General features: G+C 37.8%; 1 protein-coding gene across 2 annotated transcripts; it reads right to left on the bottom strand.

Annotated features, from left to right (window-relative positions):
• Positions 1-32,312: 32,312 nt before the first annotated feature.
• Positions 32,313-114,392, bottom strand: LOC131029541 (phenylalanine--tRNA ligase, chloroplastic/mitochondrial). 2 transcript variants are annotated; one of them, XM_057960049.2, is made up of 10 exons: positions 114,013-114,392; positions 113,606-113,799; positions 69,053-69,259; positions 68,839-68,956; positions 68,634-68,710; positions 68,254-68,433; positions 35,154-35,198; positions 34,932-35,036; positions 34,517-34,630; positions 32,313-32,683 (listed from the first exon to the last, which is right to left on the bottom strand). In XM_057960049.2, the coding sequence occupies exons 1-10, from the start codon at positions 114,311-114,313 to the stop codon at positions 32,642-32,644; spliced, it is 1,383 nt and encodes a 460-aa protein (XP_057816032.1). In that variant the 5' UTR covers positions 114,314-114,392; the 3' UTR covers positions 32,313-32,641. The 2 variants fall into 2 exon arrangements, with proteins under 2 accessions (XP_057816032.1, XP_057816031.1); XM_057960048.2 differs by lacking the exon at positions 32,313-32,683 and adding an exon at positions 33,920-34,439.
• Positions 114,393-144,179: the final 29,787 nt, after the last annotated feature.

The following is a 144,179-nucleotide window of genomic DNA, read 5'->3' as shown; positions in this document are numbered from 1 at the left end:
ATTGAGATTTTCATCCTCCTCTTCTTCAATCTCTATTTGTCTGGTTTTCAATCTGGTGTGAGCCATTTTGTTTGAAAGTTTTTTTTGAAGTTTTGTGAAAGTGATTATGAGTTGGTGATGGAATGAGAGATAAATGGTTTGTGAAGTGTTTTTAGAATACGGATCTCTAACACTGAAGGTTTGATGTTACCAAAGTCCTTTTATGAATTGCTTCTTTTGTTGTCACCAATGTTGATATGATAAGGTATAGCAAATATTGAGATGTGTTACAAACCAAGCTACCTAGTAATGAGAGGATGCACTCATACACTAGTTTTAATTTGTGTATAAATGCCTCTTAGGATGAGTTTATCCTAGATGTAGAGACACTCTAAAAAGTGATGTGTTGTTTTGATTTAAGCAATATCTAAAAGGAACTTAGGACAAGACCTTTTTATGTTCTGAGAGTTGAAATGGATTGATGGTGTATGAATGTGAGAGTGGATGGGAACTTCAATAAAAACTGTGTTACATATGAGAAAAATTCTTCCTCCTCTCTCTCAGGGGTTGGTGGTTTGTCTCGAGCTGTGTTATATGTAATGCAAATGTTTGGAAAGAAAGCAAGGTTGATTTTGCCTCCTTTATTTTTCATGATAACTCAAAGCTCTATACTGAGTAAAAGCTCTGTTGTTCAAGGGTTCTTTATCAAACTCGTTGCATTTTCCTTGAATATATAAATGCATATGACGCAAGGCTCTGTGTGAGACAAAAATTTGTCTATTGAGATAGAAAAATTTCCTTCTTTTGATGAAAGCCTTTGAACTTAATGGTCTTCTCTTCAAACTGATATGTTGATGAAGATTCCTCTTTCTCAAAATGTGAAGGATGGTCATATAATTTGATATCTTGTTTGCACTTTGTTTTGATTTTAGTGTTTGTCAAATGTTGGATGGAATTTTGTGTTGGATGAATACTTGGTTTTTGAATTGGTTTTGACTTTCTTTGACAAGAAAACAGAGCAAGCACACAAACACAATAAGGTTGCCTCAAAAGGCACAAATAAGTGTGGGTCTAAATCAACCCAATCTTTGAACTTTTTGACCCATTTTCAAATGTTTTTGTATGTTTTTCCAAAAGCCTAAAGTCGGCTCAATTTATCACTAGTCTGACACAAAATGAAGACACTTAAAACACACTTTATCCCTAAGGTCAAATGGCCAGTTGCGATAATTTCAGCCCACATCTTGATATTTCTTCAACTTTGGTACTACATACCTTATGAATCTCATTGTAGCAGGTAAGGATGTGATATACTAAGTCTTGCGCGAGCATAACAGATAGATGATCCCTATGATGGGGGAGTCACCACTTTTATCAAGCTACAAGTAGTTTTTCAAAAATCCTTGTTTCTACTCAAGGAAATATGTATGGTGAGTATCTTGGGAGCAAAACCATATATGCTCTTGCACTAAACTTTTCACAAATATCCTCAACCAATAGAACGGGTGGGTTTCTATATAAAAAGGTGTCTAGTAATGTTCGATGTTTTTTGACATAAGTTCATTCTACAGTGACTCACTTAAGAGCCTTGTAACTTGTGGTGGGGCCCATATGTCCTTTCGGCAAGTTACACTGTAGGAACAGCAATACCCAAGGCTACAGCTTTTGCTCACACCTAATTTCTATAGCGGCTCGAAGGATTTACTGTGCGAGGTCGTTCCCAAGAGTGATGTGTCTTTTGGCAGGCCTCTCTTAAAAAGATAAAATTTTGAGTGTTATTAACACTTTTCTCTTGCACCTAGGACCACGAAAGCCAAGGGAGAGGATAGTGTGTGTTAGAAGTAGGACCACTCGACAAACCTTTTGCACAAGTGTGTCAATCACCAAAAACACTTGTTCTTTTTAACCAAGTTATAGCAATGTGATCTAACTATTTAGAGATGTTGCTCCAACAAAAATGGTGTTCTTTTTAACTTCAAGGCAAAATGTTTTGTAATCTAGGAACTTAAAATCCTAGTCAACTGAATTTTGAAACACGTTTTGCTTGAAGTAAATCGATTTGAACTTGAAGGGACAAATGGTTTGCTCTTTTTAAACTTTCCCAAAACAAAGTGTTAATTGTGATTTTTAATTTGATGCAAGAAATAAAAATTGTCTTGTTGATTTTAAGCACCAAATAAATATTGTTCCTAACTTGCAAAAAGAACAAATTTGTTTGTTTGAGTTTTGTGGTTCTTTTTAGTTTGCAAAATGATGTTCTTTTTATAAGCCCAAACAAAATATGTGATTCATTTTATACCCCAAAAAGAAATGTGAAGTTTATTTAAGCCGAGATAAGAAGTGAATTCATTTTAAGCCAACTTTGAAAAAGTTAGTAAAAAAAGATAAATTTACTTCCTAATCTAATTTAAAAACCTGCACAAAAGACAAACAATTAGTAAAGAAATGAAAAATGAAGTTTTGGTGGGCTTCTACAAGCCTAGATTCTGATTTTTTGGTTACAAAGGTGTTTTTTAACAACTCTCTGTTACAATAGCACTACTCTGTGTGAAAACAGAAGCACTATTTAACACAAAATCGCTAAATAATAAACAAAAGCACTAAAAGAAGTGCAATAGCACTATAAAAAGATACGTAAGCGCTAAAACAACTCTGTCAAATAGAATAAATTTTGTCAAACAGCGAGCTAACAGCACTAAAACTAGACACAATAGCACTATTTAATGGTCAATAGTGCTATAAGAAGGACAATAGCGTCAATTGGGAGACAGTAGCGCTATTATTGTGAACAATAGCACTAAATCACCAACTTTCAAAGGCACTAGAGCATGAACAATGGCGCTAAAGCGCAACCTATGTGTCAATTAAAATATGAAAAGTTAGTAGTTTCAAAAATTGATATTAGAAAATTGCATGTTCGATTCACGTCGGGTTCACCAAATGATGCTTTGCAAAAAGGATGGTTAGGATATTGTTAAGACAAACACAAACAACAAACCAAGTGTTAGTGTTAGAAATCACAAATCAAGTACTATCATAAGCAAGCATATCAAGAGAGACACAAAACATAAGATAGAAAGTTTAACAAATCTAAGAAATGCAATAAGACATCTCCAAATGCCCTCCACCATGTTTGTAGCTACTCCTCCCTTGTTCCTCTCCTCTCCAAGTTCCCAAATGAGTGTAGCTCTCAATAGCTTTTTGCACTATTCTGGATGTCTTATGGAGGTTCAAGATTGTAGAATAAAAGCTTATTAGAATGCAAATGTGAACAAGCTAAAACAAGATATTATCTAATTATCTAATGTTAATTTTAGCCCAAAAAGACAAATGTAGATTATTATGCTAAATGCTCTCTAAATTTCACTATAAATTAGATGCATACAAGATTCCAGGATCTGAATTATGAAGAAATGAGCTCTATTTATAGGTAAAATGGAGCAATGGATGGTTGAGATTGAGTAATTATAGTAATTATAGATGGATGGTTGAGATTGAGATGGATGGTTGAGGTTGAGATTGAAAAATTATAGCTCCTCACATATAATGGCTTGTTGACAAGACATGATTGAAAATGAAGATTTTTATCTTTGACAAGGCTTGGTCTACAGATTCAACAAAAGTTTGTGGCCTTCTCTTCTCAACTTACACAACTAGGTGTTGGATTCATGGAAGCCTCTCAATAATGGCAACATAGAGTTGTTTATTTGTAATATGGCCTTCTTTATAGTGACTTTTGTCTCTTAAAGGATAGGGATTTGGTGATTGACAACAAGTTATGAATGTTGGGAGAACACTTTAATAGCCAAGCCTTGGTCTATCTCCATCTGTTAATGCATGGTAGCGTATGCAAGATAAGATCTTCCTAACCTTCCTTGTTCTATTATTTATCTACATGCTTCAGGTCTGATTTATATTGCATATGATTATCGGATTGTACAAACATTGCTTATCATTATGCTATCGGGCTAACAACCCAATAGCATATTAATGTCAATTGTTAATTGGCATTAATATGCTATCGGGGTATTAACCCGATAGTATATTAAATGCTATAAGTTATCAGGTTAAATTCGCCTATACATACGTGCTATCGGGTGCATAAACATTGGCACCGATTCACATCTGTTATCGGGCATATTTGTTATTGGGTTTAATGAATACACCACTTCATTTGGCATTAACATTGGTTAACAAATGCACCGGTTGGATTATATACATCATGCACTTTGAATCATCGGTGTTTATATGAACCAATTCATTAAATTGATCAGTCATTATATTATGATATTACAATATGCTATCGGGGGTTTTTGAACCGATAATCAGCATTGTGTTAATGGTATAATTGTAAAGGCACCAATTGACCGGTTGCCTAAATGATATATATGCCTGTATATGGTGAAAATGGATAACAATAATAACAATATTGAAAGGCTAAATGAATTCAACCACAAAACCCTAGCCTAACAACAACAAAGATCCACCATAACATATGAAGATTACCTAAGACAATGCAAATCAAATAAAATCACAAAGATTATACCATCACATGTCCAATAGGGTTTGGATCTCCATTCTTCCTATCTCCATTGATCTTGCTTGATATATTTGCTCTCAAATTTTATGTGCACAAGAGCTCAACAAAGAACGGAATGTGGTTGCTAGTAGGATCGTAGTGTAGTCAAGTGCATAAAAGATGATTAGAATGCATAGAACGATTAGAATGATTGATTAGGGTTTGATAATGAAGGAAGCATCTCCTTATATAGAAGACACTATATGAAATGGAGGGATAAGATTGAGAGGTGTAAAAGGAGGTCGGCTATGATTAGAGGGTAGGTAAAAGAAATAATAAAATAATGAAAAGGGTAGGTAGTGTATGAATTAAGAGATGAATGACATGTGTCATGGGTAGAAAAGTTTAATGAATTAATTAAATAAATAAATATTTATTCAATTAATAGAAGAAGTGGGATAATTAAATAAATAAAAATATTTATTTAATTTAGAAAAATGATAATTTAAACAAATAAATGTATTTATTAAAATGAGAAATAAGGCTAGAAGAGGATAAATGAATTAATTAAATAAATAAAGATTTATTTAATTAATAGAAGAATTAGGCTAAAATAATTAAATAAATAAAATATTTATTTAATTAGACATGATAATTTTGAGTGTCTACATTTTGCCCCTCTTTGAGACAATGCGGCTTGTCGCGTTGTTTCCAAGAAGATAATATGAACTGATACAGAGTTGCCCCAAGATGGGAATGATATGCCCCCTCGAGAGATTGGATGAAAATGTTTGAAAAGATTGCAGACAATCTCTCGATATGAAAGAAAGGCTAGAATGGACTGACTGGATAAAGTGACAGAGTCATGAGATAAAGAAGACTGACTTGGGAAACGAGGGCGAGGGCTAAGGTAGGCTATAAGATAGACCACGGGGGGAAAATACATCCTCATTGTCATCTACACATCCACGAGAGCAGATTGTAGAGCGAAAAAAAAGAGCAACAGCAGTCAGCAGCGATGGCGTTCATTTATAGATTCGACTGCGTTCGTCGATTTCAGAGGCCAACAGAGGTAGGAGAGCCGGTAAGTACCACCAAACCTCCTCGTACTTTGACGCATTTAATATTGTCATTAATGCATGGTAGGTAGAGAAATAAATGTGCTCTAGGTTAGGGTCCAAAAAATGTCAAAAACGTCCAAGCGCGTCTGCGTTGGTGCTAGGCGTGTCTGTGCTCGCGAGGCGCGTCTGTGTTTGTGTCAGGTGCGTCTGCGTTTGAAACCACGTCTGTGTCAAATGCAGTCGCGTTTGTGATGGTCAGTCGCGTCTATGCCAAGAAGGCACGTCTGTGTTGCCCAGGCGCGTCTGTGCAGAGCATAGGCACATCTGTGTTTGTCAGGCGCGTCTGTGTTTTTCAAGCGCATCTGTGCAGTCTTTAAGCACGTTTATGTCAGGTAAGCGCGTTTGTGTGAAGTTTTTGTCTTCTAGGGAAAATTGGCAGTTCTGTGATGAACATACGCTGTCGATTGGATAAGCTGCTGAGAGGATACACTCAAGCAGGTCCTCTAGGAAGACTAGGATAGATCAAGGCACTTTGTGATGAATAGTGAGTACCAAGATAGAGTACTTTGTGATGAACAGGGAGTACTAAAATATGAGTAGCACTTTGTGATGAACAGTGAGTGCAAATGTGAGTAACACTTTGTGATGAACAGTGAGTGACACACACGTAGTACTTTGTGATGAACAGGGAATACCACTAGGATAGAAGCAACACTTTATGATGAACAGTGAGTGTCACTAGGGTAGATAGCAATATGCATTTAGATAAAAAGTAGCATTTTGTAATAAACAGGGAATGCCACTATGACTGACATGAGTGATTTGCTTGACTGCAGGAGTATTTGCCGATGCTAGAGTCACGGGAGAAATTCCCATCGACTCAGAGATTGTGACCTGAGCTGACCTTTGAGGACCGAGCGGCTATTGAGGAGATGGGATTGAGACATGTTCTATATGTGCCTGAGTTTCGGGCGAACATGGGACTATTGACTGCGTTGGCGGAGAGATGGCACTCCGAGACATGTACTTTTCATTTGCCAATGGGTGAGATGACAGTCACCCTTGAGGATGTATACAGGATACTGAGGATACTGATCGATGGGGAGCTGATCCCATATGATCAAGATGGAGATAGGGAGGCCCTGAGATGACTATTCTAGGACCCAGGACTGGAGATGAGGGCATGACATGTGGCATGGGACACTATGACAGCCACAGGGCTAGCGCTGCCAGCAGTGGTAGGAGGAGCAATCAGTGGGTTCCTATGTCCGGATAGGGCGACACGGGGGTTGGTTGTGGGTTGGGGAGGAGCACTGGAGACACTGGTGATGCAGCACACCAGATATGCTTGGGGACCATGTGTGCTGGCACACCTCTACTATGAGCTGCATCAGTTCGTATACCATGGATCAGTAGGTTTGGGTTGTGGGGTGACATTATTGCAGGTGTGGGCATATGAGCATCTGTCGGTGACGAAGCCGATACACTTCAGAGGCAGGGGTCATGGACGCAGTTTTGTACACTTGTATGATATGATCACGTCGCAGCCACAAATTGGCAGGTTAGAGCACTAGCGGCGGGTGATAGATGATATTGATGTGGTCATATGGAGGCCATATCTGGGATGCGAGCAATGGGAGGATGATGCAGTTGAGCTTCCTTACACCTTCCGGAGTAGGTATTTGATTGGGTGGACGCCCTATGTGCTGGAGAGGCAACTAGTGGACAGGGTTGGCCGACAGTTTGGCAGGATCCAGAGAATGTCGCGGGGCTCAGGCATGTATGCACGGACTGTCAGAGATCAAGCACAGTTTGGGCCCTTGTTGTCATATGATCAGGCAATTACGCAGATGGTAGAGATGGTGCCCCTACCCTGGGACATGTGGCCAAAGATTGAGGATGTCGGCATGGATGCTGAGTATACAGCATACTGGGCGGAGCATCCCTTCCCACGCTTGACGGATCTGGGAGAGCCATTGGATGGAGATGGGGGTGGGGATGATGATGATGGTGGAGGTGATGGGGGCAGAGGCCAACGGAGGAGGAGGGGAGCAGTTGGAGAGAGGAGGGTTGCACCTCGGAGGGAGGGTGGTGAGGAGAGACAGGCTTGGGTGGTGAGGGGTCGCGGTGGATTGCCGCTACAGGTGCCAGCAGCACAGGGTCCCAGAAAGGTACAGGGACAAGGACAGGGACAGATATAGGGATAGGTACCAGTACAAGTACAGGCACAAGGGCAAGCACCCGTACAGGGGGAGCCACAGGTAGAGGCAGAGGGGGCTGACGCAGAGGAGGATGAGCTGATAGAGCTGAGGGAGATCTGTTAGGGCCAGGCAGATGAGATCCAGGAGCTGGAGAGGGAGAGGGATCGGCTCAGGAGGAGGCTCAGAGATACTAAGCGGGAGCGGGATCAGGCTATTCAGTGTTATACAGAGGCTGAGACAGCGCTGAGGGCGGGGAGACAGGCAGCGGAGGACACAAGGGCGGGATATGCTTATGTCCTACAAGCAGGGGAGGAGATTGCCTACTGGCGGGATCTCTATTATGGTGTAGTGCCAGTGGATCAGCGGGCGAGGAGCTTCCATAGACCGTCGCGTACAGGGACAGCTACGGGAGGGAGCCGGAGGAGACAGGCATCGAGTGGTGGGGTTATGGGTCCTCCACCACCACCAGATAGAGGAGACAGGAGGGATGATCCCGGGGCGGGTCCTTCAGGGGCTCAGATTCCATCGAGGCCAGGCGGCTCTGAGGGAGGGAGTTCATCATAGCCGTAGAGGGCTCCCTATGTATCAGTATTGTACCATTTTTGTATGATGATGTAGACACCTGTGGGTGCTTTTGTAGCCATATTATTTTGACATCATTGTATCATGACACTTATATATATATATATATGAGATGATTCATCTTTGCGGTAGCTATATGCATGTGTACCTATGTGATGTATGTTTCGATGTTATGGATGCAAATATGTATATGATGCAATACAATATTTTTGTCTTTTATGTTTTTAATATGTTATGCCAATGTGAATGTATGAAATGCAAATGAATATGATAATGCAAATGCAAATTGTGCTAACATGTGTTATGTGCAGGATGTGATGCAGTTGCAATATCTATATGTATGTATGAAATGCTTATATGTGGTAATGCAGGTGCAACTACATGAAATGCAAATGTTTTTGGTGTGTCATTATACTCAGTCATGTGACAGCAGGCTACGCGAACTCAAGAAGGACGATGGAAGTTAATCAAGAAAGGGGGATGGAAGATAGAAGATATGAAAGTGAAAGAGCTTCTTGTGTGTTATCATCATTGAGCTTTATTATGGCAAGTAGGTTATGACAATCGAGGCATATGTTCGACCCAGAAAGTCATTGTACCTGTTTGCATGGAGATAAGACAGTCACAAACAAAGAATGCCCCAGTTCACGCTAGACTCACAGTGTCCTCATATCCTTGGACAAGTCATAGCATTACTAAGAGACAATCCACAGACAGCAAATACAAATAGGTGATGATACCCCATCCTCGCCTTTCTAGTCAAAGACATCCTGGAGATAAAATCTCTAGTCAGAAACATCCCGGAAAAGCTAAAAGACATGTCACCAAAAAGATAAAATCAAAAGAAAACCAAGACTCGACACCAACATTCACTGTAGTCCTCAAGTTTAGTGTCTCTTGTCACTTGTATAAGTCTTATTTGATTGTGGTCACAATGTTTATTTTCACAAAATGGATAGATAGCACTGAACCATAATGTTGTCTGAGTCTGTTGAAAGATTTGATTTGTTGAAGCCCATTGTTGCTGATATGTCTCATCTGAAACTGACTGAATCCATGAAACTGATACTTTATTGCGGAGAAGATGAAACTTTATTGCGGATCTGTGATGCAAATGTTGCTTTATTGCAGATTGTGCGCGGATAGACTGAAGAAAGCTGGAAGAAACTATACTCCTCAAAACATGTGATGTTCTCAGTTCCACACCCATCACTAGACGTAGGATTTGCCTTAGCCACAGATAGGATCTGATTTATTATGGATGGAAAGGGAGGTTTATTATGAATGGCTAACCAATCTTGGGTAGATCAATAACAAGCCATGATGGGAATGGGTAAGTTTATTATGAACGAATAAGTTGTGAGTGTGTGCAAAGTGAAAAGCTGAAAGAGAATCCTGAAGGAAGGAGTAGCAATGTCTCTACGCATGGCGCTGGTGACCCAATTTTCACCATGGTACTTGCCCAGGGCACCATCGAAGTGGTTTTCACCGTTGGACGAAATTATTTCTCTTTACTTTTTTCGATTTTTCAATTTTTTTTTTTTTTTTGTGTCATGGGGCGCCTGTTTGCTAGGTTTTCACCAAGTAACGATTTTTTTGTTTTATAATTTTTTTGTATTTTTGAAATTTATGAATTTTTTTGTATTTTTTGAATTAGGATACTCTAAAGAGCTATGTGTAAAACCTGCGAAGGTGCATGTTGTTGATAGGATCCTCCAAAGGTTCACCCTCCATAGTTGAGAGCTGATATGCCCCAGATCCATATGCTGCTGTAATGATGTAAGGACCAAGCCAATTTGGTTCGAACTTGCCCTTCTTCTCTCTGTCTTGCTGATTTTTGGGATTTTCTCTGAGGACCAAATCTCCTACCTCAAATGTGTGAGGCTTGACCTTGTGATTGTAGTTGCGACTCATTCGTTGTTGGTAAGCCTTGAAATGATTAAAAGCAATTTGTCTTCGTTCATCCAATAGTTCCAGCTCTTGTAAGCGAGAGACCCTATAGTCTTCATCACTGATGATGTTTTGCAAAGAAACCCGTAAAGAGGGTAACTCGACCTCAATAGGCAAGATGGCTTCAGTGCCATAGACAAGTGAATAGGTTGTAGCTCCTGTAGGTGTGCGGACACTTGTGCGGTAGGCCCAAAGTGCAGGATTAAGTTGGATATGCCAATTACGACCAGCATCGTCCACTGTCTTCTTTAGGATTTTAAGGATTGTTTTATTAGACGCCTCAGCTTGGCCATTACCTTGGGGGTAATATGGTGTGGAGAAACGATGGGAAATATGGAAGCGGTCACAGAGTTCACGAACATCCTAATTTTTGAAGGGACGCCCGTTATCAGTGATAATGGAAATAGGAATACCGTATCGGCAAATGATATAGTTGAGGATGAATGTAGCAATCTGTTTTCCTGTGACTTGTGTGAGAGGCACAGCTTCAATCCATTTTGTAAAATATTCTATGGCAGTGATAATGAATTTATGACCATTGGACGAAGGAGGGTGAATCTTGCCTATGAGATCGAGTCCCCACTGGCAAAAGGGCCAAGGAGACACAAGTGGTTGAATTTCTTGTGATGGCGCATGTATGAGGTCTCCATGAATTTGAAATTACTTACATTTCTTGACAAACTGATATGAGTCTTTCTCCATATTGGGCCAATAATATCCAGTCCTGATGAGTTTCTTGGCCAAGGAAGGACCACTAGCATGTGGACCACATATCCCTTCATGCACTTCACGTAACGCAATCTGAGCTTCGTCACTTTCTAAACATCTAAGAAGAGTGCCATTTAAACCTCGCCGGTATAGGATATCAGCTAAAATGACATATCGAGAGGATTGGCGAATGAAAGTGCGACGTTGGTTATTTGATAGATCAGGAGGTAGAGTATTGTCATGTAGGTATGTGAAAATGGAACCATATAACTGGGATTTGGGACCGACAACACATATCGTCTCAGTAGGCATGATCTCATATGAAGGAACCAAAAGGTTATCCACCAAGAACTCATAGCAGGTCTCGTTTGGAGGTAGATCGATCAGTGAAGCAATTGTAGCCATGGCATCTGCAGCGCGATTCTGCTCTCTTAAAATCTGCTCAAAGTCTATCTTTGTGAAGTGTTGTTTCAGGTCATCCACCATTTGTTTATAAGGCATTAATTTTTCATCTTTTGTTTGGTAATCATTAGTTTCTTGACGGATGACAAGTTGGGAGTCCCCAAAAACACGAAGTTCCTGGATCTTCCATTGAACTGCAATTCGTAATCATGTTGTTAATGCCTCATATTCTGCTATATTGTTAGTGCAAGGAAATGATAAGTGGTATGATTTTGGTATAGAATCCCCTTGAGGAGTTATAAAGAGGATGCCAGCTCCTGCCCCATGCTATGTGTATGAGCCGTCGAAGTACAGTTGCCATGGCTTTGCATGTGACATTGTCAAAATGGATTCATCTGGAAATTCTGAACTTAGAGGAACATCATCTATCATGGGAGCCTCTGCTAATTGATCTGCGATGGCTTGTCCTTTTATTGTTTTTCTGTCCACATACTCGATGTCGAATTCACTCAGGATCATTACCCATTTGGCTAGTCGCCCAGTAAGTGTTGCTTTATTGAGAAGGTATTTCAATGTGTCTATCCTTGCAACTAACTTAGTCTTATGAGTAAGCATGTAATGTCGTAATTTCTGCGAGGCAAAGACCACGGTGAGACATGCACGCTCAATTGGTGAGTAGTTTAGCTCATATCCCACCAATGTGCGACTGATATAGTATACTGCTTTTTCCTTGCCCTCAGCAATTTGTTGTGCTAAGAGTGCCCCCAGTGCTGTTGGAGTAGCTGATATGTAAAGTAACAGTGGTTGATCTGGAACTGGTGGCATCAAAACTGGCGAATTTAGAAGATAATCTTTGAGCGTCTAGAAAGCCTGTTGACAGTTATCATCCCATTTGAATTTGATGTTTTTATGTAGCAGGTGCTGAAAAGGATTACACTTATCTGCAAGTTGTGCTATGAATCTTCGGATGGACTGGAGTCTGCCTTGTAAGGATCGAAGTTGACTGATATTTCTTGGTCGTTGCATCTCCAAGATGGCCTTGACTTTTGCTGGATCAGCTTCAATTCCTCTTTTGGATACAATGAATCCTAGGAGCTTCCCGGAGGTTACTCCAAAGACACATTTCTTGGGGTTTAATCTTACTTTGTATTTTCCAACCGATCAAAGATGACTAAAAGTATATCCAAATGTGTATTTCTATCTATTGATTTGCCCAAGAGGTCGTTGACATAATCTTCCACAGTTACGTGCATGAGATCATGAAAGATAGTAGTCATGGCTCTTTGACATGTAGCACCTGCATTCTTTAGCCCCGAAAGGCATGACATTCCAGCAGAAAGTTCCCCACAGACAAGTAAATGATGTTTTGTGTTGATCCTCGGGCGCGATCCTTATTTGATTATAACCAGAGAATCCATCCATCAATGATAACATTTCATGACCTGCTGTGAGATCAACAATCAAGTCAATATTTGGTAATGGGAAGTCATCCTTCAGACAAGCTTTGTTGATGTCTCTGAAATCTGTGCAAATTCTGATGTTGCGATCTGGTTTACTGACAGGCACTAAGTTGGAGATCCATTCGGGATAATCGATTGGGCGTATGAATCCAACATCCAATAACTTCTCAAGTTCTGCTTTGACTAGTAATGCCACTTGTGGATGCATTTTTCTTAATTTCTGTTTTACTGGTTTTGCCCCCGGTTTGACTGTCAAATGATGCATTACCAAATCCAAATCCAATCCAGGCATATCAGCGTATGACCAGGCGAAGTTGATTTGTCGTTCTTTGAAGAAACTTATGAATTTTGACCTTTCGGACTCTGTCAATGATTGAGCTGGGAATATGTTGTGTGGAACCTCTTCTGTACCAATGTTTTTTTTGATAGTCTCCTCTACCAACATGGATGACTTTTCCTCATATGATGCTAGGAGAATGTTGAGCCTTCAAATGAATGGCTTTATGTGCAGGAGATATGCGTAATAGTTCAAGGATGGAGATGAGCGCGGGTGTCTTCCCTAACTGTTCTACAAGGTCATACTCAGGTTTGGTTGATGAAGAAGCGGTGTTTTTAGTTGGAGCACCTTGCAAAGTGATTTTACCTTGATGGGTTGTAACATGACATTCAGAGGTAGGTTCAAAAGAAGATCCAACACCTTTTAGGACAATTTTGGGCCTCCGAGTACAATTCTCAAACGCTTTGTCCTTGATGATAATGGTAGAGACATAATTGTTCATCGAGATGTGATTGATGGTTGAATCATAGTTGTAAGATGCTCTGGTATAGCTGTTTTGATCATCTATGACTTTAGTTTTTCCCTTGTCATGTTTTGGGAATGGTTCCTTAAACATCTCATGTTCTTGATTAGATGAGTGTCCCTCAATCTCAATGTCACCTCTATCAATGAGATCTTGTATGATGTTCTTCAGTCGATGACAATTTCCTATCTTATGACCCTTGCTCTTATAGAATTCACAATACTCATCATCATTCCACCAATTCGGCTTAACCTTTGGTTCATATGGAGGAAAATCTAGAACTGTGATTACCTTGTTTGCCACAAGCTTCTTGAAAACTGACTCAAGTGGTTCTCCCAATGGGGTGTACTTCCTTCATGATCTGGAAGTTGTTTGACTATTCACTTGATTGTTTGTAGAACTTGATCCCGAAAAGATGAATTTGGGTCACACTGTGTTGGCATCCACAACACCATCATTGACTGTGTTCTTGTTTTTGTTCCAAAATCTTGGCTTGTCTTTTCCTTTAAAGTCATCTTTGTTTTCCTTGAATATCTTGATGACTCCTTGTTCAATTAGGACCTTTTCTGTTGCTAAGCCTTTTTCAATGACATCCTTAAAGGTGGACAAACAAGCTTTTCTTAAATCATAGCCAATGTCTTTGTTAACATTTTGTGTGAACATCTCTACCATTTGTTTTTGTGGAATTTCACAAGAGCATCTGTTGGCTAGATTCCTCCATCTTTGTAAAAATGATGCAAAAGACTCTCCCTCTTTTTGCTTGGTGTTGCACAAAGTAGTGACTGATATGTCTGTCTCTATGTTGTAGGAGAAATGTTGAATAAATGCCTCTGCTAGATCACCCCATGACTTAATACCAGGTGGGAGTTGGGAGAACCATTAGATAGCTTGATCACCTAGGCTTTGTGGGAATAATCTCATCAAATATGTCTCTTCTGCTGCTACCTCAATGGAAGCTGTGAAAAATTGTCTTATGTGTGCCTTAGGATCCCCTTTTCCTCTATACTTATCAAATTTAGGCGTCACAAAGTGTGTAGGAAAAGGAGGCATTGGAATGCTCTTGTCAAATGGATAAGGACATATGTCTCTCATTGTGTATGTTGGCTTTGGTGTATTTATGTCCTCCATTTTCTTTTGTAAGTCCCTAATTTGTTGCTCCAAATTGCTCTTAGGTGGAGATTGACTTTTTGGACCATACCCTATGCTTGAGGCACCAATTGGAGGAGGAGCATGTTGCATATATGGATGATATTGATCATACACATGTTCATATGGAGGAGGTCTATAGTAATGTTGTGTATATGGACCACTTGGTATAGATTCATGTTGAGGAACACCATATCTATTTTGTCCATGTATACCATACTCTACAGGCATGTCATGTTCTAATGTGTTGCCCCCAAATTTGACATGGGGTTTCCTTGTGTCCAAATTTTGAGCATGCCTTTGAATATCCAATTGCTTTGGTGGTTGATCCTTAGCATTGGTATGTGATTGAGCATATCTTTCTGCATAAGACTTCCATAATGGTCTGCGAAGGTGAGTATCATATGTTTCACCATGTGTATGTGGGACCTCTGGTTTTTGAAGCAAAGATGATGGTGATTCAGGTACCATATGTGGTCCTCTATTTCCTCCACTATTAGGCCTCCTTGGATCCATGTTGGAGTGAGGTTGTTGCAAAGGTCGATTTTCCATTATTTGAGACATGTCAAAATCATGAGGTATCTTGGCTCCACTTTGTGCCATCATTTGTAAGAAGTATTGTCTATCCCTCCTCATTATTTCCTCAACCAATCGATTGAAATGGGGATTCATAATGGATTCTTCCACATCTGCTGAATGTACGGAAAAGTTGTCCATATTGTCATTGTGTGTAGCATTATTGTTTGTAGTGTCCATGTTCTCAACATTTGGAATGTTTCTATAGGCATCCATGTCAGGTAATGTAGTATGATCAGAATTGAAAAAGATATCATTCTCAAACTCATAAGAACTCATGTTTGCGGACTCTTGAGCCTCTTTAATTTCTCTCCTAGATTTTTGAAGACGGGTTTCAACCATGAACTAGGTATTGACCGAGATGTTTGAGACTAGATGAAAAATGGAAAAAGTATAGAAGACCAAGAGTTGGATGGAATGTAAATGAATCTGAGGTGTACTTGCAATGTCCAAAGTGTAAGACCAAGTATGTATATAGTAGAGTAGGTGTGACTTCCAAAGAAAGCATAGTTTCTCTTGATGAGGTAAGTTGACCTTGACTCTAAGTAAGACCAAATGAGACCCAAAGGTAAGAAACCTTGATGAGGGACCACTTAGCAAAGTGTTGTTGTATGTAGTGTGTTGACAAAGTATGATGAGGACAAGCAAGTGACCTTTTGACTCAAGTTTAGACAAATGTGAATGTAATGTAAGGTGTGAAGCAATGATGGACTTTGTGAGACCCAAAGACAGGTTGACTGCTAGATGAAATCTTGGAGAAATGACCTAGGAAGCTCAAGAATTCTGAAACTGACTGTGTTTGTTTGCTGGACTGTAACAGTTTTTCAATTCTAAACACAGACGTGCCTATATACTTCATAGATGCGGTTTCCTGACGCAGACGCGGCTCTGTTTAACATAGACGCGTTTCTGATATTTTTTTGCAAAGTGTAATGTTGATTCTGTAAACACAGACACGTTTCTGCCCTTCACAGACGCGTTTCTGTAAAATTTGTGCAATTTTTTCCAATCTGTGAAGTCGTTTTGTTGTGACCAAATCTGACTGTTTGACTGTTTTTCGTGACAAGAGGACACAGTTTTGATGAAAACCCAATGTTTGCAAGTGTCTAGACTCAAAACGACTCCAAGAAAAGTGTGTTGTTTGATGTAAAAATGTTTTGCATACACTTGAAGACACAAAAGACACAATGTTTTGTTGTTTGGTCTTGAATGTTTTGAATGTTTAAAATAAGTCAAGCACAATTCTTATGGCTGGCCAAGACAATAGTTGTTGATCCCACATGGGGTTTTACCCCCGAGGCTACGCTATTCAGAGCGGATACTTAGATGCTTGACCTCACTGACTCCACCCTCGGCACTCACTTCTCGAGTCAGCCAAGCATCAGTCCCCACGAAAACTCCCCGTGGTGAACTTTGTATCTCTACTAAGAACCGTATGTGTGTGGGCCGCTACCAGAGGTCCGACCTCCTGCCCCAACAACTAGAAGGATTTGGGCTTCTAAAACAAAAAGGTGCTAGTAAGGGCATCTGCTCGTGTGGCCATACATGCGGCACTTTCAGCTCTGTAAATACAGAAGGCTCCCAGCCGATAGGGGTTACGCCCTACAAATGATCAAATAAATTTGATCAAACGGGTTTATGGGGAGACATAGTGTCGGTATGAACTAATCAGCACACATTATCCATAGTTTTCACCATGAATACATTTGTTTATAGTGGTTTGGAAGAGGTGGGTTTTCCTCGCTACCACTTGGGTCGTTCTCTTCTCACTAGTAGTCCTAATGACCACACGAGAAGACAAGCCCTCTAAAGATTAAACAAAAAGATCCTATTGCTCAAGACACAAAAGACAATGATTCAATTTTAGTGCACCAATTGAAGTGTTTTCTAGTCTATGAAAACAAGGCACACAATAAAAATCCAAAAACCCTTGCCAAGGACCTGCAACAAAGATTTGTTAGTAGTTTGGATTTTCAAATGATCACCCCTTCCTGCAAGCACACAAGTTAGGTAAATTTTAAACCCAAAAGACTTTGTGAAAATAGGGGCCTTCAACCAAACGATTTTGCTTTTAAGACAAGCTGCACCAATTCGTTAGCTAGATCTAAAAATGTTAACTCAAAATAAACCAGATCTGAAACCCTAAATGCAAAATCCGAAAACTAAATCAATAAAAACCCAAAATTTGAAACTGGTGAACATAGACACGATTACCCTCAACACAGATGCGACTTAGTGACACAGACGTGGCTCTGTTTAACACAGACGCGACTACAGAACGCAGACGCGTCTTATGGACATAGACGCGGCTAAAAACAGCACAGACGCGATTTTATAACACAAACGCTCTTTCATGGAACCTGCAAAATAAAATATTGCCAATAACACAGACGCGACTAGAAAATCAAAAACGCGATCCAAAAGTGCGTAGACGCGAAAATATCAAAATGCTGCCGAAAACATCAGATCTGCAACTTCAAAATACAAAATCTGCAACAAGGATGTTAAATGCAAAAGGGACAAGAGTCCCACCAGGCGTGCCAAAATGTATATGGTGAAAATGGATAACAATAATAACAATATTGAAAGGCTAAATGAATTCAACCACAAAACCCTAGCCTAACAACAACAAAGATCCACCATAACATATGAAGATTACCTAAGACAATGCAAATCAAATCAAATCACAAAGATTATACCATCACATGTCCAATAGGGTTTGGATCTCCATTGATCTTGCTTGATATATTTGCTCTCAGATTTTATGTGCACAAGAGCTCAACAAAGAACGGAATGTGGTTACTAGTAGGATCGTAATGTAGTCAAGTGCATAAAAGATGATTAGAATGCATAGAACGATTAGAATGATTGATTAGGGTTTGATAATGAAGGAAGCATCTCCTTATAGAGAAGACACTATATGAAATGGAGGGATAAAATTGAAAGGTGTAAAAGGAGGTCGGCTATGATTAGAGGATAGCTAAAAGAAATAATAAAATAATGAAAGGGGTAGGTAGTGTATGAATTAAGAGATGAATGACATGTGTCATGGGTAGAAAAGGTTAATGAATTAATTAAATAAATAAATATTTATTCAATTAATAGAAGAAGTGGGATAATTAAATAAATAAAAATATTTATTTAATTTAGAAAAATGATAATTTAAATAAATAAATGTATTTATTAAAATGAGAAATAAGGCTAGAAGAGGATAAATGAATTAATTAAATAAATAAAGATTTATTTAATTAATAGAAGAATTAGGCTAAAATAATTAAATAAATAAAATATTTATTTAATTAGACATGACAATTTTGAGTGTCTACAATGCCAATTGAATTCATTTGGAGAAGACATAGAAAATATTAAATGATCTCTCTACTTCAGACCTGCAAATAAAAATCAAAATTATTAGACATTGACATAATTCCTCATATCCATATATAGCATTCATAGTTCATAACTTGTTCTTTAATTAAAATTGAAATAACTTTACACGGTATCAGAGCCAAGGTAATCAAACCTAAGGCTATTCAATTTTGATAAAATTCAAGAACTAAGTTACAAACTACATCACATTTCCATAATGGCCAACACTATCAGATTCGAAGATAGACTCGGAGGTAGCAAAGATTTTTCATCTTGGAAGTTTAGAATCAAAATGATTTTAAGAGAAAACAAAGTTGATTCATATGTCCAAACTGAAAGTGCACAACCAGAAGATGAAACCGAGAAATCCACATGGATCGAGGGAAATGATAAGGCTATTAAAATAATAGTGGATGGGGTAAGAAAAAATATAATGCCCATCATTAGAAAGCAAGAGACGGCTTATAAAATGTTCAAGGCACTTGAAAGGACATTTGAGATATCAAATGCAAGTCGTACTCTGGCATTAAAACGAGAGATCAACCATATCAGTATGAACAAAGGGGAGATAATTAACTCCTACTTCATGAGGATATCAAGCCTAAGAGATGACCTAGCTTCCCTTGGATACAACATCCAAAGCAAAGAGTTAACACTCATTGCTCTAGATGGATTGCCTAGTGAATGGAACACATTCGTCCAAGGCATCAGTGCTAGGTCCAAATATCCTAAGTTTGAAAGACTAAGAGATGACTGTCTACAAGAAGAATCCAGATTGAACAAGGTAGGAATAAAACAGAAGAATATAGATGAAGACTTGCAAGTCCTAAATACAAACATCAATAAGAAGTACAAAAAGAAGCAATTCAGGAAAAGAAAAGCTAAACAAGGCAAAAACACTTCTAAGAAAGACCTATCACATGTTCAATGTTATAGGTATGACAAATTCGGACACTATGTTGCAAACCGTTCAGAGAAAGGGAAGCAAGCCACATTTGCAAAAGTGAGGAAATCTAGAAGAGAAAATGACTCCGAGAACTATGTCCTCTACTCAACACTTACAAGCCATGCTTCAAACAAATCTAACTCATGGGTGATCGACAGTGGTTCATCCAGACACATCACCGGCTTTAGAGAAATACTAAACTCCATGATAGAGAAAGATGGTGAGGAAGTAACCATCGGAGACGATTCTTTACATCCAGTCAGAGGAATTGGAACCTGCACCATCAAACTGAAGACAGGCATGTCACTACGACTTGAAGAAGTACTATATGTTCCAGGCATCAAAAGAAATCTAATCTCCAAATCAGCACTAGAAGATCAAGGATACAGAGTGACCTTCATGGAAAACAAGGTGTTGGCTTGGCCAAAGAGATCCTCCATCAAAGATGCTAAGGTCATTGGTCGAAGACAAGGCTATTTGTATGAGCTATGTACAGAGCCCAATCTAGCATTGATCCATGAAGCAACTAATGCAAATGAAGTATGGCACAGGAGATTAGACCATCTGAATTATAGAGATTTGTCAACCATGGGAAACCTTGTCACAGGTCTACCTAAGTTGAAGCAATATCATTCAGAGGCATGCAAAGGGTGTGCCTTAGGTAAAAATACCAAAAATGCATTTCAGAATAGTACTAGGAAAACTAGCAAAGTTTTGGAGTTAATTCATTCTGATGTATGTGGACCTATGTCCGTACCCTCGCTAGGGGGATTTTTGTACTATGTAATTTTTGTTGATGACTACTCTAGGAAAACGTGGATCTACTTTCTGAAATGTAAAGAATCAGAAGAGATCCTAAGTAGGTTTAAAGAGTTTAAAACATTAACAGAAAATCTCTCTGAAAACAAAATTAAAACCTTAAGAACTGACAATGGGGGGGAATACACATCAGGACTATTTAAAGACTTTTGTAAAAATTTTGGGATTAAGAGGGAGTTAAAAATACCTTATAATCCACAACAAAATGGAGTAGCTAAAAGGAAAAATAGGACCATAGTAGAAGCTGCCAAAGCCATGATACTAGATCAAAATCTAAACTTGAACCTTTGGGCAGAAGCAACTAACACTGTTGTGTACATACAAAATAGATGTCCTCATTCACACCTTGAAGATAAAACTCCTGAGGAAGTCTTTACCAAGACAAAACCAGATATCAGCCATCTTAGGATATTTGGGTGTCCGGTCTATATTTATGTACCTAAAGAGAAAAGACTAAAACTAGAACCCTGTGGAAAAAGGGGAATACTTGTAGGATACAGTGAAACTTCTAAAGCCTACAAAATCTATGTACAAGGGCAAAGAAATATTGAACTCGGTAGGGATGTAATCTTTGAAGAAGATTTAGCCTTCAAAAGGGCCCAAAATACAATAGAACCTGAAATTCATAATCCTACTCCTGAGCTTCAGAGGGAGTATCTTGAGGAAACTATAAGTGAAACACAAGACCCACCTATAGATAATCGCAAGAAAAGACCACTATGGGCCACCAAAACTATAGCAGAAGCTCAAAAGTTCGCTGCTCCTTCAGGAACCCTCAGGGAAAGCAAGAGGCCTAATAAATTCATCAACTACGTTGCACTTATGAATGATCTCTCTAAAGCTGAACCTAACAATGTTTTAGATGCACTCAAACATCAAGTATGGATAGATGCCATGACTGAAGAATATCAGTCCATTATGAAGAATGATGTTTGGGAGATTGTTCCTAGGCCAACCAAGAAGTCTGTTGTGTCTTCTAAATGGTTGCTTAAAATCACGCATGCTGCAGATGGCAATATTGAAAAACACAAGGTCAGATTTGTAGCTAGAGGGTTCTCACAGAAGGAAGGAATAGATTACGAAGAAACTTTTGCACCTGTTGCCAGGTACACATCAGTAAGAGTTGTCCTAGCCATTGCAGCAGCAAAGTGGTGGAAGGTACATCAGATGGATGTTAAGACAGCATTCCTAAATGGCGAGATCGTGGAAGAAGTCTACTTAGAGCAACCTGAAGGGTTTGAAATTCATGATGCAAAGTCTCATGTGTGTAGACTCAAGAAAGCTCTTTATGGGCTCAAACAGGCTCCCAGAGCCTGGTATGAAAGAATTGACACCTATCTCTCAAAGTTGGGTTTCTCTAAGAATGATGCAGATCCTAATCTCTACCTCAAAAGAAATAAAGGTGATATGTTAATATTAATTTTATATGTTGATGACTTATTAATCACAGGAGATGATCACCTAATAGATCAATGCAAGAAAGATCTATCCACAGAATTTGATATGAAAGACTTGGGGCTTCTTCATTACTTCCTAGGATTGGAAGTATGGCAGAATTCTGATAATATTGTACTGAACCAAGGGAAGTACACCTTGGACATATTGACAAGATTTGGAATGCTAAACTGCAGATCCATGACCTCTCCTATGGAAACCAACTTCCATAAACTTAAAGAAGCAGCAGAAGAATCAAGACCTACTGACCCCACTCAATACAAGCAGATGATTGGGTCCCTGATGTATCTAGTAAATACAAGGCTAGATATCTGCTATGCTATTAACGCCTTAAGTCAGTTCATGTGTGAACCTAAGGAGATACACCTGGTTGCAGTAAAGCATATAATGAGATATCTACAAGGTACCCTAAAGCTTGGTCTTAAATATGAAAAGGTTGACATAGATCTACATGGATTTATAGATTCAGATTGGGCTGGCAGTGTGACTGACAGAAAGAGCACTTTAGGGTACTGCTTCAGTCTAGGGTCAGCCATGATATCCTGGATCAACAAAAAACAATCTTCAGTAGCTCAGAGTTCCACAGAGGCTGAATATATTGCAGCTTCAATGGCTGCCTGAGAAGCAGTATGGCTAAGGAAATTGCTCATGGGATTATTTGGAGAACCTATGAAACCTACAGTCATTCAGTGTGATAATCAAAGCTGTATAAAACTCTCTGTAAATCCAATATTTCATTACAGGTCCAAACATATTGAGATTCCATATCACTATCTACGAGATATGGTTGACAGGAATGTGATAAAGTTAGAATATGTGTGTACAGGAGATCAGACTGCAGATATTCTGACCAAACCACTTTCCAGAGTGAAGGTTGATCACTTCAGAAAGGGTTTAGGTATGATAGAAAGGTAATCTGCTTTGTAATCTATACTTACATATATTTAAGATGTTTAAGGTGTAAACTTCTTTGTCATGTTTGAACTATCTCTTGGCTTCTTGCCACCTGTGTTCATATCTAAGAGGTGACGATCTCTCAGATACTGAACACTTGTATGTAGACATCATAAGGTGACGATCTTATGATAGTCAAACCAGTAATCATGTTGGATCACTAGTAAGTCATGGATGTGCCATGACTATGTTGTGATACAACATTTGTACAAATGTTATTGCATTATCACAACTTGGATATGATGAGAACTTAAGCACTTCTCATATGGTTATCCTTGTATTGTGTGTTAGGCAATACTGATATCATGTGTAGGTGATATCTCAACCATTGATCATGTTGGATCTCTGGTAAATCATGGATGTGTCATGACTATGTTGTGATAAACATTTATAAATGTTATTGCACTTATCACAACTTGGATATGATGAGAAACTAATCTTTCTCATAGACTTATCCTTAAGTATTGCGTGTTAGGCAATACTGATATCACGTGTTAGGTGATATCTTGATGAATCTTACAGATCACATGTTTTGGTGATTTCTCACATGATCAAGTGATGATTCTCTTACTTTTATCACATGTTAAAATAATACTTTATGTCACATGCTCAGGTGATGTTCTTCTATTTTGTATCATATGTCTTGATGGTACTTCTCATGTATAAATGATTTTTCCTGATTGACATTATCTTAGTTATGAAAAGGAAATGTGATGCAGGTTGCCTTATCTATCTTCCAAAGCTAAGAGGGAGTGTTAATGCATGGTAGCTTATGCAAGAGAAGATCTTCCTAACCTTCCTTGTTCTATTATTTATCTACATGCTTCATGTCTGATTTATATTGCATATGATTATCGGATTGTACAAACATTGCTTATCATTATGCTATCGGGCTAACAACCCGATAGCATATTAATGTCAATTGTTAATTGGCATTAATATGCTATCGGGGTATTAACCCGATAGCATATTAAATGCTATAAGTTATCGGGTTAAATTCGCCTATACATACTTGCTATCGGGTGCATAAACATTGGCACCGATTCACATCTATTATCGGGCTTAATTATATCGGGCATATTTGTTATCGGGTTTAATGAATACACCGCTTCATTTGGCATTAACATTGGTTAACAAATGCACCGGTTGGATTATATACATCATGCACTTTGAATCATCGGTGTTTATATGAACCGATTCATTAAATTGATCAGTCATTATATTATGATATTACAATATGCTATCGGGGGTTTTTGAACCGATAATCAGCATTGTGTTAATGGTATAATTGTAAAGGCACCGATCAATGGGTGCATTGATCGATCATGCCTAAAAGGCATGACCGGTCAATACACCAATTGACCGGTTGCCTAAATGATATATATGCCAATTGAATTCATTTGGAGAAGACATAGAAAACATTAAATGATCTCTCTCCTTCAGACCTGCAGATAAAAATTAGAATTATTAGACATTGACATAATTCCTCATATCCATATATAGCATTCATAGTTCATAACTTGTTCTTTAATTAAAATTGAAATAACTTTACACCATCAACCCCATTTCCAAACCTCTCAATACCTTTTTGGGTTTGGCTTTCAAGTCTTCCTCTATAGTTATAGGAAGATTCTTATTATGAGGCTATTAGCACTGTGATTGGTCATTTCTTGAATTTGGTCATTTCTTGAATGTTGACTACTATTTCGTATAGGGATCACTCTACATTTGCTCCTATTTTGGTGGACATAGATATCTCAAACTCTCTTCACAGTGGTATTGGTTTGTTGGTGGTGGATAGACCTTAGACTCAACTATCTAACTGAGCGTCTCCCCTTCAAATGTAAATGTTTTGCCATCAATTGCCTAGCTTCTAATAGTCCACTCTCTGGATGTAAGGGTACAATGACATGGTGGAGGAATGCTTGCAAAGGTCACTTGACTATTAACACTTCCGACTCTTTGGTTGATGGTTTCTCTCAAGATGATGAGTCTTCTCAAAATATTGGATCTGCTCTTCCCATTGCCCTTGTGGTGATTCATGTTCTTGAGGGGGTTTCTCATGTGGTCGGTGCGACACTAGAGAGTCTTGTTCCTTCAAATCTATCAACTACCATTGGTAAGCCCCACCAACCACCCTATTTTGGTTGATCAATCTATTATATCTTTGGCTTCGACGTTGTATTAGCCTGCTCTTGAGGCGTTAATTTGATGATTGGCAACATCAGACATTCCTCTATTTTTGTTGTGTCCATAAATGGACTTACTCCCGCCCCCACGCCCCTCCACCCCGACCCTAACCCTCACTTTCCTCAATTTTCCTAAGGCTAAGGAATTGGATGATAACATACCCTAAAAAATTGTTTAAAGAGAGAAGAAAGGTCCCCTCAAATCTATCTGTGATGTCCCCATCTAAACAAACATTATAGTTATTTTCAAGCATCTTCATGAGGCACCAATGTAAGGATAGACTGAAAAACTTTGTCAAATTGACCAAGTCAAAATGAAAATGATATTCAAATTTATGTTCAAGTCTGAAGTTATATATATTATTATTCTCTTTACTGATATTTTATGTTTCTTATGTCACAGGGTGCTGAAGATAACATTAATAATTTCAATGTCACTTCAGCACTTCATTCGCATATACTTATAGTCTATGCTTCATCGATCAAGACATGTCTTGATTGGTGCATACACATCGCTTCAGTCTAATGTAAACACATTACCATGTGTTGTGTTGATAACCATCGGTCACGTCTTTTTTGTGTATCGTGTGTTACACCGATAACTATCGGTCATGCCAATTAATATGTTTATGCCGATAGTTATAAATAATCGAGACAACGTATAGTTACCCGATAAGTGGTCAGGATAAATCAAACATAATCAATGAATTAAATGATTTGGTATTAACATGTGTTTTAGAATGATAACTATTATAGTTATCATATGATAGCATCAATCAATGCTATCATATGATAGCTATGGTAGTTATAATTCTGGTCTGATCACAGCATGAGTAATATTATCGATTATGCATATAAGATGATTATAACAAGTTCATTTATTTAATCATGAGATCTATACTTATATTGTAGTTATATCGATAAGGTAGATGATTGAATGAGAGATAAATGAAGTCTCTCATTCAATCATTTATCTTACTGAAGCTACTAAGTTTCAACACTCCCTCTTAGCTAGGGAAGATAACTAGACCTATGAAAATAAGCATCATATTTCTCATAGTAAAATGTATTATACGACTACATAATACAAAGGATCATATAACATATGCTCGTGACATGAAACATCACATAATGAGTGACACAGCAATATATCACATCATCTCGTGATATAGATATCAAATAACACGCAATATCAGTATCACATAACACGTGATACCTTGGATATAAAATACTTAAGAATGTTGAATTCCCTTATATCTAGGTTATGGCATGTGTACTAACATTACATCACATAATGTCTATCATAACACATCATGGCACATCCATGATTCAGAGTGATATCAAGTCAGCATGATATCAACATTAACATATCATCACCTCATAATGTTTAATACAAGTGTTCATAGTCTAAAAGATCGTCACCTTTTAGAATTGTACACAGGGGTGGAGCCCATAAAGTCATAACACGACAAAAGAAGTTTACACATTAAGCATCTCATATATTAGTACAAAAACTGATTATAACTCAATCATACCAAGACCTTTTCTGAAGTGTTCAACTTTTACTCTGGCAAGAGGTTTGGTCAGTATGTCTGCCGTCTGGTCTCCTGTACTGATATACTACAACTGAATCACATTCTTGTCCACCATATCTCTCACATAGTGATAAGGGATCTCAATGTGTTTGGATCGATCATGAAATACAAGGTTTATAGAGAGTTTTATACAACTTTGATTGTCACAATGAATTATAGTAGGCTTCATTGGTTCTCCGAATAATCTCACAAATAACTTTCGTAGCCATACAGCTTCTCGTGCAGCCATGGAAGCTACAATATATTCAGCTTCTGTAGAGCTTTAAGCTACTGAAGACTGTTTCCGGCTAATCCAAGATATCATGGCTGAACCCAAGCTGAAGCAGCACCCTGAGGTGCTTTTCCTGTCAATCACACTTCCAGCCCAATCTGAATCAGTGAACCTGTGAAAATTCAAATCAATATTCCCATACTTGAGTCCATAGTTGAGAGTGCCTTGAAGGTATCTCATTATATGTTTTACTGCCATAAGATGAATCTCCTTAGGTTCAGACATGAATTGACTGGCATTTACTGGATAACAGATATCAAGTCTAGTATTGACTAGATACATTAATGAACCAATCATATGTCTGTAGAGCGTAGGATCTACCAATGGGGAATCTGTTGCTGCCTCCTTTAGTTTGTGAAGATTAGTTTCCATGGGAGAAGTCATCGGTCTGCAGTTCATCATGCCAAATCTCTTCAGTATGTCTAAGGTGTACTTCCCTTGATTAAGCACAATATTGTGGGAGTTTTGCCAAACTTCCAATCCAAGGAAGTAATGTAGAAGGCCTAAGTCCTTCATATCAAACTCCTTCTCAAGGTCTTTCTTACATTGATCAATAAGGTGATATTCTCCTGTAATCAAAAGATCATCAACATACAAGATCAATATCAACATATCACCTTTGATTCGTTTGAAGTATAGATTTGGATCTGCATCATTCTTTGAGAATCCCAATCCCATGAGGTAGCTATCAATTCTTTCATACCATGCCCTGGGGGCTTGTTTCAGTCCATATAGGGCTTTCTTTAATCTGCACACATGTGATTCTGCATTGTGGATCTCAAACCCTTCTGGCTTCTCTAAGTAGACTTCCTCCTCAGTTTTCCCATTCAGGAAAGCAGTCTTTACATCCATCTAATGGATTTTCCATCCTTTGGCTGCTGCAATGCCTAGTAGTGCTCTGACTGAGGTGTATCTAATAGCTGGAGCGAAAGTCTCATCATAGTCTATTCCCTCTTTCTGTGAGAACCCTCTGGCTACTAATTTGGCTTTATGTTTCTCTATGCTACCATCTGCAGCATGTTTGATTTTGAATAGCCACTTAGATGGATCAACGGATTTTCCTTTTGGTCTAGGAACAATTTCTCAAACATCATTGTTTAAGATGGATTGATATTCCTCTGACATGGCATCTTTCCATACTTGATGTTTAAGTGCTTCTAATACATTAGAAGGTTCTGATTTGGAGAGATTGTTCATTAAGGCTACATAGCTAGTGAATCTTTGGGGCCTCTTACTTTCTTTAAAGGTCCTTGAAGGAGCTACAAAGTTCCTTGCATCTTCCACTGTTTTGTGAACCCATAGTGGTCTTTTCTTAGGGTTATCCTGGTGTGGAATCTAAACTTCATTCGCATTCTCTTCTGAATACTCCCTCTGAACCTCAGGAACAGGATCCTTTTCTAGATCTGAAGATGGAGCATAAGTTTATGACTCAATAGAGTATCTAGCCCTATTGAAAGCTATGTCTTCTTCAAATATTGCATCTCTACTAAGTTCAATATTACTATGTCCAGATACAAATACCCTATAGGCTTTAGAAGTTTCCCTATACCCAACAAAGATTCATTTTCTTCCAGAAGGTTCTAGTTTTGTTTTTTTCTCTTTAGGTATATGAATATAAACAGGGCATCCGAATATCCTAAAGTGAGTGATATCAGGTTTTATACCTGTGAAAACTTCTTTAGGAATTTTATCTTCAATGTGGGAGTGAGGGAATCTATTTTGTATGTATACAGCACTGTTGGAGGCTTCTACCCAAAGATGAGTTTCTAAGTTTTGGTCAAGAAGCATGGCTTTGGCTACTTCTATAATGGTTCTACTTTTTCTCTCAGCAACCCCATTTTGTTGGGGGTTGTAGGGGATAGTGAACTCCCTCTTAATCCCAGCATCTTTACAAAATTCTCTAAAAATGTCTGAGGTGCATTCCCTCCCATTATCAGTCCTTACGGTTTTTATTTTCCTTTCAGAAGAGTTTTCAGAGAGAGATTTGAGTTCCTTAAATCTTTTGAGAATCTCTTCTGATTCTTTACGTTTAAGAAAATAGATCCAAGTCTTCCTGGAGAAGTCATCAATGAATATTACATAGTAAAGGAACCCCACTAATGATGGTACAGACATTGGTCCACATAGGTCAGAGTGAACTAGCTCTAAAACATTGTTTGTTTTTCTAGAACTATTCTGAAAGGAACTCTTAGTATTTTTGCCTAGGGCACACCCCTTACATGTACCAAAATGGTATTGTTTTAATTTAGGCAAACCAATTACTAATTTTTCCATTGAACACAAAGCACGAAAGTTTAAATGACCTAATCTTCTATGCCAAATTTCATTTGAATATGTAATCTCATGAAGTAGGGCTAGGTTGGATTCAGTACATACCTCATATAAATAGCCTTTTCTATGTCCTAGGGTTGTAGCCTTCTTGATGGAAGAGTTTTGTGGCCATACTAAAACTTTACCATTCATGAATGTCATTCTGTACCCATCATCTTCAAGTGCGGATATGGATATTAAGTTCCTCTTGATGCCAGGAACGTATAGGACTCTAGTGAGTTGAAGAGACATGCATGTCTTCAACTTAATGGTGCAAGTGCCGCCACCTTTCACTGGATGTGCAGAGTCATCACCAATGGTTACTTCTTTATCGGTTTCTTCTACCATGGAATCCAGCAATTCTCTATACCCAATGATGTGTCTTGAAGACCCACTGTCAATGATCCAGGTGTTAGATTTATGGGATACTTGAGTGTAAAGAGCGGAGTAAAATACATGCTTCTCGGAGTCATATTCTTCCCTTTTAACTTTTGCAAATGTAGCTTGTTGTTTGATTCTATCTGGACATCTTGTTGCATAGTGTCCATATCGATCACACCTAAAGCACTGAATGTGAAAGTTGTCTCTTTTAGATGACATTTTGTCATGTCGGTTCTTTCTCTTCTTGAAGTGTTTCTTCTTGTTTTTCTTGTTGGAGTTGGTATTTAAAACATGGAGATCTTCATCTATGTTCTTTTGTTTAATCCCCTTCTTATTTAGCCTTGAGTCTTCTTGAAGACAATCTGCTCTTAGCCTATCAAATTTTAGAAATTTATCTCTTGCACTGATGCCTTGGACGAATGTCTCCCATGTACTAGGCAACCCATCTAGAGCAATTAGTGTTAGCTCTTTGCTCTGGATCTCATATCCAAGTGTTTCCAGTTCATCCCTTAGGGCTAATATCCGCATAAAGCATGCATTGATTGACTCCCCTTTGTTCATACTAATATGATTTATTTCTCTTTTTAGAGCTAGGGTTCTACTTGCATTATTTATCTCAAATGCACTTTCGAGTGATTTGAACATATGATAGGCAGTTTCATGTTTTGTTATTATTGGCATGATGTGATTTCTTACCCCATCTATTATGATTTTCATAGCTTTTTCATTTCCCTCTATCCATGTTGATTTGTCAGGTTCATCCTCTGGTTCTTTAGATTCAACTTTAATAAATGATTCAACCTTGTTTTCTTTTTGAATCATTTTAATCCTGAACTTCCATGCTAAGAAATTGTCACCTCCTCCAAGTCTGTCCTCAAATCTGATAGCGTTAGCCATGGGAAATATGATGTTTATATCTTCGGTTTGAACTCCTCGAATTTGAATGCCTCAGGTTCGATCAGCGTGGCTCTAATACCATGAAAATGATATTCAAATTTATGTTCAAGTCTGAAGTTATATATATTATTATTCTCTTTACTGATGTTTTATGTTTCCTTATGTCACAGGTTACTGAAGATAACATTAATAATTCCGATGTCACTTCAGCACTTCATTTGCATATAATTATAGTCTATGCTTACCGATCAAGGCATGCCTTGATCGGACATGTCTTTTAGACATGCTCGATCAAGACATGTCTTGATCGGTGCATAGACATCGCTTCAGTTTAATGTAAACACATTACCATGTGTTGCGCTGATAACCATCGGTCACGTCTTTTATGTTTATCGTGTGTTACACCAATAACTATCAGTCACGCCAATTAATATGTTTATGCCGATAGATATTAATAATAGGGGCAACGTATAGATAACCGATAAGTGATCGAGATGAATCAAACATAATCAATGAATTAAATAATTCGGTATTAACTTGTGTTTTAGAATGATAACTATTATAGTTATCATATGATAGCATCAATCGATGCTATCATATGATAGCTATGGTAGTTATAATTCTAGTCTGGTCACAACATGAGTAATATTATCGATTATGCATATAAAATGATTATAACAAGTTCATTTATTTAATCATGAGGTCTATACTTATATTGTAGTTATATCGATGAGGTAGATGATTGAATAAGAGATAAATGAAGTCTCATTCAATCATTTATCTTACCGAAGCTACTAAGTTTCAACACAAGAGAATAAATAGTTATGAGACAAAGATTTATATAAATGGAGCAGGTTCAATAACATAGAATCTAGTGAAGGATATAGATGCAATTACATAGATGTTCAAATTAAATAATCTTAATCTCGCCAACCTCACATTATGAAGGATGGTAACTAGAAGTTATAAGTCAGCAATTTACAGTTATAGCAGCCATCATGTTTCTCGTGGCCTTGAAGCTTAAAGAAGTTGCTAAATTAAATAAGTCAAGGCAGTTCAAAATGAAGTCAAAAGGAGGATGGTAACTAGAAGTTATAAGTCAGCAATTTAGAGTTATAGCAGCCATCATGTTTCTCGTGGCCTTAAAGCTTAAAGAAGTTGCTAAATTAAATAAGTCAAGGCAATTCAAAATGAAGTCAAAAGGAGACAGTGATACAACAAAGTCAACAAACTGACTAGACAGAAATTTGTGTGTTCAAGACAAGCCGACTTGGCTATGGCTGGAGGGATGCAATTTAGTTATGAGTAAGCAGCGATATAATGCACAGCAAAGTGGCAATCTGTTTAGCAATCTAAGTTGGCTACGGCTGGAGGGATGCAATTCAGTAATGAGTAAGCAGCGATATAATGCACAGCAAAGTGGCTATCTGTTTTGCAATCTAAGTGATCAACAATAACAACGATTACTACATCATGCAAATGCAGCAATGTGTATTCCAGATAAGGCTGCGATCAAACAAACAAAGGCAATATATGTAATTGCAACATATGCTGATCACCAAATGAAAGACAAAACAATATGTATCTATAAACCATGGTCAAGATAAGCGATCTGCTTCATAATTAGTTACGATGGCTGACTAAATCAAGTTAAACTAATAAGCAGTGATCTCATTCAGACCATGGACAGCGACTTCAATCACTTTGTTAATGTGCAAACCATTCATTATGAAGAGGTGCAATTAACCTTTTAAAAGAGTTTCATTGTAATTAGTAAAAGGTAAAATTATGGTTAAGTAGCAAAGTTTAATAAATACAATCTAATTTTATTAAGGGAAAGACACAACCACTCAAGGGTTGTTGGAGAGTCACAACCGTTAGGAAAAGATACATGAAAGATATAAAAGGAGTATCAACCCGCAAGCCAGAGAATCATCGGATATCTTTATTTCTTATTTCATCCTTTGTGGATTCGCTCTTATTGAGCAAACAGCCCCTTGGATTTTGGACACATATTTACCAGCGATACATATCAGACACAGCACCTTTGGAATTGCTATGATTCACAAGATCAATCAGGCAAGCATCCATATATGGAGATCATATAGAATCGCTGCATAAACACATATATCAGGCAAGCATTCATCTATAGATCCAAGGTCTTATTAGACCAATACAAAAATTGCTGCATATCAATAGAGCCAAATCAGACATAGCAATGACCTTATCGCTATAAGCGATATTTGAGGAGATCATTGCATACTTCAAGAATCTAATTAGAAACAGAAAATCTACATCATCGCTATAAGCGATTGAGAAGAGAACATACAGCATGTTAACATCGATATATCAGAAAAGGCTACAAACAGTTGAGAGGTAACTTGCAGCATAGTCTGCATTGTCATATCAGAGATACTCTATCCATATTTAGCATTGATTGCATTGCACGAAGTGCAGATAATATATATATATCAAGATCATCTTTGCATACATTTAAGTGTTAAATCAAAGACAGCAGTAATACTGATCCTTATATCATCGTATTGTAAGTGATATTAATTTGTATCAAATCTATCATTCTTGCATTGAGTTAAATCAATTATCATTATTTTAAGTGTTATTAGAGACTGTGGCAAGAAGTCTCTTGCAATTGAATTTAGTAAGTTAATTGTCCCTCTTTCCTAAGTTTTAACATAAGGGAACATTACACACTCTCCCAACTACACACCAAAGGGAAGAGTGTGAGATTGTACGGTCTACCATCGTTAGGCTAGATCTTTGTACATCCTTTAGCGTCTAGCAACTTGTATGCAATTGTGTTGGTTCACACATGGTTGCAATTGTGTTTTCCTCTCACTTAGGAGAATGTTGTGTATGCTTTGAGTTGTGCTATCTAATGTATAGGGTTTATGGTCCCTTCAAAACCAATTTAATTATTTTATCTCAATCAAAAACAGATTTATTCGTAATTCACGTAGGAGAAATTTGATGCATGAATACAAGCACATAGCACAGGCATTCTATTAAGAAATGTGTTATAATACATGAAAACAATCAAGATTAAATTTGGCACCCATTCAAATTGAAATGGATATTAAGGTGTAGGAATGAGTCTCAACTTCTAATCACAAGTACATGACAGCCGCTGATATCATTTCCAACTATCTAGCAAGCAATCTAATGACTATGCTACAACCTTTACCAATGATATCATTCAATTATCTGCACAATTCACATCTTGGATGCCATAGCAGTCCAAGGTTAACTTTATTTATACCAAAAAACACTATTCAGGTCCAAATTCACATTAAGATGGCCCATTTAATGATAATGCTCATCGACCTTATACTAGACAAAAAAAGCATAATTGCTTTATGGGGAGACAATCTTATAACCTAGCATTTGAGACATACAAACAATACCTTCGAGCAGATGTATCATTGTTTTCACCTCATAGCAATCTCGTTCAATCAATTAAACCGTTTATATTTAGAAGTGACAGTATTAAGAGAAACATTTGCTAAATCAAAAACCTGCATTCAGCCACTTTCACTTGACACAATTCATGCATTTTTAATGTTTGCAACCCTATAGCCTAGCCAAAAGAGCATGGTCATGAATGGAGAATTATCTCTTCTTCAAACTCCCTAAGTCGAATGTCTAGAGCATCTACTGGATTGTTTAGTCTCCTCTTTGCATGTCCCTAGCTCAAGGGAAAAATTCCCCACATTCGAATCATTTTCATATGCTATTAAAAAAATATTCATAACTACATTATACTGCATACATATGATAATAGACTTTTTTTATTGTTTTTGCTATCTGAGGGTCACACTCAACTTAGATTGCACCTCATCTCTAACACGATCCTGCATCCAAAAAACATTATTGTAAAAAAATGGTATCAATCCATAGTCAAATCAGTGTATTGTTAAATATGCAGCACCTGTAATCGGTTGACTTCTTCATCAGTAAGAGAACGCTCCATGGAACGAAATGTAATTCTGTAGCAGTGGCTAGTCATTCCCTTTTTATTTGTAAATTCATCAATCAAAGATACCTGCCATAGATCACCAAATTAGAAATTTCATTTCTTTCCTTATCCTTATGATGTCCCCAATAATTCCAGGTTTCATAAAGCCATTTCAGACAGATTACAGTGTCCACTAATCTGCTTTGGTTAACAACATTGACAATCACACAGATTTCCTGACACTTGTAACAAGTAAATTCAAAATTTGTAAACATTCTACAATTAGTTCTCTGTTAGTTTAAATTTTAAATAAGAGAAAAAAATTCAATTCTTGAAGTAAGATGTTTGCAAAAAAAATGAGACAAGTTTGCCCATGCTGATTTTCCACCTCCTCTGCAAGATCACCAGCAACACCACGCACAACTTCACAGAGATTGTTTTCAGTAAATGGTTCGTTGATCCAAAAGCTTATATCCTTGTAACATGGGGGGAACTGCCAAAGAAGAAAACAGAACAAATGAAAAAACATGCATTTTGTTTAACATAAGAAGTTTGTAAATAAAAAGAAATCCCAGAATCTTGGCAATGCACTAAACTCCTTTTACTGTACCTTTGAAAAAGGCTTAAATTTTACACCAAGCTGTCCCTTTGAAAACTGCACAATTGAAAATCCATAAAGCTTGGCTTGGTCATACTGAATATGAACTTAAAGCATCAAAATATTTTGTACATGCATGTCACATTTTAAAGCACTAGCATTTACACACAATTGGAAAAATATGTTCACAAATGACGGAAAATTAAAGACAAAAATTGGATATCCAAGCTCCACAGTTCAAAATAGTATCAAATAAGTTATTTATAAAAAACGTTCTGAGAAATTGCAGAATGAATCTTGTTAAGTCAACAAAAACCTGAAGAATGCAAATATATTTTCAACCCAGCTTGAAATAACTAAACATAAAGAAAGAGTTCAGCATAGCATATCTGGAGAAAAATGACAAATATTTGCTTTCAAAAACTGCCAACCAAATAATTACACCGAGAGGCATTTATCACTTTCAGAATGAGGTTTAAAAATTTGTGTACATAAAATCAAAAAGCTCCTGTCCTTGTCCAATTACAATAAGAGTGTGCAGATTTTTATCGCTTGTGAAAAAATAAATGCTGTTTTCTTTCCTAGAAAAGTTGTCATTATTGGCAACACTGCTTTAACTCTGTCAACCGTTCTCTTCAGTGGCAAGTTTCTAATTTGAATGCAAAAAGTCAGTTTTCTTTAAATTAAAAGCTGCTTTATTGCTGTCAACAATTCAAACCGGATGTAATTGAAGACGTGGAAGCAGCTAGAACAGCATTAAAGAGCATATGAATATGCATACTGCGACCTCTACCTCATCATCATCGTGTTCATGTAACATCCCACAACCTCTGCCTCATAATCCTCATGCTCATGTAACAGTAGTGTTCATGGTCACCTGATTAAAACGAATGGCTTAATATTCCGTAAATGCAGGTATCTTTACTTGGGTTTATTTGATAGCAAAATGGAAGCTACAAGGTGAAACAAATGAAGTTCCATTATGGGAAAATTAAATATACTCCTCGATAAGAATATCTCTCTGTATTTTATATAGATTATTTTTAAGATATATATCTTAAATTTAAAATTAAATATGCCTCAATAAGAATATCTCTCGGCATATTTTTTTTAGATTATTTTTTAAGATATATATGCTACTTGCTAGCTTGCAGTCTAAGATGAACCTCTAAAGGCCATAAGCATATTCAAAAGTAATCTGAATCAAAGCTTAGAACCCAAAGCATTTACATTTCAAAGTGATTCACTCCTTGTGTGGAATAAAGCCATTAATATTTAAATATTTTACCTATAAGACATAAGACATATATGCTAGTTACTAGCTTGCAGTCTAAGATGAACCTATAAGGGCCAAAAGCATCTTCAAAACTAATCTGAATCAAGGCTTTGAACCTAAAGCATTAGCATTTCAAAGTGAATCTCTCCTTGTGTGGAATAAAGCCATTAATATTTTGACTAATCCTTTGGACTTAGATGCAGATAGCATTTCCCATGGATGAATTTTTGGGCATCGTCTACAGCAAAAAAGTGGTTTCAGGGTGTATCCAAATTGAATGCATTTCAGATATAGCAGTGTCTGACTATGTACTACTTATGGCTAAGAAGAAATGCTGATTTCATGCCCAGAAATTTACTTAAACGAACTAGGATATTTTAAAGCTTCATAATGTATTAGAAAACTTAGCATAGGTGTTGATAAGTATTAATAAGAAAAGTAACATAAAAATTAATCTAAATTAACCTAAGTTACTGAGAACCTATGACCCAGGTCCTGGACCTGTCCCAAGCCCATCTTGTGAGCGGCGATAGGAGCACCCCAGGAGCCTGCAGCATACCCACAAGGAACCTGCGGTGACCAAGATATTGGCAAAGGGCACCATTTTTTCTTTGGTAAGTTTTTTTTTAAAAAAAAACACACACAAAATGAAACCCTAAAAGGTTGCCTAAACCTAAAACTTGCCCCTCCCATTCTAAACACAACACCATTTCTAAAAAACTCACCCTTGCTAAACAATTTTTGTATTTTGAAAGGTAGCTAGTTTTTTCGAAGGACATCAATCACAAAGTGTCAAAGGGGTGTATATAACTTGCACAAAGGAGACCTAGTCATCTAAAGTAAGTATTTTAACTAATTATTTTAGATTTTTAGCAAAAAAATTCAAATTTTTGATGAATTTTTCAAGTTTAAAAAAAAAGAAAGAAAAAAAATTTGAAAAAAAATAAACTAGTTTCAAGATTTTTTCTAATGCTTTCGTGTGTTTGTTTCGAACTTTTATTAGTTTATACATATTGTAGGGTTACATCTTTTTTTTAGTTTAAAACTTTATCATTTTTTATAACAGCAAATTGCAATCTATTTGGAATGGCCACTAGTTCAAGTTCAGTGGGTAAACAAACAAACAATTTAAATATGATCAAGCATCTCCTCTATGGAAATATGTAACAATGCTTGATCAAGTTCAAAGAGGTGGGACTTTTATTTCGAATTGTAATGAGTGCAAAATCCAATTTAAGAGCTCATATAATTGAGTGAAAGCTCACTTATCTGCTATAAGTCAGCATGGAATTAGAATATGTGAAGGGCAAAATAAGAAGGGTTGCCAAAAGAAAAAATTATGGCATTTTAGAATATGTGAAGGGCAAAATAAGAAGGGTTGCCAAAAGAAAAAATTATGGCATTCATTAAAGAAAAGAAAGAAGCTAATGCTATGAGTGAGAGCAAAACTAAAATCTCATCCTTTGGCAAGGAAAATATCAATGAATATGTCTATAGATTCAACAATGGCCTCCCAACACCCTTTCTTGGAGATGCCCTTTATCCAAGAAGAAGATACCTCTCCTTCACACAAACAAGGCCCATTGGTTAAGAAAAATGAAACAAGAAAAATTGCAGAGACAAAAATTGCGCATTGCATTAATGCCAATGGTCTTCCTTTTTCAACTTGGTGAGATCACCATATTGGCAAAAAATGGTGATGGCAATCTATAAGCACCTTATGGTTTCACAGGTTCAAGGTATGAAAAGATGCACACCACCTTATTGGCAAAAGAAAAGTAAAGACATCACTCAAACCAATTAGGGATTTTTGTTGGTGTAAATAAGATATTTTACCTAGCTAGTTCACTAGTAGGTCCTATTCACATGTTTAATTAGGTCCTAGGAATCTTTATAGAAGGTCTTTGTTGTCAATTAGTTCTTATCTTATCTCTTTGCATTTACTTCTTGTCCTAGATCATTTAATAATTATCAAGTTAGTTGTCTCCTTGTATAGGATTAAGACACATGTCACAATCTTGTCTAATCCCATCTCTCAACCTTGTCTTTAAAAGCAAAGCATTTTGTGTACATTTGATATTCAATCATGCATCCATAACCAAGCAAACTATTCTTACCATTCAATCTTGTGGAAGGATATTTTTGTTTTGTAGGTGATCTTGGGGTGTAAGGAGTTCACAATCAACTCCTACATGGTATCAGAGTTCCAATTTTGCAAACTGCATCCCTAATCTAAGGGAGATAATTTGGCTTGAGTTTCTTGTTGGGTGTTGTTATCACAAAAGCTTGCACCCTTGCTAAGCTATCAACTCAGCAACCTCGTGAAACATGGAAATAACCCTGAAGTGTGGGACCTTGCGCGAGGGGGTTGAATCTTCAGAGAAGGCCGGCTTCCTTCTCACTCTACGTGCAGGTGTTGAACCAACTCAACACTTAAAAACTAACTCCTAAGCCTATCCTAACAAATTGCAGAGGTAAAGGGAAGAGAGAATGCTTGAAATACAAGGAGGTGATGCACCAAGAAGAGATTGTTCCTCTCCCCACCAAGATGACACAAAGAATTAACTGAAACAGCTAGGAGATGCACAAACTTCAGTTCCATGAGTGACTCCAATGCATGCATGGAGGTTAGAATTCGCTAAGTGTCAAGAGGGGAGAAGGATTCCCACAAGTCACACTCAGAAAACAAGTTAACACAGCATATATGGAGAGAAAAGCCACAAGACATACACCTATGATGAAGGTAAGAAAACATACACAGCATGCATAGATTGAAAAAAGGCAAGAATGGTGATTTTCAATTAATTATAAGGCCAATGACCAAACTTACAGTTGCATAAATGCAAAATAAATACAAAAGAAGTGGAAGAGCATGGGATAGCTCAAACCAGTAGGGAGAGAACCCTTTCCAATGAGGCTTAACAGCCTTACATAGAAAAATGGGTTACAATGGTGATCATGACCCCTGCATGTAAGTCTGGAAGTGCAGGGAAGTGCATGCACTTGACTTGTACATGCAAGCAACCTAGCCATACCCACAAACAGCAATCCTGAGAAGGTGGATTGACTAACCTTCCAAAGTCAGACATGACATAAGTCACCAAGCATGGCCTCGTACCTCCCTGATGGAAATCCTGCCAAAAACATTTAGTGCACCCTTGTGGCTCCACAAAAGAAAGTGCACAAGTCACCAAAACTGTGGGAGCATTTAAAGCCTTGAGTGTCGATCATGCCATCCGGAAGTGTCACCAGTTGGAAGGAAGCCCGGAGACTTCGGAAACTCAAACTCCCGAAGTGAGGAAGATAAGGGAAGGAGCAAGGAGCTTCGGAACCTCGGGGTTCCGGAGTTCCGGAGGAACTAGGGAGAGAAGGCAAAAGGGGAAGGAACTTTAGAACCTCGAGGTTCCGGAGTTTCGGGAAGAAGGAGGGAAAGCGAGGAAGAGGACTTCGGAACCTTGAGGTTCCGGAGTTCTGAAGAAGAAAGGGAAAGGGCTAAAGAGAGGAGGGGAACTTCAGAACCTCGGGGTTCCAAAGTTCCGCGGAAAGGAGAAGCTTAAGAGAAGAGGCGAAGGAAAGGAAGGCTAGGAACTTCGGAACCTCGGGGTTCCGGAGTTCCGAAGAGGGAAGGAGAAAAGGGACAAGGAACTTCGAAACCTTGGAGTTCCGAAGTTCCGAGGGAAAAGAGAGAAAGGCTAAGGAGAGGAGGGGCTAAGCTAGGAAAGAACTTCGGAGCCTTAGGGTTCCCGAGTTCCGAAGAACTGGAGAAAAGCTAAGGGAAGGAAGGGAACTTCGGAACCTCGGAGTTCCGGAGTTCCGGAGAAGGAAAGAAAGCGGCTAAGGCAAAGAACTTCGGAACCTCGGGGTTCTGGAGTTCCGGAGAAGAAAAAGGGGGCCTAGGAACTTCCGACAAGGCAACACTTCAAACCATGATTGCTTTCTCCTTGATCAACTGGGGCCGCACTGGTCCATGGAACATATCTCTGATCGGTTCTCACTGATGGACCAAGGGTGCCATAAAATGACAACATTTTTGGCGATTTCTGAGGGATGCTTGCCTGCTAAGCATGAAGTCCGGAAGCCTTAAGCATCCATTGGGCGTTGAGTCGTCGAAAGACCAAAACATGTGTGTGCCATCACTTGGAGGAAAACTGAAAACTAGAGCGCACACCCTCTTAAGGAGAACGCCGCATGTGCATAAGCACTTGTGAAAGCAAAACAACTTCTAGTCTAATATTTACAGTCATCAACACCCTCTTCAGAAGCAGGGCTTGAGATGAATCCCATTCACTGGGATTGGAAGAACTTCGCCATCAAGCCTGGAGAGATGAAATGCATTGGCCTCCTTGCAACTAGTGATGACATACGGGCCACTCCAGATAGCATCAAACTTAGAGTGTCACCCAGCTTTGGCTCTGTCTGCATCCCACTTGAGAACTAGATCTCCCTCTTTGAAGACCCTATTAGTCGCCTTTTTGTCAAAAACCTTCTTGACCTATTTTTTATGAGTCTCAAGTGTATGCATAGCCTTATTTCTAACCTCCTCTAGCTCCATCAGCTCTGCTAGCCTTACTGTCATGGCATCATTCGCTGTTAAATCTAGTTGATGTGCTAGTTCAAGAGAGGGTAGCTCCAGGGAAGTTGGGAGTCTTGCTTCCTTCCCGTATACTAGCATGAAAGGGGAGTTACCAATCGCCCTCTTAGGTGTGATCCTGTCAGCCCATAAGGTTGTCTTCAACTTAATATGCCATGCCCTTTGATTGTCTTTGATTGTCCTTTTAACTATCCTGATGAGGTTCTTGTTGGAGGATTCAGCTAAGTCGTTACCCTGAGGGTAATAGTTGGATGATGTCTTCAAGTATACACCATGCTTAACTGCCCAAGAATTGTTTTGGGTTACAACAAATGCCCTGGCATTGTCTGATATGATGGTGGAGGGGGCACCGAATCTTGTCACAATTCCCTCAAGGAATTCCAACACTGAGGCCTCAGTGGCATCCCTCAATGCAACTACCTTTGTCCACCTAGTGAAGTAATCTGTTGCGGCCAAGATCCACTTATGGCCAACACCGGAAGGTGGATTGATCACACCAATGAAGTATAAACCCCATTGGGCAAATGGTTGATCTGCTTGGATGGGATGAAGAGGTAAGGCAGCTAATCTTTGCTTCCCAGAGAAGAGGACACATTTCTTGCAATTCTTCACCCATCTATGTGAGTCACTGAATAAGGATGGCCAGTAATAACCAGCCCTCATTATTTTGATAGCTGTAGTCCTTGCAGAGAAGTGGCCCCTTGAAGAGCCATCATGAAATTCCTCTAACAGTCTGCTGACTTGGTTTTGCTTGATGCATCTTAGCAAGACTCCATTGGAGTCTTTTCGGAAAAGAGTGCCATTCACTAAGACATAGGGAATGGATTGCAACCTGAAATGCCTTCTTTTGGCCTTGTCCAGACCTTGGGGATATCTACCTTCCATTAAGAAGGTGGTCATGTCACCTACCCAACTGAAATGAGTGTTGTTGTCAGTTGGTTGAACCTCTTGTAACACAAGGACAACCACTGAAGTAGTCTCGGAAGATGAGACAAGTTGGTCACATAGGCCCCTGCCTCTCACAAGCTTGGTGATCTTGATGTTGATGTCATACTCCATGACCTTGGTTATCCACCCAGCCATCTTCTCACTAATATCCTTGTTTAGAAGGAAATATTTGACGCTTGCATGCGGAACTAAAGCTGGATCTTGTTGTTGGACAACATGTGTCTGAACTTTTTTAATGTCCTTTCAACAGTGAGGACCTGCTTCTCTACATAGCTATATCTAAGCTCATAGTACTTTAGCCCCTGACTAAAGAAAGCAATAGGTTGCTCCAAATTGTCATCATTCAACTGTGTTAGGACAGCTGAGATACTGGATTCTTCTCAGCCGGTAGATCATTGATTCACCCCCCCTTTCAGTGATCCTTGATTCCAACAATTGGTATCAGATCTTAGTTCCTCCGAGGAAGCCTAGAGAATAAAATCCCTTTCATAATTAGGATTGACAAGGGTGGGGGCCTGAGCAATTGCTTGTTTGATCTCTTCGAAACCGGCCCTACCCTCCTTGGTCCAACTGAAAGCCAAGTTTTTCTTCAACATGGAAGTGAGGGGTTTTACCATGGTGGCAAGGTTAGGAATGAACCTCCTCACAAAGTTGATCCTACCAAGGGAACTTTGCAATCCTTTCTTGTGACTGGGAAGTGGAAGAGAAAGAATAGCCTCCACTCGTTCTGGATCAATGGTCAAACCCTCCTTGGATACGATGTGTCCTAACAATCTTCCTTGATCAGTAGCAAACACACACTTGCTAGGGTTCAAAGACACACCATACTCCCTGCATTTCATGAACACCTGCTCAAGGTGACCAAGATGGTCAGCTGCATGCTTCAAATAAACAGTTATGTCATCAAGGTATACAAGCACAAACTTTGCTAATACACCCTTGAAAGCCATGTCCATCGCTCTTTGGAATGTGGCACCTGCATTGGTTAGCACAAAGGGCATTTTACAATAAGCATAGGTACTTGTTGACGTGTATTTTGTACACAATCATACACGGAATAAAATACCCAAGGGTACCTTATCCTCTCTTGAATAAAGTCGCTAACTGCTGAAGATATCGCAAGAAGGATCAGTTAGGATGACTCCAATGTTCTTTTTAGTAGGGTCTCTACGTGTGGATAAGCACCAGTGGTCGTTGTGATTGCTGTGTCATCAAGGGGCCTTACATCACCGAAGATTTTTATGAACTAAACAAGCTTTTCAAAAAATATCAAAAGGATTGGGTTTGCAAGAGGTCTAATCTAGTCTAACCCTAAGAATGACTCAATGCGGACAAGACTTGGTGAGATTCTACCAACTTCAATATTGCCATAAATTAACAACTCAATTGAAATTGATGCGATCTTCTAAGGTAACAAATGATTTTTCAATACATCAAAGATCAAGAACACTACCACGAAGGTACATATCCAAGATACGATAACGATTGAAGATTTAAGCGATTCAAATATCTCTAGTCGACCACGCAAGGCGTTCCTACAATCAGCAAGAAGCTAGTGGTTTGGAAAGCGAATCCTACCAAAGATCAAGTCCAACACTTTGTCCTTCGAATTAACACACTACTTCGATTGAGAATGATTCAAGGAAAATGAACAACCATGAAGATAACCAAGAGAATTGCAACAAAACACCATAACTTCAATATTTCATTGATCTCAAAGCCATCATGTACAACAATTGCTTGAATTCCTTTCTCAAAGCTCAATCTTGCTACAAAAGTAAATTGCTTCTAAACTCTAATCAATAATTTCTAACTCCCTGATTTTCTAGTTTCAAAATGAAATGAAATGAGGGTATAAATAGCATCCTCAATTACAATGAACGGTCCAGATCAAAAAGAAGATCAATGGCCAAGATTTTACAATGAAAACCCTGATTAGGGTTTGTTACAACCATTACATAACATTTAATGCTTGACCAATGAAATAATTGTATTGCTTGGACACATGTCCTCTTTAGAAAAATCGACCAATGGATAGCCGGGGTAGGTACATCGGAGTTTGGGCCACCTTCCATGAGTTAGGTACATTGAATCTGGACATGCTGAGGTGGACCACACTGACTGGATGAGCGATGACTAGGATGCCACCTCATTTGACACTTGGAACCTGGTAGATATTCAACTTGATGTTGTTGAGAAGCTAGCTTTAATTAATTCTTCTGGAACCATCTGCTTCTTCAACGAACCCTTTGCTTTGACTTCTTGTGTCCTTGATTTGCAGGATGATGATGTACCTCGCCTTGGAATGCTAGATTGGGGAAGGTTGCCCTTGATGACGTTAGTCCAAAGAAGGTCGTCCTTGTCGATGCTAGGCTGGAGGAGGTCGCCCTTGTCCTTGCTTGATCGTCCTTGATCTGGCTTGATTTTCCTTGAGGAGAGTCTTCCGACTTGCAGATCCTTCGAGCTTGGGAGTCGCCATCTTGATACCTACACAACATTTCAAAATAAGTAATAGATTTTGCAATGTATAACATAGATTAGATTAAAGATTTAGGAAACTTCATGATAAGTCATTGAGTTATCATTTCCTAAATACGATCGAGCTACTGAAATTCAAAATTTCAAAATTCAAAATTTAAGGCCATGACGATCAAAATTCAAAATTCAAGACAAGGGATCACATCGCCATACCTCTCTTGAGAGCTAACTCCAAAATGCAAAACAAGGAAATTCGCCTAGGCAAAAATCAAAATTTGAAGCTTTTCCACGTGATCCTCCTCAAGCGAACGTCCTCCTTAGCAATTCGCCACCTTTGGGGGGGTCTTCAATCGAGATCTTGGCAAGTTCGCTCAACTCCAACTAAACTCGCACTCCCCCTTTTGATGATGCTCGCACCACTTCCTTTGCTAAATTCGCACTTCTCCTTATTCTCCAAAATCGCATATGAATGAAGGTTCAAATGATGATTTGAAAATAAAATTTTCACCCTTCCTATATAGGCGCTTACCCCCCATTTACCTTTAGGCCGACTTTGGCAATTAAAACAAATTTTAAATAAAAAATTAAGGCCGACTTTGCAAATAATTGAGAATTAAAACCCAAGCGCCCCAATTCATTATTTAAAATAATAATTAATTAATTAAATGCCTTCGTTTTTTATTAATTCGATTTTTTAAAGGCAAAAATAATTAATTAAATACTTTGCGCTATTTTTTAAATGCTATTTAATTGAATATTCAAATTTATCGATTTTTAGCATTTAATAAAATCCAAAAATGTTTTAACGCCAAAATTTGGAGAGGTGGAAAGATACAAACCATATCGCTCTAAACCCTGGGAGAGGGACAGGAGCGAATTATCATTTTAGCCTTGATTCTCGCTTTTGACGTTCAAAACCACCATCTCCACGTTGAAACTGGCATTTTCGCTGGGAAACTCGAGCTTGATTACTTGATTTGTGGATGAATGCCTCCTAAGGTTAATATCGCCCTGGTCCCTTGGTGAGGGACAGGAGCGAACCTTGTGTTTTTTCCTTGTTCCTAGCTTCTTCGATCACCAATTTTCATTATGAGGCAAGTAACAACGTCATCCCTCCATTCCACGCCTACTTTGTTCGTCCTTAACAAGGCATTTTGATGTTTGAATGGTTTTCACCCTGGTCCCTTGGTGAGGGACAGGAGCGAACCTTGTGCTCTAGCCTAAATTTGTCGCTTTTACACCTTGGCTTCTTGTTCATCGCCTTCCAAATGATATCTTCGATCTTGTGTACCTTGGCTTGACATGATCTTGGAAGGAAAATGAGTGTTTTAATGAAAATCGCCCTGGTCCTTGCCTGAAGGACACGAGCGAATTTGCCTCTTGGCTCAACTTGATCATCATTTGACGTTTGGTTTCTTTGCACATCATCTTCTTAAGGACACTTTAACCTTTTGCAACCTTGTACGTCCTTGACTTAGCATGATTTTTGAATGAACTGGCTAGTATAGTGAATATCGCCCTGGTCCTTGACTGAGGAACAGGAGCGAATTTTGGTATCCTGGGCTCATCCTTGTTCTTATCAACTCGCACTCACCTTCACAATGTAGAATGATGTCCTTTGATCCTTCTTGAACACCTGAAACGTGATCAACATCCAAAACTTAAGCCTTTATAGAAATTTCGCTCTGGTCCCTGACTGGGGGACAGGAGCGAACTTGAGCATATAGTGCAATTCCTTCTTCTTTGGCGGTCTTTTGATACTTCATTCTTCATCGAGACACTTCAAACATCATTGCCTCCTTGTATCCTGACTTGGAGTGGTTTAAACTTGGGAGGAAGGCAAAATAACTACCATTTCGCCCTGGTCCCTGGCTGAGGGACAAGAGCGAACTTTCATTTGTAGGCTCAATCACACTTTGCTAACTTCCAAATTTATCTTCAACGGTCTCGTTGTGCATCCTTTCATTCATCCTTGGCCTGGAGTTCGTTTCAACTTGGTGCGAATTTGATCTAAGGAAGAAATCGCTCTGGTCCCTGACTGAGGGACAGGAGCGCCTAGGCGAATATAGGCCCCACTTCGGTGTCTTGCAATCTTCAAATTATCTTCAATGGGTCCGTTACGCCACCTTTACTTGTCTCAATCTCAAAACTTACTCGATCTTTGCTCAATACTTGCTCTATGAGAAAATTCGCTCTGGTCCCTGGGAGAGGATCGCTCTGGTCCCTGGGAGAGGGACAGGAGCTACCACTGAATTTCGCCCTGGTCCCTGGCTGAGGGACAGGAGCGATTTTTGCTCCTGGCACATTTCCGTGTTTGTGAAATTCTTCAAATTCTATTCAACGGAAAGAACATGCCTCCCTTTATCACTTCTAATCCAAAAATCATCTTGATCCTGCGAGGACAGTAAAATTTTGAAAAACAAGCTCCGGTCGTTCACTGAGGGACAGGAGCGATTTTGCTTCCACAGGCCAAAATATCATGATTTCAAGGGTTTAGTCACTTCACAAGGCAATAACAAGACCTTTCCAATGCCCAGAATCAATCATCAAAATTCCAAAATTTGGTCAAAATCATTCAATCAGACAAAAATCAAAAAACTCATCATTAACACTTAGACAAATTTGGACTTTGCACTCAAAATTCCGACTGAAACTAGACAAACTTTCTTGACCTCTGGCGAATTTACCTTATTTCAAAATGCATCCTACGAGAGGAAGCTCAAAAAGCTCTCAAGATTGACTGGACTCTGGCCTGAAAACGTCAAAACGAGAAACCCTAAGGCTTGACCCTAGTCCAGACAACTGACAAACTAAACCAAAACCCTAAAAAGCAAAGAGAAAGGCGAGCAAAACGAGCAAAAAGAGGGGGTCCCCATTTTAATGGGGCGATGTGTGAAATGGTCACAACAGTACCCCACTTAGTAGTAAATGCAGTCTTGTATTGGTCTAATTCTTGGACCAAGATTTGATTGTAGCCTGAATACCCATCCAAGAATGAAAATCTTTTCGAGCCACTAACCTTTTGGAGAATCTGCTCCATAGAGGGAACAGGATAGTGATCCTTGAGGGAGGCTCTATTGAGATCCCTAAAGTCTACACATAATCTGATTTCCCCATTCGTCTTCCTTACAGGGACAAGGTTGGCCACCCAGGAGGAGTGCTTGATAGGAAAGATGATATGGGCTTCTATGAGCTTGGTCAACTCCTTCCTCACTAGTGGCTCAATTTTGGGGTTTATTGGCCTTTGCTTTTGTCTAACTGGCTTTGCATCTGGGCCTAGCTCTATGGTATGCTAGGCTAAGCTAGGGTCGAAACCCTTCAAGTCTTCATAGGTCCAAGCAACTATGTCATCATATTGTTGGCAAAGCTCAACAAAGGCCTCTAGCTCGGTTGAGGAACACACCTTGCCCAAGTTCAAGGACCTACCCTCAACAACAACAACTGGCTTGTAATCACCCCTTTTTGCAGCCAAATTCATTTTCTTCTTCCACTAATCATCCTAGTTGAAAATGCCTTCCAAGGTAACTAGACCCTTGGTAAACTTGTTGGAGTTAAGCTGCATGATTTGATCTCCATACGGGTCCTGCAGCTTAGACTGATTTTTAGCAGAAAACTCTGCTTCGTTTTGCAAGAAGTTCACGATCTGCTGATCGCTTTCAAACACTTGCCAATTCACTTGATTGTCTGGGACAGCAGGCCTCACAACAAGCCTAATGTGTTGCTCCTTCTCACTTGCAACATGCGCTGGTATGTCAAATTGAGCACCAACCGATGCAAGCCTATCAGCATGCTTGTTCTGACCCCTAGGAATGCTCTGGATATTGAAGGCCTCAAATCCTTCAATCAAATCCCAAACCATGTGTTTGTATGATTTGAGTAGGTTGTTCTTTGCTACACTCTGGGCTCGGATGTGATTAACAACCAACTCATTGTCTCCAAATACTTGCAGAGATATGATCTTTCTACTTTGTGCAAGTTGGAGACCCTGGATCAAGGCTTCATACTCAGCGACATTGTTAGTGCAACCAAATTGAAGCCTAAAAGAAAAGAAATATTTCTCCTGCTCAGGAGAAACAAGCATCACCCCGACGCCTACACCATTCTTGTTTCTTGAACCATCAAAAAACATGTTCCATAACCCCTCTGAATCTCCTTGTGTCTTGATGAGGTTAGGGATAGGAGTATCCTCTTCATGGATACAATAGGTGCCAAGCCCAGTCTCTTCAGTCTCAGCTAATGGATCAAACTAAAAGGCATTGGCCCATCGTCCAGCAAGCAATCGGGGACTTCCTGCAAAAGAGTAGCAGGCTCACGAACAGCACACTCCTCCCCCTCTTCATGCAAAGTGCAATTCATGTTTATAGGGCAGGGGGTGTAGGGCTCGCTGTGGTTTTGGGCAATGGGTTTTGCCCTTATGGTGACCTTGGTACCATACCTTGTTCGAATAGCATATGGGACCAGTCAGAAGACAGATACCCACCTATCTTGGTTGTGAAGTCCCTAGACAGGTAGATGGCAAAGAAGGCAGGGAGGTCGATAATTGATGTCTTACAAGACAGTGCAACCAGGGCATGCATGCAAGGTTAACTTCAAATTTTTTACTACCCCTACTGTCTTAATAGAAGTGCCATCTAATTGGACCACCCCTTTGGTCATGGGTTCATATTCTATGCCAAGAAGATCAGCTACCTTCTTAGGCATGACTGAGCTACTAGCTCCTGAATCTATCATGCAATTGTGAACCAAGTTGTCTCCTATGATTAAGGAGAGATAGAAGGGGGAGGCTTGATAATCTTGCTTGAATCTTCTTCCTCCTTGGGTTGCACCAAACTGGTGGAGACTACCTTTCCGTTGACTGTTGTCTCACCACCTGACTGATTGACATCCTTCAGTGCCTCCTTAAGCAAATCCCTTTGAGATGGGATTGAAAGGGCTTCCCACATAGTGACGTTAAGGTTGGCCTTCTTCATCTGATCCACTATGTTGAAAGGAACACCAACTGACTTTAGAGGCCCCTTTGAGGCTACAAGGTCTGCCTTTGTTCTTTGGACAGCTACATTGGGTGTTGGAGCTTGGGCTGATGTCGAAGGTGAGGCAGCCTCCATGGCTCTCTTCTTTGACCTTGCATACTGCAGCATGGACTCACCATTTGTTTGGTTCAAACCACAAAATTCTGCCTCCTGCCAATTGACGAAGGTAGAGTCTCCTTGTAAGTGAGCCTGAGTGCCAACACTAGGCTGATTTGGGTCATAATGTTGGCCAGAAGTGGTCGGCTCGTCCTGCACCACTAAGGTTTGGACAAACCCTCCATTTTGGCATACACCTTGGTTGTGTGGCTGATTGCATGGTTGACACCAATCTTGCTCTTGGATGAGGTTATTTTGCATTGGAACTATCGCCTTTGAGTTGCATTGCTCCATTGGTTTTGCCCTTGAAAGGGTGGCCTATTTTGCTGATAATTCTGACCTTGTGCTTGGTAAGGTCTGCTATACTGAGTTTGTTGCCTCTTTTGTGCCACCAATTCATTGCCAAAGTTTTGCAATAGAGCCTTGACCTCATGGAGCTCATTGGTGGATGTAGAGGGCGTGGATGATTGTCCTGCGAGAGCCATGGGGATAGGAGCCAAAGTGGGTTGTTGAGTAAGAGCTTCTGGGAAGAGAGGCATTGGAAGCCTTGGAGCTATCTTCCTAGCCTGAATCAAATAATTTTCTGCTCTTATGGCTATGTCATATGCACCCGGTAGAGAGGCTCCACCCATTGATTGGATCATGACAGCTATATCATTGTTGAGAGCTCTAAGATAATACAAGAATGCATGATTTGGAGATGGCTTCACTAGAGCGGGAATCCTATTCCATGTCTTATGGAATCTGAAGTTGAAATCTCCCATGAACTCATGGGGTGCCCTCTTGATTGTAGTTAACTGCTCCACAATTGATAGGTGATTACTTTTGTCTTAGAAATGGTTGCACAACCTCTCCCCCAAATCGTCCCAATTGTGAATCGAGCGATGGCAACCCTCTATACCACTACAAAGCTTTGCCTTTCAAAGATGTGGCTAAGAGTCTGACAGCAACATCATCTTGAGTGATATTATGGACGGAGCAGATGTTTGCAATGTCTTGGATGTGCTCAATGGGTGTAGTAGTTGTTTCACCAGTGAAGTATGGTATACTCTTCAACGCAGCCACTAGTATGTCATTCCATTGAGTCCAAATAAGGGGACTTCCCCCATTGAAGGTAACAAAGACTTGATTTCTTGCCATGCGGAACAATGGTCTATTGATATGAGTGGTGGGAGCCCTTGATGGTAATGGTCTTGTAAATGGAGGAGTAAAACGAGACCTGGGAGATGGAGTGTTTACAACCTTGACACCCCTGACAGGTGACAATGAAGGTCTGCCTCTCCGCCTTCTAGAGCCTGCAGATGGGAGCTCTATGAATTGGAAACTGCCCTTAGAAGACGCCCTTGTATGAATTCTAGGCATGAAATCTGCAACCGCCCTTGGAAGTTCGGAGGTCCGGAGTTGCGGAGTATGACCACTGCGGCACCTCAGGAGCTCGGATGTCCGGAGTAAGGAAGTTCGGGAGTTTGAAACCAGGGGGTTTCGGGTTTCCAGGATAAGCAGAGTACAATGGCTTGGGAACCTGGGGTTCCGGGGTAAGATGGCTTCACTGACTTCGGAACCTGGGGGTTCCGGACTTCCAGGGTAAGCAGAGTTGCGATGGCTTGGGAATCTGGGGGTTCCGGGTCCCAGAGTTATGAACTTTGTGTGAACATAAACTGGTCCTTGAGCAGAGTCGCCAAGTGCTTGAGAGATGACTGCCTCTAAAGGCTAAAACACTAAGAATTAGCACCAAATCCTTGGCATGTATGTCGAATGAGGTCCCACCGGGCGTGCCAAAAACTGTTATCACAAAAGCTTGCACCCTTGCTAAGCTATCAACATAGCAACCTCATGAAAAATGGAAACAACCCCGAAGTGTGGGACCTTGCATGAGGGGGTTGAATCTTCAGAGAAGGTCGGCTTCCTTCTCACTCTAGGTGCAGGTGTTGAACCAACTCAACACTTTAAAACCAACTCCTAAGCCTATCCTAACAAATTGCAGAGGTAAAGGGAAGAGAGAATGCTTGAAATAAAAGGAGGTGATGCACCAAGAAGAGATTGTTCCTCTCCCCACCGAGATGACACAGAATTAACTTAAACACCTAGGAGATGCACAAACTTCAGTTGCATGAGTGACTCCAATGCATGTATGGAGTTTAGAATTCGCTGTGTGTCAAGAGGGGAGAAGGATTCCCACAAGTCACACTCAGAAAACAAGTTAACACAGCATATATGGAGAGAAAAGCCACAAGACATACACCTATGATGAAGGTAAGAAAACATACACAGCATGCATAGATTGAAAGAAGGCAAGAATAGTGATTTTCAATTAATTAAAAGGCCAATGGCCAAACTTACAATTGCATAAATGCAAAATAAATACAAGAGAAGTGGAAGAGCATGGGATAGCTCAAGCTAGTAGGGAGAGAAACCTTTACAATGAGGCTTAACAGCCTTATATAGAAAAATGGGTTACAATGGTGATCATGACCCCTGCATGTTAGTCTGGAAATGCAGGGAAGTGCATGCACTTGACTTGTACATGCAGGTAACCTAGCCATACGTGAAGAGCAATCTTGAAAAGGTGGATTGACTAACCTTCCAAAGTCAGACATGACATAAGTCACCAAGCATGGCCCCGTACCTCCCTACTGGAAATCCTGCCAAAAACATTTAGTGCACCCTTGTGGCTCCACAAAAGAAAGTGCACAAGTCACCAAAAGTGTCAGAGCATTTAAAGCCTTGAATGTCGATCAAGCCATCCGGAAGTGTCGCCAGTCGGAAGGAAGCCTGCAGACTTCGGAAACTCGAACTCCCGAAGTGAGGAGGATAAGGGAAGGAGCAAGGAACTTCGGAACCTCAGGGTTCCGGAGTTCCGGAGAACTTCAAAAGGCTAAGGAAAGAACTTCGGAACCTCGGGGTTCCAGAGTTCCAGGATAGAGAGAGGAAGAGAAGAAAAGGAACTTTGGAACCTCGAGGTTCCGGAGTTCCGAAGGAACTAGGGAGAGAAGGCAAAAGGGGAAGGAACTTTGGAACCTCGGGGTTCCGGAGTTCCGGGGAACTTCGCAAAGGAACTTCGGAACCTTGGGGTTCCGGAGTTCCAAAGAAGAAAGGGAGAGGGCTAAAGAGAGGAGGGGAACTTCGGAACCTCGGGGTTCTGGAGTTCCGGGGAAAGGAGAAGCTTAAGAGAAGAGGCGAAGGAAAGGAAGGCTAGGAACTTCGGAACCTCGAGGTTCCGGAGTTCCGAAAAGGGAAGGAGAAAAGGGACAAGGAACTTCGAACCCTTGGAGTTCCGGAGTTCTGCGGGAAAAGAGAGAAAGGCTAAGGAGAGGAGGGGCTAAGCTAGGAAAGAACTTCGGAACCTCAGGGTTCTGGAGTTCCGGAGAATTGGAGAAAAGCTAAGGGAAGGAAGGGAACTTCAGAACCTCGGGGTTCCGAAGTTCCAGAGAAGGAAAGAAAGCGGCTAAGGCAAAGAACTTCGGAACCTCGAGGTTCCAGAGTTCCGAGGAAGAAAAAGTGGGCCTAGGAACTTCCGACAAGGCAACACTTCAAACCATGATTGCTTTCTCCTTGATCAACTGGGGCTGCGCTGGTCCATGGAACATATCTCTGATCGGTTCTCACCGATGGACCAAGGGTGTCATAAAGTGACAACAGGTGCATTTTAGGGTTATAAGAACCTCATGGTTGAATCCAAAGCATCGTAGAAAGTCAATTTTGTCTTTTGTTTCGTCTACATCTGACATAGTGAGCCATAGTTGGGTGAAGGTTGTCAAATCCAAGAGGTAGCTGAATTTTCGAAGCACTTCGGGCCAAAACAGACACTACCATCGTGTCCAGAAGGCTCAAAAACCTAAGATTGCTTGTCAAATTGTCAATATTCAATCTTGCATCCATGGTCAAGCAAGCTATTCATGCCATTCTCTCTTGTGGAAGAATATTTTTGTTTTGCAAGTGATCTTGGGGAATAGGGATTTCACAATCAACTCCTACAATTCTTGAATAGAAACAGGGGTATCTATTATTTCTGATGGATGAAAAGATTGCAAAAATGACATTTTAAAAATTTCATTGCAGTATCCCTCAAAGGGGCAATGTTTTCTAAGGCAATTAAGTGTGAGGGGCAAATCAAGGATGCAGAATTTATTTCCAATATCCTCATTGAGTCCAAGTTATTATAGACAATGCGAAAAATTGAAGGCTGCAGGTGCTTTGGTTGAGGAAAGGTCTATATACATTTTTTGGACACCATGTACTGTACAACCCCTTAACTAGGTGATGCAAGCAATTAACACTCAAATAGAGTGGGTGAAATCTATATACATAGAGGGTGAGGAGATCCAAATGTTCATGACAAACCATCATATATCACAAGGCATTTTCAAGACTTTCTCAACTTTGGAATTGTTGAAGATAAATTTAGTTTAATTATTTAATTGATGCCATGTTTACTTATATCTTAATGTTTTACACAACATTAAGTTGTTGAGACCCAATTCACATCACACAATCGTTTTGAAATGACTTGTGAAGGTGCGAGAGGCATTGAGTGTTGTTTATAACTAGGTAAGAGGGTTCGGATTGCCTTAAGGCAACATCCGAACCCACATAGGACTGGGTCCTATCCTAAAAGGGTAACGTGCCCCCAAGACAGGACCGGCCCCATATATCCACGCTACACCAAAATATGTACCACGCCACAATAAATTAAATTGGCGCCAAAATGATTAAAGCCGACTTGGAGTATATGGGTTAAAAGCTCATATAAATAAAGTTAAAATGCAAACTCAATTCATTCACTTTATCTCTCATGCAATCAGCGAAATAGCTCTGCAATTGAAGGTGTGAAATATAGAAGAGGATTGTGCGAACTTGTTCAAGAAGATAGAAGGCATTAGGTATTCCTTGAAGCAGACTTGGTGTATTTAGAAGGGCAAATCTGATATGATAAAAGGGATCAGATCTGAAGAGTCAAGCTAAGTATTGTATTGAAGCAATTAAGATTGAATACATAATCTGACCTATGGGTCTTTAGTGCTGGGTTTTTCCTCCTTGGAGGTTTTCCCAGGGTATTTGTGTTGTTCTCTTACTCTATTGTTTTTATTCTTGCATCTACTTAATTATGGTTTACTTAATGTTAGTAAATAATTAAATGTTAGAAATCTGATTACTGAACTAGGTCACAAATTTAACATGGTATCAAAGCTAAGGTGTTACTAACTTCAGATTTTAGTAAATCACTTGTTGCATATAGTCGCTGTTTGTTTTCAGATTAAAATGTCAGGTTTGAAGGCTGAAGATAGACTTGATGGAGCCCTTGATTTTGCTGATTGGAAAGTCCGTATTCTATTGATCCTTGAAGAGAATGATCTGCTGAAATTCATAGAAGAAGAAAGGTTGTCCGCTCCTGAAGATGCTGAAGAGCTGAAGCAGTTCAAGAAAGACTCCCTCAAGGCTAGGAAGATCATAATTGAATCCGTCAAGAATCATCTTGTCACTATCATATCAAAATTTACATCTGTCAGGGAAATGATCAAACACTTGGAAGGGATGTATGAAGTCAACAACCTCAGCAGGGCTCTTTCTCTAAGGCAGCAGCTTCTTCACATGAAAATGAAAGAAGAAGACTCAATCATGGCCTACTTCATGAAGATCAATGAACTAAAGGACAAGCTAAGTACTCTTGATTGCCAAATTTCGGATAAAGATCTTGTTATGATTGCATTAAATGGTCTACCTAATGAATGGGAACCATTCATTCGTAGCATTGGTGGAAGAGTTGATCGTCCCAACTTTGAGTGTCTTCAATCTGATTGCATTGAAGAGGAATCTTGAATTGAGGTAAGAGGAAAACTAAAGAACTCTCACAAAGATGATAAAATCATGTTCTCTTAGCTAAATCTAGGAAAGGTGGACATTGGAAGAAAGAAAAGAGAAGCAAAGATTTTAGATCCTCCTCCTATGATCCAAGGAAGAAGTCGAGATTCCTCCCACATTCGTTGCTTCAGATGTGATAAATATGGTCACTATGCCAGAGATTGTCAGAATGATCCCAAGGAAAGGGAAGGAAAATTAAATGAAGTTGTTGAACAAAATGAGGACTATCTTCTTATCTCTTCTCTATCAAGTAATGTTCCTACGGACAGTGACACTTGGATAATTGACAGTAGTGCCTCCAGACACATCTTAGGTTTTCGTGAACATCTTTCAAATCTGATAGAAAAGGATACCAACCTTCATGTGGTAATCGGTGATGATGCTCGATACTCGATAAAAGGTTCTGGTACTACCTCTTTAAAACTAGATTCTGGTATTTCCTTACAACTCTGTGATATCCTTTTTGTACCTGGTATTAAAAGAAATCTTATTTCCATTTCTGCCTTAGAAGATAAGGGTTTGCAAATAGCATTTTCTGAGGAGAAAGTACTCGCTTGGTCTAAGAAATCTAATTTCAAAACTACTCGTGTTATCGGAAATAGATGTGATAGTTTATATAAGCTTGCAGCTAATCCAATTCAAGCTCTCATCCATGAGGCCCCTGAATCATGCGAGCTATGCCATAGAAGACTTGGACATCTACACTTTCAAGCTCTTCCCACTCTCGGTAAAATGGTTAAAGGTATGCCTAAACTTAGTTTATCTCATGATGATGCTTGTAAAGGTTGTGCAATGGGTAAGAATGTAAAGAACCTTTTTCATAAAAGTGATAGTAGGGCTAAAGAAAAGTTAGAGCTTATTCATTCAGATTTATGTGGTCCCATGTCTATAGCATCTCCTAGAGGCTTCCTTTATTATGTTATCTTCATAGATGATTTCTCTAGGAAAACATGGATTTACTTTCTTAAATCTAAAGAGTCTAAAGAAGTCCTAAACAGATTTAAAGAATTCAAAGCCTTGGTTGAAAACACTATTGGAAATAGAATTAAATGTTTAAGGTCTGACAATGGAGGTGAGTACACCTCAGGTAGTTTTTATGATTTCTGTATTAAGTCAGGAATTAAGAGGGAGTTTTGTGTTCCCTGCAATCCCCAACAAAATGGAGTTGCTGAAAGAAAGAACAGGACCATTGTTGAAGCTGCAAGAGCCATGATTCATAATCAAGACCTACAACCTTTTCTATGGGCGGAAGCATCCAAAACAGCAGTTTACATTCAGAATAGATGTCCTCATCGTGCCCTAAAGGATGTAACCCCTGAAGAAGCCTTCACAGGAATCAAACCTGACATCAGCCACCTAAGAATATTCGGGAGCTCGGTGTATGTTCATGTGCCTAAAGAAAAACGAACCAAGTTGGATCCCTCTGGAAAGAAAGGCATCTTAGTGGGATATAGTGAATCTTCCAAAGCCTTCAGGATCTACATTTCAGGTAAAAGGTATGTTGAGGTAAGTAGAGATGTAACTTTTGAAGAAGATATTGCTTTCAAAAGATCTAAAGGTTCATTATCTGATAATAATGATATGGTGATTGAAAATCAAGATTCAAAAGTTGATGCTAACCCTAAGATACAGAAGGAGTCCACTGACCTCCCGGGTCAGGAAGTTCAGGATGACCTAGCAGAACCCATGGACTCTACAGATATACCTAAGGCTATTGTGGTCTGCAAGATGAGGCCACTTTGGGTTAGAAACACTATTCAAGATGCTGAAGGATTTGCTGCTCCCAGAGGAACCTTTAGAGATAGCAAGAGACTCCAAAATCACGCCAACTACATTTTTGTGATGTGTAATATCATTGAGTCTGAACCTCACAATGTCAAAGAAGCTATGTCCCATCATGCTTGGAAATCAGCCATGGATGAAGAGTATGGGTCTATCATCAAGAATGATGCCTGGGACATTGTACCCAGACCCAAAGGTAAGTCTGTTGTTTCTTCTAAATGGTTGTTTTAAATTAAGCATAATGTTGATGGTAGTATTGAAAAATATAAAGCTAGATTTGTAGCCTGTGGTTTTTCTCAAAAGGAAGGAATAGATTATGAAGAAACTTTTGCTCATGTTGCTAGATATACTTCTATTAGATCTATAATAGCTATTGCTGCAGCCAAAGGTTGGGAGCTGCATCAAATGGACGTTAAAAAAGCCTTCCTCAATGGTGTCATTGAGGAAGAAGTCTATATTGAGCAACCAGAAGGTTATGTAATCCATAAAAGAGATTCTCATGTTTGCAGGTTGAAGAAAGCCTTATATGGGCTCAAACAGGCCCCTCGTGCTCGGTATGAAAAAATTGATAAGTACTTACTAAGCTTAGGATTTCATAAGAATGATGCTGAAGCTAACATTTACTTGAAGATATATAATGATGATATGCTCATTCTGGTTTTGTATGTGGATGATTTATTTCTCACTGGTGAAAATAAATTAATTATAAGATGTAAGAAAGAATTAGCCTCAGAATTTGAAATGAAGGATTTAGGTCTAATGCATTACTTCCTAGGGTTAGAAGTATGGCAAAAGCCAAATGAAATTTTTCTGGGTCAAGGAAAGTACACTATTGATATTCTGAAAAGATTTAGAATGATGGACTATAAACCCATGTCTACTCCTATGGAATCTAACTTAAAGAAGTTAAGTGTTTCTACAGCTAACTCTGATTTTGCAGATCCATTTGAGTACAGGCAGTTGATTGGATCCTTGATGTATCTAGTCAATACTAGACCAGATATCTGTTATGCTGTGAATGCCCTCAGTCAGTTCATGTGCTTGCCTAAACTTGTTCACCTGGTTGCTGCCAAACACATTCTAAGATACCTGCATGGCACTATTGGTTATGAGCTGAAGTATTCACTTAATACCTCAATCTTCTTGGAAGGCTATTCAGATTCAAATTGGGCAGGAAGTGTCAAGGACCGGAAAAGTACTTCGGGTATCTGTTTCAATTTGGGCTCTGCAGTAATCTCTTGGGCATGTAGGAAGCAATCTTTGGTAGCATTAAGCACCGCCAAAGCTGAGTACATTGCAGCATCTGTTGCATCTAGGGAAGCAGTGTGGCTTTGCAAACTTCTGGTTGGATTATTTGGTCAATCTAGTGGTCCTACCACCATTCATTGTGATAATCAAAGTTGTATAAAGATGTCAATAAATCCTGTGTTCCATGACCGGTCCAAACATGTGGAAACGCACTATCACTTCATTCGGGATATGGTGCAAAGAGGCACCATTCAGCTAAAGTATATTAGCACAGATGAACAGGTTGCAGATATTCTTACCAAATCCTTATCCAAAGTGAAGTTCGAATACTTCAAAGACAGACTTGGTATTGTGGAAAATGAAACCCTGGTTGAGAGGGAGTTTTAATCTTAGTGACTCTAGCGTTTTGATCATTCTTTGCTTGTGTGCAAGAATGAAAAGTATCCAATCTATGCTTGTGTGCTAGATGGAAAATTGTAATTATGTAAAGACCCACTTGTGTATTACACTTTCTATGCTTGTGTGCTAGAACCATCCTATGCTCGTGTGCTAGGTGGAAGATGTAATTCTATGCTTGTGTGCTAGATCCATTCTATGCTTGTGTGCTAGATGGAACTATAAAGGTTCGGATTATGTATTCTCTTCTTCCCTAGTTAAGAGGGAGTGTTGTTTATAACTAGGTAAGAGGGTTCGGATTGCCTTAAGGCAACATCCGAACCCACATAGGACTGGGTCCTATCCTAAAAGGGTAACGTGCCCCCAAGACAGGCCCGACCCCATATATCCACGCTACACCAAAATATGTACCACGCCACAATAAATTAAATTGGCACCAAAATGATTAAGGCTGACTTGGAGTATATGGGTTAAAAGCTCATATAAATAAAGTTAAAATGCAAACTCCATCATTCACTTCATCTCTCATGCAATCAGCGAAATAGCTCTGCAATTGAAGGTGCGAAATATAGAAGAAGATTGTGCAAACTTGTTCAAGAAGATAGAAGGCATTTGGTATTCCTTGAAGCAGACGGTGTATTTAGAAGGGCAAATCTGATATGATAAAAGGGATCAAATCTCAAGAGTCAAGCTAAGTATTGTATTGATGCAATTAAGATTGAATACATAATCTGACCTGTGGGTCTTTAGTGTTGGTTTTTTCCTCCTTGGAGGTTTTCCCAGGGTATTTGTGTGGTTCTCTTGCTCTATTGTTTTCATTCTTGCATCTACTTGATTATGGTTTACTTAATGTTAGTAAATAATTAAATGTTAGAAATCTGATTACTGAACTAGGTCACAAATTTAACATTGAGCACCATGGTTATTAGCCACCAATGGAGTATTTAGAAGTAATCAAATTCAAATAGGGCCCAAAAGGTCAATTCATTGATCCTATATGATGATTGGTGGGCTCATGTGGACTATGTCTTGAGTTTCGCCAAGCCTATCATGAGTATGATTAGGTTTGCTGATATAGATCGGCCATGTTTGGGGAAAATCCATGTGGCATTGACTCCATTATAGAGAAAATAAAGGTCATGATAACACAAAAAGAGAACCCCAAAGAGAAAAAAAATTGAATGGTGGAAAAAATCATTCATTACCGCTAGAGCAAGATGAACACACCATTGCATTTCCTTGCATATGTATTATCCCCCAAAGACTATAGCACAAAGCTACTTTCTTTGCCAAGGAGAACCACACCATATAGAGATAGTGAAGTTGCTAATGGGTACAAGTTGACATTTTGAATAATATTCTCAGATCCAAAAGTGGTGGATAATGTTAGGAAATATTTTGGCAGGTTCATCTCAAGACAAGATCATAGTATTTTTGTTCTTTGAGACCAATACAAGGGAGATGCTTGTACATGGTGGTATCTCCACAGGCCAGATTATTTGTTCCTGCAGCCTCTTGCAATCAAAATCCTATCACAAGTAAGCATTTTATATTTTTTTATTTTTTAACATTTGTAAACTTTATTACTTACCATTCTTTAATTTCTTTTGCATTTTTTATTTTTAAGTTGTGTTGGTTTTCTCTCCAATTTCGGCAAGTCAAGTTCTTCTTCAGCTGAACGGAATTGGAGTACAGATTCCTCTATCCACTCAGTGAAGCGCAACTGGTTGGCTGCAAAAAAAAAAGACTTGGTTTATATCCATTCCAAATTGCATCTCCTATCACATAAGCAAATGATTACAAGGGGCAACGAAGCATTGGGATATAACACCTAAGTGTACCAACTTGGATGATTCTATTGTAGAGCTTGCTAGAGTCGATATAAATGGTCACAAGGCTCGTACACATGATGTACCTAGTGGGCATGGCATGCCATTTGCTTGTGGTTCAAATGATATTGAACCAAACAATGACCTTGATCTAGATCTTTTTGATGAAGATTGAAGACAATTATACAATTTTTTATTGTATTTATTTCAAATTTTGCAATTATAATGATTTTCATTTGAATCGTACATATATGATATATGATATAATATTAAATATTTTAACTATCAATTGACACATTTACCTTTATAACAACCATTGATCGATGATGAATTATCATATTATCAAATGTATTATGTATGTACACAGGCGTACCCAGATGTACTGTACCCAAGAAGAAAAATTGCTGTACTGGCATACCAAAATTGTCAACTTAGAAATTAACATTACGTGGACCCATATGCAAAATGGTTGGGATCAAAAAAATATGTATAACTGGGCCTCTTCAGGGATAGACTATTTCCTTTCTTGAAGTGTCTTGTCAATGAAGAACTGAGAGTTTGGTCAAGTTTGGTTATCTTTATTGGTCTTGGAATTGATCAGGCCTAAGTTGGTGTACATTCCTTTAAAAACTTTCTCTTCCTATATGCTGTCTACAAGAGCTGTTCTTAAAGGTTTCCTATTACTTTATTTACTATCTAAAAATACAACACCGGTGATATTAAAAATATTGAGATCTCAACTTATTCAGGAATGTATTTGCCATACCTCTTCAGGAATTCAGCTTCAGCACTGTGAAATTGGCTCCTATGAGAATCTTATTACAGTCTACATTGATGAACCCAGTTAAAAGTTGTGACCCAAGCAGCTCCTTACAAAAACTGACTCACAATAGCAACATGAACATAACAGAAAATTCTAAAATTACAGTAAGACAGTACAGCAATTCCTTACATCAGCATTCTAGTACCAACTATCCCATCCAGGAACTCAGCTTGAGACATTTGGCTTACAATGACTCGATTAAAAAGTGATATTCGGATTTACAAGCTTCCTACAGGTTACAGCCCAGCCATTCTGGCATTCCAACTCAGTTCAACATCATGAACTCTGTATCAGTACTCCGTGTTATGGGTTTACCTTCAGCTTTACAACATACTTGGATCAATCTCAGCAAGAAAACTCGTTTCTTTGTTCCCAAACTCCAATCCTCTACCTCTGACCCCCTTTTTATCAAATTTTTTTTTTTTCATATATATATATATGCACCTGAAACTGCTGGTCGGTATCATGATTCAAGACACCACCAGCTACACCCCCCCTTGACCAAGAATAGTCATTCCTCATTAAAGGTATATTGCAGGTCAGAAATTATGAAACATTAATGACTGTGCCAGCAGTAACAGTCATCAATCAAAATGCTGCTAAATATTCTTTAATACTTCCAACAAGTAAGCCCATCCCAGAATAGCCAACATTAATGCACAAATTATATATATATATATATATATAAGCACCTGAAACTGCTGGTCTATATCATGATTCAAGACACCACCCTTGACCAAGAATAGTCATTCCTCATTAAAGGTATATTGCAGGTCAGAAATTATAAAATATTAATGACTGTGCCAGCAGTAACAGTCATCAATCAAAATAAGGCTAAATATTCTTTAAAACTTCCAACAAATAAGCCTATCCCAGAATAGCCAACAGTAATGCACAAATTCACCACTATAATAACAGCTGTCAAAGGTGAAAGAAGTGCACAGGCTGCACCAAGACAGATCCAAAATGAGAACCAAAATAGGAAACACCAGGCAGGCATAAAGGTTGAAAAGAATAACATCCAGCTCCTTTTCCTGCAACACAAAAAGAGAACCGAAGGAGAAAAAAAAAAAAAAAAAAAAGTGCAACCACGAGGGAAAATCGTCACCAAAATGAGGAAACAAAAACTATCAGCAGGTTTGTAATGAAAGCCCAGATGCTCCTGCATCAGATCTGCAACTGATAAACATGGGAGATCCAATTATGGTGAGTGGATTGCATCTAAAACAAATCCCACCTTTTAAAAATTCTCCAGACATACACAGATATACTCTAAATATAATTATATTCAGATGTACGGTGCATAAATCTAAAAATGTATATTAAGTAATTATTACTTCAGTATATATCATTATAATATAGAACATAATAAGAATATACAGTACATATTTCAGTAAATGTATGTGTGTATTATATTTGTTTAGTAGATTTAGATATCATATGTACGTACATAAGTAAATGGATTGGCAAAGTTTGGTTTGCTTCCAATATTTATCATGAGGTGAAAACCTAAGAGAGGGTACAAAATTAAAACAAATATATCAATATGTAAACTAAAAAAGTTTCAACTGGCCATTTTAGTGAAGTTAAAACCTGAAATTACTCCTTTAGGCTGATAGCGTAGGGTATCTGCTAAATATATAATATGGAATGCATGTATATATATATATATATATATATATATATATATATATATATATATATATATATATATACCAAGGAAACACGGGGACGTGTCCCCTGTCCCAGAACCCCCATCCCCGTCCCCTAGCCGTTTCGGGGACGGGGGGACATCAAGGGAACATCCCCAAGCATTTGGGGACGTCTCACTGTCCAGGAAACAGTGTGCCATCCCCTGCACCTGAGAACACTTCCAAGTGTGTAAAGTAACTACAAAACAGTTTTGTTTTTTGTTTTTTTTGCTTCTTTAGTGACATGGGGGGCCCACAGCCACAAATTGAACCCTAAAAAGCCACAAAGACTTAAAACCAAAACAAAACATTATTACAACCACCATATTTCTCTTTCATTTTCTCAGTTTTCGCTCTTTGTTGTGAGAGTTTGCTTGTTGGAGAGGAGATTGGCATGACGTAGAGGATAATGAGAGCCCGAATGAGGCTGAGTTCCATGGACTATTGTATTTTGACATTTGAGACTTCCAGATACATGTTTGAGAATTTTCAATTTTGATAGACCATGTTTTTCTTATTTTTGAGACTGCTGTTATAATGCTTTATTGAAATTTATTATGCTGTTATACTACAGCTTGCATGATTTATTTACATTTTGCTATTGTTGTTATCAGTTATTGACATATCTCTCACTCTTTCCTCCTATCTCTCTATAATATATTAATATATTTTGAAAAATTATATATATGTACAGCCATTTCCGGCCGTCCCCTAAAAATGGCCCTCTAGGGGGCGTCCCAGAAAGGTGTCCCCTGCCATCCCCTCATCCCCATCCCTGAAACGCCGTGGAATATATATATATGATGGAGTGTGTGTGCCATATCAATTAAAAAAATACTGCTAATATATATTGAGAGAGGCAGAGAGGCATATGTGCTCTCTCTCTCTCTCTCTCTCTCTCTCTCTCTCTCTCTCTCTCTCTCTCTCTCTATATATATATATATATTCGCAAAATATGGAATGGATGTCAAATATATATATGATGGAGTGTCAATTAAAAAAATAGTGATAATACATATAAAAAGAGAGAGAAATAGAGAGGCATATGTGTTGTTTATGGCATATGTGTTGTTTACATGTATATGTACTCTCTCTCTCTCTCTCTCTCTCTCTCTCTCTCTTTGTTCACAAAATTCTTTTAACAATTTGAATGCAATCCATGCAGATGAATTTCTTCGCAGCTGACCTACAAAGGATCAAGCTTTAAAAATCTACGAACTTGAAACCTAGAAAACTTGTACAGTAGATGTGGAGAAAGGTTAGATGCTGAAAGAGTTCAGTTCAATGTCATCAAAATTTCTCCAAGCAAACTTAGACATCAAAAACTTTGCTAGTCACAAAAACATATCTTTAGCACCAAAACTTGAAAGTTGGTATTGTAGAGCAGAAACTGGCTGGTGCCAAAGCTTAAGTAGCACAGTAATAAGTTGGTACAAGAAGGCAAACTATAGCTAAAGATTGAGATTAGTGTTGACAGATATATGTCAAAGCAAATGTGCACAAAGGATAGAAATGCGAAAGACTTGGCAGATTTTTCAAGAATTTTATGTAACCAAGTCTCATATATAAGTGTCTTGGGTGTTGATTGGGCAGACAACCAACATCCCTCTCAACGCTATTCAAATATTGCAGTTCTCCCTGTAGAAAACAGTTCAACTATAAAGAGTCAAGAATCCAAGCCTTCGTATAACTGAATTTACAACATAAATCTTTGTTTTGGTTTTGTGAAACAGTTACTGTGCATTCTTTTCTGGAATGAATAGTGTATGTTAAGAAAATTAGATTTAGTAGTACAGACGGGTGTCAAGTTTTAGAATTCATGTGATTCGCAGCCAGATTTTGACAGTCCTTGAAAATGAATCAGTTGGTATTGGATAATGTTTACAGTTCAGAATGTTGGCACAAGTTACTGTTTGGAATTCTACAAGCAGGATACAGAGTATGTGACAAAGACCTGTCAATGGTTCGAATCAGAAAGGGAAACCCAGAGGGTGCATGTTGAATTTGTAAGCAACCAACCTGCACCAGAATTGATGTCTTTCTCTTGAATCTTAATGATGGACCATATGTTCAGGCCCAAGCGGTCAAGAGATTGTTTCCTTTTTTAAACAGGGATTCCAGAAGCATTATAATTTAGGCCAATTCTTGTTAAGAATCGAGGCAAGTAGTCAATAATAACTACCACAATTGACTAGTGGAACCTGAGGAGATTGCTCTCTGAAGCATTGATCAAGAAGTTGGGATTTAAGACATTCAAACCTAGAGACTCGTAGACATACAAGTCACCCAACGGAGAAAACTAAGTTTGCAATTTGGCTAAGTACATCAAAAACTCGAGTGTTTTACCATTTGTCCACTGCAAAGTGGTGATGGTTATTTCCTATTTGTGGGATTGTAATACCATTTGTTCACTGCAAATGGTAAAACATATTCAAAAGTAAAGGAGAAGGTTTAATGTCTTAGCTACTCAAGCAAAGAGATCAAACAACAGAAAGAAGTTTTTACTCTTAATGATGAAGCTTGAAGGTGAGAAGTGGAATAGCAAAAAATCATCATTGCTATCTCTGTGGTATAAACAATTTGCCTATACACTTTGTGGAAGTAGTTTTTGAAATTAAAGGGTTACCAGCAAAGCTCCTACTGAAACATGAGATTCTGCTATTTACAATACGGCATTTCCAAATGTTAATTTATATAGGACTTCAGTTTTAGAATTAGAGATCAAGTGGCAATTGCAGGGCTCTCAACTAAAGTTCAACAAGCTGAATGTGTCACTTTGTTCCCAATAACAAATCATGGATCGTGTATGAGGCTTTACAAAACTTAAACAAGATTATACCATTAAGAAACAATACCATTGCCAAGGATACTCAAAATATTGGATCAACTGCAAAAAAGAAAGAGCTCCGTCAACTTGGACTTGAAGCCCCTCAAGTAATTTCACATTAGGATTTGTGAAAAAGACAACTAGAGTACAACACTCGAGACCAAAAGAAAGCTTGTACAATTGGTTGGTTATGCCATTTAGATTGTACAACCATATCTCAAGAAATGTGAATTTGAGCAGCATTTACATATATACTTAAGAGTTGTCATGGGAAAATGAAGAGTTGAAGATTTGCCATGGCAGGTCTTACCCCATGGCTATCAAAATTATGACAGCGAGAAAAGAAACACTCACACCTTAAAAATAACAAACCTAATACTAAAAGGGGAATCCACCAGTCTCCCACCCTAATGAGGCCCCTTTCCTTTCAAGGATGAGATTATGTGGACTCAACATCCAAAATTTATAGATTTGGTTGGGCAATGATAAAATACTCAAGTGGATGGGACACTTATGTTCTGAGTGGTTACTTAGAGATAGAATGATGTAGCATCCTAAATTGTACTCCCTTACAATTTAGTCTACATTTTGGGCCCTCACCCTAGTGTGCATCTCCTAATGCCTGATTAAACCCTAATTATGCCTTCATCATGCAAATATGGCTTCATTTTCATTTCATGCATCTCATGACCCCTTGGTCTAGCCCCAAAATAGGGTAGGACCAGGGTGTGGCACTCTGGTCCTCATTGGGACCAGAGCGACGCGCTCTGGTCCTCATTAATTGGGCCCTATCTTGCCCAAGGTGCGCGCCAGGGTGGGTGCCCGCACCAAGGTGCACACCCTAGCGAAGGTGCGCGCGAGGGTGGGTGCCAAGTAGCTAAGGTGGGTGCCAAGGTGGGTGTCGGGGTGGTTGCACCTAGGCGCCCCGAACGCGTGCTCCACCTTGTTCAAAAGTTTCCACAAAAGGTGAAAATTTTGAGATTATAGAATTTCCAAAAAAAAATTCAAAAAACGGGTCTTTTGGCATGCATCAGACGGCGCGGTGCGAAAGTGGGTGCCAGGGTGGGTGTCGAGGTGGGTGCCAAGGGGGGTGCACACAAAACCTAATGTAGCCTAAACCCTAGGGGCCTGGTCTAAAACCATTTTGCATAAGATCCTACTATAGGTGTTCACAATAGAAACAAGTATATTTTGCATAAGGAAATAAGTTTAATCTTGATTGCACCATCTCTCGTTGCTTGTTAACACATTTATTATTTGTTATTTGGAACAACAACAAAACATAGAGTTTAGCAAATGGAAGAGCATAACAACAAAAGGTGAGTATTCAGTAACTTCAGTTTGTACAAAATATTGTGACACTTATATACCACCATTACCAATTCCTCCAACATCAACATCATTAAGCTTATCTGTTTATTTCATGATAATCTTAACTGCTTCTAACCACCACCCAGACCCCTCTAAACCCTAAAACAAAGAAAAGAATAACCTTTATTGTTAAAGGTAAAATTACTCAATGACAACCTCTGCCACCAAGAGATTCAGACACTTCATATGTCATTGACACTGTCACTGCTGCATCGAGTTCTAGTGAACAAGAGGCTAATTTTGATGCTCTCGGTAGAGAAATTTTCCAATTTTATTACTCAGACATGTAGTTCTTGCCTATGACGGATTGATTATCAATGCATGTTTAACATATTTTTATTTTATACATCACATTGATCAAAATCTATAAATCTATTATATTGCCAACTATGAAGTGTTTTGTTTATTTTTATGCTTGATTATTCAAATAGATAGATATCATGTTTTCTTTTCTTTCTACTTTTTTATTTATTTTTTTTTCATGTATGGACATTTCCGCACCATACCATATCCAGAGTTCCCCAAAAAATTGGCATTAACCAAACCCATAGCAGTAATCATTTCCATTTGCTGTGAACATGGGGATATTGAGATTTCTTCTTTATATAGTAATGGAGTGGAATAAATGTGTGGAAGCATTTGTTATCAGAATAAAAGCAATCTAATACTAGTCCAAAGACTATGATAAATGTAAGAATCCTTGAGGTATTTGATGGCATAAGACCATAACGCAGGCAATGTTTACAAAAAAGCTAGCCAAATTAGTGGCTTCAAAAAACATTCAATCACATATTTCCACTTCTATAAGCACATAAATTTCTCAATTCAGTGGACTAAATAAATTGGATGTAATTAAGGGAGACATACTTGAGAAGTAAAGCGGTGATCACTGGACCAAAAAAGGCGAATATCTGGAATATCAAATAGAACCATTGCAAGTCTTTCAAGCCCAAGTCCAAAAGCCCATGCAGTGGTTCCTGGCCTGCCATTGGCATTTAGTATTGCTTGCTCAGTCACTCCACAACCCAACACCTCCATCCACTTCTCCTGAGTAAATGATCTAAAGTATCAAGAGTTAATTTCCAAAAATCATCTTACACATTTGCAACTTTGTTCAGTCAAAAAAGTTGTAATAGAAGTCAGGAAATTACAAAAGACAGGCATGTAATTGCTTATGAGTTTAAACATTATTTAGACTAAAATTTGTTCAAAGTTAGTAATTGTGGGCCACAAATGTACTCGTTTACCTGAAAATAAATTTCAAGCTCAAAGGATGGATTGGTAAATGGAAAGTATGTATCCACCCACCGCATTTCAACATCACCTGATAGAGTCAAAGCACAGTCCTGTAAGAGGTACAACCTTGAAAATAATCAAATATCCATGAGCTAGTCCTGTAAAGTTGAATGGCTGGATCCAATGGCTACCAAGAAAAGCAACAGATATCTATACCAAACAAATGGCGTGCTAAAGCTTCAAGATTCTTCTTTAGATCCATTGCTGCATAAGAAGTGCCATCTACACCAGATTCTTCCCACTCAGCTGGGGAAAACACACGAAATCCTTCCATCTATAATAATATCAGATAACAACATTTGAAGGCATAAACAACTCATTTTCCTATGGTTCAACTAAAATTATTTTCCTATTCTGTATGAAAGCATACCTGGTGGAAGACTGGGTAATGAGTAGCATCAATAGAATCTCTGCGATAAACATCTCCAGTTACAAGAAAATGAGAGTACCCTTCACGCAACAACTCTGCTTGGTGAGCACTTGTATGACATCGCAGAACTGTTTCAGTATTTATATAATACGTATCATTATAACTTCTGCTCACATGGTCAGGTGGCACCAGTACATCATCAAAATTCTGCAATGTATGAAATCATAAGATAAAAAACCAGAGATCCAAACCCACACAAAATAAGCACTTGAATCCCAACAAACTTGAGAATTTTATTATCAACATGTATTAGTAGTTTTTGTGCTTCTGACATAATCTGAATCTAATCAATCAAAACAAGAAGCAAGAAAGGAAAACCTTAAGTGCTCACATATCTCAAGAACAATTTGAAAAGAAATACATATATCATGTTTGTCAAGTTTTCATTTCACATTATTAGAATATTCAACATAGCACAATGTTCTTATAGAGCAGTTTGAGAATCAAATCATACAGTACCATTGATACCACAGACTCGGCTTAGCAATGGATATTTCATATTTGCAGACAAACGCTCATATTGATATAACCCAGTAGCTTTTCCATACACTGCATACTTGGACAGTCTTTTCTTAGCTTTTCCATACACTGCATCTTGGACACTCTTTTCTTGGCTTTTCCATTTCACACAGAATTTTTTCTGGTTTCATGTCACAATGGGCCAGGAGCATTGTTACCAAAACATATGAACGGCAAAAAATCAGCAAGGGTCTCAGAAAGATTAAAAGGGAAAAAATGGAAAATAAAGGTGAAATTTGGAAAAAACAATCATGTCCTATGAATTCATTTCAAAAGAAATTTGGGAAAATACAGACAGCATAAAACTTGCAACTGGCTAGGAGAATGGTCAGGATCTCAGGTAAAGAGGAATTACACTTATTGTCTTGTGTCTCTGACTCTCTAGAGACCTTGCATGCCTGAAACATACATCAGACATTGAGTTGTTGAATAGCCTAGCTATCTGGTTTTTCTATCCTGGATCATTATCTTGGAAGTGAGGAATGCCTATCATTTCCTGTGATAGATTAGAGTCTTAGACCTTTCAGAAAGCACACTTCTAATCCCTGCCTTCAGCAAATATTGAACTGGCTGCATTTAGTTTTTCTGATTCTCTGAAAAGCGTGTGTAATAAAGAGAAAGGGATATGAACAAAGGAGGTGGTTTATAGAGAAATAAAGCAACAAATCTAATTATCAGTTTTAGTATGTGTACCAAAAAATGCAGAATGGAAGTAAAAATAACTTAAACAAAATTCATCTTATTAGAAGACAATATCAACCATCAACCTAACAGACCAATAACTCCCATTAATTAGGTAATCAAAAAAAGAGTATTGAGATTAGCAAGTCATGAAAACCATCTCCAGAGTGCTTTTTAATTTTGATTGTGCTTCAAGGGGAGATCAAGGATTGGCTGATGCTAGGGCCCTAGTCATATCCTCTTCAGGGCAGTCCTTAAGAGGGAGTCATTCTTGGGTTTCATATCAACAATGAAGCTGAGGCTCAGGCTCTGCTCAAAGGCATCAAGATTGCAGCCTTGGTGTGCTATAGGAAATTGATTGTTGATTGTAATTCTCAAGTGATTATTGCAGGCTTGATCAAAAGGATCAGTAGAAATTAAAAAAAATTAACTGCCTTTCAGAGATATGTCATCTATATGAACATTTTAAGGAAGTAGCCTTCACTGCTTTAGGAAGTGCAATAAGGCAGCAGACCTTTTGCCTGATGCACATTGACCAGCTCCCCTTCTCTGCCAGAATTAGCAATAATTCAAAGGAATGGGAGAGCCTCCCTCTCATTCTTTTTGTGGATTTTTCTTCCCACCAACACAAGCATGTCAATTGTTTATTCCTCTGCTTAGGAGGGAGCTTAGTTTTAATTTTGACCACTAAATGTGAATATGTTTTTGCCCAGGCTCAAGAGATCTTCCACTCGCAAAACCTTCATCCTTATTTATAATAGGATTGATTGTCCATTGTGTGGCATCACTTAATATAGGCTGATGGCAGCTAGCATTTGATGGCAGCTAGTTTTTGCACATGTGAACAAGCATATATAGTGGCACAAGTAAGGTTTAAACCTGTTGTGACGTTTTCACACATCGCCCCATTGCAAATGGGGACCCATGTTTTTTTTGCTCGTTTTGTTCGTTTTCGCTTTGCTTTTTTAGGGTTTTGTTAGTCAGTTAGTTGTCTGGATTTAGGGCCAAGCCTTAGGGTTTTAAATTTTGTCTTTTCAGGCCAAAATCCAGTCGGTTTTGGGAGTTTTTTGAATTTCCTTTTCTAGAATGCAAATTTTGAATGCAATGAATTCGCCAGAATGGTCTAATTTTCAATTGGAATTTTGAATGCAGAGCTTAAATTTGTCTAAGTGTTGAAGATGAAATGTGAATTTTTGTCCAATTGAATATTTTTGACCAAATTTTGACATTTTTGATTTTTGATCCTAGGCATCTCTAATGATTTGTTTTCGCCTTGTGAAGTGTTAAAATGTGTAAAATCATGCTATTTTGGCCTGTAGGAGCAAAATCGCTCCTGTCCCTCAATGAAGGACGGGAGCTCGTTTTCAAATATTTTACTATTCCTGCAGGGTCAAGATGAATTACGAATTGGAAGTGATGGAGAAAGGCGAGATCTTTCCATTGAATATAAATTGAAGATTTTCATGAACACAGAAATGCCTCCAGGGGAAAAATCGCTCCTGTCCCTCAGTGAAGGACCGGAGCTACAAATCCAATTTTGCTTTGTCCTTGCAGGATTTTAACGTCTTGACGATGTGAAAAGGTCCAAAGAGGTGCATTTTATCAAATGAATATAACTTGAAGCGTCGCCCAGGGGATCACATAGGATGGCAAGTCCGGCTTGAGTGAGGTCCTGATCCTGAAATTTGGCTAAGTCTGGAATGCCCTGATCCTGAATTTGACTAAGTCTGGAAATTGAAAAAACCTCCAAAAACTAGATTTTGCAATATAACTCCTGGAGGTCTGAAACCACTCTCAAACATCCTGAAAGTATATATGGAATATAACTTAAAGTATAAGAATCATTCTTATACTTAAATGTTATATTCCATTAAAATTGTCCTGATCGAGAGTGCGAAAAGTCAAATTTCGCTCGTGTCCTTCTCCAAGGGTCCAGAGCGAAATGCGCTCCTGTCCCTCTCCAAGGGACCAAGGCGAATCGCTCGTGTCCCTCACCGAAGGACTAGAGCGATATCTACAGAATGGCATAAATTTCAAAGGACAAACAAGTTTCGAGCAACCAAGAGGGTCGAAAGGACATCATTTCACGTAATGAAGATGATTGCAAGTTGGTAAAAACAAGAACAAGCACATAATGATGAACTTCGCTCCTGTCCCTCAGGAAGGGACCAGAGCGATATTAGGTATATTGATCAACTCATGCAAGAATCACGTAAGGTCAAGATTTTGCAAGGTCTTAGAGGGTCCATGGAGTCTTTTGAAGGTGATACACGAAGATTTCAAACGTAAAATGATCATCAAGTTGAACATAGAGACCATATCGCTCCTGTCCCTCTCCAAGGGACAAGGGCGATGATCCCTTTAAACGTCCAAACACCTCATGCAAACAAATGGAACGAGCATAGAAGGAACGAGCAAAGATGTTATTCGCTTCGCAATGAAAGATCAAAGATCGAAGATGCAAGGTCTACGTAAAAATATAGAGATCGCTCCTATCCTTTGGACAAGGACCAGGGCGATGAACACTCAAAGGCACTTAAGCACACATGCAAAGCAATCAAATTCGAAGAGCCTAACAAAATGATCAATTTTTGAACGTGGAGATGAAGGAGTTGAACGTTGAAGTTGCAAGAATTATGACAAAATCATGGATCGCTCCTGTCCCTCTCCAAGGGACCAGGGCGATGAGGTACGTCCACTTCATTTTCATATTTTTGGTGCCAAATAAACATTTCAAATTTTCCTTAAATGCCAAAATCGATAAATTTTGAAAATCCTATTAAATTAGCATTTAATATAGCATTGATCATTTATTAATTATTTTGCCTTTATTAAAAATCGAAATTTTACAAATTAAAAAACATTGGCAAATAATTAATTAAGTTTTTTAATAAAAATTGAGTGGAGCGCTTGATATTTATTTGTTTATTTTACCAAAAGTCGGCCTTTTACTTTATTTTAAATTCGCTTTTAATTACAAAGTCGGCCTAGTAGTAATTAAGGTGTGAGCGCTATAAAGGGAGGGTGAAAGATTTCATTTTTACATCACCTTTTTATCATTCAAATGCGATCAAAGGGAGAAGTGCGAAGTTGTATTCAAAGGGGCGAATTTTATTTCAAAGCAAGGTGGTGCGAACTTGAAGTTTCCATTTGAGCGAAGTTGCCTAGGACGCCAAAGACATATCAAAGATGGCGAAATTGCTAACTTGAAGAGGAGATCACGTCCAAGACTTGAAGGGTGACGAAGTTGATAAGAGGAACGTTCTTTTGAAGATCACATCAAGACCATCTTATTTCAAATTTTGCCTAAGCGATTTTATTCATTTTGCATTTTAGAGTTAAGCTCTCAAGTGAGGTATGGCAAGATCTCTTGTTTTAATTTCGAATTTTGATCATCATTGCCTTAATTTTGAATTTTGAAATTTTGTTTTTCCTTAGCTCAGTCTTTTTTAGGAAATGATTAATAAAGGACTTATCATTAAGTTTCCTAAAATTTGCTCTCTAATTTATGTTATGTATTGCAAAATCATGTTACTAATTTTGAAATGTTGTGTAGGCATCAAATGGAGGTCTCTTCAAGGAAAATCAAGCCGGATCAAGGACGGTCTTCGCCGGGACGGTCTTAGCCAGGACATGGGCGACCTCTTTCAATCCAACGTTCCAAGGCGAGGTACATCAATCATCCTGCACATCAAGGACACAAGGAGTTAAAACAAAGGGCTCGTTGAAGAAGTAAATAGTTCCAGATGAATTAATTAAAGCAAGCTTCTCAACAACATCAAGTTGAATATTTACCAAAGTTACAAGTGTCAGATGAGGTGGCGTCCTAGTCATCATTTCTCCAATCAATGAGGTCCGCCTCAGCATGTCCAGATTCAATGTACTTAACTCATGGAAGGTGACACAAACTCCGATGTACCTACCCCGGCTATCCATTGGTCGATTTTTCTAGAAGGGACATGTGTCCAGGCAATACAATTTTATCATTGGTCAAGCATTAAATGTTATGTAATGGTTGTAACAAACCCTAATTAGGGTTTTCATTGTAAAATCTTGGCCATTGATCTTGAATTGATCTAAGCCATCAAATTGTATTGTGGGCACTATATAAGCCCAGGCATTTCATTTGTAAAGGCTAATCAGAAATAATTAGCAATTAGAGAGAGTTGTAAATAGTTGGAAGAGTTAGAATATAGTTGATAGAATAGCAATTAGAGTAGAATAGGAGGACAAGGCAAGAAATTGTTGCCATTGATTGTAAACAAACTCCATTTTCATTGAAGTAATGGTGAAATATGTCGTTTTCTTGCAATTTGCATGGTTTCTTGTTGAGTCTTCAATCTTAGATGGTAGATGATTAGATGAATGAAGGAAATGTGATTGATTGATGGTGGAATTCGTATATCCATACTACTAGCAGTTTGTTGATTGCAGACTTGCCTTGTGTAGTCAACTGGAATAGTTCAACTTAAGCTTAATTTCAATTTGTTGCCTCTTCATTGATATGCATCAACTTGGATGGTATCTATGCCTGCGGTGATGATTTGAACATCATAAAGCTCCCTTAGAAGATTGCACTAGTCTTGTGTAGATGTTCCATTGATGTCAAAACAAGATCTAGTTAGAGTTTTGTCAAAGATCAATCATTGTTCCTACATTCTTAGTATTAGGATTAGATCTTCTCTTCGCCCCTTTCCTTTTTCCTTTTTTTTAATCTAAGTTAGTAAGAGCCTGTGTCCAGCAAAGCAGATCGGAAGTTCAATCATCACATGTAAGTCCCCTTGTGATCCCAGCAAATCACATCATACCACGGCAAGCTTATCCACATGTAGAGACCCTACCAAAAGGAACCTTGGAGTCATCCTAACTGATCCTTCATGCGAATCTTCAGCAGTTAGAGGCTTTATTCAAGAGAGGATAAGATACCCTTAGGTATTTTATTCTGTGTATGATGGTGTACAAAATACACGTCAACAAAACCCCACTTTATGTTTGCCCTATGTTACTAGTTCATCTTCAGTTATGAGAGTTCAACAGATGCAGCAAAAAAATAGTATCTGGGTTTAATTTGGGTCCGTACATACAAAAACAAATAAAACCAAAAATATATAAATATTTACAGCTAAAACCAGGAATTAAGTTCAAAATACCACATAGCATCACATCATAAACATAAGTACCATAAGAATTAAGAATACAAGTTCAATGTCAATTTATAAAACTCGAATGTTATGATAAATATTCATTGTTCAAAATTAAAATAATAAAATCAGCAATCAATGTCATGTGGGTCATCAAACAGATCATCATTGTTATCATTGACATTAGATGATGTAGGTAGATTGGAAGAAACATAACGAGTACCACTAGCACTCACACTAAAAATATGATGTTGGCTGCATGACCCCTCCACAAATGAAGAATGTTGGAAAGTGGAGGCATCCAAGTCAATATGTTTTGGCTTTCTATCCCATAGCTTTGTTTCCTCTTGTATTCATTTTGTTTGTGCAAATGAAGACACAAGTTGGAATTGTAAATGTTGTTCAATTTACAATTCAATATGCAAGATGTATTCTAATTTATATTCTCTATATTTATGTATTATCTATCTCTATTATAAATCTGACTATCTTCTTTGTTTGGCAGGTGAGAGGAGTATTTATTGATTTCAATATCCTCTTCACAAATATCAATTGATATATAAATGCAAGGGGGGAGGATCAAGCAGTGCCTTGACCGGTCATGTCTTATGGACATGACCAATCAAGACACTACTTGATCACACCCTTTGATATATACTATCAATCAGTGTTTATTTAATTACCAGCCCGATACTAATCGGGGTCCACGTAACTTAGTGTACATGCCAATCGGTATTCACAATGTATGCCAAACGGTGTTTGTGTGGCATATTAACCGATGTAAATCGGTGTCTAAGTTAACCGACTAACTAGTGGTTATATATGTCAAGCGGTGCATACTTTGCCACCCGATAGCAACTCGATAATCATTATTAGTTTATTGCTGGGAACACATCCGATATAAATCGGGATACATGGTTAACTCGATAACCATCGGTGATCACCGATATGCCATGCTATAATATGATTATCGACTAAGTCACAAGGTTTGAATTCGAATTCGAATTCGACAACCATGAAATTCGTATGAAATTTGACAAGGGAAAAATTCAGAAAAAAAATTCGGATAAAATTCGCCTTCTATAATTTTGTTTAGTTTTAAATATATGTATACTTCTAATAAATTATCAGAATAGCGACCCTTGTTGGAGAAAATTCAAGGGCGACCCAGCAGTTGCAGACACCCATGACCCAATAGATACAAAGCATATACAAAGAATACCCACGACCAGCTGAGTTGTGTTTAGAGGCGGATAGCAGTGCTTTATAGAGGAAATTCGATTAAATTCAATTTTTTTAATAGAAGTTTGAAATTCGATTAAATTCGAACCTCATCCATGAAAATTGCCGTATCCTGTGACTTAGATTATCGATATTGATCGACTGAGTAGATTTGATATATGAATGAGGAATAATTATCAAATGAAATAGCTTGAAGTTTTCTGAATGGTTTATCGATAGAATAAATGATTGAATGAGAGACTTCATTTATCTCTCATTTAATCATTTATCTTACCGAAGCTACCATGCATTAACAGGAATGCACATGCACTAAGTCCTTTGTCATTTTTTAATTCATCCAGTTGCACTTTACTAAGTGGATGAAAGAATATAGACTCCATTTCTGCTCAAAATGAAGAAGAACTAGCAACATATTGAGGCAAAGTTAAAGAGTTACGAAATATTAAATTATAATTGAAACTTGAAACTTGAAAATGTTTTTTACATTAAAAAATTAAAATTAAAACCTTACTTGCAATAAAACTTTGATTGTGTGAAATTTTAGGTGTTGGAATGATTGGCTATAGATGTACCACCATTTGTAAGTATCTTTCTTACAATTGTCACAAAAAGAAGAAACACTTTGACTAATGGAGCATACAAGATCAGCAAACTCATTCAAGACTACATCGTCCAAAATTCAAATAAGAATTGAAGAGTCTAGAAAATGCTCAGTTGTACCCTTTACTGACTTCCAAATTTCTATATGTTGCAACCCTCATCAATTAAGCAAGGATATTAACACTACAATATTTCGGAGTCAAAATCAAGTAGATGCAGTGCAGTGGCCATCCATCACTTAACAAGAATTGTTTGCACCTGTTTGAAAAAAAATTCTTCAAGATTTTGCTCTTTCTCATTTACAACAATCTTCATCTTCCCAATCATTGAGTCAATCCCATCATATAACTCTCCCAAACATGGTTTATCAGTTATCTATGTCAATGTAACAGATCATATCAAAAATGGGTTCAGTAAAACTAAAAAAATGTTCCACGCAATTCCACCAAGTGTCATTGAAGATCATTCACTTAATATTTGCTGCTCCCTCGACGTTGGATTACTTCCATACAAACCAAAGTAAATTGATGACCATGCTAGAAAGTGTCTCTTGAACCTTCACAAGTCATCCCAAAATGATTGTGTTTGAGCTAAAATGGATCTCAGCAACCCATTTGAAAATAAAAATTAAAAAAATAAAAACAAAGAAGAAACATACTTAAGTTTCAATTTTGAAAAATAAATTACTAAATTGAAACATAAAATTTGTTATTGTTTCACTTACCTTCAACAGCTCCACTTTTGAGAATGTTTTAATATGCCTTACAACAAGTGCTGGTTGGTGATAACCATTTAGATTTCTTTGATTTCAACATGCACTCATATAGTGTTGACGTGTATAGCTACAGGAGTCTCCTTAAGGGAGCTGACTTCACCCAAATAAGCAATTAGCCTTCGGCTTTGCTTATTTGCATCTAGCGATCATTTTCCTTGTATGAGCCGACTATATTAACAAGACCGATTCATTTGTTATGTCAAATATAAAATTTATTAAGGGAGCCGACTTGTCATATTACCGCCACCCTTATGAAGAGTCATCTTGGTTTGAAGTGTGCCAACTCTTGATGGAGAGGCACCTTCAATAGGATATAAAGGGAGATATGTTCTTCTCTCCTTGGACGATATACACATACAGCAGATCGTACACATATAGCAGATCATACTCCTAAGGTAGATCGACTATCTCCATCAGCAGTTCGTATATCCTCTACAGCAGTCCATGGATCATCCTGAGATTATCGACTCATACACAAAGTAGTCTGCACATTCAGATCAGATCGTGTATTATCAAGTGTACTTATCTAGCTTCAAGGAGTGAAGCAATTCAGATTGTAGACACATCTTACTATTTGATATATATAATATAAGATACTTGTTGCTGAGTTTTATTCTCCCTCATGTTGGAGGGTTTTCCCAGGGTATATGCTGTGCAAATTTGATTGAATTATCTTCTATCTAATCTGATCATAAAATTAACATGGTATCAGAGCCATGGTGAAGATCTTGATCAGATTTCTCTATAAGCAGCAATTTCTTCTTATTCTAAGGAGTAATTCTTAGCAAGTGAAAATGGTGAATGGACTTAAAGTCGAGGATAGGCTTGAAGGTGCATCAAACTTCACTTCGTGGAAATATAGAATTCTAATTGCACTAGAAGAAAATGATCTACTTGAGTTCGTAGAAAAAGATGCAATGTCTGAACCTGCCGATGAAGCTGAGAAACTTCAAATGAAGAAGAATAGCATAAAGGCCAAGAAGATGTTGATTGATTCAGTGAAGGATGACACTTATTTCCAAGATGTCAACCACTAGAGATATGTTCAAGACCTTGGAAGGACTTTATGAGATCAACAACACTAGTAGAGCTCTTTCTCTAAGGCAACAACTTCATCAAATCAAGATGGCAAAAGGAGAAACCATCATATCATTCTTCATGAAGATTTCTGAGCTAAGAGATCAACTATGCACCATTGGAGATCGAGTTATGGATAAAGATCTAGTCATATTCCATATAATGATAGGTCTAGATCTTGGGGGAGAGAGGAGAGACTGAAATAGAGAGTGGTAGAGAGAGGGGATAGAGGAAGAGTGATAGGGAGATAGATAGGTCTAAAATTCGAGGCAGATAAAGTGAGTGAGATAGAGAGGGTGAGAGAATGCTAATAGGAGCTTGAAACTGAGTATGAAAATTTCAAATATTGAGTGTTTGGAGATCATATGACATGTGTAATGTTTCAATTATGGCTCTTATGTTCTCTAAATGCATTAATTTCTTTATTTTTTTTGTAAAACTATGGGTCTTTTTTTGCCGAGTCCGAGTCCGAGTCCGATTTTTTGGTTTGTCGAGTCCATAGCGAGTCCGAGTTTTAAAACTTTGGTTCCAGGACCTATCTTAGGTGCACACATAGGACGGTTGTGGGGTCGAGTGATCAATGATCACTGATATTAGCTCCTCTAAGCCTTAGACTTCTAGGCTCAACTTGATATATGTTTTAAACTTTTGATGACATGGATTTCATATTCCATGAATTTTGTAAACATTTGAGACTATCTACATTTCTAATGTGTTATTTAGTTTAGCTTATTTCCTTCAGCGCAAGCCTAAAATTTGCATTTATACTTATGTGATCAATGTAACTTGTGTATGTGCTTCTATTTGATGAGATTATTGTTTCTTTAATGTTTATTTATTAAAAAATGCATGAAAGAAGTTTAAAATCATTAAAAATATTTGAATTTCTTGGGTTTTTCAACTTGCCAAGTCTGGGCGTCGAGTCCAAGTCAAAAATCAGCTTGCCGAGTCCAAGTCTTGTAACTACGGTATGTATTACTCCTGGTTGTGTAATTGGACTCCTAATGGTAACTGGTGCTCTCTCTGTTATCTCTTTACAGCAATAATAATGAATGGATGTTTTATGCTCAAAATGAATTAATGATTAAGGCAAGCATAGATTGGCTGCTCCTTCAGTCCACCGTGAGGATAATGCATAGTCGGTTATGATATGAATTGCCTTTATATATGATTGATGCATAAAGAGTACTCCATGGATAGATGTTACTATGTGTATGTTTCGGTGTGGCATTGATATATGCAATCAAGCTTCCTTCATGTCCCCTTGATGAGGATGATGAATTGACATCATGTGGGCTAAGTATTTTGAATGCCCTTAAAGTCTTCATTCCTTGACTATGAGAATGAGGAATAGCATATCAAATTTCTTGTCTTCATTACTACATCTTCCTCTCTATGCTTTACTAGGATCCTTGATAGGAAAATCGTGAAGTCTTATGGAATAAGACGATTTTCCTCCATAAAGTCTTCATGCTACGGTCATTATTGATATAACATACAATTACCTACTTGAACTTCCTATGTATAAATTGTTATTTCCTAGCTGATATCTAATTGAGGATGTACCAAGACTGCCACCCTTGATCACATAATTAGTATTACTAATCATTATTAGGTCATAGATGGAGACATCACAGAAGACATGCCCACTCTAGAAGCACTAAGATTTGTATGGTTGAGTAACCTCGTCTCTTGTGAGAGGTGTACTCGATTCCGCTTGGCCAAATCTTAAAGCCATTGCAATGACACTCCCTACACCTCTAAGCTCTAGTCATGCTTGGCTTTTGAGATGCTTTTGATGAGATATGGTACTTCATCCCTTTTTTATGTCATTGAGTGACTTACTCATGTCGTGTTTGTTGTGCGTTTACTTTGTGATTGGTGTGAGTGTAAGCCTACCCCTATGTGTATTGTGTCGGTGTGTTTTTGTAATGTCCCCTTTTGGGATCTTCCTGATTTTTGCAATAAAACAACAATTCCAGCTTAAGATGAGGATGGTATAATTTGATCAAAAATGAAGAAATTTTATTATAAAATTCAACTTATAATTCTATGAATAATTCAGAAGATAGAACTTATCTTGAATTTCTGCAATAATTCTCCTTTCGACTGTCTTAACGAAGATCCATAAATCATAGCATATTCCTTGCAGTCCATCACATCATGAATTCCTTGGAAATTCGTGCAAATGGCAATTACCAAGTTGTCCTTGACTTGCCGCAAGCATGCAAGGTGGCCACCTTGGAGGCTTGCCATCCTCCTTGATCAAGCCCAAGAGCATGGAAAACTGGCTGTCCTTCCAACTCCTGGTCAACTTCATAAGTGCATGACATGGGTGATATCTTTTCATCTCTTGTGGACTTGGAAGGGATTTTTTTCTTCCTATTTGCAAGACACTTCCACAAATTCAAAACAGATTTCTCAAGGAATTTGCTAAATTATTGCTGATTACTTGATTTCTCTTTATTGTCATTTCTTTAAGGATTGATGAGTGGATGCTTAAATGAGGTCGGAATGGACGGATTCATGAATAATTGATATTTGAATGATTGAGACTTGTATAATTGATTGAATGATGAATTGTTGTTGAATAATTGAATTTGTATGATTGATTGAATATATTCCTTTGATTTGATGAATTAAGTGGTTGTGGATTAGATGACTGATGAGTGATGATGTAATGAATGCAGATTTGATAAGAGTGCTGATCGATGCAGATTTGATGACTGTTTGTTGGATCTTGTTGATTGATTGTTTGCTTGATTTCTTGGGGATTCATAAGTGATGATGTATTGATGTTTTCTTGATCTTCATATATATATATATATATATATATATATATATATATATATATATATATATATATATATATATATATATATATATATATATATATATATATATATATATATATATTCCTTTATTTTAGGAGTCACACCCTTTCTCAAACTATCACTACTCTTGCAAACATAATTTAATTTACTTGTGAAGTCACATAATGTTCTATTCCCAATTGATTGATAGAATCCTCGGAATGACCTCCCCTTTATACTTTATTGGTGAAAGAGTCACCTTTCACAAGAATTGAGTCACCACCCTTCATTGCTGCATTTTGAGAATAAAAATTTTTCCAAAGTCATCCTTCCAACATTGACATGCTCCCTTCATTAATCCTTCCTGCATTGATATCCCTGCTTCAAATTAACTCTTCTCCCTTTTATATCTTCCAATATGAGGGAGAAGTCACACCTCTTCATCATTTCCGCCATTTGAAAGAGTCACAACACTTCCTCTTTATCAATGGCTTGAACCTTAATTATATTTTAAGTAAATATCTTTTATTCTATGAAATCGCTGCCCCTTTTTTTTTTTTCCTTTGCCTTGCTTGGCTCCTCACATGGAATAGCTTTTATCATTTATTCCATAGCCTATGTTTGATTTATTAAGGCTGCAATCTGTTTTGGAAAAACAATGATCTCATGGTGGGAGCACTAGCAGGGTGGGAGTGGATCTTTTGATTCCACAAGGTTGGGTGGTGTGAAAACCACAATTGGAGACCAAAGATCTTGGGAGGAGCTCCAAGATCATGATCAAGTGGTAAAGGTTTCCCATTTCATGTATTTCCTTTTTGTATATTTGTAAAGTTGTATTTTGAAGAACATTTGAGTCCTCTTTCCAAATTGTAATATGTTGTTTGAACCTCCTTAAGTGGATGGGTTGTATCAGCATAATGTCTTTTATGTGTGTTGGCATTGGAATCATACACATGTTTGTATGCTTTCCAATTTTATTGCAGTGCTAGTTAAAATGAACATAGAGAAAATTCGGTTTTGGACTTAAAATGAATCTTGTGTGGGTTACAAAACATGCTTTGGTGATTGAACTCTAGGAATCCTTTTGGTGTTTTGTGTCTGTAGGGTGTCATTGAGAACCACCTCGTCAAGAGGCCATTTAAGGTTCTCCGAGAGGTCTTTGTGGGTCAAGAAGGGAACACATTTCCATTCACCCCTAGTGTTGTTGGCCTTGTGTGGGAGTCCTTTGTGGTCTCCCTAGCCCTTGGGAGTGTTCTCCTTCGTAGGCTTGTGTGGTGCCTAGGACCTTCTCAATTCCCCAATTGTTTTCGTTATTTTGGAATCCATTTTTTGTTGGTGCTGCTTCCTTGTAGTTCCTAAGTGTTTGGTATGTCCCGAGACCAAACCCTAGCTTGGGTTTGCTCACAAGCCAAGGCTCCAACACTAGAGCAGGACTACACTGCATGTTAGGGACTCCAACGCTAGAATAAGATTCCAACACTAGATTGGGACTCTAGTGCTAGACCTAGACACGTAAGCACTCGCACTAGTGTCCTTACTGGGCAGTAGTGTCCTTTGGTGCTCAATTTCATCATTTCATCCTCTGATTGAGTCTTCTATCCATTTTTCGAGGAAACTTTGTTTATGAAAATTGTACCCCTTGGCCTTAAACGTCTTCCCATGTCATTTCATCGAAAAGTGTCATACATAAAGTTTTATGGCATCTCCTTGCTTTTGGAAGCATGTCATCGCTTGGAAGAGACTCATCGTTATTCCAATAAGTGAAGGGTTTGTACCTCCCAATTAGAGATCCTCTTGTGAAAGTTGGCCCTTGTGTTTAGGTGTTGTTTAGGGTGGTTGTTGAGTAGATTGGAGATAAATGTGTCCTCCTCATACTCCTGAATTTAAAAACTGGTGGTTGAGGAGTGGTGTTAACTCCTAGTCATTCAACCAATAGGGTATGTTCTTGTGGGTGTTGTAAGAGTTCTTAAGTGTGTCCTCGTGTGGATTGGAGGGTGATGATTCCCTCATCCTACCCTTGTGTTGTGTTGCAAGAGAATGCAATCGTAGGTCAGTTCCTGATTGTTGTTCAAGAGTCATTTCCCCTCTTATAGGTTCATCCTAGTGACTTCGTCCTATGACCAAAAAGTCTTCAGCTGGTGTCACCTTGCTTGTGCAGTGGTGAGATTGTTGTGCTGTCATTGTCCTTGTGTCATGTTTCATGCAACACTTGTCTGCATAATGTTGTGCAAGTGTGATATGGTGTTGCAAGTATGGAAGGATTTGCCATGGTAATTAATGCCAAGATTTTCTACTCAAATTTTGTGATGTGAAAAAACCATCAATAAAACTAAAAAAAATTCAAAAAAAGGGAAAGATTTGCCAATAGAAATTAATATTTTTTTCCAAAACAATAAAAGATCTGCTAGGATTTAATGTCTTTTTTTGCGGGGGGGTTCTTAAAGTTATCCCTAGACTAGACTTGGTGAGAGTCTAGGGAGTGGATCTAGTAAGGTCCATTGTGTTTGAAGAACTGAGTACTAGGTGTACTCTATCCTTGCTTTGTGTAGGCTTCCACGAGTAAGCCTAATCTTATAGGGAGGATGTAATGCCCTTCTCATTTACAACCTAAAGATGGTTAGATCTGGGCATCATTCTTCAACTATGTATCAAGGGATGCATGGTTCATGCTTGTGCTTGTTGCCTTAGGTGTTGAACAATGTTTCAACTTCACTGTTTTCTTTGCAAGCTTAGTTGTCATTGTTGTTCTTGCTCTAAATGGTGCGTTTAGACTACCTGCATGTTTCAAGATGTGATCCCTCAACATTGTTGTTGGTGTTTTATGTTTATATGCATAGTTTATTTGAAAGCCTCAATTCATAGAAATTTGTATTGTTATTCGTGTTTCATTAAATGCTATCATGATTCTAGATCATTTAGATCACTAATTTATATATTGTATATATGTATTGAGCAAGATTCAAATTAATTGTGTTGAGAATATCTTGTTAGATAGGCATGCATATATTCAATTTAATCATATACTTAAATGTGGCAAAAAGATATGGTTAAATGTCTTTTGACTCATTTGCATGTATAGTAGAGAAATATAAAGGAAAAGTAAAGGAAATGAAAAAGGAAAAGGAAAAGGAAATGAAAAAGGTAAAAAATAGAATAAAAGAAAGAAACTTGACCTTTTTTGTTAATTTTTCATTTTTTGAAGAAATTGCTCTCCAAACCCCCTCCATGGCAAAATTGGAAATTGAAGAAATGGTGTGGATTTGATTTGGAAAAAGCCTAGAAGTAGATTGGACTGGTTTAGGAATGAGATTGTGATTGCATGTGTGTGGATTCCATCTCAATTTGAAAAAAAATTGAGTTTTCAGTGTTTTGGTGTGTGTCAAATTTTGAGGTAAGTCTCTAATTTCTCCTCATTTTTATTATGCTTTTGCATTTGGATGCCATGCTCACCCTTAAGGGAGCATAGGACTTCCCATTTAGGTTCCACTTTGTATAAAAAGAATTAGATTAAATTGTTTTGTGAAATTTTTAAAATTGTCAGATTGTGTGCCCTCATAATGCCTAATTTTTTTTAAATGCCTAGAAAATAAAATTGACTAGATAGAATAGGTAATGCGCATTTTTGGAGCCAAACAGCACTTTTAGTCTTTTGAAATTTTTTATTTTGTGAAAATGGACAAATTTAAGATATTTTTAATGGAGTTTCTTCAAATTTGCTGGTTTTTGTTTTGAAAATAAATTGTAAAATTTGAATTTTGGGAATGATTTCAAATGTTTTGGAATGGGAGATTTGAGGTCTCCCTCACGATTTTTCCTAATATGCATTTTAAGATGATGTTGAAAAATTTTGTTGTGCCATATTTTGCCTTGTTTTTTGTGCCACTCAATACTTGTGAGTTGTGATGAACCTAGGACATAGGTGTTAGACAAAAGTATGGGAGTGGCTTCCAGCTTTTTGAGGCGCAAAGGGGCCCCAAGATATCTCGTGCGGAAATCTCTTAATTAATTATTAACTAAAGAAACACATGGGAAATTAAAATGAACCAAGATACTGGTGCCCCAACATATCTAGAGTGCTCATATAGACTCAGTATGAGTGTGGAAGACATGCCTACTCGAGGAGCATTGGTACATTTATGGTTAAGCAACCTCATCTCTTGTGAGAGGTGTACTCAATTCCGCTTCCCTGAGTCTTGATGCCATTGCAATGAGACTCCTTGCCTCCTCTAGGATCTAGTCCTTTATGGTTTTTGAGCTACTTTTAAAGAGATGTGGTATTTCATCCCTTTTTTATGTGATTGGTGTGAGTGTAAGCCTACCTTTGTCTTTATTGTGCAAGTGTGTTTTAGCCTATGTGACTATCTACTAGCACAGTGGGAGTGAATCTTTGGATTCCACAAGGTTGGGTGGTGTGGAAACCACCGTTGGAGACTGAGGATCTTAGGAGGAGCTCAAAGATCGTGAACAAGTGGTAAAGGTTTCCCATTTCATGTATTTCCTCATTGTATATCTATAAAGTTGTATTTTGAAGGGCATTTGAATACTCTTTCCAAATTGTAATATGTTATTTGAACCTCCTTAAGTGGATGAGTTGTATCGGCATAATGTATGTTTTTACATGTTTCAATGTTGGAGTCGAACACGCATGTTGTTTGTATGCTTTCTAATTTTATTGCAATGTTGTTTAAAATGAACATAGAGAACATTTGGTTTTGAGCTTAAAATGAATCTTGAGTGGGTTAGAAAACATGCTTTGGTGATTGAACTTTGGGAATCCTTTTGATGTTTTGTGTGTAGGACATCATTGAGAACCACCTTGTTTAGGGTTCTCCAAAAGGTCTTTGTAGGTTGGAAAATGTGGAACACTTTTTCCTTCACCCCTAGTGCAATTGGCCTGGTGTGGGAATCCCTTGTGGTCCCACTAGCCCTTGGGAGTGTTCTCCTTTGTGGGCTTGTGTGAGGCGCGATCAATTGTCTAGGACCTTCTTGGTTCCTCGACAATTTTCACCATTTTGGAGACATTTTTCATAGAGGCAACGTCCTTGTAGTTCTAAGTGTTTGGTATATTTTGAGGACCAAATCTTAGATTGGGTTTGTTCATTGGCTAGGACTCAGCACTAGAACAAGACAGCAACACCTTACAAGGACTCATATGACAAAATAGGACTCTAGCACTAGATTGGGACTCTAATGCCAAACGTAGACACCTGAGCACTCACAATAGTGTCCTCTCTAGGCACTATTGTCCTCTAGTGTCTAGTTTCGTCGTTTCATCATCTGGTTGAGTCTTTCGTCTGTTTTTCAAGGAAACTTTGTATTCAAAAGTTTCTCCCCTTGGCATCAAGACTAAGTTGTCAAGTTCGCAGGAAATGGGTCTTGTACCCATTCTAAGAGCGTCCTGATGTGGTGTTGACGTGTTTTTTATGACAGCGTCGAACACAGAATAAAGTTGCCTAACAATCACTTCACTCTCTCTTGATCAAAGTTCAACCGTATGCTAAGATTGTGATAAGTTCAAATGGCTAACTCCAAGGTTCCTTTATGTGATAAACGTGACTCAGTTGGCCGATGTGATATACTGGTAATCCAAGGGGCCTTATGTACACTTCAAAAGATTTTGACAAATTTGTAGCTTCAAAGATAACTTTTACGAATGATTTGCAATAAAATCTTTTTTTAGGATTTTTGGGTTTAAGATATGCAGAAAGAAAATGGGAAAGGGTTTAGGGAAACTATACTAAATCTAGTCTAATTCTAAGAACAAAGAGACAAGGATCACTTGCACAAAATCAAACCACGCTTCGCTTTGCCAACACAATACAACTACACGAAGGCGGTGCAATCTTCAGAGGTTCTGCAATAGTTTTTCATATCACCAATGAAAGCCATCAATTTGAACAGCATTCACCCGATGATCAAAGTTAAGTTTACACATATAAACAGCTCAAACTAACCTTGCAAAGTTAGCAACAATCAGCTGTAAACAAAAGGTATAAGCACAGATTTCACAACAAGCAATCTCATCAAATCTCGTTCATCTAAATACTTGGAAACAAATCTACCCTAAGTGAAGAGAGTGCGACCATGCAAGTCATAAAACAGCACAAGAATACACCAACAAATCGAACAATGTATTAAGTTAACTGCTTCAGAACTTAGAGCAACAATCTCGAAATCAATCTCTCCTCCTTTACAAATGAAGGGGTCACCCCTTTATATAGGCCTCCAACCTTGAGTATATGCAAACCCTAATTAGGGTTTTTCCTAAAAGATTCCCCACACATGATGCAACAAGGTGGGAATCAACAATAAATGCCCATATACAATTAATTACATTCCCGCCAAAAAATGGCGTCCATTGTGCATTGAATGCACCACTTCTTTCAAATTCGCCCAATATGCACTGAATATTCCTCAATGCAAAAAACGCCTCATTATGTCATAAATGCACCATCATCTCCCCATGCAATGGCAACATGCAAAGGAATCAGCCATGATGCCATAAATGTGGCGGCTACATGCAAAAAGATGCTCCATTAATTCAACATGTGTTGACCCAGCTACCACTTGGCAAGAAACCCTTGGTGAGAAAATTCCTAGAGAGAGAAAATTTAATTCAGGAAGAATTTTCTTTGAAGTTTTGAATTTTCCTTATCTTCGAGGAGATTTCCCATTAATTTTCAACATTTCCTATTTTTTAGGGTTTTTCATCATTTTGAAATTCGGATGATTTTTTATGCCCGAAAATGGATTTTTCAAAATTTTTCCGGCGGGGTTTCTTGTTCAGTTCATCCTTGATTTCTTCCTTGCTTTAGAAATTTTATCTTCAATTCATCCTTGGGTGTGATTTCCTCCTTGCTTGGAATTTCGTCTTGAAGGAAGGAATTTCATCTTGAAGGAAGGAATTTCGAACACTTCAGAAAATTTTTCACCTTTCTTGGAATTATGTCCTGAAGGAGGGAATTTCCAACACAGCGCCAAATTTTCACCTTTTCCAAGAATTCTGCCCTGAAGGAAGGAATTTCCAATACTAAGCCAATTTTTCACTTTTCCTGGAATTTTGTCTTAAAGGAAGGAATTTCCAACACTTAGCCAAATTCTCACCTTTTCCAAGAATTTTGTCGTGAAGGAAGGGATTTCCATCACTTAGGGGAGGAACCAATAGCTGAGCGGGTACCAATACATGCTATGGTACTTGGACAAAATGAGACCAATAGTGGTGCCCTAAAAATGTCATGTCAATGCTTATCCCCAAAAAAGTACCTCTAAAATTCAAAAAATAACCATTCATGTGATGCCACATCAGCACACAAGTAAACATGACCTAGTGCACACCTATGGGTCTTATCACAATTTGGGACAATTTTGGACACCTTCATAAAAATGCATACTGATGCGGCATCATATTTGACCATGTGGACTTGAAACGGAATATTTAAGTAGGGGACTTGACAAGTAAGCTACTATATAAAATTGAGAAAATTTTGAAATGTTCACATAAGATTTTGAGAATCGTGAAGTTAGGGTGCACATGTATAGGGCCCTCTCCCCTAGTCAATTTTTTCACTTTCCTAGAATTCAGTCTTGAAGGAGGGAATTTCCAACACTTAGCAAAATTTGGTCTTTTCCAAATTTTTACCTTTTCCAAGAATTCTGCCCTAAAAGAAGGAATTTCCAACACTAAGCCAATTTTTCCCTTTTCTTGGAATTTTGTTGTAGGGGACTTGACAAGTAAGATGCTATATAAAATTGAGAAAATTTTGAAATGTTCACATAAGATTTTGGGAAGCGTGAAGTTAGGGTGCACATGTATAGGGCCCTCTCCCCTAGTCAATTTTTTCACTTTCCTAGAATTCAGTCTTGAAGGAGGGAATTTCCAACACTTAGCCAAATTTTCACCTTTCCAAAATTTCACCTTTTCCAAGAATTCTGCCCTAAAAGAAGGAATTTCCAACACTAGCCAATTTTTCCCTTTTCTTGGAATTTTGTCCTGAAGGAAGGAATTTCCAACACTTAGCCAGATTCTCACCTTTTCCAAGAATTATATCATGAAGGGATTTCCATCACTTAGTCAATTTTTTCACTTTCCTAGAATTTCTTCTTCTTGGGCACAATTCTTCCCTGAGGAAGGAATTTTTTGAATTTTGAACCTTTCTTCATGAACCTTGATTTTTACGTCTTGCTTCCAACCTTGGGCACATTTTGGAATTGGAGAAGAAATTCTGGAAATTTGTTCCTTGAGGAAGGAATTTTTTGTGCTCTTTGAATTCATCATGTCCACAGGGAACTTTTTGACCAATTTTTCACATCTCCTATTTTTAAGGAATTATTTCCAAATTTGAGTTTCAGGGTCCAAGAGAGAAAATTCTCACTTAGCTGATTCTGAAGAATTTTTTAAATTCGGACAAATTTTGATGCTTGAAAGAGGATTTTTCAATTTTTTTTCCCGAGGGGAATTTTCTTTTCAATTTATCCTTGACTCCAATTTTCCATGCCATGGAATTTGATTTCTAACCTTGGGCGTGGAATTCATCATGAGGAGGAATTTTCCGATTCTTTGCTTTTCCTTGACACCTCTTGTTTGGCGCCCAACCTCAAGCTTGGGCGCTAATTTCATATAGTCAAGGAATTTGACCTGTGGAGGAAAATTCCTCCACAAGCCCAGTTTGGCGCTCCACTTAGACCTTGGGCACTAAATTGATGTGGTCAAGGAAAACTGGGGGTGGAGGAAAATTCCTCCACCACCCCATTCTAGCGCCCACTTTGCTTCTTGAGCGCTAAAAACACCATGTCATGGAAAATTCGACATGGAGGAAAATTCCTCCATGGCCTCATTTTGGCGCTCACTTGCATTTGGATGAATTTCTCTGCCTTAGGAAATTTTGCTTGGTTTTTCATCCAGACAGTCAGTTTGCCCACTTTCATGTTAAGATGTCATATTTGGAATTGAAGTGGATTTTCGTACCTTCGAGGATTTTTCAATGCTTTCCACTCCTGGAATGAGTCCCACACTTAGCCATTTTTTCTATCAGTAGCCTACTTCAAACTTTCCAGATTTAGAAATGTTCAAGAATGCTCAATCTTCAGTGCCAGGAGCCCTGCCGAAATGGACTTTCCAAAAATAGGAAGTATTTCAAAATGTCAAAGTTAGGGCAAAACAAGACGCAGGGACACTTAATAAAAATAGAAATTTACTAAAAATAGAAATTACTAAACATAGTAAGTTTGATTTTTGGCAAAATTAGAGAGGTAGTGAAATCCCTTAAAAATAAGAACTTCCTAAAAATAGAAAGGTGCTCAGAATTCGCTCAAATTTCACGTGTAGGCTCCTTAAAGGGCCCTGATTCTAGTGCAACACTCAATTTTTCCAAAACCCTAAAGGAAAGGCCTCAAAATCAAGTCCGAAGGTCAAAACCCTAAAACAGACAAAACATACTCCAAACTTGGCCAAATTTGCTCAAACGAGCTGCAGACTTGATCAAACTGAACCCCAAACATTTGCAAAACAAGGAAACTGCCGAGACTACCTCAAAAAGACCCAAAAAAACAAAACCAAAAGACTAAGAGGGCCTAAAAAGTAGGGGGTCCCCATTTGGAATAGGGTGATGTGTGATTAGGTCACAACACGTGGAAGCGCCCCAAGTTCACCCGCATACCCACAACGAACCTAGTATCTCTAAGGGGCTCCATAGGCATTCCTGAGCGCTCCTGCATGTACCCAATAGTGCTCAATGCCAAATACTAAAAAAAACACTTTCTTAACCATGCAAAAATGGTAAAATAAAACTCTAGAACGACCCTCAATGCCTAATTTTGCCTACAACAAACATCATTTTGCTCTCTTCACCCATTTCTTTCTCATTTATGCATTTTGAAGGGCAACTAGTTTTTTCGGAGGAAATCAATCAAAGAGTGCCAAAGGAGCAAAGATAACTTGCTCAAAGGAGATCTAATCATCTAAAGTAAGCATTTAACCCTATTCTTTAGTCTTTTACCAAATTTTTTCGAGTTTTTGATGAATTTTTAGATTTTGATGAATTTTTTCTAGTTTTTTTTTAAGAAAAGAAGAAACAAATTTCACTATTTGTTATGATGCTTTTTGGAGTTCATTTTGAACTTTTGTAAGTTTGTAAATATTGTAGGGTTGCATTTATTTTTATTTATTTTTTAACTTAAAATTGTATTATTTCTTATAATAGCGAAATGAAATTGCAAGAATGGCCAATAGTTCAAGTTCAATGGGTGTTGATTCAAACAAAAAAATTGAAATTGATCGAGCATCTCCTTTATGGAAATATACTACAATGCTTGAACAACTTCCAGGAGGTGGGGCATTCCTTTTGAATTGTAATGAGTGTAAACTCAACTTTAAGAGCTCATATAATCTAGTGAAAAATCACTTTTGTGCCATAAGTGGGAAAGGGATTAGAATATATGAAGGGTCAATTGGGAAGGGGTTGTCAAGTGAAAAAATTATGGCATACATTAGAGAACAAGAAGCTGATGTTGTGACCGAAAGAGCAAAACTAAGATCACATCCTTTAGCAAAGAAAAAATCAATGACTTTACCTACAGATTCAATAATGGCCTCCCAACATCCTTTCTTGGAGACACCTTCTATCCAAGCAAAAGATCCCACTCCTTCCTACAAAAGAGGCCCATTAGACAAGGCATTTCAAAATAAAGCAAGAGACATTGCAAAGGAAAAAGTTGCAAGTTGCATTTATACCAATGACCTTCCTTTCAACTTGTTGAGATCACCATATTGGCAAAAAATGTTGGTGGAAATCAATAGTGCACCTTCTGGTTTCACAGGTCCTGGGTATGAAAAGGTTTGCACCACCTTATTGGCAAGAGAAAAAAATTTGTAGAGACATAACTCAAACCAATTAGGAATCCTTGGATTGAAACAGGAGTTTCTATTGTTTTTTATGGATGGAAAGATTGCAAAAACTATCCTTTAATAAATGTTATTGCAATGTCCCCCAAAGGAACAATGTTTTTGAAGGTAGTTGATTGTGAATGGCAAATTGTCATATCCCCCTCATATTCTAATTAAAGGAGTCTTGAATGTATCCTTAAATAATGATATTTAATGATATAAACTATTTTTTATTATTATTATATTCTGACCCTTAAATAACAATATTTAATAATTGTTATTGATATTAATTGATCTTATTATCATTATATTCTGATTCACATTAAAAATTTAATCATTACTGATGTTCATGATTTGTTATGAGCAACCAATGATTGCCGTGGCTCGTAATAGCAATAAAGGGGAAAGGCAGCGACCTTTCAAAGGGGTCGCTGCCACTAAAGTCATGACCATTGATTGGTGGCCTTCCACCACGAATGGGAGGGGTGGGGGGGAGAATAAATAGCCTCCAAGCATTTGAAGGAAAGAGACGGAGAATCAACCTGCACAAAACGACCTGAAGAAATAAGAATCGAACGATTCAGATTGGATATTTTATAAGAGATTAAATATTCAGCAGTTCATCTGATTACCACAGTTTTCTATGAGTTTCTGTGCATAGCATAATAAGTGTTGTAACAATATACATATGTTTCTGCATACTTATGATTAACATTACACTGCTGTTATGATTGCTCATATAAATCACAGCAAATATTAGTCTGATTTAATGATACTCTGCAGCTAATTGATTATATGTAGAATGAATTCCTTCATATGTTCTAAATATACACAATCATGCTAAGAGAAGGAAGGGATCCTAAATAGGGGGTACGGTGTTGGGGTCGCCCCTAAGCACGCCACCTCACATGCATGGCAGGGTCCACATGAGGCCAAAGGGGGGTGAAGGTGCTCTGCCTTTGGGCTTAGGAGGGTTAGACTTAGGGCACCCTATTGGGGTAAATCCTTATCCTCTCTACCATGGTGATGGATGGAATCATGTGAGTGGGAGAAGGTGGCTTGATTGAGGGGGAACAGTTGTAAGACACCCTATCAAGTTACCAATCAGTTGCTTGATTAAGGGGGGACGGTTGTAAAGACACCCTATCAAGTTGCTCATCCTAGCTTGCTATGATTAGGGTTCATTAGTTAATTAAGTAACCTTGTAATCAATTAGTAAGTTATGATCCATATCTCTTCATATACAGTTGTTTGTAACTAATTCAAATTGATTTATGTTTCATCATAATTAATCATTCTTTACTTTATGCGCCATAATAAGTCATTCCTTACTTTATGTATCATCATAGTTATGTAATTATCATTCACTTATATAATATAATTTGTAGGTTATTTTCTAACTTGTTTGCAGATTTTTTTTAAGGAGATAGAGGTACTCCCCCTCCAACCTGTTGTGACCATTTCACACATCGCCCCATCAAAATGGGGACCCCCTCTTTTTCGCTTTTGTTTTGCTTGTTCTTCTCTCTGCTTTTAGGGTTTTGAGTGAGTGAGTGGTCTGTCTGGGCTAGGGCTAAACCTTAGGGGTTTCTTTTGGACATTATTCAAGCTAAGTCCAGTCAAATTTTGAAAGTTATTAAGCATCCTCCCGAGGATTGAGATTGAGACATTAAGGTAAGTCTGTCAGGAAGTCAGATAGGTCCCAGGTTAGGTCTAGTCAGGGTTTTTTGAGGTAAAATCCAAATTTTGTCTAAGTGTTAGCATTTTGAAGGTAAAATTGTGTATTCTTGCCTAGGTAAATTTTGATCATTTTTCGGAGGCAAGATAATGCCTGAAACAGAGAAATCGCTCCTGTCCTCCACTAAAGGCCCAGGGCGAATTTCATTCTAAGTACAATTTCTTATTTTGCGAAGGCTTGCTAACTGGTTCCTGGCCTTGAAGATGACCTGACTCTGCCTTGTGAAATGTTTGGAGACTTAAATTTTGAATGGATTAGCCAGAAAGGACAAAATCGCTCCTGTCCCTCACTCAGGGACCAAGGCGAAAATGTTATTTTATGCATATTTGTCACTGACTTTTCTATTTTGTTTTGTGCAGGGTCTCCGGGAAAGAGAATTGGACGTGACTTGATGTTTTTGAAGATTTTGAAGGCAAGAAAATAATGAATTTTGAAGGATTAAGGGAAATTCGCTCCTGTCCCTCTCCAAGGGACCAAGGCGAAAAGACTTATTTGAGTCATTCCTGGCCTTGTTTGGTCAAATTGAAACATCAAAGGCATGGTGGACGGCGAAATGAACGTGATAGAGCATCCAGACGTGATTAAAAACAATGAAATGATGAAGTTTTTGCCTAGAAGGTCAAAAGCGCTCCTGTCCCTCACTTAAGGACCGGAGCTTGAATTTCAAATTTGCACTATTTTTGCAAGATTAAAGTGATTTTACGATTTGAAGAGGTCAAGGGAAGCATGTTTTGTCCATTGAATATAATTTACGTGGTCCACAAAGGAGTAAATCAACCCAAATGACAATAGGCGCTCCTGTCCCTCACTGAAGGACCATGGCGTTTTTTTTCAAGTTTCTCCTCTTTGTTTGAGATTTTATGGCAAAACTTGACTTGGATGGGAAGGACGAATGATGTTTTATGCCTTAGACGCGATTGAGGGTTTAAAAGACAGGGAAATATACCATGAAGTAAAAAAGCGCTCCTGTCCCTCACCAAGGGACCAGGGCGAAAAACATATTATCTAGCTTTTCTCTCCAAATTTGGACAAATCTAGGCCAAGGTGCAAGTTTGAAATAATGTTTAAAATGCTTCAAGGTGGAATTGAGATGCAAGAGTTGCAAATTTTGATGACAGTTGGCAAAAGCGCTCCTGTCCCTCACCAAGGGACCAGGGCGAAATTTCCAAATATGCCCATTTACCTTACATTTTGAAATGCTATTTTTGTTTCCAGGACTCAAGAAGGAGTGGGGAATGATGTTCTACGCCTTGAGGGTAATTTGAAGTTGATGTGATCAAGAATTTGTGCAATGGACTCAAAAGTGCTCCTGTCCCTCACTAAAGGACCAGGGCGATTTTTATGAAATCAACAATTTCCCTCCGAGATTATGCTAAGGCAAGGTTGTGCGAGATAGGAAAGGATCTTCTAAAGCATGGTGAACAAAGATTTGACTTCAAAATTTGAGAATCCTAGCCTAAAATACAAAAGGCGCTCCTGTCCTTCACTAGAGGACCAGGGCGAAAATCTTGGGAGAGCCTATTTTGCCTTGCAGTAACAAGTTAAGCATGCATAGAATGAATGAAGCGATCATTGCTTACCCCACAACGAGAATTGGCAATTTAAAGATGAAGGATTGAGGACAAAAGTGAAAAGGCGCTCCTGTCCCTCACCAAGGGACCAGGGCGAAAATGTCCTAAGGCACGTTCCTTCTAAAGATCAAGTGAATTAAACTCAAGACTCCAATCAAAAATGCCATTTTAAAATGCCTAGATGAAGTTTTGAACGTGAAAATGAAGAATGCAAGGCTTAAATTGCAAGTTCGCTCCTGTCCCTCTCCAAGGGACCAGAGCGAAGTTATTGGCATTCTTTATTTTTGCCATATCCCAACGTTGATATCCTCCAAATCGCATTATATGCCAAAATTACCAACTTCGAAATATTTGGAAAAATTAAATTAAATTGGCATTTAATAAAAGACGCATGGGCATTTAATAAATTAATTTTGAGCCTCAAAAATCGAATTTTTTATTATAAAGGCATCTAAAATTAATTTTTGTGAAATTAAAATTGAAAATAGGGCGCTTGAGGTATCATTTTCATTTATTTTATCGAGCCGGCCTCTTCTTTTTTCAATTTTTTTTTTTTTTTTTAGGCTTGTTTTACCAAGTCGGCCTATGGGGAGGTGAAGTGATGAGCGCCCTATATAATAAAGGTGTTTTGAGCAATTTTAAACAATCATTCACTCATTATTTCAAGTGCGAACTTGGAGAACAAGAAAGAAGGTGCGAACTCTGGTCTAGTTGGGGCGAATTTACCTCAAGTGTTGAAAGCTAAAGGTGGTGGAGTTGATGCTTGTGAAGACTAAAGGAGGCGCATTTTGCTAAAAGGAGGACTTCGATCTACATTTTACCTAGCCAAAATTCACCTTATTTTTGCATCATTTTTTAGAATTAATTCTCAAGTGGAGGTATGGCGAGATCATCCTAGTCCCAATGTTGAAGTTTTGAATTTCGAACTTTAAGTTTTTGAAAATTGCATAGTTAAATAGGAAATGATAACTCAAGATTTATCATGAAGTTTCCTAATTAATATCTTTTGTCTTCCTTTTGAATCTTCATTGCTACTCGCTTCAAAATATGTTACTCATTATGAAATGTTGTGTAGGTGTCAAGATGGCGACTCCAAAGGCAGGAGCATCTACTAGTCGTCCAGCTCTCATGAAGGAAGATCAGAGGAATGAAGAATTGGAGACCAAGATCGTGTCCAAGTGGAGCAACATTGGAGATACCAACTTGGGAAACTTCAGTATGAAGAAGTTTCGAGAGGTCCCTTACATTGGAAAGCCATCACCTATCGCAAAGAGAATAATTGAAAGCGGCATCATCAAGGCGGCCGGTTTCCCTCCAGCAGTCCAGTGCCATGAGCTGATGATCGAGTGTGCTCGCCATTATGACCCACAGTCAAGATCAATCGTATCCAAGGAAGGGAACACTTTGGCATACCTTTCGGAGGAGGCTATAAGTGAAGCTTTCCATCTTCCTGAGCATAAAGATATGATTTACAAAAGCCTAGAAGGAGCCAGGTCGATGTATGAAGATGATCCAGACACTTGCTTGAGCATCATCAATAAGAATTGGTTACTCAAAAGTCATCCTCGCCTGAGCAAGATTCCCAATACACCACATAGGATCGACTTTCAGGAGGAATACAGAGATTTGATAACTTTGTTCAATCGAGTTACAGGGGCTCCTCAAGCCTTCTATTTTGAGAAGTGGATGTTCTACTTCATCCAAGTGATAGTTCAAGGAAAAGGAACGATTCATTGGGCTAGAATTATTAGCCATTGCTTGGACGTACAGTTGAGAAGACTAAAGCCTACCAAGTCATTTCACATGAGCTCATACGTCATATATGCCTTGATCAGGAGTTTCGAATATGCAGGACTACCTCACAGAGGAGTGATCGGAAGAGGACCCGGAGAAGTGAGAGTTTGTGACTCTTACGTTCATTTGCATCATCCACCAGGAAGTGACTACAAGTTAGTCAATGATACCTTCACGATGAACATCACTAGGATATTGCAAGGCGGGATTCACAATCGACTATCTCCGGATGCACAAGAACTTGTAAAGAGGTATGGTGCTTGGTTCATCCAGTTTCAAAAGTTTACTTATATCAGAGTTCATGGGTGTCCTTCACCTCCCTACATGTTGCCAAGGTATCCGACAGACAGGATAGTGCTACTCGAGGTGACTAGGCAGTTGGCAGACTATGCGAAGGCATTCAGACACGGGCATAGAAATGGAATTCCCGTGCCCATCATATTGGGGAGTTCAGTTGAGGTATGTCCTAATGCTCTAGCCTTGGATGATGCAGAGAGGGAGTTGGCCTCATATTCATTCACGTTCTTTGCCTTAAGGGAGAATTTTGATCCTTATGGGTATATAGAAGAGACATATGGTAGGAAGTACAAGCACGAATTTCAGGTAGAAGACTTTTGGATGAATCTCTCAAGTGATTTAGAAGTGAAAAGAAAGATGCATTCCAGATTACCTTTAGATTTCATTAGGAAATGCAAAGTCTACAGAGTGGCCGATCAAGCTCAGGACAGTGGCAGACATCTCCAATCATCCTATGACAGAGAAGACAAAGCAGTGAAGATAGATTGGGACGAGCCTGAGATTTCAGACTTGAGAGCTTTGATGGCTCCAGTTTTGTCATGTACTCGCAGATGGGTGGATGTACAACATCAAAAGTTAAGAGAACAGAACGTACCAATGACTTTTGCTTTGGAGGAAAGACTAGAAGGAGGAGGAGCGAGCGCAAGTGAAGACAATTCTCATCCTAGAGGCGCAAAGAGGAAAGAAAGACCCGAGAAAAGGGAACCCTCCAAGAAGAAGCAAGAGGCCAATCGAGATCGCTCATCAGGTACATCATCTCGACATGAGAAAAGGACAAGTCAAGTTGAAGGACAAGAGATGACGATGCCTGAGGTTGATGAATCTATGGAGTCAATGGTACAGAATGATAAACCTGAAAAAGGGAAGGCCCCTCAGCATTTGTCAAGTCGATCTCCCCAAGCCAATGAGCTACATGAAGACAAGAATGATGATGAAGTGACATCTCCTCTCCGGGAAGACGAACCATTGCCTAAAGAAATACAAGTTAGAGAGACGAGATCCGCCATTCCAGATTGGTCGAAGGAGAGACTGACAAGGGTGATTGTGATTGAGGATGAAGATAATGTAATTGACTTAGAGAGCCTTGTAGGAAATTCTCAAGAAGTAACTGAGAAGAAGAAGGCCACCAAGATGTCCAAGATGATCAGAGATGAGACAGGGTCCAGGAAGTTGCAGATAGCTACACCAACAGTGGACAAGTATGAAGGTGAAATCCTTGCAGAAGAGTACGATGTAGAAACATTTGAGCTTGGTCCACTCACTGCTGAGTAGGCACTGGATGAGGCAACCGATTCATTTGAAGTACTTAAAGACAAGCTTAAGGAAGAAATGGAAAAAAATAGAAAGCTTGAGAGAGAGGTTGGTGCTTGGAGAGGCTACTTTAGCCATCTCCATCAGCCCTTGGGACGTCAGGATCCAGCAGTGTCTCCTATGCAAGCACTTCCCCTTGAATCAGTTGGCGAGGCAAAGAGAGTCAAGAGCTTGGTTCAACTTATGAACTCTTGGATTGACAAATCCCACACAGTAGCCGTTGAATTTGCAACAAGAATGATGCAGACAATCCACCGAGCTATCCAGGTCCTTGAGATCGTCCACAACCTAATGATAACGGTAGCCGCTTTCGTTCATACTAGAGATGTTATCATTCCTGTTGTGCAAGTAATCAGGCAAACATCAAGGAAGATCCTAGCACAAGAAAAGATAATGGATGGAGGAGCTCATAATTTACTTCAGTGGTCAACTCTACTCCAGATGAAAGAGGTTTTTTTCGAGGACATCAGCATCAAATGCAATCAAGTTGAAGGCGTCATCCATCCAATTTAGGATAAGGTGTTTGAAGTGTTGTGTACCATTCTTGGCAGAAGGATCGAAGTTGAGACAGATGTGGATCTTCAAGAGTTGGAAGAAAGAGTCAAAGTCATCTTTTGCAAAGATGAGAATGTCATCACAGATGAGCAACGGGATCTAATGTTCACTACTATGCTCCTGATTGAGAAGATCAAAGAACTCGAACCTGGATGGGATACGGCTCTTCTCAAGGCCTTTGATCAGGTTATCCACTTGGAGGAACGAATGAGGAATCTTCCCGAGATTCCTATTGCTGAGATTGAAGGAATTGTGTCCAGATTCATTGCATATGCTAAGAAAGAGCGTTGGAAAGGGAATAAGGTTCTAGAAGAGAGGTTGTTATAAATGATGTGGCATCTTAATTATCATTGGTCTATGTTCCCTCAATTTTTGTGCCAATTAAATATTTGGCTATGCATTTAATAATGTTCAACTAAAAAGGGAACTTTTTGTAGCAAACCCTATTAGGGTTTAGGTGTCAGAATCTCAGCCGTTGATCTTCTTTTGATCTGGGCCATTCATTGTAATTGAGGATGCTATATATACCCTCACTCATTTTCATTTTGTCAATTAGATATTAGAGAGAAGCAATTAGAAATTAGAAGATTAGAGCTTTTGGAGAGAAGAAAGTTATTTTGTAGCAAGATTGAGCATTGAAGAAAGGATTTCAAACAATTGTTGTCTATTTTGGCTTTGAGATCAATAAAATAGTGAAGTTATGGTGTTTTATTGCAATTCTTGTGGCTATTTTCATGATTGTTTACTTTCTTGAATCATTTTCAGTCGAAGTAGTATTTAAGTTTGAAGGACTAAGTGTTGGGCTTGATCTTTGGTGAGATTCACGTTCCAAACCACTAGCTTCTTACTGATTGTAAGGGCCTTGTGTGGTCAACTGGAGATATTTGGATTGCTTGAACCTTCAATCATTATTGAACTATTGATATGTACCTTTATGGTAGTGTCTATAATTCTTGATGATTTGAAAAATCACTAAATCCCCTTAGAAGATCGCATCAATTCCAGTAGAGTTGTAATTCCTTGGCAATACTGAAATTGGTAGAATCTTACCAAGTCTAGCCTACATTGAGTCATTCTTAGGGTTAGATTAGAATTCATCTCTTGCAAACCCTATCTTTTGATTTTATTTTTTTTGAGAACTTGTTAGTTTTAGGAAAATTTTGTTCCTGCAATTCGAAAACGTAAGGCCCCTTGAAGAAACAGCATTTACAACGACCACTGGTGCTTATCCACACGTAGAGATCCTACAACGAAGAACCTTGGAGTCATCCTGATTGATCCTTTTTCGCGACATCTTCAGCAATCAGAGGCTTTACTCAAGAGAGGATAAGGTACCCTTGGGTATTTTATTCTGTGTTTGATAGTGTACAAAATACAAGTCAACACAACCCTCCCTTATCGGCTAAGAATTGTAATCAAGGCAAACTAGGGCATTTTACAAAAGGGGACATTACAAGTGGTATTAGAGCATGTTCCTACCAACCTGAGGGAAAACAGTTAATGCAACTCAGTCAACGAGCAATCAAGGCTCTAGAAAGGGAAAAAAGGAAGGCTACTCACCAAAACAACATAAAGGACTCACAAATGGAGTATGAATTAAGGGGTTTCATGGAAAGAAACGAAAAAACAACCCAAGCATTACTTCAAGCCCTTCAACACATAAACAATACTCTTGAACCAAACCAAAGGCATGAAAGGGAAGATACCCCCAGCCAATCCGAGAACAATCACGAAACTACAATAGGGTCAAACTGAAGCACAAATAGACCCCCCTTCCTAAATGAGGAAGGATCATCAAGGGAAAATAGAGAAATCAACAACCCAACTATGAGGGAACTTGCCTTGGAATATGCAGGATTGGACCTTGAGGTGAAAAGAAGCATTCCATTCACAGCATATTGTGAAGCTGGAAAGAGGAGCATCCATAGGAAGGGAGATAACCAGCCTAACCTAAGCATACAAAATAAATAGGGAATTGTCCATCCCAAATTTTGATGGGTTGGGGAAGGTTACAGCCCATGCATAGCTGCAAAAACTAGAAACATACCTAACCCTTTGTCCCATGACAGAAAGGGATGCCATCACATTTGCCATTTTACACTTAACAGGAATGGCACACGGTTGGTAGCATCATGGCCTAGTTACCCGAGACCACAAGAATATAAAAACCTATGATGCCTTCAAACAAAAACTTATTGAAAGATTTGACCAGATACATCCCCAAAAACATTTTAAGGACCTCACTAGGATCAGAGAAAGGGGGACCCTTGAGGAATACATCTCAAAATTTCAAAGATTAGCTGTCATGGTCCGGGATATCTGAAGAAAGACTCATCTACCTATTCATAAAGGGACTAACAAATACAACCCGAGGACTAGTAAGTGCTTTGGACCCCTCTACTCTCCAAGAAGCGATCCTTAAGGCTACTCAGTTGGAGGCTACTCAAACCAAGGGAGAAGATCACTCTAAAAAGACAACATCAAAAGATAAGCACTTCCACGAAAAGGATGGTCGTAAGAGGACCTTAATTTCTCATGATGAATGAGAGGAACTAAGGAAGAAGGGTCTATGTTTTGATTGCAAGAAGAAATGGGAGCGAGGTCACAAATGTGACCAAGGTGGGAGTGAGAAGCAAAAATTATGCTACAAACGTAACAATGAATGGGGTCCGAGACATGAATGTAAAAGAAAGAATCCAAGGAGGAATAAGATGTGCTTCAAATGTGGACAAAGCTGGAAACCTGGTCATAGTTGTGTAAAAAGGGGCCAAGCCCATCATGTTGTAGTTCTTTCATATTGCAATCATATATTATTCCTTTTATTCAATTGATTATTGCGCTTAAATGAGATCACATATCTCATAAAATATATATGCAAGAGGTGCCCCTTTCACAAAGAGACACCACTCTTATTAATTAATATAATTATATTAATATAATATAATGTTAAATATAATATAATGTTAAATATAATATCAATATATTATTACATTATCAATAATTATAAGTATAATTATATTCTCATAATTATAATATAATTATATCATCTCATAATAATAATACTAATATAATAATTATATAATATATTATCCCACAATAATAATATAATAATCATATTATCAATATAATTATTATATAATCAATCACAATATAATCACAACCTTTGTGTTATGAAGGCTTGTGGATTCTGACCACAACAATAAAATCAACAATCCCTCTTAGCTAGGAAGGAATCCTACTTGACATCTTCCAGTTCGTCCTCCCAACACTATCTTCAACACTCCCTCTTAGCTAGGGAGGAATTCTACATATGAGTCACATAGTGACATCCACCATGGATACGCCCAAAGGGTGGATTCATCATGGCTACACCCATGAGTAAAGTACAAATGAATAGATATCACCTCATCATGATATCAATCATATGGCATATCCATAGATATCACTTCCCGTGACATCCACCGTTATGGTTTATCCATAGATATCACCTCAAGTGATATCAACCATTATGGCATATCAATAGATATCACTTGCCATGACATCCACCATTATGGTTTATACATAGATATCTCCTCACATAATATCCACCATTATGGCTTATCCATAGATATCACCTCACGTGATATCCACCATTATGGCTTATCCATGGATATCACGTCACGAGATATCAACCATTATTGTGAGATCGTCACCTCACAATGATGGTAAGATGCACAAGTGTTCATCATTATGAGATCGTCACCTCACAATGATATTCACCATGGCTCATCTAGAGGGTAAACACACGAGTACAAAAAAATTACCACGGACTCTCTCACGTGGTGTTGTCATGGCGTCACACACATGACATCCACCATGAACCATATCAGCAGGTGGAGATAAAGGTTTACACCTCAATTCTCTCTCAAAGAGAACTACATTATCAAATCACAAAAGATCATTGATGTTGAGCCTCCCTCTCAGTTAAGGCTTCATTTTTCATGTCTCTAAGCTTGTCTCGAAGGTTTGCATCATTCTTGGTGAATCCCAAGCTCACCAAGTATCCATCTATCCAGGGATATCACATGAAACAACTTTTCTCCAAGAACACCTAAACTACTACCCCATTCAGCAGAAGAGGTATTCTTAATCTCAAAACAAACAAAATAACATGTAGATGATTTCCACTTATTTAAACCGCATTAAGTGTTGTACATCTTCCACACGCATTTAGCGTTGCTCCTATTTAGACTTACTGAATGCAGAACTTGCTAACTTCTGTTTCCTCTCTTGCATTTCTAATATGCTTTCCTCAACATTTTCCTTCACAACTAGTCTACACACTCTAACAGATCTTGTCTGCCCAATTTTATGTACTCGATCCATTGCTTGATCTTCAGCAGTAGGATTCCACCATGGGTCAAACATGTACACATCAGGAGCAGCAGTTAAATTTATACCTACTCCTGCAGCTTTTAGACTTGCTAAGAGAATGGTTGGGCTCGTCGGCTTTGTTGATGTAAATGCTGTAATAGTTGCTGCTCACTTCTTTGAAGACATAGACCCATCCAAAGGCTCCTGCAAGACATCCAACATTTTCCGGAACTGTAAGAAAATAACAGATTTTTATTTTTTTTTGTTGTTGGATCATCATTGTAGGACTCTTTCAAAAAGGATATTAGTGCTTTGACTTTTGAGCTATTTGCTGACTTAATTGGTTTTACATCATCCTCTACAACCTTTGGTGAACTGAAAAGATCAGACTTTGTAAGTTCCTTGCGACACATTGGACACTGTGGCTTGTCATGCTTCAATGTTTTCTCAATGCACTTCTTGCAGAATACATGTGAGCAAATAGTTATAATAGCCTCTTTAGTCATAATCACCCGTCTCAGACATAGACCCAGCCAATATAAGTAGTTCTCATCACAGTGTAAGTTTGAAATGTAGCAAAGAGTGTATAAATTGTTCTTATCAACACCCGCACATCTTCAGTGAGTCGTTGCCAAGGGAACCTCCATGTCCGATAGTGAATAATGATTGCTCACAAGCGGTCCATCGTCGAGGCAGAAGCACCAACGACAAGCACAGAGGCACCCACAGGAGGAGGGGGACTCGAACTACCCACCGCCAAGGGCAAGGCCATAGGTGGGACAGCAAAATCAGAGGGAGCAGAGATTAGAATAAGGTGGACCCCAACCACGCAGGCAAACCCCCCAGCACCAACGGTGGTACCAATCGTGGCACCCATAGGAGGAGGAGGAGGAGGAGGAGGAGGGTGTGATCCAACCATAGGAGCAGATGCATTCAAACTCTCGTGGGCAAGAGAATTGTTTGTAGGAGCAACGCGAGACATTGTTTTCAATAATTTCTCATACCAATCTGTTCTTACAATAATGGTTGCCAGTAATTCTATCTGATTTGCTCCTTTGATTAGCACCTATGACAAGCTCTTCTTGTTCGATCAGAATGGTCGATAGATAACAAGAGGAATTGATATTAAGGAATTAATCCTCAATGTTGGAAGTCACTGAGATTAATTGATTGATCATTAAGAAGACTTCTCACACAAATCCTTCCTCACGACTTGGAATAATATTAATACTAAATTCAACAAAGGAACAAAAACCCGTGATTTCCTTGCACCTAATATAAAAGCTTCATGAGATTATAAAGTGTCCAAGGTGCTTTGCAAGTTGCCGCAGTGGGTTTGTCCTCAATGATAATTCCATCTGAAATAGATTCGGCAAGATAATAAAATCCTTCACAGACTTCAATCTGCCCCTGCTCTCCGAAATCATATCTGCTCTAATACCATGTTGTAGTTCTTTCATATTGCAATTGTATATTATTCCTTTTATTCAATTGATTATTACGCTTAAATGAGATCACATATGTCATAAAATATATATGAAAGAGGTGCCCCTTTCACCAAGGGACACCACTCTTATTAATTAATATAATATAATGTTAAATATAATATCAATATATAATTACATTATCAATAATTATAAGTATAATTATATTCTCATAATTATAATATAATTATATCATCTCATAATAATAATAATAATATAATAATTCTATAATATATTCTCACAATAATAATATAGTTATTATATTATCAATCACAATATAATGACAACCTTTGTGTTATGAGGGCCTGTGGATTCCGACCACAACTACAATAAAATCAACACATCACATTGAAACCATGCCTAATGAAGATAAGGAGGCCCCTAGTAAAAAGGTAAAATACAATGAAGAAGATGAGGAGGGAGGAGCATCCCTCCAAGCTTACCTCCCAAGAGGGGCTTTGAACATTCCATTGAGTTAGAAGAAGAAACAAAACCAAAAGTCACCACACCCTATCACCATCCACACAAATATAAGGTGGAAATCGAAAAAAACATAAAAAAGTTATTAGAGATGGGGCACATTCAACCAAGTTGCAGCCCATTTGCCTCATCCATTGTACTCTCCAAGAAAAAGATGGCACAACGAGGATGTGCATCGATTATAGGGCACTCAAAAAAAAAGACAATAAAGAACAAGTACCCCATTCCCCAAATTGATGAACTCATCGATGAACTTCACGGAGCAGTCTACTTTTCCAAAATAGACTTAAGGTCAAGATATCATCAAATTAGGTTAACGGAAGAAGACATACCAAAGACAGCTTTTAGATGCCACTACAAGCATTTTGAATTTCTTGTCCTACCATTCAGCTTAACAAATGCTCCTACCACCTTCCAATATTGCATGAACCACACTTTTATAGGTCAATTAAGAAGGTTCCTGTTGGTTTTCTTTGATGACATCTTGATCTACAATAGAACCTGGGAAGAGCACCTTAAACGTATAGATGAAGTGTTAGGAATACTTGAGCACCTAGGAAGTAGGGTGTGGTTGTGTCACATTTACAAGAAAGATTTTAGAGGGAGCTACACAAGGGTATGATCTCATTTCTTGGGTGTTATAGGCCATGGAGTTGAGGTCTTTTCAGACATAAAGGAGGATGTAAAGGTAGAAGCTCATAGATTGCATATGGAGGCAGAAATGAGGTCTAAAGGTATGACAATGTCAATACATTCTTCTAGACAATAATAGATGCCTATGCCATCCATGATTACTATTGGTAGTAATGATATTGCCACAAGAAGAAAGAGAAGGATTAGTGGTAGTGAGAGGCCAAGGACAATTGCAAGTATGTTCAATGTGTAGGCACAAGATGTGACAAAGTCTTACATTGTCAAAAAAAAAGTGCCCATGTCATCCCATTTCATGTGGCTCATTCCTCTTACTTCAAAAAATTGATCAAAGATGTAGCCTCTAATGGTCCCTCATTTGTCCCCCCCTAAAAATCATAAGCTATGCATTACCCTCCTAGGCAAAGAATATTCTAATATTAGTTTGCTAATGGAGAATATTAGGCATACATGGATCAAGACGAATTGTTCTATTATGATTGATAAGTGGACCGATGTTAAACATTGGCCAGTCATCAATATCATAGTCACAAGCCTAATTGGCTCTTATTTTCTTAGAACCCCGTAAGGATACAAAATTATAGTTTACCATTATGAAAGAGGCCATAGAGGAGGTTGGGCCTCAAATGAGTGGTCATTGATTCAACACGTCCACAAATTGGCTGGTATGATGGTGAAGGGTGCTTAAAAGCACATCTTTTGGACCCCATGTTGTGTTCACGAATAGAAAGACATAGGAAAAATAGATTAGGTGATACAAGAGGTAGCAAAGGCTAGAAATATTCAAATGTTCATTAGCAACCACCGCAGATCACTTGCTCTCTTCTAGATGTTTTCAAACAAGGAATTCATCAAACATGTGGAGACAAGATAAACCAATTATTTCATTTTGTTAGAGAGGATGCTTGAGGTGCATGAGCCTCAAATGTTGTATAGGGGTCACTGATTCAACACATGTGCAAATTGGCTAGTATGATGATGGAGGCTGCTTACAAGCACATTTGTTGGACCCCAGTTGTGTTCATGCATTGGAAGACATAGGGAAAATAAATTAGGTGATGCAAGTGGTCACAAAAGCTAGAGATATTCAAATGTTTATTTGCAACCACCACACCTTACTCTCTTTAGGATGTTCTCAAAGAAGGAATTCCTCAAACATGTGGAGACAAGATAAGCCAATTATTTTATTTTGTTAGAGAAGATGCTTGAGGTGCATGAGCCTCTATAGTTGATGACGGTGAATTTGGAGTGGAGTAGATGGCCTCATTCAAGCTCTACTAAAGGAAAAGCCATCAAACAAAGGATCCTTGAAAACAATTAGTGGTCTAGTGTGAGGTAAGACGTTCATTTATTAATAAAAAATGTATTTTATTATCAAATATTTAATTGCTGATTTTCTTATTAAAATTGTGATTTTCTTATTTTAAATTTATTGCTTAAAACTTTAATATCAACTTTCAAAGTTTCTAACTTGCCAATTAATTTTTTTTATATTTTTGTTTGCATTTTGCAAATATCTTTGCTCTTACATCTCACTTGTTGTAGATATCATTAAATATGTTGATATGGACTCTCTTAGTCTTGGGGAGAGATATGAAAGATTTGACAACATGCTTGAAAAGATAAAGCAAACAATTTTGGTAAGAAATCCTAGTTTGGGATCACATGAGCAACATATTAAGCCCATTGTGATGTGGAGGTGGAGCACCATAAAAACCCCGCTTCATATGGCAGCCTTTGCTCTAAATCCCAAATAATATACACCAAAAGTTGGAAGACCACCTCCTTGTGATAATGAAGAGGTGAAAGAAGGGTTAATGAAGGCCTTTTGAAAAATGTATTCAACTAAGGAGTCTACAATACTTCACTCACAATGGCTTGCCTTCACAAATCTTCATGGTCCAACATTCAATAAACCAAAGGCAAAGATAGATAAAGCTACATTAGCTAATACTAACCCTATTGGATGGTGAAGATGGCATGGGAAAGATACACCACAGTTGAGGATGTTTGCCATTCGCCTCCTCTCACAGGTTGTCAATTCGTCTACTACAAAGAGGAATTGGTCCTGTAAAGTGGAAAATTGGATCCTAGTGACTCCCCACCTAGGAGAGAGAAAGGAAGCCACTAGGATGATTTTCACTTGGAAAGGACTTTACATTCAAAAGAGGGGTTGAATCCGCTAGATCCAAATCCGAGGGAAACAAGGATGTGAATTCTAAGTGGATTGCAAGTGGTTGAAGTGGGATTTACCCTCTTTTGTATATGAGAAAGTTGACTTGTTGACTATGTGGAAAAGAGAGAGGAAATGAGTGAAATGAGGTGCTACCAGTTCGGGATCGTATTGTAACTTCGGATGTAAGCTAATTAAACTGACGCGGATTTGCCCTGCAAATTTGGAGAAAAGTCGTCAGGACCGTGGCGGGAATGTACATGGTCTGCCACAAAATCCGCGAAACAAAAAGGGTTCTTCCATCTCTACAAATGAAGCCCAAACCTGCAATTACGACTGTGCACCTGCAACCTACACACAGAAAAGAGAAGAAAGGGGGGTTGCGGATAAGGGTTTGCCTTAGTCAAAACCCGATTGAGGAATCAACCTAGAAAGAAAGTAATTGCAAATGCTTGAATGTAAACAATGGAGATGTATACCTTGTAGATTTGCAACTTGTTGATGATGATTGTTTTGCTTCTTGAATGTAACCACAAATGTTGTATGAAATGGCATGTAACATGACAAAACCCTAACACACACACATGCTTGCAAATGAATGTTGTAATGTTGCTCCAATGGATGAATGAAGAAGACTTAAATGCTTAAATGCTTGATGATGACCTTGAAATCTTGTATCTTCTCCTTATGCTCTCTATCTGTCTTTTCCGTTGTTCATCCATCCTTGAATGAGAGTATTGAATTCCCTTTTATACATGCCTCAAGGATTAATTTTCAACCACCGAAGGCCGACAGAGAGGAATAACAAACCCCGAAGACAAGAAATGCATAGGAGATCGGCAGACCGAACATAGGGCCACCCTAAGAGGTGGGGGCAGAGGTGCCACGTCCCTATCCTAGGGGGACAAGGGCGCCACGCCCTTGTCCTACCCTATTTTGGGGCCCGGACAGGGTCTAAAGCAGACACAAGACATGAAGGAGGAAGAGAGAAGGTTTGAAAATGCAAAAACAGGTCACGGTTAAGGAAGGAAATGTCGTCGCCAAAGTGAGGACCCCAAATGTGGTTAAAATTGCGGGGGTCGCAATTTTATGACACTACGGGTCCACATATGACTTTATCCACTCCATCAAAAGGAATAGGCTTACATTTAGATGAGCAAAGAAGCTAGTGGTCATGCATACTGCTCTCCAACTTCAATATCAAGAAACTCTAGCTTTACAATGGGAAGTTGATCCTAAAGAGGCCGCCTAGGTTGATGAGGAGGAGGCATGGGGGGATTGGTTGGGATTCCATTGGATGAGGCAAACCCTCACAATTGTAGTGACTTGGAGGACTCCAATTTTGATATAATTTTGGGAGATGCAGATTAAATGCAACAATATACTTTCTTTATTTTTGTATTTTCATATTGTAGTTGAAAGTGAAATTCACAGCCTTCAGACATTTTGTTGTAACTTGTACACTATTTTTTAATATCACATGCATATTGACAATGAATTATGAAAGCAATTAAGATTTGACATTTGCTAATTTGTTTGACTCTCATGTTGATCTGAATTATTTTGTCAATTCATAGGACAATACCCAAAGCAGAATTTGTGGTATTGTAAACACATAACAAATCATATAAAATTTCATTTCATTGAAAATATGTAAGAACCATAGAATTTTTGGCAAACTCTATGAAAGAGAGTTGTGTGCCCTTGAATTTATCCCATTTGAGCAAACTCTGTAAAAGAGAGTTGTATGCCTGGAATGTATCCAATTTGGGCAAACTCTGTAAAAGAGAGTTGTATGCCTGAGCCTGTACAATTTAAGCAATCTTGTGAAGGAACGTATGCCTATAACTCTGTAACTCCATAACTCTCCAACTCCTTGCAATTGGATTCAAATTGGGCTTATTTATAAGCTTTCAAAGAAGCTGAACAAACACTACATTTATGTTTACATCGGAAGTCGAAAAGACAATCCAATATTGAAAGGTTATTACATTTATATGAGAACAAAAATTAATTAAAGATTAAAATATTTAATTCTCTGACTTATTTTTGATCATTACTCCCTTCTTGAAAGGCAATGGGCCCCATTGCTCGATCATCTTCCAAATAAAATTCTGCCATGTAACTTGAAAGTGCTAGTGAGACTCTCGAGAGAATAATCGCTTCTTCCTGATCTGCTATAGCAGCAGGAGCCTAGTCAGCTTGAGGCGTAGCAGCTATTGGTTCCTTGGTAGATGCTGCAGTAGCTTCCTCGTTTCCTTCTGTTGAAGACGAAGACAAGGAAGAGTTTGGCGTAGTATGGGCAGCAGCTCATTGGCTGTAGATGCACCTGCAGCGATCGAAAATGGCTCTGATACCACTGATCTGAATTATTTTGTCAATTCAGAGGACAATACCCAAAGCAAAATTTGTGGTATTGTAAACACATAACAAATCATATAAAATTTCATTTCATTGAAAATATGTAAGAACCATAGAATTTTTGGCAAACTCTATGAAAGAGAGTTGTGTGCCCTTGAATTTATCCCATTTGAGCAAACTCTGTAAAAGAGAGTTGTATGCCTGGAATGTATCCAATTTGGGCAAACTCTGTAAAAGAGAGTTGTATGCCTGAGCCTGTACAATTTAGACAATCTTGTGAAGGAGCATATGCCTATAACTCTGTAACTTCCCTAACTCTCCAACTCCTTGCAATTGGATTCAAATTGGGCTTATTTATAAGCTTTCAAAGAAGCTGAACAGACTACATTTATGTTTACATCGGAAGTCGAAAAGACAATCCAATATTGAAAGGTTATTACATTTATATGAGAACAAAATTAATTAAAGATTAAAATATTTAATTCTCTGACTTATTTCTGATCACATGTGAACTCTCAATTCAACACAAATGTTATGTATTAAGGGTCTATAATGTATACAATGAATGCTTTATCAATGTTATCATATGAATATTTAAAATTTCCCTATATATTTTAAATTTTCCTTATTTTTATATAGCAATTCCCTTTGCCATCCCCTACCATCCCCAAAAATGGCCCGAAAAAAATGTCCTTGAAACTCGTCCCCCTGTCCCCTGCCGTCCCCATCCAGGAAACTTGGTGTAACATAGAGTATAAGAAAATTCCTACTAAAATTCAAAATGATTAGAAAAATGCAACAAATAAAAAGTACTTCCTGTAAATTCATGCATATTTGAAATTAATGTTCGGATAAGGTAGGGCTAGGAGAACTGACAAGAAAACCAGAACAATAATCTGTTTGTTGTTTATGCTCGTTGTATGATTTTAAAATGTACACATAATTGCTACTGGCAAGTATTCTCATAACCTAAGTCACCAGATTCGGCCGAATTTCATCCTTGAAGTTCGAAATTCGTCGAACATCAAAAAAAAAAAAAATTTGTTGAAATTCGCCAAACTTTTAAAAAAAAAAAAAAAAATTTAAAATAAATTTTTGGCCTTCGTCTTCTGTTAATATTTTTTAAACACATCTTCTTTTCTTTGATTAAAACCCATTAACCCGTTCTTTCTTCAGGATATTTATGTCTGTTAGAACCCTCAATTAGGATGAGAAAAAAATGCTGAAGATGATAATTGATTACCCAATCAGTGAGGTATTCCAGTATTTGGTGATTCTGTTATTCTCATAAGATGAGATAAAGATATTACTTACAATAAACCTTATTAGCAATTCATATGGAACCATCCCCCATATGAAAGATTGGTTGTTTTATAGAATATATCTGGCATATTTATACATATGGCGAACTTAATTCGAATTTTATACATTTCAAATTTTTCCCTCATCGAACTTCATTCGAATTTCAAAGTTGTCGAACTTCGAATTCGAATTCGAACCTGGTGACTTAGCTCATAACCACTAAAGAGATTGCTAACTCGTATGGTAACCTATAATTGATAAATTTGAGCTGGTAAGGCTCCGGGCTCAGCTGCTAAGAAAACGCTTTGCAAGATGCCTGAGTTCAACCTCGGCTATAGAATAAACTTTTCCAGTAGACGACCAAAGGAAGGTGACCCAACTGACCTGGGGATTGTACCTAATCACATGACGAATCATCCCTACTTTGCAAATAGCAAAAGCCCAATAGTCTCAAGTCTCAACTTCATAATAAGGAATAGGGCTTTCCCCTATCTAATTGGACCTATTATAACCTTGATAGTGCATTCCTATGTGACTGTAACGGTTGGCAAGTTAACCAATTTACCAAAAAAAATGAAAAATCAAACAAAACCAAAGAATAAAAACTGGGTGAGAACACGCATCATGTACAATCCTCAGAACGGGAGCAAGTTTTTGAAACCAAGATATTTGAGAATAGAAATGCTTACTTACCGCTTTCACCGATACAATTGGGCAGAGGTTATCAAACTTATTGAAGGACTCTGTGAAATTGTTATCAAAGAAATTGTAGATCTCGTTCTTCAGTATTCCAAGTGGGTGATTGTCCCTTCTGTGAAGCTGCAGCCCAATTTTTGCAAATATTGAATCCGGCACATTATTTGTAGGATCATTCTCCCTTACCACATCTGTCAACAAAAATCCTATGTAATACTTCTTATTTCAATAAAGCTACATTCTTCGTCCTATTAAAATGCATTCTGTAAGCAATATTTGATTAGAATTTAGGTCTCCTGTGACTATATTAATCCATTCTCAAACAGTAATGAAGGGTTTAGTTTCAGAAATAAATAATACCATGTCCACATAAGAAACATAAATAGAAATAGAAACCAACTCACCGTCCTTAGTGATTTTGACACCACCTACTTCCACTAAAGCTGATAAGATTGCTGTGTTCCTTTTGTAAGACTTTTTGGAAAGAATAGGTATGGCAGAAAAACGTCTGTAAAACCCAAAGCTTCCCAAAATGCTTCTTGTGTGGATTGCTGTTGATGAAGCGGAGAGTGAGAGTTTGGGAGGCTTTCGTGAATGGAAAGCTAAGTGCACTGAGGATATGGATGGAGCGAAGAGAAACCCGGCTCTGGATTTGCATTGCGTGAGGTGAATAATGGAAGGAGCCTGCCTGCCCACGCTTGCCATATCTATTCGTGCGCCAGGGTTTATGATGTATGGTCCATCATATATGTAGAGATGGAAAGTCCCTCACTTCACTACACTACTCCCTGGTAGTTCTTTTATTTGATAAATATGATAAATGGTCTATTACGGCTCCCAATTTTTAATTTGTTTATTTTCCTTTTTCTTTCTTTTCTAAACGTTTTAGTTATATGACTTTAATATATAATTTAATAGATTAGATGTTTTAATAATTTAATATATTCTAAAAATAGTTATGTTGTTGGATTTTTTAAATAAATAATATATATTATATTAGTAGTTTTTTTGGTAAGTGGTATTTTATATTAATAAATAAAGATATATTAAACAGGTTTTATGATATTCTAGGACTATATGATGTGGCAAGGCTTCCATGATCAGACATCAAAGACAAATATAAAAGGCTTCTGATGAGAGCAAGGTACATAATTACATCACAGTATATAAAAATTTTCTTAAAGCAAAATGCAAAAAGATAGGACCAAAAACTGTATAGAACTGTGTTTAACACTATAAGCCAAACTAATAATAGTAGTATCAAGACTCCTTTGCATCATCTGAAACATCTTTAGGGAGCTCGAGCTGACATTCTACCACCACCTTCTTCATGAAGTTGTTCATTCAATCTGCCTTTGGGGCATGTTTTGTGTCCAAGGGATGCTTGAGAAACAAGCAACCTTTCGTTGCACGGTTGCAATGCTCCACAACAGAAATTGCTTTAAATTTGCCCAAAAATGATTGTCAAATAACTAGTTCACCTTGACTAAGGAAACGCAAATGTCACTTGGGCTAGGAATTCCAACCTCTAGTTGGGTTGTTGCTAACACTACATCAAGATTAACCAAGAATTCAGGATTAACCACCTATAGGGCCAGCATTTACACATTCCCCTTTGGCTCCCTTAAGTCAAGGAAAGAGGCTACGAATCTAGACGAAATGTCTATATTAACATGTTGGCACTCCTTTGCAACCATGAATTTTGCCCTAAGAATCATCTTATTGGCCTTTATCATAAACCCGTTAGAAGCCAAGAATACTACCATCAACCTCTAGTCTATGATAAACCCATAAAACGTCATTTGTCTATGGGGACTAGGAAAACAAATTGGGGTATCCATCTTAGAGCCTAGACTATTTAGCTATTAGTTGTTTTTTTACAACTAGTTATGCTTTGTTGCTTAAATTCACTTAGGAGTGCTTATTTTAGTTGTGTGCCTAATTTAGCTTTTGTGCATCTAGTTGAGCTTTATTTAGAGTTGAAATTTATTTAGCTCCTCATGCTTGCACTTTAGTTCTCCTCAATTTAGCTATGTGCTTTCTTTATAAGCACCTCATTGTACAATTGTAATTCATTCTATATTCTTTGTTTTTGAGTAATATAACATTCATTTGTGTAGCTCTCATCTGTGGAAGGTGTTCTCATTTGTCGTTTCATCTTGCAGGTGCTTGTTTTGCAAAATTTAACATGGTATCATAGCGTGGATTTGGCAAGCCCCTTCTCGAGCTTTAAGGGTTTCTTTTCTCATAAGTATTACAAGGCCACATATTAAATTTTTATGGATTTGGAGGCGTGCAAAAATTTTATCAATTTTGGAGCTAAACAGGTATCACCATCGCATCTGCAACATCACAAAACCCTAAGATCAATTGTCATTTCGTTAAAATTTGAGCAGTTGAAATTTGGGGTCAAATTGGGTGAGAGTACGTTTTTTTAGGCGAGTTCGAGGGGTAGCTACAAAAAATGGCTTGTTTGGGGCAAAATAGGTGTCACCATCATACTCGGGAGGCTTGAAAAACCCTAAAATTTCTTGTCAATTTGTCAAAATCGGATATTGATGAATTCTTTGCAAAAAATTGTCAGAAAGTTTCCATTTTTAGAAATTTTAGGTTTTTGGTGAGTTTTCATTTTTCAACAAGTTTTCGTTTTCAGCAAGTTTTTGTTTTCAGCAAGTTCTCATTTTGAAAAAAAAACTATTTTTGGAAACTTTCGATTTTCAAAAAGTTGTTATTTTTATAAAATTTTCGTTTTTGCGTCCCTTCAAGCTTTTTAAGCTCTAAAAAGTAGTCTTCAGTGTTTTTCTCATAACTTTGTCATATGGTGTTGAAATCATAGAAACAAGATATTATTGAAAAGCTAGTTCAAAGGGTTATTTGATTTTGTAGGTGGTTTGACTAGATTGTACATCAATTTTCCATACTAGGCCTCTAAAGTTAGAATTTAGTTTCACACTTTTGGGGCCATAACTTGAGCAAATAGACTTTGTTTATCGACTTGTGCATATCGTCGAAAAATCTCTCAAAGTCCTCTATGTAGATCTATAGTCAATTTTTCTAGAATATTCACTAGGTACTTGGTGATCTCATTTTTTTTCATTGCCCTATTTTGTGATTTCTCAGCTTATACAAGTGCAAAAGAGTTTGTTTTTCTTGTTGTGGGGGGTAGAATCATAATCTTTTAGATTTCTATATTTCTCTAACGCTGGCCTAAGTGTGAATCCTTCTATTGAGAAACTCACCCCTCATAACTATCATAGCTAGAAGACTGCAATGATAAAAATGCTTCGGTCTAGGGGTTTATGGTCTTGTTTAGATCAAACCCAACCCATCTTGACTAGTGAGTATGAATTCATTCAACATAGGGATAAGAAAAATCAAGCTATGGGTTTGATTTTCCTACATGTTTCAGATGATTTCCAATTCCATACTGATTCATGCACCACTCATAGGGCCATGTGGGTCAAATTAGAGCAAATATTTTGGGGTATCAATGAGTTTTGTGAAATTCAGCTTGAGACATATTTGACATCATTGGCACCTATTTCATTTCCTTCTATTGAGGACTTTCTAATGAAGTTAAAAACCATTAGATCATAGTTATAGGGTTGTGGCAAGAAGAAGACTAATAAGGAGTTCGTCTTCATGATTAAGTCCAAGCTTCTAGTTGCTTCATCATTATATTCCACCATGGATGCTTTGGGTACTACATTCTCTATGACTCCATTTGAGGTGTTTTGTGAGTGCTTGACATGACAGCAAGTTAATCTATCACATCTTGATTCATTTTTTTGTTACAAATCTCAGGCCTTGGTTGCTTACTCCTACATTTATGGGGAAATAGAAGAAGAAGCAGAAGAACAAAGTTACACAGTCTACTCAGCCACCTCTAACTTCAAATTCTTATGGATGTGATTTAGATTCTTCCAACTCTTCCAAGAGGTCTTCATCTAGGAAGGACAAGCCTAAGTATGCTTATTGCACCAAGCCAGAACATGATGAGCATTGGTGTTATGAAAAGTAGATTGATGAGCTGAAAGAACTTCTTAGAAAGAAAAATATTCGTTCGCCTTCATCTAGTGCATCCTTTTCAACTACTTCAAGACCTGGACATTCTGGGTCTTCATCTATGGCATGTGGTGAAGACAAGGTGAAAGCTCATGCTCTCTTTGCTTCGACACATTCTCAGTCCTCCAGGTGGCTTCTAGATTTAGGAGATTTACATCGTATGGCATCATCAAAGGATATGTTCTCTTCTTTTAAGCATCATGCATTTCCACAAATTTTGATGGGTAATAACACTTACATGGGTGTTAATTGGAGTGGTTCTATTGATGTTGATGGTGGTGTTAAAACATAGGGTTTTCGTTGCACCAAACGATCAACCTGTCAATGCTTGATACAACCACTAAACTTATAGAATCCACAGAGGTTGTTAAACCATGTCATGAATCTCCGCGAGGGACGCTAGCCCACGGCCAATAATCCCCCTCCTAGCATCACTCATTGCGGCCTGCATGATTCGAACCTATGACCAAGCTCCTATACCACTTGTTACAAGCTAGGGTTGTCTTTGCACCAAAAGATTGACCCGTCAATGCCTGATACAACCACTAGACTTATAAAATCCATCGGAGGCTATTAAACCATGTCGCAAATCCCCATGAGGGACACTGGCCCACTGTCAACAGGTGGCACATTCAATAATATTCTTTGTGTCCATGTATTATCTTCCAACCTTCTTTTTATCTACCTAATTACTCACTGTGGGAAAGGCAAGATAGTTGAGTTCACCCCTGATTCAATGCTATCAAAGATTTGTATAGTAGAGAGCTTGTTGCAGTTGGCAGTGTTGATCATATAGCACAATTGGATTCCTATGTCTCATGCATCAAGAGTACATAAAAAATATAAGGAGCAGTTTTGTAACTTGAACCTATGTGTGCTTCAATCGTTCATAGTGGTTCCTAGGACTTGTGTTAATCCTCCTCCACCTCCTGCTTCTTCAAAGATCGGTTCAATTTAGTAGGTTGATTGTTCCCTTCCAATTTCAATAGAGTGGGATGAGTACTTGTTAGATATTGTAGGGTTATTTGATACATCACACACTCCAAACATTGGGAACATGATTGAGGATATTCCATTCCTCCTTGATGGCAGTTTCAACATTCCTGTAATCCCATCTTCAGTGCTTCTAAAGGTTGTTTAGGAGGTATCTTCATAGCAGTTTGGGTTTGCTTTAGTTGATTTGCATCTATTGATTTAGACAGTTGGACAGTTGAGTAGTCTTCTATGGCACACATCATGAGACTTTTCCTTCCATCTCCTTCCATGGAGTTGTTTCAGCCTTGGCCACTTGATTTGTTTCTTCCTAAGGGGAGGAATGTGGTTTGTTGCTCTTGGATCTTCATCAACATTCACCCTCAAGCCTTCATCTTCAATATTGGAGCTTCTTCATTATGAGGGGATACATTGTCTCTTCTTTTCTCTCCTATGGGAGGAATCTTGATTGTACTTATGTGACTGATTTAGTACTTGGGGAAGCACTTGGAGTCCTTCATCTTAGTCACATGTAGTACATTTTTCATTTTATTACATCTCTCTTTTGGAGAGGGGTTTTTTTGCAAGTGGTTTTTCTCCTTTTCTTCGCTTAAAGAGATTTCATTGATTTGTACATGGGTACCTAATTAGGCCTTTTGTTGTCGGGACCCATTTTTTCATTTAGTTTTTCTACTCACCCTAGGTTTCAGTTAAGGTGGGGGGGTGTTAGAGCATTATTGGCTATTAGTTTCTTTTTTACAACTAGTTATGCTTTTTTGCTTAAGTTCACTTACGAGTACTTATTTTAGTTGTGCACCTAATTTATCTTTTGCGTATATAGTTGAGCTTTATTTAGAGTTTATCTTTATTTAGCTCATCATGCTTGCACTTTAGTTCTCCTAAATTTAGCTCTATGATTTCTTTATAAGCACCTCATTGTACAATTGTAATAATTCACATTCAATTGTATAGCTCTCATTTGTAGAAGGTGTTCTTGTTTGTTGTTTGATCTTGCAAGTGCTTATGTTGCAAAATTGAACACTTATCAAAGGAAAGAAGTCAAATCCCCTATAATTGGCTATGCATTCCTTTTATAATCCATTATGATTGTCTTTAACACAAGTTGAGTGACGCTTCACGTGCCATCGCAATGTAGATGTAATACTTGTACAATATATTTGTAGGTCGATGTGACTCTTGCCAACATGAAGACTTACATGGTGCTCATGTTGCCCTTGAGTTGATGAAGGAAATAATTCCTTGAAGTACGATTTTTCTCTCACTACCTTGCATCTACATGCACCAGCTCATCAAAATTTCTAGGGTTGGAAAAGAAGGTGGCCACACCATCAACTGCTAAGTTGGACAAACGATCAACATCTAAATTGGCCTCATAGTATATATGGTCATTAAGGTAGTTTGGAATGAATCTAGGGAAGGTTAGAATTTCATCTAGGATAGCTTAGAGTTTTTGATTGGGGGTGGTTTCCCTCCTCAGTTCACTTATAACAACTAGAGAATCTCCTTCTATTTCAAGATGTGTCATCTGTCGTGTAGCGAAAATTTTCAAGCCATGAAGGAGGGCTTGAAATACTACTTCATTGTTGGTTCCTTGAACCAAAGGGAGGGGGGACAAAAATAACACAACCCTTATAGGGTTTCGTAAGAGGCAATTAGTACCAAATGGTTTTGTTGTCCTTGTTTTCGTTTTGCGTGAAAATTGGAAAACCCCTACGATTTTTTCTCAAATTCATCCTCTCCTCTCTAAGTCAAGTTTTTGAGACATTTTTGTCATCTTATTTGTCCTTGAATATGTGTTATTCAATTTTGAAATTCCCTCCAATTTGTTAAAATTTCAAAATTTTAACTTGAAAGTTAAGTCCCCTATTTTGGTGTCAAGTCGAGTTTTAAACACCATCTTTGATTTCTTGGTGTCAAGTCAGGGTTTAAACCCGATTCTACATCATGGTAATCAATTTTAGTGTAAATCGGACCCATAGGTTTGATTTACACCATTTTGGTCATTATAAGTGCAAATTAGACCTATAGGTCTAATTTACATCTTAATGAAGCACGATTTTGCATTGATTATTTTTAGAGTTTGATTTTAAATGGGTTTCTTTTAACCCTTTATTTATTGATTTATGTCCTAAATCTCTTCATTACTTTCATGGGGAGCTTTCCAAAGTGCTCGAGTTCTTTCAAATCGGATTCGACTAAGCCTGTGGTATGTATTATTTTTGCCCTTTATTTCTTGTATTGTTCTAGGCTTTATTTCACTTGATCTTTGTCACTAGTCATAGGCATCAAAGTTTTACTTCAATGTATATGGTTAGTAATAAAGCTTTAATGTCGTTTTAATCAATTTTGAGAAACCCTAGTTTCGGGGGTGAGTCAGGATGAGAACCCGACTTACACCATTGATTTATCCCATTGAATTGATGCATCTTTTGGTGTGTGGTGGGGTTGTATCCACGTCATACACCAGATCTATTCCTTGTAGTGTGTGGCGGGGACACAGTACCGCCATCCATTTCTTTTTACCTTTCCTCACGACGATGGTGGTTGTTGGGCTTCTAAACTCAATCATCACCATCATTTTTGAAGTGATGGTGGTGGTCAAGGTTACAACCCCGAACCCCATCATCATTTAGTATGTTTTCTGAGGCTTTTCATTAAGTGTAGGTTGGGGTTACAACCCCGCCCAATACCACCTTTCATGATGTCTTTTCCAAAGGTGTCAGTCGGGGTTGTAACCCCAACCTACACCTTTTGATGTTGGTTTTTCTTTGAAGTATTGGTTGGGTTCATAACCCCGCTCGACATTTCCTTATTTTGCATGATTCACCAAGATGTAAATCAAGGTTATATCCCCAATTCACATCAAATTATCCTTCCAAAATATAATTAGAGGTATACCCTCGATTTATATCTTTTTCAGTTTTTTCATGATCCAAGTGTAAATTGGACTTATAAGTCCGATATACATCTGTTTTGGTTTTTGCTTTATGTAAAGTGTAAATCGGACTGATAAGTCCGATATACACCTGATCTTGATTTTACACTTATGTTAAGTGTAAATAGGACTTATATGTTTGATTTACATCTAATGCACACACATTGCAAATTAGTGATTTTTCACCAATTTGTGATTGATAAAGGGTTTTATCCTCTCAAATGAATATTGTTATGAAGACTAATCATTTCAAATGATGATCTTTTCATGTTGCAGTGCATTTATTGTAAATGACAAAGCAATCACCAAGTAAAAAATCAAAGAAGTTCAAGAAGCAAGAGATTCATCCAGTTTTTCCTCCTTCATCCATGTCCTCCAATATTGATAATATCAGAGATATAGAGGATGTCCATTGGGATCTCGACGAGTTCTTGAAGAGAGTGAAAGCACCACCAATATCCTACAAAATGAAGCCCATGGTCAATAGTAGAATTCATTTGGTGGCGGTCTTTCCTATGTCCGCACAAAATATAGAATTTGTGTTGGCCCTAGCCAATAGGTATGATCCTACCACCAGATCAATGAAGGATGCATATTGAAAGAAGACACTCATCAAGATTGATGAGGATTTCTTTGATTTAATCTTCAAGTGTTCACCTATAGATCAATATGTTGATATTGACATGCAATCAACAGTGGCTTAGTTTAATAATAATGCAAAGAAGTGTGGGAGAAATATAAATGATAATTGGCTAAAAACACCTAGGCCTACAATTTCAAGATGGCCTGAGACTCTTCCTCATAGTTATTTCATTGAGGAGGTCAATGATCTCATTAATCTTCTCAGTAGAGTAAAAGGTCTCCCAACCTCCAACACATATCACAAGTGGATGTATCAATACATTCATGTTATCAGGCAAAACAAGAAGCAGGTTTTATGGGGCAAGCAGATTGCAGATGCTCTTTGTGAATAGTTGACCAAGGTTCCTACCACCTTGAAATTCTATATGACTTCTTACCTTGTTTATGCAGTCATCTCGATGAGGCATTTTATAGGCTAATCTACCACAGGTGATAGGAGTCAGGTTCTTGTTCACAAGTACTTCAATCAGTTGACTCTTAAGAAGAGTTTACACCATTTTAGGAAGGTCAATGATGCCTTCTTTTCTTATTACATGTGCCCATTTGACAAATATCTTCAGAACAAAAGAGTTTCAGATGAAGCTTGGAAGGTGGTGAGTGAATATGGTTGTAGTTTCTTGAAATTCCCCACATTCACATATATCAGGATTGGATGCTTTGATAGAGAACCCTTCATGCTCCCAAGGTATCCATCAGATAAGATTATTTTTATGGAGATGTCTCATCAGATGATATCTATCCACGAGCGTCAACCTGGAGCTCATAAGATAGGTCTCAAGTTCTCCATCGCCATAGGAAAATATTTCATCAATTCCATTTATAAAGCTTGTGCCATGGAGGAGGAGACGAGGAGAGTAACTATGAGATTCTTCAAGGTTGGAAAGTTTTTGACTATAGGGGCATGAAGAATAAGATTAAAAAGAATTATACTCATATCCATCGGATTGAGGATGTATGGGTAGATTGTTGGACTAAAGAGGATGTTCGAAGATTGGACTACTGTCATCTAACAATAGAGAAAATTGAGAATCTTGATCTTGTTGAGGTTCCTAAAGATCTTGAAGAAGATGGTGACATCCTGGATCCTGCATATGAGAGAAACAAAGTTGTTGGATTACCTCTGCCTCTCATTCAATGGTCTCAAAAGGAGAATATTTTTATAAGGGCCAGGTTCCAAAGGATTCTTGATAATACCACTACTTGGTTGAATCTACATGGTGTTCATCTGAAGCCTTTCCAAACTAAATCATTCGAAGAAGATGTTGTAGAGCCTAAAGGAAAGACTTTTGAATTAAGGACCAAGAATAAACAAGATCCTATGAATCTTAAAGGTCCAAAAATCAAGTTCACTATCGAGAAAGGTAGGAGTCAAGGTGAGTCTTCCACTCAAGAGACTCAAGCTCAATAAGAGGTTGACGAAAGATATGAAGAAGAAAATGAAGATGAACAACAACAAGAAGATGATCCTAAAAAGGAACAAAAACAAGAAGAAGGGGGATTTGATGAGGAAGGATTACCTGGAATTCCAAATACTTCCCAATCGCAAGAGACAGATAAAGGTATCCCTCCTACATCATGTGATATCATAGGTACCACTTCAGTCTGTTATTATTGCCATTCCTTTGGACTCTACTGCATCATTTTCTTATCAAGCTGCTCAAATCCATGATATTCCATCCACTTCCACAAGTGAGTCGGCCCTTGATACACCTCATGACAATTTTGATGTTGTTATCCTTCCCAATTTGTCTAAGGTTACTTCTTCCATGTTGGAAGATTTTGAAAATTTCATGTCAGAAACCCAAGTTCCTCCATAGGTTTCTACTACTTGAAATCCAGTTTCCATTGTTACCTCAACTTCATCCATTGTTTCAGTCGCAGGATTTGGCTACACAAGTTTTGACTGCTGGAGTAGATGAAGATTCATCATTGCCACCTTGGTTAGTGTATAACACTCCCAAGAGGAAAAAAAAGGTCGTATCTCTGGATGATTTTGATTTTAATCAATTGGCGTCTATTAAGTCTAAGGGTAAGAAAAAGGCTAAAACTTTATCTAGGGTGAAGGTAGATGAATCAAAGAACAAATATGTGGAGATGGCTATTCCCCCCTCCAGACACAAATCTTGATAGAGTGTTGTCTATTTGTTATGTCATCAAAAGAATTTATTTGGGCAAACAAACACATGAAGGTACAATAGAATATGCTCAAACTTCTTTCCAGCACCTTGTGGCAATGTTCAATGAAGAGAAAGTGAAGAAAGATAAATTAAAGAAACAAGTTGATAAGCTCACATAGGTCTTGATCAAAATCACCAAATCATCAGAGGTAATTGATCCAGACACTTCTTCAGTGGATGAACAAGTTGTTAAACAATTTTAAAATTTAAGTTCTCGTGGGAGAATAGTGGGCGACAGATAGATAGATTATTGAGCCAGGGAACTCGATAGATTATTGAGCCAGGGAACTCGACTCCTATGTTCAATAGTTACTCTTATAAACAACTTGGAGGAGGTAAGGATTAAAATTGATAAAACTTTAAATTTATTTTAAAATGAATTGGAAATGCATGAGAAGGAATTTGACTTTGGTTGAAGTTAGAGGATTTCCAATTATATGTTCTAATTGATAATGGAGTGATCCCTTCAAGGGAGATGTACATTGAGCAACAAGAAATACTGGAAAACCAAATGAATGTACTTGAGGTACTTATCAAAGATTCGAGGAAAGCACATAAAGAATGTAAAGATGAGGGGAAAGACATTATCGAAAATATTTTATATCTTCCTTGCACTTTCCTCGATGAGATTCAAAAGCCCCTCCATGAAGATGTTATTCTCAAAGATTTCAGTTTACTGATTGGTGAAGAGATTGGTAAACAAGCTTTCTCATTGTCCTCAATTGACAAGTTGGTGGATATCCAAGTTAATCTAGATGATATAGCCTCACTTTTGAAGAAGCATAAGAAATTTTGTTAAAGTTGTGAAATACAACTTCACAAAACCCAGTGAACAGGTGTATGCAAATAACCTGCCACAACAATGGAAGATTCACAAAACACAAAGATTGCTTTGAAAACCTAGAGCAAAAGAATTCAATAATAATAATTAGATTGTAAGGATTACAAAGGGATCAATCCTTATAAAAGGAGATCAAAACCTAAAAACATAAGCCCTAAAACATAATTAATTATTAATTATTAATAATCCTAAGTTTAGCTTCCTAAATTTAGCTTAAGTGAAATAGAGAAAATGTGACTTAATTATTAAATCAATATGATTTAATTAATTAAGTAAACTAATACCTTTTACTCTAACACCCCCCCTTAAGATGAAGTTAGGGAGAAGCTAAAAAAACTAAGGACTCGATGCTAGAAAGCTAAAATAGGTCTTGTAAAGTGGAAAATTGGATCCTAGTGACTCCCCACCTAGGAGAGAGAAAGGAAGCCACTAAGATGATTTTCACTTGGAGGAACTCTACATTCAAAAGAGGGGTTGAATCTGGTAGATCCAAATCCGAGGGAAACAAGGATGTGAATTCTGAGTGGATTGCAAGTGGTTGAAGTGTGATTTACCCTCATTTGTAAATGAGAAAGTTGACTTGTTGACAGTGTGGAAAAGAGAGAGGAAATGAGTGAAATGAGGTGCTACCAGTTCGGGATCGCGTTGAAACTTCGAATTTGAGATAATTAAACTGGCGTGGATCTTCCTTGCAAATTTGGAGAAAATTTGTCGGGACTGTGGTGGGAATGTACATGGTCCACCATAAAATCTGTGAAACAAAAAGGGTTCTTCCGTCTCTGCAAATGAAGCCCAAACCTGTAATTACAGTTGCGTACCTACAACCTACACACAAAAAAGAGAAGGAAGGGGGGTTGTGGAGAGGAGTTTGCCTTGGTCAAACCTCAATTGGGGAATCAACCTAGAAAGAAAGTAATTGCAAATGCTTGAATGTAAACAATGGAGATGTATACATTGTAGATCTGCAACTTGTTGATGATGATTGATTTGCTTCTTGAATGTACCCACAAATGTTGTATGAAATGGAATGTAACATGACAAAACCCTAACACACACACATGCTTGCAAATGAATGTTGTAATGTTGCTCCAATAGATGAATGAAGAAGACTTGAATGCTTGAATGTTTGATGATGACCTTGAAATCCTGTATCTTCTCCTTATGCTCTATATCTGTCCTTTTATTTTCCATCCCCTCCTTGAATGAGGGTATTGAATTCCCTTTCATACATGCCTCAATGATTAATTTTCAACCACTGAAGGCCGACAAACAAGAATAACAAACCTCAAAGATAAGAAATGCATAGGAGATCGAGCAACCCACACATAGGATCACCCTAAGAGGTGGGGACAGGGGTGCCACGCCACACCACTATCCTAGGGGGGACAAGGGCACTGCGCTCCTGTCCTACCCTATTTTGGGGTTTGGATAGGGTCTAAAGCAGACACAAGACATGAAGGAGGAAGAGAGAAGGGTTGTAAATGCAAAAATAGGTCCCGGTTAGGGAAGGAGATGCTGTCGCCAAAGTGAGGACCCAAAATATGGTTAAAATTGCATGGGTCACAATTTTATGACACTACATTTAGCCCCCACTTTAGCGGGAGTATGGCTTATGCCACTATTGCCAATAAAGTAGAAGAAAAGAGAGATGAAGGTGAGAGATGCGGAGCAAAATCCACAAGGAGTATAAGACCACTAATATTGAGGAGCAAAAATCCCCCAATCTTAGGGTCTTAACTCATGCCAACATATGCAAGAGCACACAAAACAAAAAGGCACAAGACACACAAAGCAAAGACAAAGCACAAAAAGATACACAACAAGAACAAGACACAAGACACAAGACAACAAACTTACTAGCCGAAGAGATCTCGAGCTCAGATGTCTCAACAACTAATCAGGACACAAAGAGAACACAAGCGATCACACAAAAGAGCAAAGTTGACATCATCCATGAACTATCAATAGTAAAACTATGAGTTCATGAGAGGAAGAAAAGAGAGAACATGAATACACATTTTAGTGATCCGTGAGAAGAAAGACGAAGAAGAAAGAAACTGTGGATGTCTCGCCCCTAAAACTAGGTGATCCATGGAGAGAAGGACATGGAAAATCTCACCCCTAGAGCTTGTCTAGGTGATCCATGTAAAGAGAGAGAGAGAGACTGAGAACTCAGTTAGTTCCACCCAACCTCATGCGCATGTGTGCAAGTGAGGTTTGAAGTGCCTTGTATGATTTTATGCTTGAGTACGCTACAACCTGTATAGAATGTATAGTACAAGTGTCAAGAAAGGTGTGATATCTCGCTCTAAGAGACCATGCTTTGGTTTCGAGAATAATCACCCCGCATAAGAGAAAAGTGGCGTCATCTCTCTTTAAGAGACCATTCTCTGGTTCCAAGAACGACCCACTATGAAAAAAGTGACGACATATTGCTCTAAGAGGTTTCCCCTGGTTCCAAGAATGTCTCACTGTACAAGACAAGAAAAAGTGAAGACATCTCGCTCTAAGAGATCGTGCTCTAGTTCTGAGAATGACCCATTGTACAAAAAGTGATGACATCTTTCTCTAAGAGGTTTCCCTCTAGTTCCAAGAATGTCCCATTGTTCAATGCATGAGAGAAGTATAGCACAAAGGAGCAATGTGGGTGCCCCCCCTTAAGATGTCAACATAGTTTAATGTTGATATCTTAAGGAAAGAAGAACAAGGATACCTACCTTCATCACAAAGAAGATATCCGCTATGCAACAATGTCATAAATCCAAGCAAGAGAGGGAATACTCTTCAAGCAAGGATAAGATAGTAAGAGATTTCTTGTTGTAAGTGTAAAAGGTGATCCTTGGAGGAGAAGAGATCTTTGTTCAAAAATGCATCTACCGCCAAGAGGAGTTGTCTTAGACAAATATAACATCTTCTAGAACAATAAAAGGAAAGAACAAGAATGCAATTTGTCCTCCTATTTCTAGGTGAAAGGGATTCTTGATGAGGGATGATTCACGTTCCACCCCCAGAGGGATGGTTGGATTTATCATAAATGTACACAACCAAGTGTAAAAGAGGTCATAGTCAAGGATTAACATTTATTGTATAAGAGAGAATCCTTAAGCCAATAACCAAGAATTCTTCACAAGGAATGACATCAAGTAATAGAACTCACACCATCCACTTAATAGGGTAAAGTGGATCCCTAGAGAAAGAGAGAGAGAAGGATCATTGGCCCCAAGCTAAGGGACAATGAGAAGAGCTTACACAATCTACTAGAGAGAGATTAAACATAAGAAAATGTGCAATGAACTTACATGAACACATGCAAGAAAAGACATTAGTAAATGTAAAGTTCATGTCTCAAGAAGTGGTAATCTTCGAAAGGAAGAGAGACAAATCATCATATGGTCCTCAATGGGGATTAGTCATAAAAACATACCATTGTAAGAAATGATAATCACATATGAACAATGCAACCCCTAAAGGAAAATGATGCAAGGGAAAGGACCGAACATCCTTGCCCCCTAAGCGAGGAGAACAAGAAGAAATATTACACATTTTTATGATGGTGATTAGTTTCAAGTTATATGTCGTCCTAGTGGAACAAATCCTCTCAAGGAAAGGATACATACCTCCCAAGAGATCATTCCTTGCTAAGGGGCATATCATACTTGCGAATAATTGAAACCATAGAAGAGGTAAGCTTTCCAAGAGAATGAAGGAAAGAGAAGAAGTACAGTACTCATTAAAGATGCCCCTCTCCAAGCAAAGAGGAAAACCAAAGAACAATTATATGCTCACATAAGAATAACCCTATGCAAGAAAAGAGATCTAATAATGAATGATGCAAAAAGATAGAGATAAATGCATAGAAAGAAGCAGAAAAATGGACTTAATGTTGCTGCCCCAAAGTATGTTAAAGTGAAAGAATACCATCACTAATGATAAAGAGCCCCCGAAAAATGGGCTAATTATGCCACAAGGTGAAGAGCAACATTAAGGGAAAAGAAGTGCTAAGGCACGATGTTTTTACCAATAAATACAACTAGGTCCTCTGTGAGACAAATATGTGCAAGATCATATTGTAGTTGAACAAATTTCTTAAATGCATAACATTTTCCAATAGAATGTGAATATAAATAATGAAAAATGCAATATTCAATACCTTTCACTTGCTTAAGATTTTTGTTTTTATTTTGAGAAGGAAAGGAAATGTTCTTGTCATATTTCAATCTCTAATATATTCTTGTAGCTAATCTGTCAAGATAGTAAATATCATCTTCCCATGAAGAAGAAGGTTTGTTAGAAGAAGGAGTTTCATTATCCACAATTCTAATTTTGCCACTATCTATACCATTTTGAATAGATTTTTGAAAATCAGGGCAATCATCAACATTGTGGTCATGGGTTTGATGAAATGAACAAAAATGACGTTTTGAAGAAGAAGCATTCTTGTGAGCTCTCTTGATTTGTTGTTTTTGAAGGTAATCTTTAAAGTTTTGAAGCCTAAGGAATTTGTCCATAGAAAGAGGGGTACCACTTCCTAGGCCTCTTGTAGTAGTTTGTGTAGGAGGGTTTATAGGGACACGAATTCCATGCTCAAATTTCCCAATTCCTTGTCCTTTAAAACCTTGTTTTGTAATTATATGAAAGCCACGACTATAAGAATGTTGCAATTGACTAGATAGCGGAATATGTTCATGAATTTCTTTGAAATCTAATGTGTAAGGAGGTAGAAAATGATTTGTAGATGAAGGAGGAATATCATGTGGAATGAAAAACTCTTTGCCTTTATCAAGCTTATCCTTTTTGGAAGATTGGGGAGGAATATCTTCATCATGTAAAGCTCAGTTTTAGTGATTTCTATGCGAAGAGAAAGGTCATGAATAAAATGCATGACATCATCCTCTCTACATCGACTTTGATGTTGAAGATAGGTCTTAGGAGAATAAGGAGGATCTAAAGATGTAAGAATGTTGATGTTTTCATATTGCCCCCCTTGCTTAAGGGTATGTGTAGAAGAAGAAGATGGATCCATATTACTTTCCAATGCTTGCTCTCTTGTAGAAAGGTCATTGGGTAAAGCATTAGATCTCATTTCTTTCATACAAGACACCCTAGGAGAGGTACAAGGGTTAGGATCTTTAGAATTAGGATCTACTAAAGATTTAAGGTGATTAACATAGGAAATGCATTTTGTTAACAACATCACCATAGTGCAACATAAATGATACATGAAAGCTTTGAGATCAAATTGAAAAGAAAATAATTTGGAAATCCGAACAACACAATATGACCAAGTGCTATGAAGAAAGAGAAGCAACAAGAAATGCAAGAAACTTTTATCTGACGCATGATAAATATATGCAAAAATTAATGTAATCACATGTGAAAGAGCAAGTAAATCCAATTTATTAATTGCCATTAAAAGTCTCTTAAGTGAAATCTGAATTTGTTGGAAAAGAAGATCTAAAATTAGGACCTTTTTATGAAAATTAATTTTAAGATGTGAATTTGATGAATTTTTTATTTGTGTTCGACCCTAGAGAGTGTTAAAACTGATAAAGTACATTGATTTTCTGGATCTAAGCAAAAAAATATAGTCAATTTCGTGTCTCAAAATTTCGGGAAAAAAACCGAGGACTGTGGCGGGAATGCACATGGTCCAACCAACATTTTTTTAAATTTTCAAGGATAGTAGAGATTATGATTTTGATGCAGAATCCCAAAAAAAAGCCGATTTGGAGATGTCTAGATCGGTCAAAATTGTAGTCAAAGGTCAAAAATGAAAAGATCTTAAAAAAATTAGGGTTTTATGATTTAACCACTAAATTTTCAGAATAAAGATACAAATTTGAATTGCAATTTTGAAATAGAAATTAGATCTGAAATAAGCAATCAAAATTTTACACCTCACAAGCTTAATTTTCTCAAAATAAAAAATTAGGGTTTTTATGTAATTAACCTCTAAAATTTGCAAATAGATCAAACTTGAAAATGAAAATTTGAAATTCAAATTGCAATTAATCAGATCTAAGAATGAAAAATCAAAATTAATGTGTAAGACGTCGGGTTCACCAAAATCTAAAGTGGAAAATTGGATCCTAGTGACTCCCCACCTAGGAGAGAGAAAGGAAACCACTAGGATGATTTTCAATTAGAAAGAACTTTACATTCAAAAGAGGGGTTGAATTCGCTAGATCCAAATCTGAGGGAAACAAGGATGTGAATTATGAGTGGATTGCAAGTGGTTGAGGTGTGATTTACCCTCTTTTGTAAATGAGAAAGTTGACTATGTGGAAAAGAGAGAGGAAATGAGTGAAATGAGGTGCTACTAGTTCAGGATCGCGTTGTAACTTTGGATCTGAGCTAATTAAACTGACACGGATCTGCCCTATAAATTTGGAGAAAAATTGTTGGGACCGTGGCGGGAATGTACATGGTCCGCCATAAAATCTGCAAAATGAAAAGGGTTCTTCCTTCTCTGCAAATGAAGCCCAAACCTGTAATTACAGTTGTGCACCTACAACCTACACATAAAAAAGAAAAGGAAGGGGGCTTGTGGATAAGGGTTTGCCTAAGTCAAACCCTAGTTGAGGAATCAACCTAGAAACAAAGTAATTGCAAATGCTTGAATGTAAACAATGGAGATGCATACCTTGTAGATCTGCAACTTGTTGATGATGATTGCTTTGCTTCTTGAATGTAACCACAAATGTTGTATAAAATGGCATGTAACATGACAAAACCCTAACACACACACATGCTTGCAAATGAATTTTGTAATGTTGCTCCAATAGATGAATGAAGAAGACTTGAATGCTTGAATGTTTGATGATGACCTTGAAATCTTGTATCTTCTCCTCATGCTCTCTATTTGTCCTTTCATTTTCCATCCCCTCCTTGAATGAGGGTATTGAATTCCCTTTTATACATGCCTCAATGATATTTTCAACCACCGAAGGCCGATAAAGAGGAATAACAAACCCCGAAGACAAGAAAGGCATAGGAGATCAGGCAACCCACACATAGGAGCACCCTAAGAGGTAGGGACAGGGGCCCCACGCCCCTATCCTAGGGGGACAGGGGCGCCATGCCACTGTCTTGCCCTATTTTGGGGCCTGGACAGGCTCCAAAGCAGACACAAGACATGAAGGAGGAAGAGAGAAGGGTTGGAAATGCAGAAATAGGTCTCGGTTAGGGAAGGAGATGTTGTCACCAAGGTGAGGACGTAAAATGTGGTTAAAATTGCATGGGTCACAATTTTATGATACTACAGGTCCCAACAACAAGGCCTGATGAAGTATCCAAGTATAATGAAATCTCAGTAAAGTGGAGAAAAAAGGAGAAAACCTCGTGGGAACAAAACTCTCCAAGAAGAGATGAAAGCTCGAGTGAAGGACTAATAAGCATCCAAACAAGAATGTTCCAAAAGATAGGAACAAAAGATAAGCATGAAGAAGCTGCAAACACTGTCATCTAATGACTACTATGATGCTGAAATAAGAACCTCCTATGAAAAAAAGATGATTAGGATCAAGAAGACATGAATCTGCATGAGTGCCCTTAATGATACTACTCGAATTTGAATCAGATGGCAAACATAGGCAAAACATTTGGAACTCAAAGATACAGATGGTACAAGTACCAATAGTCTGAAGAACTGATCAAATAAAAAAATGGAAGGTCACCTCCAGAAATAGGAATGCAAGAGTATCCATATGGTAAGTATTCCATCTCAATGAAATGCATGGGTAACCAGCCACTGCATCCACCTAGTACATAGGAACAAATACTGAATACATAGCTCACTCCAACGTGAAGCCAAGGAACTCGTAGCACCAACAGTAGAAACCCCCCCATAATGCTGACAAGGGAGAGGTATGATAGGTACACTGCAACTAAATGCCATAATATAGTGCATGAAGAAGAACCAAGAACATCTAACCATGCAAACATGAAATTACTAGCAAATACAAAGGGTGTGCAAACCAAGGCACACACGCATGAGAAAGGTATGAAAGAAAACAAAGTCAAACATCAAACCCCCATGACACTTTATATCATAGTACGAGTATAATAAGGTACAAAACTGATGTGCAAGATCCCATAATACATGTGCAATACAGAGGCACATCGGTGCATTTACAAAATCATATGTATTAACAATGAAATCTTAGAATGTCAAAAAAAGACATAAGACTAGAAATACATGAAGAATAGCCAAAAATGAGTCATCCCATGCAAACGAGAAGTTTCCACGATGTCATATGTCTAAGTAATTCACCAGAGTGTGAAAACATAAAAATTGAATAAAATGTACCTAGAGCAAAATCTGGAAAAAGTGCATGGATGGTTGTAAAGAGCTCTCAAACATCGTCCCAACGCCACTCAAATCGCAAAAAATAGAGAAACTGGTGCAAAGTTTCGAGCTCGGGACTGAAAACAACAACTCTAACTTCAAATGGCTGCAAAATGTACCAATTGCGAAATTAGGTGATGAAACCCATAAATTTGGAAAGTAGACAAAACCAACTTTCCAACGATATCTCGTTTGCCAAAAAACAATATTGTCTGCCCAAGTTATGGCCAAAAGAAAAAGCCCATGTTTTAGGGCATAAAGATCCTCGCCGGAAAAAGAATCAGTCACTTGAAAAAATCGTCGGTTGCTGAGAAAAGGCAAGTTGTCGGAATAAAAACTGACAGCGGTGGAAACACGGGAGGCGGCTAGAAAAGGCGGATGCCGGTGGTGGTGGGGCTGGTTCCATGGTGGTGGAGGCTCCAAGGCAAGGACGTCGACAGAGGTGGGGCACGGTCCACGGCCTGCTACAAGTCGTACGGACCTGCAGAGGCCGTCGACCCCCTCTTTTACCTTTAAAAAAACTTAGTTTGTACCAACTTTTTTTCAGTTAAGCCTTTTTTTTGAAAAAAAAAAAACCCAAAAATCAATTGATTTATTTAAAAAAATACCAATTTTTTCTCGAACTGTGTGTAGGCGGTCTTACAAGCAAATTGATTTTGCCTCAGAGGTCAATGATGCCCAAAGTAGTCGAATTATATATCAAAATTCATAGTATCGGTCTCCAGAAGAGAATCGTGATGTCCTTTTGGGCCCAAATTGATCCAAAAATAGGTGCCCCCTGAATCACAAAAAAAGCTGAATTTTTAAACCCTCACAGATCTAGCCCCATGAATAAAAAATAAAAAATTGACAAACAAAAGGTCAATCTCGACTATTTGACACATGACAGATTCAATGGTGAGGTCCAAATCAACCCAAATTGCACAAAAGGCCTGCTATAGGTAGAATCTCCCAATCTGAAGAACAGGATAGCCTCAGGTTTGAAGCTTTGATACCATGTAAAAGTTGTGAAATACAACCTCACAGAACCCAGTGAACACCTGTATGCAAATAACTTGTCACAACAATGGAATATTCATAAAACACAAAGATTGCTTTGAAAACCTAGAGCAAAAGAATGCAATAATAATAATTAGATTGTAAGGATTACAAAGGGATCAATCCTTATAAAAGGAGATCAAAACCTAAAAACATAAACCCTAAAAAGCAATTAATAATTAATTATTAATATTCCTAAGTTTAGTTTCCTAAATTTAGCTTAAGTGAAATAGAGAAAAGGTGACTTAATTATTAAATCAATATGATTTAATTAATTAAGTAAACTAATACCTTTTACTCTAACAAATTCTATGTGGACCTTGGGGATTCTATCACCCGGGCCAAGGCCATCACAAGTCACACTAAAGGACCTAATCAAGAATCAATGAAAGCAGCTTTGCAAAAGTTCAAGGAATTCATGAAGCAGGATCATATTGGAGTGTCTGGTGGCACTTAATAATTTTCATAGTAGATGCATTTTTTAATAAAACATTGAAACCTCAAGTGTCATAAATTGTATTTAGTTTTTGCACTTAGGCAATGCACGAGTCCAAAGTCAATTAGGATTCTTCTTTGAATTAGTCATAGTTTTTCCTAGATTTTGTCAGCTCACATCTCCTATATATATGAGTTTGCTTATTGTAATTCAGATCTATTATCTTTAATATATATGCCGAAACTCTGCTGAAGTGAGGAGCTAAAAAGTGAAACTTTATGTTCCTTTTGTGATTTTACAAACTTGATGAAATAAGAAGAAAGCTTTGGCATCCAAACTTTGTGTTGGATTCATTGGTATTTTATGGTGAGAGTGTTCTTATATCGTTTTCATTATAATTTCTTGTGTTGATCAAGTAAAGGCATGTTAGGATAATATTATTGAAATATAGAGGCAATTGTTAATTTGTGAACTTTGAGTCATATTTAAACTATTGTTAGTAGAAATAGGAATTGGAGAACGTCATATCATTGTTAAGACTTTGTGCTTCAAATTGATATTTTTGAGATAAAGATAATTGATATATATTAAGGTAATGCTTTGAAGACTTTGCGCTTGATTGTGTTATCTTGGAAAAGGAAAATGGTGATTCGAAGGCTTTGAGATCTTTTCATTACTTTCAAAAAAAATATTATCAAGAGTTATAATAAGGAATCAAGATAAAGACTTTGTGCTTTATTTTGGTTTTTTGGACTAACACCTTGGGTTCCAAAATAAGTTATTTGAAGATAGATTGATAGGAGGGCAACAATTTTAAGACTTTGAGCTTAAGCACTCTTTCCCGTCCCAGAGAAGCAACAGAGGAATTTAAGCCTTCATAGAAACTTTGCTTATTTTCTTATTTATATTTTACTCATTCTTGCATTCTGAGTTAATTTGTAACAACTAATTTGTAAGAATCATCACTGCTCTATGTTGTAAATCCTTTCTTGAAGTAAAAGGAAAAGAATAACGTTTATCTTGAAAAAAGAAGACAGGATGATGCACCACTAAGGCTTAGAATAGAAATTAAAGTTTGTATCGCATTTTAATAGAATAGAGTATAAAGTTAAAGGGAGAGCCTCCCCTTAGAAAAATAGGAAGGATTAAATCCCATGTGTTGTGCTTGAAACTATAATTTTGTAAATTCACCTAGTTTTAAAAAATTTCAACCAACAGGTTTGAGATTACCCCTAGAGGCCCCATCAAAGTTGAGTTTCACCCATCCAAGATTAGGTGGTATCCATATTGCATTAGCCTGCAAGGAAGCATAATCAACTTCGAATGGTATCCATATTGCATTAGCTTGCAAGGAAGCATAATCAACTTCGAAAATCCCATTAACAGGGGTATTATATTAATATTTTATATTAACATCTAGTATATAATTTAATGTAGTATATTAATTAAAGTAAATTTAATTAATCTAATAAATCTTTAATTAGTGCAAGATGGAGGAAATGGAAAACCAAATCATGGATTTAGCTTCTCCCAACATCTAACAATATAGTACCTGCAAAATCACACAAATGCAACACTAAAACAAAATAATAATGCAAGTTAACATGCATTTTTAACTCTATTGCCTTCCTATCTTCAAGATTTGGCAATGAATAGTAGCACTTAAACACCAAAAGCTATGAAGAATGGAAGAAAAATGATTCAAAAAAAAAAAGATAAGTATGTAGACATTGAAAAATGTCTTTTTCATCATGTACTAATTATTCGTCCTAATTAATTAAGTAATTATGTAATTATTTAATTAAGTTAATTATTCTTCTAAACTGACTCAGCCATCATTCTTCATCTTATTAATAATTATTCAATTTATATTCCTTAATCAATTAATCATTTAGCCCCTTTCTCAAATATTAATTATTTAATTAATTTCCTTAAATAAATAATCTTTATTATTTAATGAATTCTATTTCTAACGTTTGAATAATTTCATTTAAATTATTTAAATTAAATAACTTATTCCTCCAATTCCCCAAATTCTGAAATTCAGTTAATTTCATCTAATTTTATTTCTCTCAAATTCACAATGTGAATTTCAATTTATTCCATCTAATTCCAAATCATCAAATTAACATTTCACCAAATCTGAATTTCAATTAATTTCATGTGCATTTCAGCATTCGAAAATCCAAATCAAAATGAAATTGAATTTCAAATGAATCTCCTACAACACATGTTGAAAATCATAACTAATTGTTCAAATCAGTTAATTAATCAGTTAACTCAATTAACTCTCCAATCTCCCCTTTTTCACTCCAAATCAGCTTTTTCTGATTAATTTATCTATTATGTCTTCTAATCAATCAATTAAGTCATCTCCTCAATCTATTTAGTCTATTGGCTAATCTATTTAGTTCACTCTTCAATCAATCATGTTAACAGATCAATCAATCGAGTTAACAAGTCAATCACGACTAGTCCACTGATCAATCAAATTCAGTTGACTATCAATCAACACTTGAGTTCAAACCCTCACCCCTTATGTGTTGAAAATCTATAATATTTCTCATTTTCAATCTAGAATCACAGTCTTCGAAATAGTTGCTAATCTATGCAGGAAATCAATCAGTGCAATACCTGAGAGCCTTAATTAGATTGATTTTACATTATTCGATTGTTATTTAGGATTAATTCTAATTAGATTAGAGTTTGTGATTCGCTCTTATAATCTGATTAATTATGATGATTTTAACCCTAATACAAAGTATGCAAGTAAACAAAACAACGTTACAACACCAATATTTCAATAAGCGAGAGAGACACATGTGAGAGGGGCAAATAGTTTTATAGGCAACCTCGTGAAGAAAATCTATTGTGGGGGGAATGTGGGACAAAAGGAAGCTAGTTAGAAATAAGTATTATCCCACATTTGTTGAGTGGGTGTAATGGACGGGAAAAGAAATGGATAAATAAGATGGATTATGAGGTGGTAAGGATAAATAAGATGGATTTATGAAATAATTTTAATGAATTAAGAAATGAAAGGATTTAATGAATCAAATGGAATAAAATATTAATGAAATATAATGATATCAATTTAATCACTAGAAGAAATTGTGATGAATAATGAGGACATTTTGATGGAAAATTTTATGTCTACAATTAGTTTCAATTTGAAATAGAATTACAATAAAAATTATAAACACATACAAAAAAATATGTTTCTAACTTATTCCCTGTCATTTCTAGCTTTAAAATAATTACAACATAATTATAGATATTTTATTAAATTTTATTATAATCTTTAATCTTAAGTAATAATTATGATTAGGGTTATGATTAAGTAAGAATTATAGGTAGAATAATTTAATGATTAAATTAACTTTTATTTATATGATAGCTACACTTAGCATTCTAAGCTATATTTTTAAATACTTTTAAGTACATTTATGCATACTTTTCAACACTTTACCTTGTCACAACAACTACTTTTATTTCAAAAAATATTTATTCCATTATATAATTATTAATAATACTTTATTAAGGTGAGAGTTATAATTGTTGGTGTAATTATTTATTCATCTTGGATATAATTACACTTTACTTAAGTTTACTTAAGTACATGCATAACATTGTAGTTTGCATATGAGGCACCTAGGGAGATGTGCTACATTGGGAGTGTGTATGTAGGAGAATTTCCACCTTTTATGTTGTGATCTTGTTGTTACTTTATCATATCCACTTATTGTGGAGTGATAATTCCACCTTCGGTGGGTGATCCACCTCATGTGGAATATTTTACTATTTCTCCTACCTACCCCTACCTACCCTTGCATCTCATTAAGCCACATGTCATCATTGTGTGCTCTCTTGTCTCTTAGTCTTGCCTTTATAAGCAGGCTCATCTACATTGTATGTAATTGTTGATGATCTTGTTGATCTCTTTTGCATCTTGATAGGAATACAATTTATTCTTGTCACATTTTATCTCTCTTGTCATTGTTCTATCTTGTGGTCTCTTTGATCTTGGTTGCTTCAAACATAATCTCACATGGTATCAAAGTGGTTGGAGCTCCTTTATATAGCCTTTGGAGAGATTTTAAAGGAGGTCAAGAGGCAGATCTGAGGAGCAGCATCTTCTAGAGGCGTCCTAGACTAGATTCGACCTCACCATTGTGTCTGCGTGGCCATTTCCATGAATTTTGACTATAAATTTGCCTATATTGGGTGAAAGTCAATTTCGAAGCTTTGGAGGAAAAAATCAGCCTATTAGGTTGTACAATACAATTTTTGTTTAAAAAAATAAGTTTTTTGCGAAAATTATTTTTCAAATTCCATAATTATTTTATTGTTTTCACAATTTTTTTTTAATCAATCGTTAGAGTTTTTTTAAACAAAAAAAATCAAAATCTTTTTATATATTTCGGGGGGGGGGTTTAAACCTACCCCCAATACCGTACTGCAGACTGTGCTTTTTGCGAAGGTCTGCAAATTTTGTTGGCGATTTTTATTGACCATCGTACGTCTCCATGCTTTGGCCCATCATTCTCCATCGTGCTTCGACCTTCCTCCGATTTCTGGTGACCTGCTCTGTCTTTGCCATCGACCTTCCGTCAGCTAGTGCCCCCGTGCTCACCTCCTCACCAACTATCACCAATTCCTCCCATCGACTGTCTCTTTCCCGACAACCTCCATCATCCGGCCACACTCCTCCCATCGGATTCATGTCGTCGTCCGACCGCCCTGCTCGTGCTCTGCCTTGGGCCCCCGTCCACCGACGACCCCTACACCGCTTGCGATCTCACCCATGTGACCTCTGACTCACCTCCAACATCTGTCGTACAGTTATCCAGCCACGTGGCACTCCAAATCTGCGCCCAGTTGGCACCTATTCAACAAATTAGTCATCAAATCGTACTGACACCTCAGTGTACGAAATTTACACAGTCAGCGAATACGTCATCGACACGTCATCATTTTCATACACCACGTTGTTTGACACATCATCTTCTGTATGACACGTGGCAATATATAATCTGCCCACGTCATCTATTTGTATAGTACAAACGCTAAGCAGGCAAGGAGGTGAAGTTTTTGTGATGACTAAACGACCGTCAAATTTAACATCATGTTTTGATGACGTCTTCGCTGACATCAATTTTTGAAAATTTGGCAGGCCCCTCTCATTAAGCTTTTTTATTTTGCAGTTCAACTTCAAATGGCCATATCTTGCTCATTTTTGCTCCTTTTTGGGTGCAATGTTTTTTGAAATGGGCTAATTTTTCCTGTACTTTAACGTGGTGGTGTTATTTTATGATTTTGGTGGACAGATTTTTCAGAAAAAATCAGTTTTTGGTGATTGTACCTGTCCAATTTTATGTTTTTGCAACTTCCGAAACTTTGTTTGGGCTCATACAAACTCCTTTTTAGGTACCATTTTTTTTGAAAGTGCGTGATTTTTATCTACTTTCATAATCTGCTATCAGTTTGCAGTGATTTTGAGTATAAATTGTACTTTCATCATATGGTCTTTTTGGCCAATTTGGCACTTGTATTGCATAGATCTATCTTTTTGATCTTTTGCATTGTATTTCTAAGCCTATTGGGGTAGTTGTAAAAAAAAATCAGAAGTCCACTTTGCCATTGTTTGCAAGTGGCCTATTGTACACGCACTACATTTAAAGTGCCAAAATCATCATTTTTGGGGGGTACTTTGATTGAGTGAATTTGGGGGGGGGGGGGTGTGTCTCTTGTGCTTTTGTGCTCTTGTGTTCTTTCATTTTTCTGCTATGGGTTCTCTTAAGTTTCCTCTCTTAACTCCTCATAATTATGCTACTAAGAAAATTGATCCATGGAGTAAACTTATGGAAAAAGGATTAACTCATTACATTGATGGAACTATTGTTGCTCTCGTCGATCCTAAGGTTGATCCCAATGGTCACTTGGATTGGCTCACTAAAAACATCACGACAATTGGTACCTTAAGAAAGTATGTATCAAAGGATCTCATCTTTCATATTGAAAAATGTACCTTAATTAAGGATGCTTGGCAAAAGTTTCAAGACTTGTATGGTCAAGTTGATGAGATTAGGGGATATCAGATAGATAGTGATCTCACCATGTTAGATCCCAAGAATTTTTATACTATACAAGATTACGTCGCAAAGGCAAAAGAGTTGAGGGCACAACTCAAGGATTGTGGCATTGATAAGAAGGATATTGAATTGATCTTCAATTTGGTGGGCAAACTTCCACAAGAATATGCAACATTTGTTTCTAGTTTCGAAACCCATAGGATGACAATGGGTTCAAGCTACACAATGCCTACATTTGATGCTTTCGCTGAAATATTGATGATGGAACAAACTAAGTTGATAAGCATGGGAATTCTTACGGTTTCTAAGTCTCAAGCATTAGTGACAAATCAGGGGAACAAAAGAAATCAAGGAAAGGACAACTCGAACAAGAAGAGAGGCAAATCAAAGCCTGAGGACAAAGCACCACCTTCTCCACAACAAGGAGATTCATCCTCTTCCAAGAAGGACAATTCATCCTCTTGAAAGTTGAAATTTTGAATTTCAAAGGTATTTCTGCTTCTAGAGGGATCAAAAATCGATAAAATCAGCCAATCTTCCAGATTTAGGCTAGTAAATTGAGTCATAACAGTCTCTTGAAATTTCAGGAAAAAAGTCGAGGATTGTGGCAGGAACACACATGGTCCGACCAACTTTTTCCGAAATTTTTAGGGATGGATATTACGATTATTTTAAAGCTAACCCCAAAAAATTGGCGAATTTTACAATCTCTAGATGGGCGAAATGAAGGTGCAAATGTGAAGATAGGACCTGATTAGGGTTTTGAAGAAAAAGAGGAATTGCATTGAAATTTTGAAAAAGGTCAAACCTAATGAATAGGACACCTTGGAAAATGTTTAGAAATCTGAATGTAAATGAAATTGATTTGCAATTCACACAAAATTCAATTAATTTTAAAAATTAGGGTTTGATGACCTATCCACTTAATTTTGAAATTTGAATTTTGGGAAGAAGGGGGGAAATTGAAAATTTGAATTGTAGGATTACAGACAAATTTGAGAACAATCAGAAATCTCAAAAATTAAATGGAAATCCAATCTTTGCACAAGTTCAAGATGTTTTTTAAAAATTAGGGTTTTAACAAGTAACCTCTTAATTTTGTAAAGTTTAATTGCAAATTGAACAAGACAATGAGGAAATTGAATTTGACAATCAAAACAATTTTCAGATCTAAGATAACCACAAGCATTTTTTTACAAATCACAAGTTCAATTTTAATTTTAAAAACTAGGGTTTTTAATGATTTAACCACTAAGTGTGCAGAAATTTGAAACTTGTAAATAAAAAATATGCAATGTTGTTCAAAGGAAAGCATGCAAGACGTGGGGTTCACCAAAATGCAATGGTGTAAAAATGGTGAATGATAGATCAAGAAGGAAACTACCCTTTCCCTCAAAGAGAGATGAGAGTTTCACTATTGATTACCCTTCAAACACTTTTCACCATGTTACATTAGAAAGAGGAGAGGATAATTCACTAGATTCAATCTCTCCACATGAAGATGGTAGATTGAATTTTGAATGAATTGGGAGTGTTAAGTTGATCCCCTCTTCCTTTTTTGAAATGGAAAGGAAATTGATTGAATTATGTAGTGCAAAAGTGACAAAGAATTGATTATAACTTGAGATCAGAATATGCGATGAGGTTGTGCACCTGGATCTGGCAGTAATATGTTGAGACGAATTTGCCCTGTGAATTTGAGTAAAAGTTCCTCGGACCGTGGCAAGAATGTACATGGTCCTTTGAAAAATCCGCGAAATGAAAAGGGTTTCTACGCCTCTGCAAATGGAGCCTGAATCCGAAAGTACAATTGCACACTTGCAACCTACACATATAAAAGAGAGGAAAATGGGTTGGGATTGGGGGTTTGCCTTTAGGTCAAACTCTAGTTTTGGAATTAACCAAGTAATAAAAGAAAGTACTTGCAAGTAGCTATAAATGAAAGACTGAATTGTAAATCACCTCAAGGAGGTTGTGATAGAAATGTTGATAGAAGTGCTTGTATGGAATTGAATGCTCGAATCAATCTCCTCTTCAATGGTTGAATCCTTGACTTGAATGCAACACCTAGCCTTGAAGGGAGACTTGAGAATGCTCAATGCTGGAAAAGAATGCTTGAATTCTCTTGAATGCTTGATCGCTTATGAATTTCCCACTTATCCAGCTTATTGAACTCCCACTTATGTAAATGAGAGGATGAATGCCTCTTAAATACATATTAGTAGATTTGATTTTCGTCACGGGCCAACATCAAGGGAGTTTCTTACTCGATGCACAACCAACAATGCAACCCTAGGAAGGGTCCTGCCCCAAAATAGGGTAGGGACATGCCCCTATCCTATCCCTTTCTCTAGGGCAGAGTGCAGACGGGGTGATGCAGAGGCCAAGGAAGAAGTTGTTTATGAAGGCTGAGCAATCTCCGGTCTCCGATCATGCTAGAGGATTCGAACTCACATGCGTGAGGACCCTAATGCAGTAAAAAATTGCTAGGGTCGCAATTTTATGACACTACATGACCAAAGAAGGAGAGACCTACTTGTGACTATTGTAAAAAGGTTGGTCATGAGGAGCATCGTTGCCATTCTAAGAAGATTGATGAGCTCGTACATATCCTCAAAAAGCACACCATTGATTTACCTAATGCCTACAAGAAGGAGGATCCATCACCTTCAACTTCCTCACAATCAAAGGGGAAAGGGAAAGCATTCATGGCCTCTACAAGTGGGAAGACTCACTCTTTTGGGACAAGAAAAGGAAAATCTCTTTGTGCTACTACAAGTCATGATTCAGGGAGATGGATTCTAGATTTATGGGCTTCTCATCATATGGCATCTTCGCAGTCTATGTTTTCTACATTTGAGCCTTGCACCATGCCGCATATTTTGATGGGCAATCATACATATATGGATGTGATTGGGAAAGGAACTATTGCCATTGGAGATAACTCCTTCAATGATGTGTTGTGTGTACCCCATTTGACAAACAATCTTCTTTCCATCTATCAA

Source organism: Cryptomeria japonica, chromosome 5 (genome assembly GCF_030272615.1).
Source record: "Cryptomeria japonica chromosome 5, Sugi_1.0, whole genome shotgun sequence".
In the NCBI taxonomy this organism is placed as follows: Eukaryota; Viridiplantae; Streptophyta; class Pinopsida; order Cupressales; family Cupressaceae; genus Cryptomeria; species Cryptomeria japonica.
Note: the sequence above shows the minus strand (reverse complement) of the source record. Positions and strands in the feature narration are given on the sequence as shown.

Coding starts and splice junctions, on each gene's coding strand:
- LOC131029541 (XM_057960048.2), bottom strand. CDS start 114,313: ATGGCAAGCGTGGGCAGGCAGGCTCCTTCCATTATTCACCTCACGCAA. Junction 68,711..68,838: donor TTTAGCACGCCATTTGTTTG/GTATAGATATCT, acceptor TGACTCTATCAG/GTGATGTTGAAATGCGGTGG. Junction 35,199..68,253: donor ATCACCGCTTTACTTCTCAA/GTATGTCTCCCT, acceptor TCAATTGTGCAG/TTTTCAAAGGGACAGCTTGG.